The sequence below is a fragment of the Amblyomma mixtum genome, chromosome 6 (assembly GCF_055824585.1).
Source record: "Amblyomma mixtum isolate Tamu chromosome 6, ASM5582458v1, whole genome shotgun sequence".
NCBI lineage: Eukaryota > Metazoa > Arthropoda > Arachnida > Ixodida > Ixodidae > Amblyomma > Amblyomma mixtum.
This window is the reverse complement of record NC_143017.1, coordinates 130,615,092-130,758,617: the sequence shown is the minus strand read 5'-3', so window position 1 is coordinate 130,758,617 and position 143,526 is coordinate 130,615,092. Positions and strand designations below refer to the sequence as shown.

The following is a 143,526-nucleotide window of genomic DNA, read 5'->3' as shown; positions in this document are numbered from 1 at the left end:
TTTTCTTCTCTGTTTTGTAATGATGGTCATTATCGCAATACTGATGACCATGGCAGCCACCTTTCGGCAAACAATCTTCAGCAGGAGGAAAACGAGGCCACCGCAAAGTGCACGCGCCGTTTCTAGCCGGTCGGGCGCACATGAAGCCAGGGCGCCGCCACAGGGGTGCCGGGTAACTTCGCGGGGTCGCATCCACGGACCGGGGAAGGCGGCAGCAGCATGACGCGGGTCACCGTGCTCACGCTGGGCTGCCTTCTGCTGGCCGCCAGCGTCGAGGCTCGCCCACTAGAGCCGCGGCGCCGCGGCAAGCGTGCCGTCGTCTGGGAGAACCTGGCCGAGGAACCAGCACTGGAAGGAGAGGACCAGGTCGTGGTACCCTTCCGAAAGCACCGCTACTACGAGGACTGGTTCCTGGACCGCGTGCTGCCCCGCGCCCAACGCGAGAACCGTCGAAGGTTTGCCGAAGCACTGTACAGGCACCTCCAACTGCGCAGACGAATTCAGCCGAGCGTTGCCCCTGCCGGAGGATGTGAGGTGCCCGAAACGACCACACCCATTCCGACTACGCGTAAGCCAACCACAACAACGTGTAAGCCCCCAACGACGACGACTTGCAAGCCAAAAACGACCAAGACTACCACTACGACTTGCAAGCCGCGGACAACAAGTACGACGACAACGACGACATGCAGACCGCGAACAACGACCCCAACTACGACCACGACATCCACCACAACGACAACGACGTCCACAACAACAACCACGTGTAAGCCCCGAACCACGACCTCGACCACGACATCAACCACGACCTCGACCACGACATCAACTACCACCACGACCACAACATCTACTACTACCACGACCACAACATCTACTACTACCACGACGACGACGACTACCTGCAAGCCGCGGACGACAACATCGACAACAACGACTACTTGTAAGCCACGGCCGACCACGACCCCAACCACGACCAGCACAACGACGACCACGTGCAGACCTCGCCCCACGACAACGACAACTACTACGTGCAAACCAAGGCCGACGACCACCACAACGTCAACGACGACGACACCTCGCACCACAACGTCAACGACGACAACGTGCAGGCCAAGGCCGACAACGACTAAGACTACGACGACAACCTGTAAGCCGCAGACTACGACAACGTGCAAACCTTTCGTTATGCCAACCACAACAACGTGCAGACCGGTCCTGACGACGACTACTTGCAAGCCGCTGCAGAGGCAGAATCACCACAATGAGCGCAAGCTCAGTTATTGGTTAACGTGACCAGCCACCTTCAAATTTCATTTCCTGGAAAAATACATCGTTCGACTTCTTTGCTCGAAGTCGTCCAAAGTATATGTCGCCTGAGTGTGCCCGATAAAGTGTTTTTTTTTCTCACTAATATCTTTGAAACGAGGTCTGCGCAGGTCTCTTTGACAACCCACTACTCAGCAGATTAGCTCGCGTTTCTGATTCCTTATCGCAGCTCATGTTTTGAAGCTGGAATACTTCGCTCTAGCAAAGCCTCGTGAAGGGCTTGGGTCTGGGGCTTGGAGTCGCGCTAAGCATAGTGTTGTTTCACATAGCTAAGTGACACATATGGCTCGACGAAAAACTGAAATTGAGCTCATGTGCAAGGTCATGGTCGAAAAGAGTGCAGAGACAAAAGGTAAGTATATAACGACCAGTCCTGCGCGTTCTTTTTCCAAACACGGCACCTGAAAGCTATAGGACTCCTCAGAAATGCCAAATACGAAAAAATGCTCTCACCACAGTTTTCTTAAGAATTATGACAAAGTACAGGTTTTCACTATTTCAAAAAGCGAAAAATTTCGCTTGAATACTTTAACAGGTAAATTCAGTTCCGAGGTATATGTATAGCACGGATTTAATGAGCGTATTCATGCAGATTTGCTCAAAGCTTTACACACACACTGCACGCGATGGGAGCAGTACTACTGTTCTGTTATTGCGTTCAAGGAAAGCGAAAATTAAGATCTTTAAAAAAGGAAACTGTTTACGTAACGCTTCTGAAAATCGGCACTTTGGCCACCCACTCGGAAAGTTTCTAGGATGAAATCGCGCAACTCAGGTTCGATGCAGAACCTGACACGAGCGCTTTTTCGACGCAAGCTGGCCCTCTCCGTTGCAATTGAACATTGGCGATTATTAATGCCTCCCGAATGACCAAGAGTTCCGCCTGTGTCGACGGCCAGGCAGTGGAGCAAGCGATGAACATGTTGCAATTTGTGTTAACATTTGAGGAGAAAGGATAGCCGTGGTCACTTGATCTTTGCTCACACTAGCGTCTACATGCACCCCGTGCTGCTGGAGAGAGTGTTCAATCGCAGACTAGACGCTATCCGTCCCCACTCCTTCAGATGGCCAACGGATCGTGTGTGTATGCGAGTCATAGGCCAATTGTCCGTAACTTGCTGCCGCGCAGCCTTTCTTAAGTTTACGGCTCCTTGCTTTATTTCGCACCGTCCACTAAACGCTAACGGCACACCCCAGTGCTACCGACGTCCCTAATTAGATTCTTCGGTGTTGTTTATGTACATTTACTTTGTCTTCTTCTGCTCCCCCAACATCAGCAATGAAAACAACCATATGACGACTTTTTCCACTATAAGGACAAAAAAAAAAAGCGTCTCCCTCGTGCCCTCTTTCTTTTCGTCTGCACCATCGCACTTAGCATAGATTACGAAGATGAGGATGACTTCGCGGATAAATAACAAAAATGAAATAAAATTATGCAGGGGGCCATTTTCCCAACAGATATGTATCAGCACCCGACCGCCGATATTGTTTCTACCCTAGGGGCGAAAGGCATGAACCAGGACATGCGCGCCGGAACAGCACTACTTGTGCAGGCCTGTACTTCAGCAAGTTTTGAGGTACACTATGGGGTCTCTTCGTCGTCCTCTACTTCTGTCTTTTCGCAGCCCCGTCTGTTCCATTCTGGTTCGACCCCAGTGGCACCGGACATGCGTCATAAAGACCCGTATCATTAAAACCAACATCGCTAGCACAGTGAAAGCGGGACACTTTTTCATCTCCATGTTGTAGCGCTGGCATATAGATGGTGCTGGAGTGGAGTGAATGGTCCATAATCATCATCATCATAGAGAATGGTAAAATATATTTACTCGCAGAGCGTTGTAGCTGATTAAAATATCTGCCAACGCTTCATCGTAGTCATTCTCATGACCTACGCGGCTTCGACACCGTATAAGTTGGTTTCGCAAAAGGTGCAGGCCGCAAACGTTGGGGGCGCAAATGACTCCGTTCGAAGCCACATCCGCAGCTCTTGGTGAAGTCAGTCAGCCATGGCTGCAGAGGGCTGAGAAAGAAGCAGCCGGTATGGGGAAAGCGCGAGACCGTGGGCCCTGAGAGCCGCGGAGGCCATGAGGGCGTCCGGCGGCGGACGGCGGCGCCTTCTGGTCCTCTGGTTGCTGGCCTTCACGCTGTCCGCCGTCGGCGAGCAACGCCCCGGCTACAAGGGCCGGCGTCACCACGGCAGTTCTCCGCAGCGCGACCGGAGAGGCGTCCGATGGCACAAGTTGCTAGAACCAGGCCCATCCGAAGACGTCGCCTATGGCCCCGATGCTGACGACGACGAGCAGGACAACGAGGACGTTTACGCAGGGATGTCGCCACAAATCGAGCATGCGTACCAGGAGGACTGGATGCTGGACAAGATGCTCTCCCACATCCAAGGTCGGGACGCTGGCAGCAGCAACGAGCGTGGCCCGCTACTAGCCGGACACAACTCGCATCACCGGTGGGTGCCGAGGGTCTTTATTGAAGACAGTGCCGTTGCAAAGAGCGGAGCGGAAGCGGAAAGGGGTGACGCCCCCGATTCCAATGATGGTGCCGATTCAGCGACTCGGACGACGTCCTCGACAACATCTACCGTCGAGAAAACGTCGAAGACTAAGACTGCAGCAACGGTCAAGCAAAACGAAGACGTCGGCCAGTGCCCTGCACAAGAAGCGCAAAGGAAGGAGGGTCTCATGGAAGTGATTTTCGGAACAAAATTAGCCTCTCATATCACGACGGTGACGACGAGAACGCCGCTCACAAAAGCAACAACGACTACAAGAACAGTAAAAAAGATCACGCTGCCAACAATAAAGGTGACAAAACAAGCTACAACAAAGATCACCACACCAAGGACAAAACATACGGCGAAAGAAACAACAAGAGGAACGAAGAGAACGGTGGCACCACCGCGCCGCAAGCCACCCAAAATAGCGTCGCCGGTTCAGGTACCTCCAAGCGACGACAGCGGCTCGTTCATGATGAGCCGTTTTGCTCATGTGTCTCGAGAATCCGCTTACATGGAGCACATGGAGCCAATGGTGGCGCTCTCTTGTCGCGTGCACCTGTGGATCATCGGTGTGCTGTGCGCGATGCTGCTGCTGATGACCTTGGCTTACTGCGCATCCAATAAGACGCGGACAGAGCCCGCGCCACGTCCACCCGAACCCCCGTCCATACCGGTGTCCCCGCCTATGTCCCCTACTATCAGGAGACCACCCACTGAGGTCTGGGAGGACGACCTGTACGACGTGTCAGAAATAGCCCGGATGCAGAGTAGGCCCAGTGTGTCTCAGATGCATCCAACAAGGTTTCTGAAGGAAGATTTAGAATAAAAAACGTGTGGCAGGACTTGTTCGGTGCTGTCAGCTCCGAAATGTGCTGCGACTACCAGGAGTGAGCGTCTGAAAACTTCCATTAATCACGCTTGCGGATTGCCGTGCTACCACTAAAGCGTTTTTCTACGTATGCGCATCGCTCTTAGCTCGTGCTGAAGAGCACAGATTCCAGGTGGTCGTCGGCATCTAGGCTGTGTGGCAACAGCGACAACCGACAGAATATAATGCTTGAAGCACTGACTGCTGACCATGTCCGTAGTCCTTTCTCTTCCCGTCGCTGTGAGAACTGTTATAAACCTGTGGTTTTTGCAAAAACACCGTCTTAAGTTTTGAGAGAGCCCTGAAATATAAGACCATTCTGAGAGTGATCCCGTAAATAAATGTTGTGGTGCAGGCAACGTATCTACCCCATACAAGGCATACCAAGAGCGCTGTTCACTTCTCTGCTTTTTAGCGATGCTCAGTGTCTGTCCTAATTTCGGACAAAATGCTGTAAAAACCTACCTTTAATTTATCATACTCAACAAATGTTTGCCCTGCACGGCCGCATATTTCTGATCTGCAGGCAGTACAGCCAGCTGATTTTACAGCTTGGTAACTGACAATGTGTGCGGCCTCAGGGACTGACCTAAAGGATACCACACACGCCCAGAAGGGAGCTCACATAAGTTCGCAACTACTAATTTTGACTTTTTAAGAAGCAAAATAACTTACTTGAAGTAAAGGAGTTGAGAACGCAGCTTCGATTGAAGCGGACGGTCCCTAGAATTGACTTCGGTTTTTCGCATCAGTGCGGACTGGCCTCCGGTAACGCAACACACTAGCGCCTGTGTTGTCTTCTTCTATCCTGTCGTCCCTGTTTTTTAGCGCTACTACTATGTCCTCTCACTCCGGTAAGCTACGGGCGGGTTATCGGATAAAGCTGGCTTAGCTTGCGTAAGGACGCCAGGTACCCTCGTGCCAAGGAAACAGCGACACCTGCCTATGCCATTCTCTACGGCAGAGCTGAATCCACTTCAAGGACACTACTGAAAGGTTGCAGTGCTAAATGAGCTAAACCCTGAGTGCCCGTGGAGTGCATGACTATTCTCATTTTATTACAAATGTACGTGTGTAACTATAGGGAATGCTTCGGTGAGAGAGCTGCTGAGTTGTACACACTAGAGAGCGAAAACAAGGGCATTAACCACTTTGCCGTTCTCAGGTTTGTTTTAAAGAAGTTTCATTAAGTATTTCTGTTTGTAAACACCTCGTCCTTCTCACACATGCACATACGTTCAGACCAACAACTTTGCCGATGGTTTTTGCACACGCAGGTCATTTTTAGCAGGTCTTACCTGCGGTAAATAAAAATGGCAGAGCTTTAACGCCGTTAAATCGAGTATGACTTTCGAAGCACTTGGTTTCGAATCAGCTTGGCTATTGCCTAAACATTACCTTAACTTGTCCTTCGAATTCTCTTGACGCTTACTCAGACATTGCCTCACATTGTCCTCCAAGACAATTTCTTTTAGACTATCACAATACATGATCTTCCCCTAGCCACACCGTATCCAAGACATTTCATCTCAAAGGTCAAGGGTCAAAGGTGAAAGGTAAAGGGCAAAGGTGGAGGCTTCAGGGACCCATCGACTTTTTCAGAATTGCTACTGAAGCAGTGCTTTCGCCCTAACGGTGACGTCAACCCCATGACACGAATGCGCAGCCGACCATGTTAGCGGCGACCACAGACGCTGAGACTCTGTGCAGTGTCTTTGTCCTCCCGTTATAAAAATTGTCTATAGACAGTCTACACACTTCTTATAGACTCTATTGTCTTTCGATAGATATTTCTTGTCTATCCATAGTTTATAGACTTCTATAGACTAAAATATACCAAAAGTGTTTGGTTTGGTTTGGTTTATGGGGTTTAACGTCCCAAAGCGACTCAGGCTATGAGGGACGACGCCGTAGTGAAGGGCTCCGGAAATTTCGACCACCTGGGGTTCTTTAACGTGCACTGACATCGCACAGTACACGGGCCACTAGAATTTCGCCTCCATCAAAATTCGGCCGCCGCAGCCGGGATCGAACCCGCGTATTTCGGGTCAGCAGCCGAGCGCCATAACAACTGAGCCACCGCGGCGGCCTGTACTAAAAGTGTATGGCCATAAATCTATAGATGGTCTATAGACTGTCTATAGCATTTGTATTGCCTATGGAAATGTCCTCTAGGATTCGTCTATAGAGAGTCTATAGACATTATGGACAGATGTCTATGGACAATCTATAGGTTGTGAAAAAAATTTTGTAAGGGTCATGCCCGTGCCCTTTAGTTTGGTTGACTTTACTGACAAATGAAATACAAAGAACCAATACAAACGTTCTCAAGGAAGCTGAAATAATGGCGCAGTTGATCCTACGTCTTCTGACTTACCCGCTTTCCGTAAGTGAAAGCAAACCTCACCATTGTGTACCTTCTACTGACCAAAATGTCTCCGCTTATGTGTTTCGCGCTTTACTTCTCTGCTATGGTAAATCTGAAAACGGACCCCCAAATCTTTACGTTCACTACCGGCGGTCAGCTGCTATAAAAGAAAGAAACGAAGCCACCGGGAGCCTTTCGCATTAACCCTACCATCCATTTCATTGACCGAGACCTCGGTTCACAATCCCCGCTTCCCTTTTAAAATGACCGCCGCCTCCCTTCTCCCTTCAAAGTCAAGCTTGGGAGAAAGTGCTGAACTACCTCCGACCTGTCGGGTTTCGATAGATGATCTTTTGTTGAAAGAAAGAACTAACTCGATTTAGTTGGGTTTACATCTTACCAGACAGACTTCTGGGAAAGAGCTTTCGTCGGCTCTTTGGATATTTTTTTTTTTTACCGTACCGATGTGTGGGGCTTTCGGTGGGTCCGTACAGCAAATAGAGGCTTTTCTCCGAGTGATGCATCCCAGTTTCCCGCTGTGAGTCCGCTAAGTCACGTGCGAAGTGCAGCCCGTTGCTTTTCGAAAACAAAGCTCTAGCTTCGCACTGCTGCCGTCGCGGAGAAAATCCTGCATTTCTCTCAGAGAAAGAAATTCAGCGGCAGGTCTAACTGGGGGAATCACACCTGTTCTTCGCAAATAGTAACGGCAAATTTTTATTCCAACAAATAATGTCTATATTCTTCCATCCTATTGTATGGGGCGCTAAAACTCTCCCTTGATTTTTTTTCCCCTTCACTGCCGATCTCTAACCCTTCCAAGCGCTATGTCCGCATAAATGGACGCGACTTGAACGCTGTCAGATTTCACTAAAAAGGCGGCATTTCCACAAATGTTGACGCGAAAATGCGCTGAGTCTGAAAAATCTCGTATGCACAGATATAGAGTCCAGCATGCGAAATCATAAGCCTGGCTACAGCGCGAAAAGGACAGCACACACAGCGCTGTGTGTCCTGCGGTTTTCGTGTTCGCGCTGCTCTTTCCACTCTGTGACCAAGTTTAACATGAACAACCAACTCGCCCGAACCTCTACCCTTCCATGCAAAAGTGATGCTGGAAACAGCAATTCGTTTTTTTTTCTTGTTGTTTTTGTTTTTCACGAATGGCTTCGTATTTTACGGCAGCCCTGGTATGGCTCGCGTGAGTGTCAATATCGTTTGCTTGTTATTCATTTATTTAAAATGCGCCTAGTCTCAGTACGAGAACGTAGCAGTCGGATATGCGTACAATATAAAGTTTAAAATAATAAAAAGCAAATTACAAACAGGTTCAAAGAAAGAGAACTCGGCAATAACCATTTGATAACTACTATAGCAGTCTGCCAATTTGCAAAGAATGACAAAATTCTGAACAGTTAGAAATAAATAAAACAACAAACAAGAACAGTAGCAGTTGTTCTGCTAGCAAGTATGCTAGTAGTCAGAATGTTCTGAGATAACAACTAGAAACAAGTCAGTAAGAAGAAGGCAACGAAGCAGAAAGGCTGCCGTAATCATCCGTATAAACACGCATAAGGGCTTTAATGTGCCTGAAAGCTATTCATTTGTTTACATAACGGCTTAGTATAACAGTAAGGAGTCTGAAAAAGTGTAACTGAGACCAAGAAAATTATGTTTAATCACCAATAAATATATCGTATTTAGTCGTGTAATGCACGCGCTAGCCTAATAAACGCATCCTTTACTTTGGCGCTCAAAAAGTAACATTTTTTTCTAGCGCGTAATAAACGCGCCCCTTTCATTTGCCACGCATTCTTTCGATGACGATAGTGAAATATCTTCACAATACTATAAATCGCCTTATTTTCAATACAAACACTACTACTAGCCCTTGTTCCCGGGCAGCGATTTCAATTTGTCGTACGGCCCAAAGCGTTTTCCACTGAGTTATAGTAAACAGCCTCCTGCACAGTGGATCCACTCCAGCCTATACGTTTTGTGGGTTCATGACTGTCTGTCGCCCAGAAAGAGGAATTGACCGCTGGGCGACGGCCTCACAAGAGCCTTGTTTACGCCGTCAATTCGGAATGCTCTGTTCTGTTTTGTTCGCGCCACGGGCAGGTCGCGACTCCGGGGCCATCTTCCCAGCGGCGGAAGGAACGCAACCTGTGCCGCGCACTGTTCCCTGCAGCTTAGATGCCAACTCCAAATAACCGCAGGGGCTCCCTCTCCAGGAAGCAACTCCAGCGAATGGCGTCGACCGATTCTCCCCATTGACCGATCCCCTTGAAGCCGCTAGCGCAAAATCACAAAGGGTTGCAGATCAATAGAGAATAACCACGACTTAATTGGATAAACCACGGCGTCATGAAACTAGGTCGACGCCACTGACCGGAGGGCCTCCTTTGAGAGAAGAGACATTTGCCGTTAAGTTCTTGAGTTGTATCCGACTTTAGGTGAGTAGTACGTTTTGATTTAAAATAAATGTTGTTGATTATGCTCTCAAGCACGGAAGGCGCCCTGAAGAGTGCGTTTCATTTTATTCCGAAGGTTACTCGTACCCACGGTGTAAGAATATATTTAGGTGTTGACACTGGCCGCCCGCCGCGGCGGAGAGCGCGCACAGATTGTGTTCGCCCTCTAGTACATGCGCCGACCGCAGCGGCGCGGGGGCGCTGCGGAGCAGAGGCCCTTCGCTTTCGGTGCGGCCACGGTGTAAGAAATATATTCTTACACCGTGGGTGCGGCAAGCGGCGTGCCCAGAGCCGTATATTCCCTTCTCCGGCGTGCCCTGCGTTAGGTGCCCTTTTAGGCTGCGTTGGTCGATGTTTTGGGCTGAGAGAGTGCATCACAAGCTGTGAACACCACGATCTCAGCTTCCACGTCGTCAGCTTCCATCGTGGACGAGCAAATTTTGCTAGAACTAGCTTTTTGTGTCGCGGTTTGGCACAAGCCGGATTGACAGTTGTGGAAACGCACGTGGTGGCGCGGGCCGACGCCATGGACGGTCGTCGCGGCCTATGTGCATTGTGTCTGTGATCTGTTGTTTGTTGCTGTGACACACCTGTCAACTACAGCCGGGTCCAGAAGTCTGCTAGACGCAATTATGGGTAAGAAGTGCTTCGTACCCAACTGCAGTTCGGGCTACCGGAGTTGTCTTCACTTTTTAAAGCTCCGTCGGAGCCTGCTCGCTTAGAACTTTGGCGCCGGGCAATTCCCAGAGCAGATAGGATATTGCAACCGAGCGACCACGTCTGCGCGAAGCACTTTCCCGAGCATATGATATCAAAATCGTACTATGCCGAGTTCAATGGCAAGGTACTTTTAAATGTACCGAAGAAGATCCCGGTGCTGTCGGCGAATGCTGTGCCCAGTATTTTTCCCGGGTGTCCGAAATATCTGACAAAACCGACAAGGTCAAGAAAGCCTCCTAGAAAACGACAGTCTACGGCCACGTGTGGCGATCAGTCAAGCAAGCGGCCCGCTCCCGCCGCTGTCGCACTGCCCGTTGGGACGGTCTGTGAAAAACAAAAAGGCACCGATCCATCATCGAGCCCTCAGAAGAAACTGCAGACATGTGAGTGGAGTGATCAAGGAACGTGCCCTTCTCCCACCATGGAACTTGGAGGCACCTCCTCAAGTGCCACCTCCGTCTTCCTTGGCGTTCATGACGTTAAGGTTTGTTCTCTTCTGCACTGCTCCGGGTACTTAATATTCTAGGTGCTTAGTGTTCCTTGTACATAACTTTCTGCTAACCGTATCGGTCCTCCCGGCATGCCATAGATACCTATAGGTGCCCCTGGATAACGAGATACAGTTGCTTGCAATACAGGTTAATAGTAACTGCCCAGCCCAGGACATTAAATAATTTAGCTGTTGTTAACATACAGCATGATTAAGCCCTTAGCTTTTGAAGCAGTCCGCGAAACTTTTGCCTGTAGCTTTTTGGGTTTGGCTGCTTTTGATAGTAGCATATGTTTTATAACAATACCTTAAATCCATTTCCACTGATATAATTTCTCTCATTTTTCGTCAGGACAACCGCACGAGTCCACATCAGGGTGGTCCAGATGGATTGTGTCACGTCCAGACTGAAGCACCATTGGCAGCATGCAGCAGCCTCGGATTAGTCGAGGAAAGTCACGAGGGAGTGTCTGTCAGCGGCCAAGATGAAAAGGAACCGCTCACATTTTCATGTCTCTCGAGTTATGTATCCAGCATTCAACTTCCAGGAACCTCGTGGGCAACACAAGTTGTTGATAGCATTGGTGTGGAGGCTGTAGTCTTCACGGAAGTGGCTTTGGCGAAGAAACGCGACCAGGCACCTTTCCTGAGGAAGTCATTAAATGCTACAGTTTCATCCAGCGGAATGCTGTCACTGCGTGCCTTCATTTATGGTCACCCTATAACTGTCAACGCCATAAGCGGCGATGTTGTTCCATGCGGCCTAAGCGACTTGGAGAGTGTGATTCACAAGTTTCACAACCTGCACGTATGCGCTGGTGGCCCCGGTGGCGAGATGTACCACAACATCCAACCCGAGTGTGCATATATCGACGCATGTGGCGTGTGGCGGCACAGAAACTGCATGTTATTTTCTGAACAAACAAGTTGCGACCGTTGCGAAAGATTGAAAGACACACTCCGGATACATTACTCCCGTATGAAGAAGAGAGGAGAAATGAAGCACATTCGTCTTTTAAGCAGCCCTTCCAAAAAAGCCCGCATTGACCTTTTGCGGAAGGCAAGAATTTCCTGCTACAGGTCCAAAGTGCGACTTCTAAAAGGAAAAAAAAAAAGCTCTCGTACCTAACGAAGCCTTTGTTCAACCAGCCTACTTTTTCCTTTTTGTCCTATTTTTACTCTTTAAATTTTCTCTCGATATTTAAACCCGCGTAATGAACACCCCCCCCTCCTCCCGCCCCAACCCCCCCCCCCCCCTAAAAAAAAAAAATCCCAGAGGTATTTTGAGTATTATACGATTAAATAAGGTGTGCGTACCCAATTGAAGTTGCATAATGATACATTTGGGAAGGTTGAAATTGTTACTGTGCTATCCCGGCATGCTTCTTAAAAATATAAAATTACGAAAATTTTCCTCCCTCTGAACCATAATTTAAGCCTGATGGTGCTGGAATAAGTGCCATGCACAATAACGTCCCCTGTTCCTAATGTTGAAATTATATGCACAGCCCTAAATGTTGGGTTAACAGGAGGTAAAGCTCAGTTTCGCCACGCTTAGCTATCCTCCTCAGATCCGTAGGGAAGACTGCGTCACTGATTTTCTTCGCACGTTCACTATATCATGACCCGAATTCAGAAAGAGGATGGAAATATTGATACAGCTCAGAAGTGGACGAAGAAGAAGTGCTTCGCCATCTCGCTTGTGACGACGAAGAAGAAGTGGTTCGTCTTCTTGCTGGTGACCGCTCGGCAGACTGGAGCAGTTCTTGTGTCTCTGTGTGCTGTGTAATATTCGTGACAAATCTGGTGGAGGTGCTGGGTACGCTTCCAGACCCGCGTAGGCTACCGACCAATACGGATCTCACCCCAGTTCACCAGCGCCGCGGCCGCCGCCTCCGTGGAGCGTCCCCTGAATTTGGATTCCTTCCGGCTGCAACCAGGGCGACGCAACCCCGGCCTTCGGAGGCACCAGCTGCCATGGCAACTGAGACCACGCTCCCGGCGCACATCCTCTGTCATCAGCCACGAACACCCCCGTCGTTTCATGGCGACGTGTTCGAGGACGCCGAGGATTGGCTCGAGATATTCGAACGGGTTGCCCGTTACAACGGCTGGAGTGACAACCGTAAGCTCCACAATGTCTATTTTGCACTTGAAGAGTCGGCTCGGACATGGTTCGAAAATCATGAAGCTTCGTTTACGTCCTGGGAAGCTTTCTGCCGCAATCTTAAAGCCACTTTTCCGAATGCAGACCGTCGAGAGCGAGCAGAAGCTGCGTTACACTCGCGCAACCAGCGCCACAACGAGAGTGTACGCATGTACTACGAGGACATGACTCGCCTTTTTAAGCGCGCGGATCCCAACATGACAGAAGACAAGAAGCTTCGCCACCTCATGCGGGGTGTCAAGCAAGAGCTCTTCGCAGGACTCGTGCGCAGCCCACCAAGCACTGTGGCAGAGTTCCTCACCGAGGCGGCAACTATGGAGAAGACGCTGGAACAGCGAGCCCGCCAGTACAATCGCGACGTCAACACCTTCGGGCCTGATCCCATCTCCATGCCTCCCGGTATCGACGCGGCCTTTCTACGCGAGCTGGTCCGATCCGTCGTCAGAGAGGAACTGCAGGCCTTCCGTACGCCGTCCGAGACGCCATCTTTCACGCCACTGAGCGAAGTCATCCGGGACGAGGTGCGCCTGGCAGCACAACAGCACCAGATTTCCGAGGTTCCTCGCCAGCCTGATGCAAGGCCCGCGTATGCGTCCGTCCTGCGCCAGGCCCCTGGGTACGACGTCACTGCCGCGACTCCAGCAGTGCTCTCGTCGAGCTCCCCTCGTGGTGACGCTCCGCCAGCCTATCAGCGGCCGCGAAAGAGTGAAGTGTGGCGTGCCCCGGATCGTCGGCCCCTCTGCTATCACTGTGGCGAGGCGGGTCACCTCTACAGGGCGTGCCCATACCGCCGCGTGGGCCTGCGTGGTTTCGCGCCGGACGACCCGTGCCCTCAGAACGGGGAACGACCGCAGGAGATAGCATTCCATCTGTCGTCGCGCCAGAACCACATCACGTCAGGCCACCAGGAGGCTCGATCACCGTCGCCGCGACGCTACCGTTCTCCAAGCCCCCGTCAAGCCGCAGGCTACTCCGGACGCCGTTCTCCCAGTCCACGCCGGGAAAACTGATTCCAGCGGCCTCTGGAGGCAAGGCCGCTGATGCCGGGACTTGTGAAGATCCTCCTGCGCCACTACCACGCGACGATGTTTCTCCGGGAGCGAGTAGCGACAGCATCCGACGCGCTACCTCCAATTTGTGCGTCAAAATTGACGGAATTGACGTGACCGCTTTGCTGGATACTGGTGCCGACTATTCTGTCATGTGCCTGGCCCTTGCCGTACAACTGAAGAAAGTATTGACGGGGTGGTCGGGGCCTAGCATTCGCACTGCTGGGGGTCACCTGATTATCCCTGCCGGCAGGTGCACAGCTCGTGTCGATATCCGTGGTTTTGTGTACGTCGGCGAGTTTGTAGTCCTCCGTGAGTGTTCGAGGGACTTGATCCTCGGTCTTGACTTTCTCCACACGAACGGTGCTGTCATTGACCTCCACGAATCACGGGTCACGTTCTCGACGAAACGGGCCGTGGCACGCACTGACACAGACGATTCACGCTTCACTGCTCTGCGACTTGTTGACGACGACGTAATGGTGCCACCCCGGTCCAGTGTGCTAGTTCTCGTGAGGAATGATTTATTCCACGACTACGAAGGTGTCGCTGATAGCCACGTACCCCTGCTGCTCGAGAAAGGAGTAGCCATCGCTCGCGGGCTCGTCCAACTACAAGACAGTTGTGCTAGTGTGCTCCTTACAAATTTTGCCAACGAGTTGCAGCACCTCGCCAAGGGCACGGCTGTCGCCTTCCTGCATGACTTCGCTGTGGTGCCTCAAGTGTGCGCCCTGGAGACAAGCCCTGAAGACCAGGCCCCACCATGTCCTGTCCTTCCGTCCGTCAGAATCAATCCCGATTTGGCGCCTGAGCAGAAGGCTCTTCTCTCGGCGCTTCTAACCGACTTCGCGGGTTGTTTTGCCACAAGCTCCAGGGTCGGTTTTACGCCTGTCGCAAAGCATCGCATTATCACCGACGAGACTACACCACCCGTATGCCAGCGCCCATACCGCGTTTCTTCGACGGAACGCGAAGCCATTAAAAGGCAAGTGGACGAAATGCTCGCCGACGATGTCATTCAACCGTCGACAAGTCCATGGGCGTCACCGGTAGTCCTCGTGAAAAAGAAAGACAACACCCTGAGATTTTGTGTCGATTACCGCAAACTGAACAACGTGACGAAAAAGGACGTTTACCCGCTCCCCAGGATTGATGATGCACTCGACAGACTACGTGATGCCAGGTTCTTTTCCTCCTTGGATCTCAAAAGCGGCTACTGGCAGATAGAGGTGGACGAGCGAGACCGCGAGAAAACTGCTTTTGTGACGCCTGATGGTCTATACGAATTTAAGGTGCTCCCGTTTGGACTATGCTCAGCGCCGGCCACTTTTCAACGCATGATGGACACTGTCTTGTCTGGGCTCAAGTGGCAGACGTGCCTCGTATACCTGGACGATGTCGTCATTTTCTCGCCCACCTTCGAGCAACACTTGGAGCGGCTGCGCACAGTGCTCCGGGCGCTCCAATGTGCGCAACTTACGATCAAGCCCGAGAAATGCTATTTCGGTTTTGAGGAGCTTCGTTTCCTCGGCCATGTTGTCAGCGCTTGCGGTGTTCTCCCAGATCCCGACAAGACCGCTGCTGTCTCCAGTTTCCCGCGTCCCACTGACAAAAAGACCCTTCGACGTTTTTTGGGACTGTGCTCTTACTATCGACGATTCGTCCAAGATTTTTCCAAAATAGCTGAACCCTTAACAGCGCTGACCAGAGACGACACACCCTTCTTGTGGGGAAGCGACCAAGAGGATGCTTTCGTGGAGCTCCGCCACCGCCTGCAACGTCCACCGATACTCGCCCATTTCGATGACGTCGCAGCAACTGACATACACACTGATGCTAGCAACGTAGGCCTTGGGGCGGTCCTGGTACAGTGGCAGGATGGCGCCGAGCGAGTCATCGCATACGCAAGCCGTACACTTTCGCGCTCGGAATGCAACTATTCAACGACTGAGAAAGAATGTCTTGCGGTAGTCTGGGCCATCAGTAAGTTCCGCCCATACCTATACGGAAGACCATTTCGCGTTGTCAGTGATCACCACTCGTTATGCTGGCTGGCCAGCCTCAAAGATCCATCTGGGCGGTTGGCGAGGTGGAGCCTCCGTTTGCAGGAGTACGACGTAACGGTCGTGTACAAGTCGGGGCGGAAGCACCAAGATGCGGATTGTTTATCACGCGCGCCAGTGGACCTTGCTTCCCCGGAAATCACTGAAGACTTCTCTTTCCTTGGTGCTGTTAGCGCAACGGATATGGCGCAGCTTCAAAGGGAAGACCCAGAGTTAGCGCCGCTCATCGCGTACCTGGAAGGCTGCGACGGTCCCCGCATTCTTCGTGTTTTTCTTCGTGGACTCAAATCCTTCACTCTGCAGAACGGCGTCCTCTACAAGCGCAACTATGAGAGCAACACTGCAACATTTCTGCTCGTAGTCCCGTCCGAGTTGCGACCTGATATCTTGAGCGCTTGCCACGACGAACCATCTGCCGGCCACCTGGGGGTCAGTCGTACCTTAGCGAGGATTCGGCAGAGGTACTACTGGCCACGATTACTTCCATCAGTGCGGACATACGTCAAAACCTGTCGCGACTGTCAGCGCCGTAAGTCTCCTCCCTTCAAACCCGCAGGATTTCTTCATCCCATAGCGCCTCCGAAGACGCCTTTCCAACAAGTGGGAATGGGAAGTGGGACCTACTCGGCCCTTTCCCGAAGTCATCCACTGGAAAACGTTGGATTGCTGTCGCGACGGATTATTTGACGCGATACGCTGAGACAACGGCGCTTGCAAACGGAACTGCTGTCGAAGTGGCTACGTTTTTTGTACACAACATCGTGCTGCGTCATGGCGCTCCTGCGGTTATAATTACTGACCGTGGAGCTGCTTTCACAGCCCGCTTGACTCAGGCAGTCCTAGATCTGACCCACACCAGCCATAGGCGTACAACAGCGTACCACCCACAGACAAATGGTTTGGTAGAGCGCCTTAGCAGAACCCTGGCCGACATGCTCTCCATGTATGTGGATGTGGAGCATAAAATATGGGACCAAATTCTCCCATACGTAACGTTCGCTTACAATACGGCCCTGCAAGAGACAACGCGGCTCACGCCCTTCCAGCTTGTCTTCGGTCGTCCAGTTGTTACTTCTTTGGATGCCATGTTGCCCGTCGACCCTCAGTGTGACCTAGAGCCAGATCTTGACGTCGCCACTTTCGTTCAGCGGGCTGAAGAAGCACGTCAACTGGCCAGGCAGCGAATACACCGTCAACAGCACGCCGACGCTGACCGCTACAATCTCGGACGGCGATTTGTTACGTACGAACCAGGCGACCATGTGTGGGTTTGGACACCAGTTCGTCGCCGTGGGTTGTCCGAAAAATTACTGCGCCGATACTTCGGACCTTACCGAGTTCTCCGCCGCATTAGCGACGTGACGTACGAAGTTTCACTGGCAACCCCAGGCCGCCCTTCGCGCAGACCACCGCATCCGGATGTTGTGCACGTCGTTCGTATGAAGCCGTACCACGACCGTCCTGCTGATTGTACTTGACGCTGAGTGCCGCCGGTTGTGTGTCGTGATAGCTGTGTCTCACTTTCCGTGTCTAACCCATTTTCCCCTCTGTGAAAGCGGCCCGCATCGAGGCGATGCTGCAGGGGAGGGAGCAATGATACAGCTCAGAAGTGGACGAAGAAGAAGTGCTTCGCCATCTCGCTTGTGACGACGAAGAAGAAGTGGTTCGTCTTCTTGCTGGTGACCGCTCGGCAGACTGGAGCAGTTCTCGTGTCTCTGTGTGCTGTGTAATATTCGTGACAATATTTTTGCTCGCATTTCGAAGTTTAGGCTGTGTCCTGTGCAATCTCCAATACGTGGGAAACTGTATCAAATTAACGAAGCACGCAGAAAAAAGTTAGGGACTTCATCACTTACATGGTAGCTTGTATTGACAACGTATCGATAGGGTACCGCGTTCTAACCATAAGGAGACCAATCCCACCGAAAACGGATCTTTTATTAGCTAGAAAAGGCCAAAAGACAAAATACATATGTCGCCATCGAAAGCCGATTTCGCAAGTAAAATGTTTGCGTCAACACCGATTTTTCTACTTGAATTCCAGAGGTTACCATTCACTTCAAAACGCTGGCACCCTTCTTTTCAGTAGGAACGCCACAAGTTTCAATCAACTAGCGAAAAACAAAATCTAAAATCCAATTTCCACAGCGATAAATGCGTCTTTTGATGCCAGACAAACGTTAACAGCCATAGAAACAATTTTTACTAAGAGCAATATTTGGATGCAGTTGTTCCTCAGTGTACCTTTTTTAAAAGTGCCTTACCGCATGTTTAAATCTATGCGAACGATTTTACTTTGTTTTTCAGCGCTGCCATAAAAATCGCTCACATTGCCTGCCGCTTTTTAAGAGCTCCTCAAGAGCAAGGGAAAGAAACTATGCGCCTACAGTCGTACTCACTATATGACAGCACTGGTTCTATATAAATTGCCGAGAAACACCGTTATGCACATCCAAACTTCCGTCCATTGTTGCCGTGCTTGCGAATCCATTGTCCAATGTACTGGACAAATTTTTCATTGCCAGGTCCCAGGCATTATAAAACTATGTAATACTAGTAGTTTAAAAACCACGCCTGGCCATACGTGATAGGTTGTCTATGCTCACTTTTCACACATGAGTAGAGCGGTGAGGGTTGGAGTAAAGGTCACATCTCTAATACCGTCACGTTGAGACGACGACCAGCCGGCAATCTCGAAGGGAGGCGAATTATTTCCAAAGCAGACTCCCTATTGAGCACACTGAATGGTGATATCAGCGCAGCTCACCTTTCAATACATTCTCACTAAATGTCCAACAGTACTTTTCAAACCCAGTTACATTTTAACGGCCATTTTTACTCATTTCAAATACGACTCTATCTCTGAGATACAAGAGGAAAAAATAAATTTTCGCACCGGATGTTTGCATTATTTAAATGCATAAAACTGAGTGTTCATTCCTTTATGTTCATAAGGTAAGGGTTGTCTGACTGAAACCCAATCATTTACATACGCGTTATCGAAATGAAGCCTACACGCAGTGTACTTCTGGAAAGCGTCCTTGGCTGTTCAACTAGATTTAAAAATTCAGTCTTTTATTTCCTTTCCTACCGTTCTATAAATGCCACTGTGTTTAATAAAGGAGGAATTATAAGACTTAAAATAGAACGGGCACCTTAACGGGAAGACAGCGGCTCTGAAATCCTGGAGAGCGCGCTTATTGGCCAAGCACTGCCATCTCGCGGTCATATTGAGAACCGCGAGAAAGGCAGCAAGCGCGAATTTTCAAAATTCGCTAGGCCGCGAACTGGGCAGGTTATCCGATTTTCGCACAAAATCTGTGAACTGCACATCGAGAAGGCATATAGTTCGCGCGGAACCACGTCGTTTGCTCCATTGCGTCCATGCTTCGCGGCACATTCAGATGTTGTTGTCTGAGTTTTCATCAAAAAATGCATCTTAGGAGGCCTGTAACATGAGTACTTGAGAGTCAACGAGACTCAGACGGACAGATCATAAGACTCGAATAGAATGCAGCAAGAAAGATCGTATCACAGCGGCACTATATTCATTACATGCCTTCCATCCACTTCATACAAACAAGTTTAGAGCACAAAGCTCGGTTAACTGCTCCGCGAAAACAGTGCGCGCAATTAATGGCTTCATTGTTCTCGCTTTCTACCTGTACCCGCGATTATAAATCTATATTTATGTCAGCGCAACAATGGAAGCGCAACGGGATTGATTTCCATGCACTAAAAAAAAGTGCGGCGATAGCATGGTGCTCACCTGCTGTGACCACCGAAGCCTATCTGCTCTCGGCGCCGTACGTGGGTTCGAATACTAATCAGGACAATGTGTATTTTTATTTATCTATGTTTGGCTCGGTTACATCGACGGCGACAACTCGGCTCAACTAACGATGGGCTCCACTAAGGCACCCCTTTCTCCTTTACTTCTTTCACGCCCTCCTTTATCCCTTCCCTTACGACGCGGTTCGGTTGTCCACCCAGATGTGAGACAATTACTCCGCCATTTCCTTTCCTCGAAAACCCAACGTTGAATTTTTTCGAGAGTTGCGCTCTAAAACAAATAAGCGACCCTTTCTATCCCCACTGCTGGCGCGAACCATACCCTTTCAGTCTTGCGCAACTCAGGAAATCAGCGGGTGCATTTCCTGCCATGCTCTTAAAATGCGCTCACTCTCCTGTTTTAAAAGAGTGGGCGTGTTCTCCCAGATGGACTTTAATACATCTGCCTAGCTGGCCGCAACAACTTTGCAACAGCTGAGGGGTATCTTATAGACTATACTGCTGTGCACCAAGGAATGTACAGACGTGAGCAGGCTTGTCCAGAGCGCTCGAAACGTCCTCTGTGGAGCAAAGAATGGGAATTTTGAACGCAAGTACTATATTTTAGAGGCAGTGCTACAGCGCATAGACACAGCGGCGTAGACACGCACGAGAGCAACACTAGCAACGTGTCTCTAACATAGTCGCTGCGCAAAGATTTCAATTTATTAGCGCCACAGCACATGGTTCCAGCGCTCTAGACAAGCCCGTTCATGTCTCCACGTGCTTTCGTGCTTTTTCTAGCCAGCACGATGACGTAGCCCTTAATCTTCACGATAGTGAACTTTTACGGCGCAAGGGCATCTGTGGCCAAAGAGCGCCATGGCACAAAATATTTTCGTATTGCTCAAGGTGGGGTCAAATATACATTGCCCAAGCATTTCACCCTAAAGAAGCCGATGTTACGTTTCGCCTCCTTCGTGAGAAATAATCGGCGTGGTAGCAGCGGAATGCCGATGAGTCACGAAAGGCACGCGGTGTCAACGCCTGAATTAAGCACGGAAGCGGCGTCAGTCATCCACCCCGCATCTGGCCAGCCAGCTCTGCAGTACACAAAGAAGTTAGCTGCCATGTTCGGCAGTACGAGACATTCCAAGGGGCACATCAAGTTGACAGCAGCAACCGTCTTCCAGGGAGAAGTGGTCAACGACCGTTTCCCCTACCCCGAGCACGTGCGACCACATGAAAGGCGCAGGAATGCTGTTCGAGAGCATTCCAGAATCTGCGCGACGCAGAGTGCATCCTTCTCTCCCAACACGTGACGGGGACGTGTTCCCTATTGAGTATGTGTGTGTGAGGGTGCCACAGTGAACTTTCAGGACCCTCCTTTCCCGACAAGCCCGCCCCCATCTAGGGAGCCCAGGGACAAGGAAGGATATAAAACTCGGCGCCTTGGACGGCCGAGTAGCTCCTGACCATCTGAGCTCATCGTCATGTAGCTTTGCTCCTTGTTTGCGAGACTTTCTGAGAGTTCTCCCAGTTGCTGTTTGTATATATGTAAATTCCCTTGTATAAAGTTCTTCTTCTTGTCTTTCCCTCAAACCTCGTCTCCGACCTCCCTCATCCCCTCTTCGACCCGACCTTGCTACGAGAGCCGCAACAACTGGTGGCAGCGGTGGGATGAACCGGGTGACATGGTGCTGCATCTGCGGGTGAGTGTTTGGTTTTTGCTTTGGATCCTCCAGGCTTCAAATTCTGGGTTAACAATTTGAATTGCTGGTTGATCGGGTGTTTGTATGTCTGTAGCACAGGGGTAGTTGCTCAGATTCACCATGAGCGAGCAAAGCCAATATTTAAAAGCAGCGACCGTGGACCTGACGAGGTTGTCGAGGACAGAACTGTTGTTCTTGTGCGATGAGTTAGGAGTGGATGTGGAGGAAAGAGCGAAAGATTCGGATATTGTCCAGGCAATCCAAAATTTGGAAACGGAAGAAGAGGATGATTTTGAAATTGCTTGGAATATTACGCACGAGTGGGTAAAAGAAGAGCAGCTTAAAAGAGCTGAGGAAGCGGAAAGACAGGAGCGTAAAAGAGCTGAGGAAGCGGAAAGAGAGAAGCTAGAGGCACAGCACCAGGAGCGTATGGAGAAACTAGCAGCGGAGATAAAAGAGCTTAAACTCGAGGCTGAGAAATGGCGGCTCGCAAACCTCAACGGGCTTAATGGGAACGAAGTAGCAGTGAGCGACGCTATCTCCGTCCAGACAGGGCCCTTAACGTTCCAGTCCATCGCCGAGTTGGAGAGACGTGACGCCGTAATACAGGATTACGAAATGGCGCACTACCGGCATGGATGGTACGCGACAGAGCGCGGCCAAAGTAGAGAGGCTACAGAGACAGTCTCAGAGTTAGCTAGGTGTAACTCCGCTAGAGCTCGTTCAGAAAACGAGAGGAGAAGGCACGGATGGCGTCGGACAAAGCCGAGCCAAAAGAGACCTCCCAAGCTAGCCATACAGCCCGTCGCCCAGCTCGATAGTCGGAAACCTGCGATTAAGGGCAGAGAAACGGAGTCTAACCGGCACCCGCGGTTTAGAAAAGAGAGAGCTCCGAAGAGAGGCGGTGCAGTGACAGTAGGAACCGTGGCCGATTTGGTTAAGCGCGAGGACGCTAGAAAGGGGCCTGTACAGGCGACTAACCGGCGCGGATGTGAAAGGGATAACTTCCCCAAAGGCAGAGGTTTCAAAAGGGAAACAAAGGGGAGCCCTTTAGAAATTGCGAATCGTGGCAACTCCGATTTGAGGCGTCACCGCGGTGCCAGTGACCAAGCCAGGGTTGTGGCTACCTCGGCAAAGCTGGCGTATAAAGAATGTGAAGCTGCTGTTGAGTTAGAACACAGTATTGAACGCCATGCTGAGACAAAGGACGAGAGCCCGATTGTAGATGATCAGTGCGTTTCAGAGGAAAGCACTGTGAGTGATAAGCCAGCTGCGGAGGACTACCTTCAGGGGAGCGAACTGCTCATTTCCGGGGCAGCTGAAGGTCCGTCTGTCAGCTCTGTGGAGATGACCATCTGTTGCAAAGGTAAAGAGGTCAATTTTCCGCCTAAGGAAGGATCAGGCAAGTCATGTCCAGGGCTGGAGGAGACAGTCCTGGTTCAGGCGACGCACGCGGAAAGTTCTAAGCGAAAAAGGAAAAGGGTAAGAACCAACAGGAAACGGAGGAAAGGTCAAGCCCTAAATTCGCGTGCGCGCACAGGTGCTAGTGTTAGCATAGATGAAAATGCGGCAGAAGGGAAAGGAAAGCCTTCCCGCATTAGAGCTCGTAAGTTTGCGGCTAAAGTTAATGGTCAGGCGACACGTGTAGATTGTTCTAAACCTGACCGCCGTAACAGAAAGGAGAGACCGCATCTTCGAGGCAGAACAGGAGCGAGGTTTTTCAAAGGTCATCGGCCTACGGGAAGACCACACCGACTTGACAAGAAGGCGGTAAGGAAAAGGGCAAAGGGGCCCGAGAGACCGGAAGACGCTAAGTTGCGTGACCCTCAGAGCATGCGAGCGCGGGGATCAAACAGAAGAGATGACGCAGGCAGGCATGTTCAGCGCGCGCCATTGAAAAAAAAATGCGTCCTTCACTTTCGGCACTGGATTCCGGGAAGCGCGCAGGGCGAAAGGGTAGCCGAGCCTCGTGGTGGGGGCGAGAACAAAGAACAGCTTCTCGCGCTGGTCGCTGCTCGTCGCCAAGGGCCGGTTCTCGACTTTGCATGCGCTACCAATGCTTTCTGAGCGCCTCGAGGGGGCGCGGAGACGACAGTGAGGGTAGGAGATGGCTTTTTTCAGGGGCCTTTTGTAACGAAATGACAGCAGTGTCATCAGCCAGAGCGCGACCCCAGCGGGCGCGTCTGAAGGGCTAATCTCTTCAACGCGGCGGAGGTGAGTCAGTTTTCACCCCCGCGTAGCCATTCGAAGTAGCTGTTTTTTTTGTTCCTTTTTTGTGTGTGCGAAATCAAAAAGGGAAAGACTACTTCATTTTGGGCTGAAGATTTATACTTGATCGGATAGGGTTGTACTCCCTCATATCTTCAGCAAAGATTATCGTCTCGCTGAGTTAAAAATGAGTGTCAGTTTGCCATGCTACCGAGAAATAAGGGCACTTAAAGAAGTGTAGCTAATACCTTGCGAAGGCAAAGAAAGTGCGTGTATTTCTGCCCATTTGCGTACTCGTGTTTACTAGCACGTGGTTAGTTATCTGATGGCGGTATTTGCAGACTAACCAAATGAAGTGAGTGCGGAATTTTGTAGAGAACAGCTGTGGCAGCTTTGTGTCTGGATGGTGAGGTGTAGTACTGACGCAGTGAGTTTAAGAGAAGCCTTTGGAGTGAGTAGGGACTCTGATGCACAGTCGCATCTGTGAGGTTAACTGGAGCAGTTGATTCTCAGTCTTGAGTGATCAAGGTTCTTTGAGAAGAGCCAGTGGATTAAACTGAGCATGGGCCAAATTTTAAGCAGACTTTCGATATCCGGGTGGTATTGGGGATCAGAGCTTGATTGATAAGGAATGGAGTTCCTATTCAAAATTTGTAGGCTTTGACACACCACCGCTTATCGTACCACGTGGCAGTCTGTCTTTGGCGACCTCAGATGTGACGCGGACGCTCGCTTTGACCCTAAATTGGGGCGAAATTGAGGGGTCAGTATTCTGGAGCAGGATTTTGTTTGATACTAAAAGGAAGCCTGGTGGGTCTTGAGTGAATTCCGAACGCTTGCGCGTCGAGCGATGCTTTGTTGTTTGGAACGTCCCATCTGTGCTTTCCTTTGTTGTTGGTTTGGTGTTTTGGGTTTGCCTTGGAAGTTGATGTTGCAAGCCAGGATATCAACGTGGACGCGAGCCCATCTCTTCCTGCCCAGCGGTGGGGAACGCTGGCCCTTCGAGATTTTCCGGGCCGCGAGAGAAGCCTTCAGGGTTCGCTGGACTCAAGAGGCGCCGAGAGACGACCGACTCCGGTTAAGAGCAGCCTCGAGCGACATCCCTCCGGACAGCGGATGCAGTCCCCTGTCCATCGGGATCTCCTTCTCCCGGCGGGGCAGTCTGTTACGTTTCGCCTCCTTCGTGAGAAATAATCGGCGTGGTAGCAGCAGAATGCCGATGAGTCACGAAAGGCACGCGGTGTCAACGCCTGAATTAAGCACGGAAGCGGCGTCAGTCATCCACCCCGCATCTGGCCAGCCAGCTCTGCAGTACACAAAGAAGTTAGCTGCCATGTTCGGCAGTACGAGACATTCCAAGGGGCACATCAAGTTGACAGCAGCAACCGTCTTCCAGGGAGAAGTGGTCAACGACCGTTTCCCCTACCCCGAGCACGTGCGACCACATGAAAGGCGCAGGAATGCTGTTCGAGAGCATTCCAGAATCTGCGCGACGCAGAGTGCATCCTTCTCTCCCAACACGTGACGGGGACGTGTTCCCTATTGAGTGTGTGTGTGTGAGGGTGCCACAGTGAACTTTCAGGACCCTCCTTTCCCGACAAGCCCGCCCCCATCTAGGGAGCCCAGGGACAAGGAAGGATATAAAACTCGGCGCCTTGGACGGCCGAGTAGCTCCTGACCATCTGAGCTCATCGTCATGTAGCTTTGCTCCTTGTTTGCGAGACTTTCTGAGAGTTCTCCCAGTTGCTGTTTGTATATATGTAAATTCCCTTGTATAAAGTTCTTCTTCTTGTCTTTCCCTCAAACCTCGTCTCCGACCTTCCTCATCCCCTCTCCGGCACGACCATGCTACCTGATCTTTAATACCGAGCACCAGGCCAGGGGAAGCCTGTACCCATTATATCACCGGTGGGTACCCGGTGGCACTGGGGATCGAACCCCACACCTCCCGCATGTGAGGCGAGTGCTCAACCACTAGGCCACCGCTGCGGTACAAAACCCTTAGTCTTCTAGTCTGCATAAAGTTAAGTGAAGGGAACAGCGAAAAAGACAGGGATGTGACACGACTACACAGGCGCTGCATAACTTAGACCGACAGAAGTCTGCCTAGCTTAGACCCATTGCATGGCGTATAAAAATCTAGTGATGGCAGCGCTTTTCCTGTCTAATCCTATCGTTCCTTACCTTTCACAACGCTTGAATTTCTAGAATACTGTACAAACTAGCCCAACAGTCAACTTTGTGACGCCAAGTAAGGGCACGAACCCTCCGTTGGGGGCACAATGGCTGTGGGAGCACGAGGCCGCGGGTTAGATCCCTGCCGCAGCGACTACATTTTCATGCAGCGGAAACGCTAAAACCGCTTTCTTTGTCGGATAGCGATGTAGTACGCAAACGCTGTGGCGCAAGTGTTGATGTTTTGGCGGGAGCGCTGGCTGCGACCCAGACACTGCCTGCATGTGACGTTGTGCTCGGAATGCCGATATCATATCACGACATGTGATCTGTTATATACGGGTTGCTGTTTCGTTGCGAGCTGTAGAAATAACATGGCGGGAATAAACTCAGTGTTCCGGCAGCGCTCGCGCCTTCTACTTCGTGCCGGCCACCTCTAGCTGGCGCTTATAGAGCTAAGTAACCTTAAATTTCGGAAATTAACTGGGTACCCTCCGCTACGGCGTTCCTCACAGTCGCTTTGACATGAAAGGAATATCATTGTTATTAAATATTTCCAACTGAATTTTATGTGTTCTGACGTGACGTGACCGCGCTCCGCAAGTGGAAACGAACTGAGCCTTTTGTGGAAGCTCGGAAAACCAATATGTTTCTATGCTCGCGTTTGAGTTGTAGAGTTCGTGTTCCATTTTCCTGCGGTGGTCTGCACAAAGCAAAACATAAATCATTTACGTTAACAGTGTGCGGTCAGGCGTAATGAAAGAAGGAAACTAGGCTGCTGGGAGACTCGCATTAATCTTGTCCTCCTTACCGTTCGTCCAGACCGCGCACCAAAGACCACCGATTTTATTTTTTTTTCTAGACACGCAGAAAAAGAACAGCTGGCTCTAAGCTGTCGGGTTTTGATAAATGAACTTTCGCCGGAGGTAACTTCCGCGGGTTAGTTGAGTTTAAATTCAATCAGGCAGACTTCTATGAAGTAGTTTTCCTTCTAATATTTTTTTTTAACGTGCCGAAGTGAGGGTTTTTGAAAACCACGGTTTTCGTAGTTTTGCACCTGCAGTTATAGTCGTTGTCAAGCCTAGTCGTTTGCCGAGTGCAGCATACTGCTCTACACCAGAACCCAGTTTTTGCTGCCCCCAGAAAGCTTGTCGGAAACGCCGTTCGCACTTACTGCGCCAAAATGAATAACGGATGAACTTTCGGAAACCGGGTAGGGCTCAAGCTTCACCAGTAATGACTAAATTTCCCTCGAACCTACGATGTCCACCTTCTTGCTTCTTTATTCGCCTTAGTGCGCAGCTTCAGAAGTCGGAAGTATTACACTTTTGTCAATTTATTTTAATGCGTTAGCCATATGAGTGACATTACACGAACATGTCGGCGTGTGTCTCTGCGTGACCACAGAGTGAAGCCTCTGGCGCAAGAAGCGAACATAGCCAACGCCACCTCAACGGATCATTGCTTCTTTGCTGACGTCAGCGCCACGTCACGGCAAGAGGCCCACGCCGCGACAGCCGCTACGTTTTCACCTGCCCCGATTTGTCACAGCCCGCTGCAGGCATTGCAGAGCAGTCTACTACATGTGCTTTTTAAGCATGAAATGCTTTTAGCCCCCGTTGTCGGCAGTGTGGTGACGTCACGCCGAGACCGAGAGCCATCATCCGGGCACTGAAATCCACTCATCCGGGCACTGAAATCCACTCATCCGGGCACTGAAATCCAGTCATCCGGGCACTGAAATCCAGTCATCCGGGCACTGAATTCCAGTCATCCGGGCTCTGAAACGAGAACATCCGGGCACCGTACGAGACTTAACGAGATTTAACGACTCTCTAAGCCCTCCTACGCGACCGGCATGCAAGCAACGGTTGGTCTCCAAACGAGTCACAAAAAATAACTGCTGCCAGTGCCTTCTCAATGTTTATCAAGATATCAGTCGCGCTGTGCGTTTGATAATGCACGGAATTATAATTTCCGATTTCTAATAACGCGTGCAAAAAGCACATAAATGCCACGTACACTTCGTTGTCGTACGTGATCTCTTAGGGGCTTCGCGCATCGAAGCAAAGCTGCGCAGGTGCACAGGGGCCCGGGGGAGAAGCGCTGCGTTCAAAGGGCAAGGCATCGCGCCGAACGGGTGGTGGCGTTCCTCCCTTGCTTTACAGTGCGGTTCGGGTGTCCACCGAGATGACATTAGGCCCGTAAACATTTCATGCTTACTCTACTCTCGGTTACGGGAGAGGCAGAGGTTTTTAAGCATGAAATGCTTTTAGCCCCCGTTTTCGGCAGTATGGTGACGTCACGCCGAGACCGAGAGCCATCATCCGGGTACTGAAATCCACTCATCCGGGCATTGAAATCCACTCATCCGGGCATTGAAATCCACTCATCCGGGCATTGAAATCCAGTCATCCGGGCATTGAAATCCAGTCATCCGGGCACTGAATTCCAGTCATCCGGGCACTGAATTCCAGTCATCCGGGCACTGAAATCCACTCATCCGGGCACTGAATTCCAGTCATCCGGGCTCTGAAACGAGAACATCCGGGCACCGTACGAGACTTAACGAGATTTAACGAGACTCTCTAAGCCCTCCTACGCGACCGGCATGCAAGCGCCGGTTGGTCTCCAAACGAGACAAAAAATAACTGCTGCCAGTGCCTTCTCAATGTTTATCAAGACATCAGTGGAGCTGTGGGTTTGATAATGCACGGAATTATAATTTCCGATTTCTAATAACGCGTGCAAAAAGCACATAAATGCCACGATACACTTCGTTGTCATACGTGATCTCTTAGGGGCTTCGCGCATCGAAGCAAAGCCGCGCAGGCGCACAGGGGCCCGGGGGAGAAGCGCTGCGTTCAAAGGGCAAGGCATTGCGCCGAACGGGTGGTGGCGTTCCTCCCTTCCATTACGGTGCGGTTCGGGTGTCCACCGAGATGGCAGAGAATTACTGCGCCATTTCCTTTCCTCAAGAAACCTTGCGTTCAAATGGCAAGGCATCGCGCTGAACAGGTGGTGGCGTTCCTCCCTTCCTGTACGGTGCGGTTCGGGTGTCCACCGAAATGACATTAGGCCCGTAAACATTTCATGCTTACTCTACTCTCGGTTACGGGAGAGGCAGAAATTTTTTTCGCAGTGGTTTACTGACACTTCGATGTTCGGAAGACTCTCTCGAGAATTTCTTAGCCTGTGTGCTTCTGGTGCTCACGCTGGTGCGCCACAAGTGCTGAAAACAAGGGTCGCGCCAAAATACATGCGCTTTCCAGAAACCTGTAGAGGCAAAGCAAGCTCTACAGTGCACGTAACTCGTGGAAATAGCCAAAATTTGTTGGGCCACAGCGCCGAAGGTAACCACGTTTTAGAAATTCTAAAACCCGATACGGATGTTACTTACGGTGGACTACACGCCTCTAAATAACTAAGGAACGTAAGAGTAATAGTCAAAAAGTTAGACTTTTTAATATTAGTTAGCCATCCTGCTAGCTAACGCATCATAGCTCTATTCTGGCGTACTACACCTGTGATAATGCTATGCCGGAAAAAGTGTTTGAACTCAAAAGCCTATTGTTCAAAACTGCAGAAAACCTTGAGTGAAACACCATATGTATTCATTCGTTTATTAGTAAGCCGATAAACTAACACGTACACTACCTAAAGACGCCGGGGACAAGGCTTGGATAAAACCTCTTCGTTGCTCCTGTGGCGAAAAGCAAAAAAGTAGTCAGAGAACTGAGCGACAACATCGAGAATTGAAATAGCAATAGTAGTCCTAGCTTATGGGGCTCGAAAGAAAGTTTATGACATCGTCTATTTTCTTCATGGCCATCGACGCACAACACCGTCAGAGGACAAGGATCACGCCGTTCAGTTCCTCAGCGAACATCTGAAGTTGCTTTCTGCGAAGAAAGAGCGAAGAAGCTGTTTTGTAAACTTCATGATGCACTGTTGCGTACTTTTCATGTATCCCCATACTCCTGCAAGTACATTAGAAGCTACGGAGCTATCGCCACGCCGCATCCGGCCGCATTCTGCTCAAAAACTTTGTTAGCAGTTGATGATGGTGATACTGTTGCGGCCATTCCCCTTTGTATCGAGGAATCACAGCATACTGGATCAGGCCATTAAAAAACGAATGAATGGAAAAGCAGGCAGTTCATCAATGTAACAGCATCTAAAAAAAGAAAAGCTGGGACACTCAAACGCAAATAAATGGTTTTGGTTTAGACAAATACGTTTCACCCTGTACAGTTTTGACTCTCCCCGTCACGCATTCATAAAAAAATACAAGTTAGTCAACTCTGCTGAACCTAGTTTTCACGAAGCGAAAGCAGAGCGCACTGCTTCGGTTTATATACCCCATACCCTGACGTCACAACTGTAAATTTAATCACGTGACACCACACTATTACCACGCGCCTCCTTACCACCCTCTACCGACAACTTGATAGGTCAGATGTCAAGATCAAAGGTCAAGGAAAACGATCGAAGGTCAAAGGTCAAATGTCAAGGTCAAAGTTCAAGGTCAAAGGTGGTCCACTGAGTGGACCACACATTATTAGGTATATGTGCATGTCAGCACTAGCCATGACTTATCTCAAGGCTGTTTCAAGGTCATTAGGAGGCTCACGGCTCCTGCAAGAATCTTTAGCTCGAGCGAATCTTTTTCTGAGGCGTCCGTGGGCCTCGAAACCTGGCGTCATGGCGGGAATGAGACGAAAGGCGAGTACGGGGAGAGGGAAAGCGGCGCCGAAAGCGAGCGCGCGTCATCCCATCACGTCAGCTATCGTGCGCCATCGGCTGATCCAATGCGGAGCAAATTAAGACGAAATGTGAATGTCGCAACAGATGTAAAAGCATAAAAAATCATTAGCGAGCAGTAAAGCCAGTCAAAGTAAAGCAAAGTGCAAAATGCAGCAAATGTAAAGCATAAAATCCTCGGCGAGCCATAAAAGCCAGCCAAAGTAAAGCGATATTAATTGGCGCAATTTTCAGCCAATGGGATGCCGGAGAAGGAGAAAGGCTCGAACAGAAGAGCATCACCCTAAAAGCGTATTCTACTTCAGCAACCTATTAAGTCAGGCAATCTGAGTGTCTGTCAAGTTTTTCTTCAGTCAAAATCTCCAAAACTAGGGCCAAGAAAATCTTTTTTCATAGTTTCTATAATTTCATGAGTTAGTGCACACTTTTCCTCCATTCTCTATGGTCACATTAACAATAGGCAGCCACTTCAATTTTACTATTTTACAGTAGTTGGTGCAACAGCATGGTGAACAACCTTGGAGGCTAACGAAAAGGATGAAATTAATACAGAACAGCGCAACAGTCTACAGAACAGAAACTAATAGGGCACGGTGATTTAATAAAAAGAGCAGCGCTGATTACAGAAACACTTGAGAAAGTTGTAGCTCAGAGAAAAGTAAGAGGAAGAACTGGACACCACCTGGACAGATAAAGAATGGTTCGTAGTGGACTGGGTTCCAAAGGAATGGAGGCGTAATACGAGAAGGCACAGAGTCAAGGGCGCAAATGAGATTAGGCATAAATGGAAAGCAGCTGGGGCTGGACCAATCAATGGAAGAGGCTTTTGTTCTATAGTGGGCGGAATCTGGCAATTGATAGTTATTGCTGTCACTGCGTAGGAGGTGGTGGCGATGCTACAGCAGTATAGGAGAAAATTAAGAGCTATAGCTAAGCAGATGCACAACGCAATCAAAGATATTAAACATGAAATTCCTTCAGGTCTCATCCTCGGGAAATTCAGTCGAATGCGTTCTCTAGATCACAATGAACTTAACAAAAAGTTTCGGAACTTCTCCGTCCGAACAGCAGCCAGCAGAAAAAGAAACTTATGGCACAATTGCCCCGAGGGAGATTCGAACCAGGGCCGCCACAAACAGAGCAGGCTTTTTATTTTATTTGTTCATTTGTTTGTTTATTTATTTCAAAATACTGCACACCAGTACAATGGCCGTAGCAGGAGTAGCACACATAAATAGAGCGCACAAGCAAGATGCCATAGACCACACGGCCGCCACCGCAGTTTTCATTTTCTCTCTTTATTGCTTGGGAGAAAACCTCGCTTGCCCTTCACACGCCTTATTCAACCAGGTCTCATTTTACTATCCCGTCATATCTTTTCACGCCGTCACTCCGCCTGTGCACCAAAATTCTTGGAGACACATATATGCGTCAAGAGAGGGCAACCAGACAGGATGGTAATTAACGCAAGTAAAGCTGCAACGCTTTACTTGCGTTAATTACTTGCGCTTTACTTGCGCTTTACTTGCGTTAACGCAAGCCCAGTTGGTTTTTCATGTCTAACTTGATGAGCGCGCTACTCATGGTCCCGAACAACACCAGGCGCAAAAACAACACATACGTCTCAGGGCGCCCTGTCTATATGTGTGCTCTTTCCGTCTGGTGTTGTTCGTACCCATGAGTAGCGCATTAATCAAGATATAGGATGCTAATATTGCGCAGCATATATCGCCGCACCAAAGCGCACTGATCTCTGAAGAGAATTCGTGGAACGCAGCAGTCTCTTGGCAGTTCTGCGCGTCGATTCATCCCGCAGCTTACCTCAAAGCGTAGCTCAAAGCGCGATTGAGGTGCCCACTTACCTAGGGAGCCAGTAATACGCCTATCCTGTCAATGCTGGTTTTGAGAAAATAAGGAAGCATAAGTGTCTAATTTCGTAGATAGACGTCACTGTCTACTCACAGCGGCATTGAAGTGACTGACCCAGTGAATCAGTTAGACTCTCTACTCCGAGGCTTCACGCACATGCACAGACACAGACCGCTGAAACCCAGGGAGTGCGGCTAGGATTTCGCACTAAAACAACCATGGTAGCAGCCACCCCCGTTTCAAAGGGGGCGCTCCTAGCATCCATCAATTCAGCAGAAGAGAATGAAAACGAGGGAACTTGCAGCAGCGGCAGCCCTCACCTGTGAGCCGCCCACGCTACGCCTTTCGTACGATACATTTCGGGCTTACAGCTGCTGTCGACTATGAGATAAAATCTGTTGTAGCCACGTTTTCTTGAAAAATGTATTGTTTTCCTGGGGTCCCTCAAGGTGCACGACTCAGAACGCGACTTTTGTACTAGCTTAAAGGGTTCAAGCTCCATTATTCTTTTTTTTTAGCAAGAGCATTGGTATTAAGAGTTGTAAATGTTCGTTTGTGGAATAGCAAAGTGGAGCGAACACCGTTATGCAAACCTCGTGAATATTTTATAGGCCGGTTGTGCCGTTGCTGATCACGGATCGCCATCTTGCGGCTGTATTGAGAAGCGAAGCGAGGCAAAAAATGATCGCTAGCGCGAATATTCAAAATCTCTTACTTGCGCTTCACTCTCATGATCTCACCAATCATTTTAAACTAGAGAGGAGAATTTTCCCCCCTTCAGACAAAAGACTTAAGAACAAGAGGTTACATGGCGTCGTCTACAGACGAGATCGATACGCACCCCATCACTCCTCGCGCACATTTATCCAGATCTTTACAACCCAAATGCCCGCAACGATTTTGCCAACGCTATCGGTTAGTTACTTCCATTAAGTCGAAGGAAAGAAAGGCGGCAAGGTAACGCTTTCCTCTGCTTCGTGAACGAGTACAGTGATGAAAACGAGCTCACGAAACTCTGTTTAACGCTGAAGAAATCACGAAAGAAGCGTCCACCAGAACAGCGCCTCACTTTTCAGTGGCAGCCACTATACGTCTCCGCGGCGTCGCTTTCTGATCTCTCACAGCGCGCAGAGGCCACACGGGGGCCCCACTTGACCAAGACACCGATAAACTCTGCCTTGCGCGTGGTTTGAAAAGTGTTTGCAGGAGACTACACAGTCTGAAATAGCTTTGTGTGGTGCGTAATAAGATAGACAGGGCGCAGAGGAAGATCGATGAACGCATTATCACGATACGTTCCTCTGCATTCACGTGTTTTTGACGCGCTAAACAAAGTTCGTTCAGCAGTGGCACGCAAACAAGGAAACAAGAAAAGTTTGGAGGGGGCGCCTTTTCATTTGAAATCTTGTCTCGGAACCTTGTGGGGACGCCTTCTTCCCCTGCGTTCGCTTTCCCGCATTGCACACCCCACTGTTGTTAGCTCCCCCCGAAAGGCACTCCTCTCGGTTCGGTTACTTTTAACTAACAGGGGAGGGCGCTCGCGTCGCAGCGACACTAGAGTTCCTGTATATGCTCCCGCATACCTTTGGTAGCATATACAGGAACTCTAAGCGACACCAGCGCCACGGATGGCGTTTTGCTGCGCGCGCGCGAGGTATAGCGGGCTCTTCTCCCTGGGACCCGGATGGCGTGTGGACGTTCCCGCGCAAAGCTCCGCTCTTCGCCGCGGTCCTCTCGTGGTTGGAACTTACTCCCGCCACCCCGTCCCGTCGGGCCTCGGAGCTTCCCTTTGCCCTAGCGTGGGCGAACGTTCGCTCGTAACCGTGCTGGTGAGTCGGACATCCTCGATTCCTCAGTGTATTTTGTTGCTAGCTGGCGTTATTGTTGTTATAGCAATAAATGCCTTGTTTGTGTCAGCCAGTGTGTCGTTCCTTTGTTCCCACAGAGCAAGGCCCGCCGTGGTCGGCGTGCGCTCGGTAGCGCTCGCGACCACGGGGTGGGGTCCGCGCGGTTTTGAACTGTGTCAGCCGCGGTTAAACGGGGAGAACGTGTTTATCTCCCCGCATTTTAAACCCCACAACCTGCACGGCGAAACGACTATGTGTCCGCTTGTTCAACATGCATTTCTGAGTAATACCCAAGCCTTGATGTGTTGATGTGTCCTTTGTCAGCAAAAGAAATTTTGCCTCTCTGTCGCGGCTCTATTTGGGCATCCAGCCGCGCTCTCCTCTGCGCGGCTCATCTTTGGGGACGCCTGAAAGCTGGAAGTGTATCTGACTCAGATGTTTTGGTCGGCTAGTTGGCTCATAGGACCATGAAGCTCACAGTGCGGAAGGAGACATACACAGAAGAACGAGGGATAAGACACAACGCTCTCTCATGGTCTTCCTTCTCTGTGTACTGCGTTTAGCGCTGCAAGACTCATGATGAAGCCTGACCACCTGGTGCTCCGCATAAAAGATGAAATTAATCAGTCGGCGCATCGATACGAGATGCGTTGTCTTGCAAGTTTTATTTGCGATTGTGTAACGGAGTAGAATTAACCTGGATTAGTAAACGGAACGGGGAAAACTAAGGAGGAAGAAGCAGGTAAAGGAATTAGCGATAAGAAGGAAAAAAGTGAGAATTCAGGATCTCGCTCGACAACAAATATTCCGATTTGAATGAAGACATTATTAGTGTCAGGAGACGGACGATAACCTTACCATTATAATCACGTCATACGCAATAGATGTAGGGAGTCGGAAAGTTAGGCAGAATAATGGCATGCTCTCGCAGGAGACAAAGGATCTTATTAAAGAATGCCAGAGCATATAATTTTTTTTTCCGAACCTGATAGAGAAGAGGGAACTAGCAGAATGGCCCAGGCTAATTAATAAGAATGAGGCATGAGAGACATGCGGTAGTATAATACATGGGGAGGATTTACGACGCCCTAAGGTAAGGGTTAGCCTCATAACATGAAGGGGAAAATCAGCACCCAACATTGCCCGTACAGATTAAGAGACAAAGAGGTCAATACAGTTATCACTTTGAATTTGGCACTTTGAATTTGGCACAGATTTCTATGACAGACGAAATAATCAAGGCAAATAATCAAATAATCCAAGCTACCCGGTAAACTTGACTGCCGAACCTTAATACGGCTTGTGGTTCAGAAAGCTCTGACTGTGACTGGTAGCACTCCAGTCAAGGAAGGCACCCTCTTGAAGAAGATAGTGTCACAAACATCCCCCAGTTTTCCAACGCCCCGCACAATGGGAAAGAATTTCATCACAACTATTCGACATCTTCGTAGAACCTTTCAACCGTCTCTTCATTTGACTGCACGTTGAGGCATATGCATGTGCATGCAGAGTCGTCGCGGTGGCTCAGTGGTTGTGTTGCTGGGCTGCTGACACGAAATATGCGGGTTCGATGCCGGCCGCTTCGGACGCATTTCGATGGAGGCGAAATGCCACAGGCCCTCGTACTGTTCGATGTCAGTACGTACGTTAAAAACCTCCAGGTGGTCGAAATTACCCGGAGCTCTCCACTTAGGCGTCCCTCATAGCCTGAGTCGCTTTGGGACGTCATAAACCTTCACCTTGCATCTTTTATTAATTTTGGTTATGTCTGCCGCCCTCTAATCCTGTGAATAATCTTTCGATGTTACCAGGCTCTTGCACCTTGTTCTCTCCCGTCTGCTACGTCCCAATAACATAACACATATGTTCGCCATTTAACACCGTATCTGACTCGCTAAACCCCATGGCATACCATGTAATACCTGATAGCTCCTGAAACAACACAGCTATAAGCTAAGCTCGCTCGATAAGTTTCATGTTTCAAACATTCCCGGGCTCAACTTCAGATGGCGGGCTGTGCTAATCCAGAGGTTATATTCTTCAGCAGTGTCGTGGCTGAGACCACCACCCTGGTTAGTTGTTATTGAGCCGCTGGGTACTTGCAGTCGAGAATTGACGGGTCCGTATGGAAGCTGGAGGTCAGGTAACACCCCAGAGTAGCCAACTCCAGTCCTGTCTCGGTGAGCGAGCACCCTTTACTTTTCACTCGGGTACTGAGCCTTTCAGTGTGATTACACCTTGAACGTAGGGCGAGTGGTCATCAGAATTAACCGGAATTAGGAACGACCAATGGACTGTGGACGGCTTTTTTATTTTTTCCTTCACATCCTGGTTTTAGTATCTGAGCACTTAAAATGGGCATTCCCCACATTTAGGCGTTGTGTGTCTGTCTGTTTGTTTGTGTGAAGCCTGATTTGTGGCAGACTGCTCACCTGCCCATCACTTATATACCAACACGGTACTGTGCCCGGCAGTGCTGGAATTTTTTTTAATCGGCTTTCAACGGGGAGTGCCCGCATTGTGGGTATGCGTTCTCGGACTTGTACTCTATGGTGTGGGCATGCCCCTCTAACCCAACTTACCCACATTTCCCCTCACCTACCCGAGAGAGCTGGGAGGCTGAACTGCTCGGCTGCTCTAGCTACCAGCTCTCGTGGCTAGGGCCCGAGCTGCCGTGGAAGCCACCGGGGTCCCGGACTAGGGACCCCTCCTAGAATTTGTAAGGGGCTTGCCCTTAAGGCCACGGTCCCAATACTCTCCTGTAAATAGCCTAAATAAATGTTTTCCACCGCCACCACTGGGTGGTGGGCAACCTGACCAGGTGTGTTTGTGTATATATACAGTGCTTAAAGTGACAAGGGTATTGGTTTTCTCAGACCCCCTCAACAATATTTGTAAAGAAACTGAGACCCCCCTTATGGAATGTAAAGACTGCAAGAATCCAAGGCAAGCAACCAGTTTTATTCTCCTTGTCAGTGGTGGTCGATATATTTGTTTTCTATCATTGCGAAAATTCCGCTGTGATTCTTAGCAAGAACCATCAACATGTTTTCTAAAACCCGAGACGGAGAAAAATACATACAAAGTTGGCAGCACTACACAAACGGTGGAAGAAAAAGGAACCCGTGCCTTCTCGCCACGAGGCAGCCCACGGCTGGCCGCTCAGCTCCAAGGCTACGCAACAACGAGCACACCAGCAGAGCGTAAAGATAGATCATTCGTTTCAGGTCTTTCACGTAAACTGAGGAAACAATGACCTTTAAAAATGATTTCGTTCTCCTCTTTGTATAAACCGATGTGTAAACAGGCCGCCAGCAGCTTTCTCTCTCTGCCTCTTTATTCCCCTCTCCACCTGTGCACGAATCACTGGAGACCCCTCTTCAATGGAGCCAGACTAAGCACTGTACAGTATATATGCAGACATACACGTAACAACCTGCCCACCGTGGCAAGTGTCAGCTCAATTAATCGCGAGAGGCCGCCCGAGAAAAGCAACCTTGGTCTCAATCAGGGTGTCGAACCGGAATTTTTTCGGGTTCGGTTCGGGTTCGGGTTCACGTCTTTCGGGTTCAGTTCCGGGTTCGGCTCCAGAGGGACATTCCGTTCCGGTTCGAACCGGTTCGGACCGTATCGAACCGGTTCAAACGGGTTCAGGACAAAAAAAAATGAGAATGTAGATGGGCGTCAATCAACCTTGCTATTCTGTTTACATTTTTCTGGCACATCGATATACAAAATAAAAAATCCAAAAATTTGTTTACGAGAACGGAAAACTGGGCTAGTTGGTAAAGGTTCATGCTTAAGCAGCACAGTAAACAGGACAAAAGGAAGACGAGAGTCGACACGAGCTCTGACTAACAACTGGCTATTTTATTCTCGGGAAAGTATATAAGACGCAGGACAGAGTGAACAACCCAAAAAGCAGACCAACAAAGATTACAACATAAAAACCATACTGCGCATGCACATCGTAGTCAAATCATTACATCTTTTTCAACGAAATTCGAAGACTGTCTTCCATAGTAGATGGCACTCTCACATGGAGGAAGGAAAACTTAGTTCTTTCCTTCCTCCATGGCACTCTCATATATCCTGGACCGCACACAGTTGCCAAGACAGCCTAACTCCTTATCTGCCAAATTGATAGATGGTGAAGCAGCAGACTCATCTGCTTCCTTCGTGATCGTAAAAGCCTCTACCAGCTCCCTACAAATTCGTTCAGGGTGATTAAACGCGGCTCTTGTCTTATCTAAGTGAGGAAAGCAATGAGCATTTGTTGAACATTGCAGATGGGCGAAAAAAGGAGTGGTGTCGTACAACTTGGCTTTGCACTGCAGAGAGTGCAACGATTGCTTTCCCCTCTTAGATAAGACAAGTTTCTTGTTTAATCACCCTGATCGAATTTGTAGGGAGCCGGTGGAGGCCTATATGATCAGGAAGGAAGCAGATGAGTGTGTTGCTTCACCATCTATCAATTTGGCAGATAAGGAGTTAGGCTTTCTTGGCAACTGTGTGAGGTCCAGGAGATAAGGGAGCGCCGTCTACTATGGAAGATAGTCTTCGAATTTCATTGAAAAAGATGTCATGACTCGACTATGATGTACTTGCGCAGTATGGTTTTTAGGTTTAATCTTTGTTCTTGTTTTTTTGTGCTGTTTACTGTGTCCTGGGCCTTTATATACTTTTCCCAGAAAGAAATAAAAAGTTGTTAGCGCTCGGGTCGTCTCCCGCCTTACTTTTTTCCTGTTTACTGCGCTGCTTAAGCATGAAAAATTTGTTTAATGCGAGATGTTCTCATTGTACCTATTTTATTTATTGTCCGCAGCAAAAAGACAAATTTACGGCAAGAGCCGCGTAATGAAATGAACTCGAAATTAATGTGAATCGGCGATGTGTAAGCTACAATCCACCTATGAGGTAAAAGGCGAAAAGCCCGTGGATTTTGCATCTACAAGACCCTCCAGCTTGAGCAGTTTCGGAGACCCCGTTGCGCGAGTAGTAGGTCTCCCCTGAAGCTTAAGTCAGTCGGGAATTTCTTGTACGCAGGGTACGTACGCGGGCGCCGAAATGACCGCGGCACGCGCCCTCTACGTTTCCGCGCACTACTGAGAAACGAAGCTGTCATGCGTCACCACCTACATACTGATCACGGACACCTTTCCGTCGCCCCGAAACCGACTTGCCAGTCCTCCCCCCCCCCCCCCCTTCTCCCCCGCTCCTTTACTTCATGGTAAGAAAATGTGCGAAAATCCCTCCACCGCCCATCCGCCACCCAACGAGAGCCTCGTGGAAGCACTGGCTCTCCCTAACATCCAGAGCTTACCAAACATATTTTGTTCAAATCACTGTCTTCGACATCACCTTTGTGACTCACGTTATATATATACCGAGTCCCTATCGCTCAGTATCTTCAAAAACACAGCTAATCGTGGCTTCTCGATAGTGCAGTGAGAAATTACCCTGTGAGAAATTACCCTGTGCCCCTTGGTTTCTGTGGCTGTTGGCTTCTCTCATATTTATAACGAGCCCCTCATTCCCCTTCCCTTGTTTGCTTAATTGCTTAGCGAGGGCCTCGGTTCTGGCAGCCTTGACGCCATAGGAAGCATAAGAGGGTTCTCACACAGCTTCCACCCTCGCCGTTCGATGGCGTTCTACGTCACACCAGCGGTAACTCAGGACGTGCTACGACCGCCGCTTAAGAACGTGGGTGGCGCTGGTGAACACTCCCAAGGTTAGGTTATTTGTAAACATAAATACCCCCGAAAAAATAAAAATAAAAATCCCCTGTGCTTCTTGGTTTCTGTGGCTGTTGGCTTCTCTCATATTTATAACGAGCCCCTCCTTCCCCTTCCCTTGTTTGCTTAATTGCGTAGCGAGGGTCTCGGTTCTGGCAGCCTTGACGCCATATAGGAAGCATAAGAGGGTTCTCACACAGCTTTCACCCTCGCCGTTCGATGGCGTTCTACGTCACACCAGCGGTAACTCAGGACGTTCCACGTCCGCCGCTTACGAACGTGGTTGGCGCTGATGAACACTCTCAAGGTTAGGTTATTTGTAAACATAAATACCCCCGAAAGCAGAAGGTTTGACAGCCGTCGCCGTAGCTCAGAGGTAGAGCACCGGACGCGTAATTCGGAGGTCGTGGGTTCGGATCCCACCGGCGGCATGTGGTTGTTTTTTCTTCTGCTTTTCTAATCAATCAACTTTAAACGACAATATATTCAGTAATATTATAAATTGATCAACACCACGAAATAAAAAGATAATTAAAAATCCCCTGTGCCCCTTGGTTTCTGTGGCTGTTGGCTTCTCTCTTATTATGATGACGTCAGTCTCTTCCCTCCAGATAAAGAGTATGATAAAAAAAAACATGCTTGGATGGATTGAGAACGTTTCGTCTTTGCACGGACACAAATTGGCAACATCTTCGTTGCGACGTTGAGCTGCAACGTTCTTGCAAGTGCAGCATTGTGCAAAGAAAAAGATATACTTGCAGTACATAGAACTTATGTGAATTTTCCTGGGGCGTTATCAAAGGCAGCCTTTGCGTCATCAGAACTTTTCGCGCCCTTGATAGAAAGTTGTTAATCTGGTATGGACCATTTGTCCACCAACTTGTTTCAGGCATTTATTTTCAAAACTACAAACAACGCCTTTCTAGCAGCTGTGCTTATTAGGCGACTAAGTGCTCGCCTGTCTTATCTGGATATGCGCGCGAGAAAACTTTGTGCTGATTCCTTCAATTTTCTCACTTTTTGCTTTTGCTTGGGATACATATCCGGCCTCTCCACAAGGCAGATGTCAAATGTGGCGATCGGTCATTATTTCTACCCATACAGCTACAGCCTCACCTAGACTTTCTTAATACCAGTGTATTTAAGTGAACTCAGCGGATGTACAGTCGAGCCCACTTAAACGGCCGCAGATATAACGAACGCTCGTTTATTACGAGCGGGTGCGGTGCTACCGTCGAAATATGCAAAAGGGCAATGGAAATTCGTCGCAGATAGAACGAACAACTCTGCCACACCTCTTGGCTATAGCGAACGAGGAGGCGCGGTAAACTACCCTCGAAGTTGAAGAGGTCGTGCTTCCACTAAGCACGCAGATGAAAGAGCGCCTCTCAACCTTCACACCACCCCGGAAAAAACATGTCGACCCAGAAATGCAATTAAAAGGCGGCACTCCCGTGCGCAGCGCTAACTCCGGCGTCCGGTAACACTGTAAACGGTAATGTAAACAGGATAACGATATCCTAGCACTGTGTATTGAGACAGTAAGTAACGGCGGCGGCCAAGCCCGCGCCGATGGCCTATGAGGGCAATCATTGCCTACGTAGAACGTGTTGTCGGGCTAGTTGGTTCAATACTTCAGACATGGTAGTTGCGCGAAACAAACACGCACACAAGCCAGGGTACTGGACGAGCGCAAGTGTGTGGGTTTCACGAACGTGTGTTTCGCGCAACTACCATGTCTGAAGTAATGCCTACGTGTTCGCCGGCTAGGCAAAGCATCCCAAATGGGCGCGGTGCGCGCGAGACGGGGCATCGTAGAAGGCGAAGCTACTGACCTCGGCCGTGGATGAACTAACAGCATAGATTTGAGAATTAGAAAATCCTTGCTGGCTACGCTGGTCACGTGGTATACATAGTGTACCCAGTCGGCTCCACCTTTTCCGCTGCTACCACGTGCAGGCAGCGTCATACAGCGGGCAGTGCAACTAATGCACTCTGCGCCACAAGCGCTGCGCTACCTTCTTCGCTGCATCAGCCCAGAAACGACAGAAGCAGCACCAAAACACGCGTGACCAGACGCATGTAGATTTGTGAAAACGCTTCGTTAATCCATAGCTGGCCAGATGTTTCCTCGGATAACTACGTTCCTGCGGGCCACAAAATCGCAGAAGCGCGTGCTGTGACGAAGACCTCGAACACGAACTACAAGCATTACGCAGGAATGTTATTTATATGGCCGACCTGCCACGAGTTGCAGTGTATACACTTCAGCCACGATTAGTTATACCCCATCCCTAAATTTGATAGTTGGCAGCAAGGGTCTCGACGAGGATTAAATGACCGCTCTAGACAGCCTGGAAAGAGCCACGGCAGGCTCTGCTTTGCACAAGCACGCATAACGCAGTTTTATAAGAAATAAACGCCACATTAAGCGGCCTTAGTATATTTGGCTTTTGTACGAAGATTGGTTTATTGGGGTTTAATACCCCAAAGCGACTCAGGCTATCGAGAGACGTCGTAGTGAAGGGCTCCGGAAATTTCGACCACCTGGGGTTCTTAAACGGGCACTGACATCGCACAGTACACGGGCCTCTAGCATTTCGCCTCCATCGAAATTCAGCCGCCGCGGCCGGGATCGTGTTCCACTTGCTACGAACATCAGATATGACGAACGGAACCCGCGTGACCGACAGGTTCCTTATAAGTGGGCTCTACTGCAGTTTCAATCGGCCACAAAAACCTTTTTCACACTTCAGACACGGACCTTACGCGTTTGGACGTACCTTCGCTCCAAGGGGACGTTTGTGCCGTGGTCAGTGATTTTCTGCCTGTGCGAGCAACGAGAAACCACTGAGCAATAAAATGATAATTTTGTCGAGATGCTGTGTTCTTTTGAAACACACTTAAACAGTCTCTTAAAAAATCCATTGACATCATGCGTTTCATTATAACAGTTATGTGGGCGATGAAAAACTCCGGAATTCTGTGCGAACTCTTCATGTTCATAGGACCGTTTAGCGTGTGGAAAACTCGCATGATGATGAACATGCCGAACCGCCGCGTTCAACGAGGTCACTGTTCTGACAACAGTGCACTTTAACACGGGAGGAATACGCTGGGCAAGTTCAACCTCCTGACTGGTTCCCCTTTCTTGACGTGTGCACCGTCTGGAGTTTTCATGTGCGGGCGGAGAAAGGGAGTTATGGGGGCGTGAGGACTTATGTCAAAATCGCTGAATTCGACGCGGTCAAGTAAAGCACGAGGAGGGTCAGAGAGGTTTCAAATATTCTATGCTACAACCACAGAAAAAAGCCTCGAAGATGGCTGAGTAGCCTAAGGGATCTCTAAACGCAGCTTTTCTGTTGCGCCGCCACTGCTACGAATCCCACTCGGAGTTAGAGGATGCATACTCTTTTAGTTATTCTTTTTACTGCGCTAGCAGTATAGCCTCCTCTCCCAAAAATAACCGCGCTGTGTGTATGTGTGTGGGGAGGGGGGGGAGGAGGTGCTTGCCTGCAGCCTCCACCCTTGATGCACACTGCGGTGGGCGCACATCCATGCACTCACTAATAAAAATGCACCTTCAGCAACTTTCATCTGTCTCCCCACCCCCCATCACCCACCTGTACCCCATATAGCCGAGACGGATTCTTGTGAAGGCTCAACGTATGCCGTCGCCCAAGCGTTCTACGAAAAAACGCCAACAATCATACGCCTGTCGTGCCAGACACCAAGAACCGGAAGTATGACAGCGAGAAGTAGATACAAGCCGCCAGACAGAGAACTCAAGATCGAGCAGACAGAGAACAGCGGATGAACCTGCGCGCTGGCGACTGATATCAATTTTTTTTTTATAAGCAGAAAAAGTTCAGCGAATCGGCATAACGAAATCATTTCATCGCAGTAGCATCTTTCTGGGCGTAATCACGATCGCATGCAAGCGAGCGCATGCATTTACGCACTGTCCTTTCGTGTAATCGGTATTATTTTTTCTTATATCTCCACCGTTTCCAAGAGCTCGCCTTTCGTTGGTTATTTCTGTCGCGTGGAAACAAGAATATGCAGATTCTAAAAAAAAGAAGCTGCACCAAATTATACACAGAACAGTTGTGAGTTGGGTTTGTTGGTTTACGATCATATTGGGCCTGTGTTGTGTTATCGCTCCGTCCTGTGTTAGCGCTGTTCCCGACATGACCAATTTATATATCCTTCTTTTGGTAATTATAATAGTAACATCTCTGGTTTAACGTGTCGAGTAGACATTATGGCTATATAGGATAGAGCGTGTGGTGGAGGGGTCCAGATTAACGGAAAGCAGGTGGAGTTTTTCAACGTGGGAGAGAGCACGAGCGCTTTGTCATTTCGCCGCCTGCAAAATGCGGGCGCCGAGGCCAGGATCGAACCCGCAACTATGGAATGAGCAGCCGAGCTCCACACCCATTGAGCCATTTTATTTTCATCACTGACCCATTGTAAGGGGTTTTATTTAGAACCTGCTATCTGAGACAACGAATGCCTAAAAAAGTAAATGTTCCACTGCCCACTGCGATGGCTAAATGGTTAGGGCACTAGGATACTTATTCAGTACCCCCGGGTTCGACCCCGCCCCGGAGGCAGCGTTTCGATGGAGACGAAACGCAAAAGGCACCTGTGTGCTGCGCGATGTCAGAGCACATTAAGGATCACCAGGTGGTAGAAATTATTCCGGAGCCCTCCACTACGGCACCTGTTTCTCTCTTTCCTCTTTCACTCCCACCTTCCTCCTTCTCCTTACCGCGTGGTTGAGGTGTCTATCGAGAAATGTGAGGCAGATACTGCGCAATTTCCTTTCCTCAAGAACCACCATCACAACGTTGTTGGGTCCTCGATTTCACATATTTGTGGTAAATGACGCAAAGAAAAGGAAGGTATTCTCAATTGATGCTTAAAGGACTATAGACACTCAGTTTTATTGCGTATTTTCTTTTTTCAGATGACGCCCTAAATATTAGAATACATGTATCACCGTGTGGCATTCGCCTACTGCCGCTAAATAATTTAGAAAATAATTTATTCTCCCACGCTGTTTCGATTTCATCAACTGGAAAAACGAATACAAACGCTGATATGCTGCTATGACTCACTATAGCACTTGAATCAGCCTGATTCAAAATCTAGAATTACAACGAACGACGTATCAGCAGTTATATCGCCGTTTTTTGCGCCTCACGTAACCTAAATTCCACTACATGTCTAAGCCACCGCTCTGTTGATGAAACCAGAACAGGGTTAAGAAGAAATTCAAATATAAATTATTTATAATGTTTAGGCAAATACCACGGGGGCCATGTAACCCAATGTCTAACGTATCATTTGAAAGAAGAAAGCACGCAAGCAAAAATTTGGTGTCTATAGTCCTTTATTGAGTTCGAGCAGTCCTAACAATTTGATTAAAACATTACGCAAATACGTAAAATGGGAGGAGTAATAACTCAGTATTTCACATAAACCTAACGTAAAAGTCCTTAGAATTGGCGGTAGTACATTACAGAATCGTCAATTAGGCTTCTTCCCAGGCGCCAGACTTCCAGTAAGTTTGTTGTCGCATATACTGGGTGCCATTTTCGCAATTTTCAGCGCAGACAGCTACGGGTGGGTAAATCTACACGCTAAATCATCTCGTTTTGTTCGAAAAAAAAAAGTATGCCGGGATGCAAAAAAAAAGTGCAGCTGAACCGAGTCCCGAACCGGTTCGGAGCGGTTCCTTTCAACCGTTCCGGTTCGGGTTCAGTTCCAAGATGGCGAAAAAAATATGGGTTCGGTTCGGTTCCAGTTCCGGGCGAAAATTCGGGTTCGGTTCCGGTTTCGGGTTCGGTTCCGGTTCGACACCCTGGTCTCAACCCAACCCAAACAACCTAAGTCCCACCGATGGAAGCACCTGTCAAATTGAAGGCCAGTGGCGCAACGCTTAACCGCTGCATCACTGCGCCAGGAGTGGAATGAGGGCTCCCAGGGATTTACTAATGTAAATGAGAGAAAGACTAATTCCGTATAATGTTCATTAATCCGTTATCGCTGTCCGAACAACTGCCATCAGTGAACACTGGATCTGAACACCGGAACCGAAGTGAAGACCGAAGTGTTAGCGCACCTAATTCGCATTGGGCCTAACTACGCAAATCTGCCATGATCTTTTATGCGTAGCACATTGCAATCACTCAGTTCAGCCCTTGGGCGCGGCCGGGCAGCCACCAAACCACGTGACGTGACGTCACGTGGTTTGGTGACGTCACTTAAAAAGAAAAAAGAGAAAAAAAAACAGCCGAGCATGGTGGCGGTTGCCACCGCCCCGCTTCAAAGGGGGCGCTCCTATCTATCCATCCATCCATCCATCCAACTATACGTCACGGAGGAAAAGCTGCTGAGAAAATCGAGTGCCGCCAAGCAATACCTCGCGCAAAAAGACCGCGCAATATGCAACGCATTCTTGGCTTAACCAAGCTAAGCCTGGGCATCTTTTTTCTTTGTTGGTGAATATTTACGGTGCCACTGAGATTCGAATCAAACGCCCCTGAAAAATGAGGTGGATGATTTATTTAGGCGCCATTGGTGCGTCATCTGGGAGTTAATCGCGTAGAGACTGCCGCTATTTCTTCGAACTGCGAGAAAAGTGATCTCGCACATTAGGTAAGTCATTTCGTACGAGACGTCATGAGCAAGACCAAGTGAATATCGTAACTTCAGATCTGGACAAAGCAATAAATAAAGACGTTTCTTCGCCCTCTCCCTCCTGTTACAGCTACGGCTTTGAGAAAAAAAGACCACTGTTGTGACGCATCCGTTTCTTTTCTAAAGCATTGCCAATATCAAACCATACCAACTAACACCTATGCAGTCGGCGTCTTGCTGAAAATGTCACATGTAAAAAGCAATAATTCTACTTTTACAAATACAGATTCATAGACCATTATTTCAACATCATGAGTGATGTTAGGGGTGCACCCAAAAAGCTTAAGATTGGCGTGACAAAGCAATGCACCAGCTTTTGCGCACGGATGGCAGTTGATGAAGACGACGACTTGCAATGCACAGCGCGTGTATGCGGCAGTTTAACATGAGGCTTGATCGGCTGCGGGCATAGCATGGTTATGAATAGAAAATAAAGAAGAAATGCAGCGATACCTCAGTGCTCTCGTGCAGCGGCCAGCGAAGCTGGTATGTTCACGCCGCCGCAGGTTCGAAACCCAGTCGCGGCAATATTTTTTATTTCTTCAGGTATCTGGTCTCAGAAGCTTGAGACAAACTTCGCCTTTTTCAGGATTGCTTGTGAAGTAGTGCTTTCGCAGTAAAAGCGGCAGCAACAGAGCACCGACATAAAGTAAGCTATTATGCTTGGTTAGATATTCGGTTGAAATTTTCTTTCAGGAATCAAGTTACATGCATTGAAATAACACCAATTATAAACACAATAATGCTACACAAACACACATTAGAATGATAATAAATGTGCTCAGGATGTACACAACAAATGAAGTTCGTTGCCAGGCTTTGAAGACTGCCTGTGCTAATTAGGAAAGTTACGAGATCCTCATTCCTCCTGATCCTGAAGAAGTGATCATTGTGCTCTCAAACCGCTCCCGGTTATCCCGAATGAACGCAGGCAAAGCGAAGCGGGATACACCACTTGCCACGAGCGTCCCATTGTAATGACGTCCTTGCTTCATCATGCGAGCCGCGAACGTAGCGTCGACAGCGCGGTCAACCGCGTCCGGCTCACTCGCGATCTTGTCCACTACTCCCGGCAGATCGAGGCACCACGAGCAGTGCCAACCGGCAGGCTGGGACGTTGTGCCCACCGTCGACTGCTCCGCCACTCGCGTGTAAGCGAACCTCAGCCTGTCCAATGATACGAGCAGGTCATCGCGGAGGAACTGCCAGGTGCAAGCGGCCCTCTCCGTCGACAGACTCTGAACGTGCGCGACGCTGAAGCTGTAGATGCTCTTGGCGTACCTGAATGAAATCACGTCGGGAAGACCGTCGTGGTGACTGAGGAAGTCAACCACCGAAGCACTAGGTATCTCATCAGCGCTGGTAAACAAGACCAAGGCATCTTCATCGATGCGTGGCAGCGAAGAGGTGAAAGTGACCATCAGCGCGTCCATGAAGATGCGATGAAGAGCCACCCGGACGACGCCAGGTTCGACGTCGTCGGGGAACTCGGGGTGGTCGCTGTTGCTCCCGTAGATGAGCTTCTTCTGGAAGGGTCGGAACCGCGGTGTGTCCAGGAGCGGCTCGAGCAGCAGTCTTCGCTCCCGCATGCGGAAGTTCCTTGAGCTCTCGACCACGACGAAGTGATCCACGGCACTTCCCAATTCCTGCAAACGGATCTCGAGCAGGTCTACCTCGTTGTGGAAGAGTAGAAGGTTGACGACGGTGCGTCGGCACTTCCTGCGTTTGATAAGACCGTTGCGGAGCTGCTGGCCGAAGCCCTCGGCCTCAAGCACGCCGGCCGGGACAGTGTAGTTAGCCGGTAACGAGTGACGGCAAGGAGGCTCAACATCCGTGCCCTGTCGGCCCAATGCTATCAACAGTTCCATGGAGCCATAAGTGAGGACGACGGTGCTGACTATGGCAATAGAGATCACCTTGAATTCCACTGTGCGGTAAAAACGCCGAGAGTGCGGCGCCATGATCGCCGAGATAGTGGACAAGATTCAGCCTTTTTCTTCCACTTCCTTTGGAGAGCTCGCCGGCATGTCGAATCCAGGTTGGTTTACTTCGATTGTTGACTGAAAATTGCAAATATTTAAAATAAATATGTACAGGCAATGCTGATGAGGCAAGCAAATGGGCGATTAGCGGAAATGGAGAGGATTGATATTTTCACAGCATATCTCGATTATGATTCTGGATACGCAAGTATTACCCAGAAGATAGTCGCGGAAGATCCATATGAACAGCAGGGATGTAATTATAGTATGACTCTGGAAAAACAAATAAAAGGACCGATTCCGAATAGAAATTGAATAAGGACAGAACCAGAACTGGAATAGACCACTGGGTAAAAGACAATGGAAGCAGAATTGGAATTTAACCAGGACTTGGTTAGACTGGGGAGCGAAGAAAAATGATCGCATTTCATCCGCATCAAACAAATTTCAATGAAGCCGAAATTCTAAAGGCTCATTTAGTGTGGGATGACAGCGCACGTTAAATAATCCCAGACGGTCGAAATTTCCGGAGCCCTTCACTGCGGCGTCCCTCGTAGCCTGTGTCGCTTTGGGACGTTAAACAGCGGGGAAAGCCGAGCTTCCTCCCAATCGGACGATCTACCCGACCGGGTCGGCCCTACGTACTCAGACATTCTCAACTACTATAAGGGGGTACGGATCCGCTATCCGCCGCCTCATCCTAATCTAAATCAACTAGAGGCAGTGTATTGGCGAAGATTGCAGACAGGAACATTCCCAAACCTGCATATCCTTAGCAAGATTTACCCGACGCAATATCGGGACACTTGCCCGTGGTGTGGCAGCAAACCATCGTTGTACCACATCACGTGGGAATGCAGTAAGAACGACAGCTTTCGCAAAGACCCGAGTGCAGAACAGTGGGAGAGCCGGCTCTCCAGCGGCGATCTGGGTTGCCAACAAGGTCTGATCCAGCACGCCCAACAAGCAGCGAAGCTCAGCGCAGCCCTGGAATAGGGGCACCGACCCTGTGAGAAGAAGGAAGATGGACCTCTTCTTTCTCGTCTGCTACTAGCACCTTTTTAGAGCAATAAAAGTCTTTCCTACCTACCTACCTTCATAAACAAATTGATATGAAAATCAGTTTTTGAGGAAAGAAACGGAACTGCGATTGTCTCACATCTCGTTGGACACTCGAACCACGCCGTAAGAGAAGGAAGGAAAGAGTGAAAGAAGAATGCGAGAAAGAGATGCAGTAGTGAAGGGCTCAGGAATAATTTCGACCACTTGGGGATCTTTCTTTCCTTTCCTAAATAAAAATTAGCGCAATTAGTTTCAACCCGCCGCGGTGGCTCATTGGTTAGGGCGCTCGGCTGCAGAGCCGGACTTCCCGGATTCGAACCCGGCCGCGGCGACCGCGTTTCGATGGAGCATCTGTATGCTGGGCGATGTCAGTGCACGGTAAATATCCCCAGGTGATCGAAATTATTCTGAATCCCTCCACTACGGCACCTCTGTCTCTCATTCTCCTTTCACTCCCCCCTTCCTTCTTCCCTTAGGGCGCCTTTTGGGTGTTCACCGAGATATGCGGCAATTACTGCGCCATTTCCTTTCCTCAAAAACCAATTTCCAATCAATTTGCACACCTTCTTCTTTAACGTGCGAACGGATTGCCCCAAATTTCGATGGTGGCGAAATTTCCGGAGCCCTTCACTACGGCGTCGCTCGTAGCCTGAGTCATTTCGGGCCGTTCCACTCCATAAACCAAGCCTAATTTTTTTTCTTTTAGGTAAGAAAAGGCACAGTCTCACTCTCAGTTGCCGGGACTGGGCCTCCTGAGCGAACCGATCGCGGCCGCTGCTGCTTTTCTTGCTCATTATTAGAGACTCAAAGTGGGGCATCGGCGAGTGGAATGTAGGTGGTAATGGTGAAAAACTTCTTGATACTCAAAGAGAGTTCGGGGGGGGGGGGGGGGGGGGTGTTATAAGTGGGCGGCGCGATGCTTGCTTGCCTCCGAAGGGAAGCTCTTCAGAGAACCGATGTCAATCCCACTCCTTCCCGTTTCCATGCGAAGCCCTTATATGGCTTGTAGACAACAAAGCCCGATGGCGTCGGCGTTGTTGTTCAGCAGCAGCGGTATGAAAGCCCTCAAAGACGTCACCATGGTCTTGCATGACGTCAACAGTAGACCATAACATAGTTAAGGGTATGCCAGGGGCAATGAAGCATAGGCATTAGATAATATAGACCTTCAGGGCAAAGGCATTCAAGGTAGTTGGAGGGAAGACAATCGGTGAATGAACGGCAGCAGCCTGCTGTTGCTCCAACAGTGAATACCGCTGTGCTGGCGCTCAAAAGCACATAACAGCGTCCCATGCTGGGAATAATGTGCAACACTTTTCCCAACCTTGTTTCGGATCGTTGCCAAGCGATCATTGATACCAATAATTCTCGGTTACTCGCCGGATCCTAGTGGATCGCCGCAGGGTCGCTCGTCCTACTGGCTGTTCAAGGGAGATAGGTTCGTTTACTCTCCTCTCTCTTGATGGCACCAACTGCTGAAAGGATGTGCCTGCGTCTAGGTACCCTTACTCAGTGCGATCTCGGGCACCTACTCTCTTTGGATATCTATGTTCTCCGGCAGTGGTATTTCTGACCAGGGAGCCCTTGACTATTCCACTTTGCTTCTTACGTGATCAGCCTGACAAAACCTAAAACGCCGCCTACGCGCACCAGGAACGTCACATCTGACACCTTCCTTAAAAAATTTTCTGACCACCAGTTCACCCTTTCGTTTCGAACGGTGCAGACATACAACTCTTCTCCTTGCGTAAACTCGCGGCTATTTCCCCTCCTCTAATCCGCCCTGAGCTTGTTTTGTTCACTTCTATTTTTCCACACCTTAACCTTGAATGACTTCAGCATGGACAGGTCTGGTTCGAAATTTTCGCCCGAGATACAGTTTCCTGTACGAAAACAGAAAATTATCAACGCGGTGATGTAACAACAGTCTGCAGCCGGCTGTCTCAACTTTTAGCTGTAATTTCAAGATACCCGCCATTGTCGTCTGCACCATTTCCGCTGCGCACTTGGTCTAGGCGTGAAAATTAACCATTCTGTTACAAGAAGTGCTGAAAGTAACTGGATCTGAATTGTTGACCGTTATCTGTCACCACAACACTGGGAAGGCCAAACGCCGCAAAATTGCTTCTAACCGCTTCCACAGTGGCCAAGACTTATTTGCCGTGCATTACTCTTACCTTGCGTCATCTTGAATACGCGTCCAGTAGCAGCAATGGTTTTCCTTCTGCTTCCGCAAAATCCAAATGAACCCTTTTTCCAGCTACAGTTGAAGCGGTACCAACAGTTGAAGCGGTACCCGTTGCGCGGAATTCCGCACGCTTTGACAGACTTCACATGTTCTTGTACGTATTCTAATTAGTGTCAGAACTTGGCCACCAAATCCAAGTGCGAGCCAGCATTTTGGTTTCTGTCATTCCTAGGTGGCCCTCGTGCGTTAAAGACAGAACATTTGACCTGAGCGCTTTCAGGACACCAACTCGATTGTTTCACAACCCCTGCTTGTTTCTTCAGCCACTTCCTGGCCTGTAAACGGGACGTCTGATAGTTGTGAAAAAAATAATTTCTTGTTCGTCTCCCGCAGTTTCCAACGGAAGCCTCAATAAACCAGCTGCTTGGCCTACTTGGTGACCCTTGTACTTGATACCATACTGATAACAGGCCAAGAGATTTTTCCATTGCTTCACTTTTGCTATCGCCACTTGACTATGGACAGTGTCTCTTCGGGTCGAAAAGCTGCGTCAGCAACTGATGATCAGTCACTATTTCGAAATGCCGAGTGAACTTGAGTACTTGTGATACTTTTTTTTTAATGCCAAAGATTATGACCAGAGCTTTGCGCTCTATTTGTGCATAGTTTCTTTCGGTAGTTGCAAGCGTGCGGGACGTAAAAGCGATAAGTTTGTCGTCTTGATCTTGGGTATATGAGCAAGCACCGCTCCGAGGCCTTATACCGATGAGTGTCACGTCAGGCGTAGCAGGTTGTTTCCTAGCTAGCAGTGATCACTCCTCGCTCAGAAGCAGCTGCATTTTATAAAGATGGCTTCACATTCGTTTATCCATTCCCATGGACAGTCTTTCCTGAGCAACTTGCAGAGCTGGTCTACAATGGTTGCTATCTAGGAAAGAAACCTTGCACAAAAAAATTACCGTTCCTAGGAAAGCCTTAAGTTCGGATACGCCAGTGGGCGTACAGGAGCCCTTAATATGGCTTTCAATTTGTCTTTCGTGGGATGAATTCCGGCTGCGTTAATTTCGCGACCCAGTTAGCGAACGCGATGTTGCAAAAATTGACTTTTATCAACGTATGCCGTGCTTTCGTAGTCTCTGTAGCGCCTGTTCGGTGCGTCTCAGGAACTCGTGTTCAGTTTTTCCTGCTATGAAAACATAATGAATATGCCACACTGAAAACATAATGAATAAGCCAACCAATACCGGATCCATTACCGACTGACAAATGGCAGGAGTGCTCGCGACCCGTAACCCGTAACAGTAACGTAACTTTTTCCCGCTTCGGCCTCGCGTCCCCATTGGGAGACGTCTGGCGTTATTACCAGCAAGAGGTTGCGAGCGGGAAACTGAGCGGGGAAACGGCCACCGACTCGGGCAGCAGCAAGTATTCTTCCCTACCGGTTTCCTGGCCTTTGCCACTGAACCATGCATTGAACCAAGAATGAGGGTGGTGAAACGTGCATACCTTCCTTGTGTGTTTGCTCAAGTCTAGGCCCGAACAGTGTCTTGTCACCCGCTTGTGCGGCGCTGATGCTCTAGATTCGGGACAGCCTGATCCATAGAGTTAATATAACCAACTGATCTGGCCTGATCTGGCTGGTTCTCCGTCAACGTCAGCCATTGCTGTGTCTACGTCATAAGTTTCTGTTGGTTGCTCAGTTTCGTTTTCACCACTGTAGTTTTTACTGGCGTTTTGTGCGCTTTTTTGTGGTGTAGTTACCCATGCAGCTACGCACGCCGTTCGTTTGAGATCAGAAACATCCGAAGGCGCTTGATTTGCAGTGAACTGAGCACATTGTCTGGTGCCTGCTAGGCCTGAAGTCCGTTTGACCCCGCGCTGGGAGCCATTTACGCAGCAAGCTGGGTTTACTCAGCGGGAACCTATGCTATCTGTGCATTTAAAGGTGAAAGAAGGTAACAAAGTCTTTTTTTTTTATGAATTGAGAACTCAACAGTCTGCCGCCGTGACCGCCTGTGCACATTTCTCGTACTTCGACAAGCGCAACTTATGTTAACTGTATACTCGCCGAGGATCGCGTCTGATTTATTTCGAAGACTGGCGGTAGCCGAGCATTGCATGCTGAAACGACTTCCACTTCATGAATTAATTCACGCAAATACCCGCATGTTGCACTTGTCAGCATGAGCACGGCCGTCACTTACTTGTTGTAGGACAGATTTCCGCTTCCTAATTGTATTTTCCTTGGCAAAATCTGTAAGAGCAGCGCCAGGACATGGCGAGTGCCGGCCCTTTGCGCGTGCAAACTAGTTTCGCATAGAAAAGCGAGGGCTCGGGCAAGTTTCTCACGGCACGAACACAGCCTATGCGCGGAAATAGGGCGCGAACCCACGATAGAAGTTTACACCAATAAAACGTTTCTGTTTTACAGCACAATGCGAAAACGGAAGCTTCTGAAGTGCAGTATTTTAAGCGTTAACAATTTTTTTTTCAAGAATGTTTGCTCTTAAAAATGTGCCTACTAGACGAACAAAATTATTTTCCACGGTTAGCTATATGTATATTTGACAGCATGAACATAAAGCCATCTCTATAGCCATACGGCTAATTGGGTGCTCATTTTACGCCTATTCGCTTTTCTGCTCATATTTTAAAATGTGCAGTAAGAATATTTCGTTACAGGACATATTCATTGTAAAACAACGCTTCCTTGCATTATATAATTTGCGAAAATTTGTATTTCTGCAGTCGTAGTTATGTTCTACGGCCAAACCAAGTATGACACGCTGTCTTCCCGGCATTCCCACGATTCCCACGGTGGACGAGGTGCCCTTTGAGAAACTCTTATAGATGGTGGCGCCACCTTCCCCTCTTGGTATTAATTAGAATCTATAAGACCTATGTATATAGTCTGTATGAGCTACGCGCATCTACCACCCTCTTTTGTGTTGTGTCGCGCACGATGCAACCCTTCCTTGCTACGCGCGTGCGGCGCCGCGAGCCCGCTTTTGGGTGCTGCGGCAGGGTTCTGTGTTGCACTGAGGTCTGAGGATTAGTGCAGAGTTCTGTAATGCAGCTTACTGCTCGAAATTCTGTTTCAAGACATTCGCAACCTCTCCATACAGTTCGAAATTTTCTCTGTACCCTTCGCTGTGCTAGTGGACAATCTTGAGCATGAGTTGCAAATCGAGTTTATTGAACTTCAGGCAAGCACCACATTACTACTGAATTTTGATGACCTATGTGTCCCGGAGTTCTACACTTTTTTAGATAAGACAATTTTTCCAACTGTGCGGCACGAAGCGACAAGGATCATAGCCATGTTCGGGAGCGCGTACTTGTGCCATCACCTCTTCTCTTTATTGAAAGTGAACAAATCTGCTCTGCGTTCAAGGATGGCAGTCGCCCGGCTCTGAGCCACCATGCGAATTGTCTACGCACAAGGCCTGACGCCAGATGTTGCATCCGGTTGCTAATTGTTGTCAAGCCTCGAGCTATAGCAGCCTGCTTAGAACTGAAGGGCAATTCCTGCGGTTAAAAAATAAAGCCTCCTCTTTACAAGGTGAATTATCTTCATAGTTTTTTTTTATTTAACACACTGCAAGGTTGACACTTTTCACAGCGCTGCCCCCCCCCCCCCCTTCCCTACTTTTTTATTTTCCGGCTTCTGGCCCGCGGTAGACGAAATTTTCTCAATGGGGCCCACATAGCAATATGAGTCTGAGACCCCTGAATTAATCGAAACCTGTTTGCTTTGCTCTTGCCATGCTTGGTTGTGCGGATTTGCAAAAAAAAGAAAAAAACAGCTAATAGAACAACTCTATGCTCAACGGCAAGGTTCCGCACCTTTCCGCCCCCAACGGTTAGTCCAATAATAAATAATAATAATAATAATAATAATAATAATAATAATAATAATAATAATAATAATAATAATAATAATAATAATAATAATAATAATAATGCAATCCACCGCTCCCCCAGAATCTTTCGCCACACAACAGCGTCATTATCTCAAAATCTGATCGGTTTTCCCTCACTTTAGCGCGGAACGGAGCTGACCGTAAGATGCGTCATTTTTTTTTAAACCTTTTTTTTTTACTTGACGTGAGGCGCTGGCATGGCTTATCGTACTTTCAGTTCTTCACTTTTTTTTTTCTTAATCGAAGCTACTCCCTCCCCCCCCCCGCTTACAATCAGTCACACTCATTTCAGCTCGCAGCTAAGGAGGCTAGCTAGTGACAGCGAAGACAGAAGTTCGAGACAAAGAATGAAACGAAAGTTTTCAATAAATTTTAATGCGATAGAATTTAGGTTGTCTTGCAGAAATCACCTGGTTTCTCCGCAACGAAATTCCCTTATTGGTCGAGAGGGTCATGACACCATCAGCACCGCCGAATTTGAAAATCTGAGGACTAGAATGCTCGAGTACCTTCCATTGGATTATCATATTGACCCCAGCTAACCCGACACACTCTTCCACCTGAACCCAGCCACTAATTCACCTTACTCCAACCAGGAATCTCCGCTAATCCATCTTATTATATCCACTAATCCCCAATAATGTACCTAAATCCATTTCCTGGGTTGAGCCTATTTCCAAATTTTGAGGGGCTCTTTTGAATATTTGGAGGTGCGATAACTTCAGAATGCTTTCGAATTTTCTTCTTTAAGGTTATGGTTCAGAAGGCCCCAAGTTTTTTTATTTCTGTAAATGGAGTTGACGCAGTCATGCTGATCATGATGACGAACCCAGACGTGCGCTCGTGTTTCTTGCAGCTTTGTAAATTATGCAGCCAGGAAGGCCTTATGCACCCCATTCGCTATTTTTTAAGTTTGTTTCCGCCTCAGAGAGATATGGCACCGCGACCAGCGTCCGCTCATCAAGTGCACGCGCTCCGAAACCTAGTGAATAAAACAAGGCTAACAAAAGTAGCGGCGGTGCACGCAGTACTAATAGAGTGGAGTAAGACGAGCGTGTGAGTGTGTATGTGGCCGAACTACTTGAAAGTTTGAATAAATCGCGTCCTGTATCAGCGGTGGAGTCGCGGCAGCGTCTGCTTCAAAATTTGCGCGATTGCAGCGCCACTTGCACGGACCCGTCTATTGCTGTGTGCTGCCATCTTATGGCTGCGTTCACAAGCTAAGATCGTTTTTTTCTTGTTCTAACGATTAAATATCGTTGCTGTTGAATGTTTTACATCCTACCAGACAATTTTTATTGTACTAAGAGTTTCTTTTTTGTTTTAAGAACCTTTTATTGCTTTCATGTCTTTCTAAATTTAAAATAGCAGCGGAGCACGCCATCTTGAACCTGCTCGATCGGACGTCGAGCCCCTTCCGTCAGCTGCCGCAGCGGACCAATCCCCTCCAGCAAGCGCGGACACACCTCCTGTTCATTTGGTTACGTGTTTTTTACGGTAGCTTTTGCAGTGACGTAGTAAGCACACGTGACGCGTAGCATTCACTCGGTAGACCTCCCGCAGCAGCGAAGCCAAGCAGCTACAATGAGCTCGAGCTTGTACTAGCGAAGGGTTCTCATTTCAGTGAGCGTTTGCTTGCCTCGATCGCTCTGTTGGGCTTCGCTCTGGATGCGAGGGAACCGTGGTGCCTGTCTTTGACGACTGCTTCAGCCCTAGGCCAACATGAGGATCACAACGCGGCTACTTAAGGACATCGGGAAGATGTTGGACAAATACTCGCGGTTCCACCCGTCGCCGCTGTCCATCAAGCAATTCATTGATTTCGGTGAGTCCCCGTTCCATCATATAGCTGAGAGTTTGCAGTCGGAGTTATTTTTGCACACCTTCGAGCGCACTAGACATCTTGCTTCGCTGAGCAGCGGCGCTTCGGTGCGCTAAACCTCTACTGTAGCTCGAGGAGCTGTACTTTTGATTACTTCTTACCCTGACTGCTTTCATTCGAACGGATGTGCAGACCATCGTCTTCATGAGGTGCTTTCCTGCGAAGATCTTTGGAATGGCATGTTGCAAAAGCAGTGTGCTGTAAAGCAGTTTGGCTGATCGCACAATTGTCAGAGTTATCCGAGACATTTCCTTTATTTAATCACTGCAGTGCCCGCGAAATGTAGCGATTTCGTCGCCTCTGCGGTCATTTTGCCACCACTTGTTAGCTATTCAAGATTATCTAATGACCGCGGTGTTTGAACATAAGGCACTTTCTGCCCTGTGTTTCCGTTGTCGTTGCGGCTTCATCGTATGTAGGACACGGCATTCGGCCGCCAAGAGCAGTCTGACGCAAGACGTAATGTAATCGTTCTGGAAAGGATGTCTGGCGACGGCGATAGCAAACAGCTCCTGTGGCCACGCAAGAAATCGCCGAATTGTGCGACGGCTTGCCGATGAATTAATAATGGAGCGCACGGCTTTACCACGAAGCAGTGCATGTGTACTCTTCCCTTAACTTTTTTTTTTTAGAGAGTTATTTCCTTCTGTGGACCTTTACAGCTTTCGCGTAAGGGGCAACGTATGAAAGCATATCAGCTCAGGGCTTCAACAGAACAAACGGTCAACATGCAAGTTCACAGTTGTCGTGTGCCACGGTTGTCACGTTTCTGGCACCAATCGCGTCCATACGCGTTTACGTGCCTGCTATTGGCAAACAGCTGCTTCTAGCGCTTACGTCCTCACATTTGTCTGCGTTACGTTCACAAGAAAACGCGTTGGAATCAGTGTGGAAGCATAATACATGTTGTGGAAGTCTCGAGACATTTTTTTTTTTTTAGTTTCTGTTTTCCCGTGGCGTAGCGCCTGCGACAAAAGACAAGCAACACATGCTTACGTCATATTATTTCTTGCTGTTTTCTAATAACAAGATTTGATTTAGTTAAAACTGCTGGAAACCATGCTGCAGACAGGTAGCTTACAACTGCCTCACTTTCAATGTCCTCTGTACGTCCGAAACATGCGTCCTCATAAAAATGATTGGCGGGGCTCTCTGCGAGGCCTTCGTATCATCTGGTTGCGGCAATATCCGGTGTTTCTGATGTATCATAACACGTGTCCACGCCAGCTTGTTTTCAAGCGGAGTCGCTTTCCCACCGTTTATCCCCAGCATGTGCGGCCGTTCAGTTTCGCTTTGATCTTTTGTTTGTGAACAGGCTCGCAGTTGTTCGGACGGCACTTTGAAACCTTGCTGGCTCTGCTGCCATCCGGTTCCGACCGGTCTCCATTTTCTTCTTTTTGTTGTTTTTTTTTTTCTCCACGAGAGCAAACCGGCTAACAGGCCATGCAAGCTGCCGCTCTACATTGGCTGTGTCGGAGCAATCCGTCTAGGACCGCACTACACTCTGTGAACACACTGCTCTACATCTCTGAGTGCGCGTATTTTTAGCCAGTCGATAGCGCAGTGCGTCGAGTGGTAAGCTTCTGAACGTAACGGGAGGCGTGTCGGAAAAGGGGCGACGAAAAAGTATTCGCTGTTTAGCCATAGCTTGAACTAAAGCTATAAATCAGTTTTGCTTCTTTGAATTAGCGTTCGTGAGACTAATTAACATTGATGATAAAAAATAAATGTGAAAGTATATATGTGCTGCAGATGGTTGGGGAAATACAGGGAAGCAGCTGACCTCGTAATTAGGGGCATTCAGAATTGTATGTTTATTATACAAGGTGTTTCGCCGAAGACGTTACACAATTTTTGCAAATATGCTTTTTGAGTTAGAACAGTGGTTTTTCGGCATAGCATTGTCAGCGCTGTAGTACACCAGAAACCAGATAAGACTTGCTTACTAGCAGGCTGGTTATCAAATATTGAATAGTTAACTTTCTAACTATTACTGTTAGGCTCCTTAATTATTTAGAGGCGTGTAGCCCATCGCGAATAACATCCCTCGCGATTACCCTCGGCGCCGTGGCCCAACAAATTTTGGCTATTTCGGCGAGTTACGTGCACTGGAGAGGTTGCTTCGCCTGCAAGCTTCTCAAATGCACACATATCTTGGCGCGATCTAGCCAAAATTTGTTGGGCCACAGCGCCGAGGGCAGCCGCGTTTTTGAAATTCTAAATACTGATATGGATATTACTGACAGTGGGCTACACACCTCTCAATAATTCAAGAGCCTAACAGTAACAGTTAAACATTTAACTATTGAATATTAGTTAACCAGCCTGCTAGTCAGCACGTCTTCGCTGTATTCTGATGTAATACACCGCTGACAATGCTATGCCGAAAAAAGCGCTCTTCTAACTAACTCAAAAAGCCCATGTTTAAAAATTGCGTGGGTGAAACGCCCTGTATATGGGAGACGGTTGCACTCGATTTTCTCGCTACACGGCGACGTCTCGTTTCGAAAGGTGAGTCAGGGTAGGGGAAACGAGCGAGGCCATGAGGAATGTAAAGGTGCTGTAAATCATCGTAAACACCTGAACTCCGCCCTGAGGGGAAAGGGCGAAGGGCGAAAGTGGACATAGAACAGCGACCGACTAATGCTTTTACATATTAGTCCGTCAAAAATTAGTCTCTATCACCCCCAAAGTTTTAATGGCCGAATGTACAGCCTGGTGTACTTTCGTTTAATGTTTTGTTGACCCCATAACGCGGCAGGTCGTTATGCGAGCCGCGTTTTCGAAGCCGCCCTCGGCGTTTGCAAACATACGCCCACTGACGATGCTGGCCTTGAGTGGACCGAGTTTCCGCGGCAGCTCCGGCGGCGATTTCCGCCTGTCGCTTTCGCCGTTCATGCCGCTGTCGTCATGTTTCCGTTGCTAGGTGCAACTGAGCGGCGAGTACTTTCGCTGCATTTGACTGTATTGGAAGGGAAAAACACACGCACGCACACACACACACACGCACGCATGCATGCACACGTACTACTTTGTTGCTTTTTATTTTACTTAACGCAGCCAAGAAGTGCTGATAAGCCTTCCCCTCAGCAGCTGCTGGTCCTCGTCGGAAGCGTAGCTGCTCAGAGGGAGACGATGTGCGTTGAGAGGAGGAAAACACGTGGCAACAATTCGTAAAACGTATTTCAAGCAGTGCGCCCACATCTTCAGTAAGCGCTAAATGAAACTCTGCTATATGAGCTTCCTTCCCCGAGCGCTTCCATTGTCAGAGGTTCGTTTCAAGACGTCAAGGAAAGTTGGTGCAGGTAGCTCCGCCGCTTTATAGCCATAGTAAATTGACTCGCTCTACGGCGAGGAAAACATTGCCACTCGCTTGCGTCAGCATATCAGTGTACATAGGTTTGCCTTTCAGAGGACTCCAAAGAGACTGTATGCTTAGGCGTTATCTGACTATTCTGAAGGGCCGTAAAGCCTTGGCGCATCCATGCACCCTCAGGGCATACTTGCCAGCCAGTGTAGAAGAACGAGCTAGTTGGTGGTTATTCATACAGGGCAATAGAACAGCCCATGAGAAAATGCTTATTTCTCGCGCCTGACTTTTCCGTTATCGTGAACCTCGTGATAACAAAGTGTTCCTTTTTTTTTGTATTGCTGCTACCTGTTCCTCGCATATCATTCAGTACCCTTGTTCCTTATCGTACAGGAGGCAAAGGCTATGACCAAAGTCCGTGGAGGGGAGGCATACTTAATAAAGGCATTTACAGTAGGAGTGTGCGAGTATTCGAAAATTTCGCGTAGGGAATTGAATATAGTCATATTCAATTATTCGAACGAATGGAATATGTTCTTTACTTTTCGAGATAGAGAGAAATAACTTTATTGCTCTTTACTTTTCGAATAATTGGCACGAGGTTAAAAAAAAAAAGCTATTCTCAGCATAAAGTCAAACGTGATCGCTAGACCTCGTTTCCGAGCCCCATCCTCCCAGGAAAGACCGACACGTAACAATGTTACTCGCTTTGTTTTGGCCAGTCGTTAATACATTTTTCTTATTGTCCCTTTTTTTCTAGCGTTAGTGAAACTAAAAAAACTGCAAAATTTTGTTGGTTGAAAACCATCATTAGTGCATAAACAGTGGTAAAAGTTTTGAGACGCAATGGCTGAATATATTGGCAATGTCTTATAATAATGATTTGGACGTTAAAGGTACGATCTCGGACACGGCACTAGCATAATAGCTAGTAAACTAATCTTTACTGCGTAGCATGTCACGTTATTTCTTCATTTTTAACATTAGTATAACGTTCACTGCGTAATATGTAAGTGATTTACACGACAGTTTTATAGCATTATTTAAATGATCGGTGCTACTGAACGTGGTTTGAGTGCCGCCGCAGACTGCTCTCAGGGCGCTCATGGACTTCGTTCACGGCCGTTGGTGACGCAATCCGGTGCACCCTTTGGCCCCGAGCTACGGCGCGCCCCTCAAAGGCCGCAGTTCTTTGGAGGAGCCCCGAGATTAGATAGCCGGCATGCATCGGTCGCCTCATCCTCTGTAGTACGTGTACAGTAGTGGTGGTGAGCTCGATAAGAGTGCCCTCGGCGGAGCTTTCTGCAGCTCCTGTGACAACCTTTCTTGTGCGTTTGGTTTCGTTTCTCCATGCCCCCCCCCCCCCCCCCCCCCCCCCTCTAATATTCGCCTGCTAGATTTTGCTTGCTTGTTAAAGTGAATGGTTATTTTCTCGCTTGTTTTTTTTTTGTTGTTGTCGTCGTCTTTGCATGTGTTTGTTTCATTCCACAAGAATTTTAAAACTTTCCGAGCTGTCTGATGTAAACAAGAGGACAGGGAGGATAGCTAATGCGAGCTGCACCTGTACATTTTTCGTGCCGCTGCAGGGTTGCCATCTGGCTGAACCGCCAGTTTCCTCTGCGCTGCTTCTTCACACTTCCCGGTGTGCTTGCACACTACCCTGTTCGTAATTAGGAAAAATGGTACGGCAAAACAGCGCTGACGGACGGGACGGACCATTCAACATGATCCAACCAGCCCGACTCAGCCCTCTCTTTGTAATTAGGAAAGCGTTTATGCAGCGCGTCAAGGCAAAGGGTACAGGGACTGAATAATGCAGCGCTTCTATTAAAATTTCATTTTTTTTTTATTTTGATATGCGTCACTGGCTCTCTCAAGGACGCGGAGCCTATGAAGACAGCGCGGCCCGTGACACTACTGGAAGCATTCGTGAATCGCGATAGAAATCGAATGGAATCGGAGTTCAGCTTGTCAATACAATCAAATCTTGGTGATTCCAACTTGAATGGTGGCCAAAAAGGTCTTAGGATTGGGTGAAGTTCGAACTGAGGGATAGCCGATTGATGCACGTATAATATTAACGATTAAAAGCGTCAGTTCGGAAAAAACTGGTGTTCGAACTGCACTGCAAACGCGAATTACCCTATAAGGGAATTCTTTTTCTTTTTTTTCCCCCACCAATGTGAGTCATGTTGAATGTACTACTCCCCCCCTTTATGTAATACCCCCCCCCCCCCCCCAGGGGCCTTGAAGGGTCAAATAAATGATGATGATGGAATAAAAATGGAGTAAGCATTCCTCTGGCGCACTGTCTAATAGTGGCAAGGTATGCTGATCGAGTCCTGAGGCAGATTTGAGTTAATAAATATACAGTGTACTTAGGTTTTTGCAACGGACGCAGATTTCTTTGAGATTTCAATCTCGTCTAATAGCTAGCCTAAAGACCGCCGGTGCCGCGTTTAATAGACTACAGCCATTGACTGCATCAGGGTAATATCTTTTATGCAGTGGTATGCCTCCTTTACGAGCAGCAAGCATTCCATATATTTAATGATTGAAATTTTCCAGGTACTGGGGCAGCTGCCTTACCCCTTAATGGGAGTGCGCTGAAGGAGTGTTTACTCTTTTTTTATACTCTCCTTATAGGGTATTTAATGTCAGCAGTGATAAGCCGCGTTGGAATTGACGATATTCCACTGTATTATCCCAACCCTGGATATCTTTGAACAAGCCACATCTATTGTTTGTTCAAGCACTCCACTGTCACTTGAATACCGAAAGTATTGCCTTCTCTGTACACGAGAGAGGGAAAGAAAAAACTACTGACGCTTCACTTCAAAGTCCTTATGTCAGCGTCATCTCTTTGCATTCAGAGCACACATCTAAAAACAAGAGCGGTCAAGAGCCCTGTGCTTAATAATACAGTAGAAGCATTGCTTCCAGTGCCCTGCTGAAACACGTGAAAACAAAAGAATAGAAAATGGATGGATATAACGGCCGGGTGACTCATCTCGGTTAGTTTTTTTTTTTTTTTTTCAAGCTTCATTTTCTGATAATAGCACTCCCTGTTCTCTGCTACAACGAGCATATGCGTTTTCCTGCTGTCGCTGTTTTTGCAGTAGCGGCTGGACATTTCCAGTCACGACTAGAATTACCTCTTCTGCCGCGACCCTCGCCGCCGCCGCGCCGCACTTTGAAGCTGAGCGCGCTTTTCTTTTTTACCCATTCCTCGCTTTCTTTTTTTTTTTTTCTGTCGGATTTGCCCCGCCGTCTCTCCATAGTCTCGCAGGCGCAGCGGTGTAGCGTTACGGTGAGCGCCTCTCCGGCTAGAAGCGGTTCTCGGCGCGTGACTGTCGGCCTGCGATAAGCGGTATACTGCTGGAAGGCAGGCTGCGCAGGCCTGCAGTATGCTCGCGCAGTTCACTTGCGCTGTCGCCAAGCGGCGTTGTGATCTCCCGCTTTGAAGCTTGTACTAATGACCGTTCTCTCCCCCTGGCGGAAAAGAAAATAGGGTAATCGCTTTTGCGATCCTGTCAGGACTGACGCGTTGGCATTTGTCAGGTGCGCGTGGAGGCGACGTTGTTGTCTGGAAACGAGGCTTACTATATACCTTTGAGTTCCCCCTCCTGTCTGCTCCTTTTCTTTGCTTTGAACTGCCGGTAAAAGGCGTTTGCCCTTGAAACTATTCTAGTTTCATAGGCAGTGGTACGGTATGTTGGCTTTAACGTCCCGAAACGACTCATGAGCTATGAGGGACGCCGTATAGCGGAGGGCTCTTTATTTATTAGACCACGTGAGTTTTATCAACTTGCGCTGACATCGCTCGGGCGTTATGGCATTCCGCCTCTTGTCGAAATGCTGCCTCCGCGGCCGTCCTGTTGCATAGGATTCCCCTGCCGGCATTAATAGAACGATTATTTTCCCATTTCGCTATATGTGATTGGATCAGGAAGCGTTAGGCCTACGTTCCTTTTTATTCGTCGTCTGCTTAAGACAAGCAGCTATGGCGGGGACGTAGTGCGGAAATTAATCAATCGGTCAATCGCGTTCATGGCATCTCATCATTCGTTTGCAGACTGCATGGTTTCGTCCCGTGAGCCAGCGCGCCTTGGGCCCGGAAGAGTTTCGTCTCCACTGTTTGTGTGCTTTCATACCTTATCGGCGGGCGCTCTTGCCTTCCGCCTGGAAGGTCGCACGCGCCTCCAACAACGGCGGTCGCGTGATAAAGGCGTCCGCGGTCATCCGCGACTCCGGGCTTATCTACCGCCCTCTACCTAGCTGCATTGAGGCGACGGAAGTGGTGGGAACCGGAGATTCGCCGGACGGTGTAGCGTTACGGCTATCAGTGTAGGGTTTTAGTGAAGCGCCGGCGATATACGGTAACGCTATGCTAAAACTCTCTATCCGAGAGGTGTTCGTGTGACGTCACCGACGCCATTTTGTGGTGCAGCACGCAGCTTCACCAGTGCTAACCGGATCAGGTGGCTATAAGCCGATAAGATAATCTTGCAGCCTTTCGCCGTGCCTGCACCACAAAATGCCCACCACTGTGGGGTCGATGCGTACTCCCTATTGTCAGATGGGCAGCTGTGACATCGCTGTCAGCGGTGCATGTGGCCCCGATGGCGACAGTTGTTTTGACAGGACGACGTTTCGTATATAGGAATAGTTTATGGCGGCATTCTCGTGTGGGATTTTTTCTGCTCTGACGCTGCTGTCGTGTCATGTGTCTGTCCCGCTAGGTCATTTCATATAAACAGTCAGAGGCTGTTTAGATAGAAGAACGACGAGACTCGGCGTTCGTCTCTGTCATTGCATGTCGGATATAGGAGTTTAGTGGCCGAGTGCCGGTTCCTGGCTGCAGATTGTTTTCATTCCATCCACGTGCGACTTCGTTGCTTTCACCGAACTTTCTTTGTGCTGCTCACGTGTGTGCTGCTCACGTCAAAATATATCCATCTCCTCGTCAAACGTGCAGGCAACACGCAGCGCTTTTGTGCTGTGTCGGTAATTTAAGACAGCTGCAAAGTAGCAAAAGCGGTTCTTTTATACTTTCTTGCGCCCCCCTTTGAACCGTTTTTCTAATCATGCAGCAGCTATAACCTGATAACAAGTCGAGATAGTATACAGTCGGTCCTAACTATGTAGGACCTTTCTTTATACGTCGTAACTCGGCAGGACTGGGCTAAGGAATAGTGAACTTAGGATTTAACGAAAGCGCGGTTTCGTTAAAAACCGCTCAGACATGCACGCATCAGCAACGGCTTGCTGGGACTTTGAGGGGTTAGAAATGAAGAAGGGTGACGCTGCATTGAAATGTGCAGAATTCGGTAATACGTCTGACCTCTGCGCACGTGCAGGGTTCTCTTAGCGACATGGCCTATTTCTGTGCTATGCGTCCGCTGTCTATCACCGCACGCTTGTTCTGGCTTCTGCATATCTCCGTACTCATTCATGTTTTAGCGCTCTTAGAACTGAGCCGCGGGCTTTATGCGACGCTACCTGTTCTGGTCCACGACCCGCAGACAGTTCTTCTTCCAGCCGGAACGGGGGTTGGTAGGGAGCCCGCCTGCCTTGCCTCATCGCGGGCATTCACTCGCGCAGGCACGGCTATTGCGGCGTTTATAGCGCATCGTTTGTCACGCGTGAATGCGGCGTGTGCCCATTGAATACGAATGGCGGCTTTGCGTGCATACGTGCGCTCGTGCTGTCGGTGCATTAACCGCGGAGAGCGGTTTCGCTACGTGCTTAATGTGTTTGTCTTGCTCTGTGGCATAGCGCACGTGTAACGATGCTCGCCCAGCGCCAAGCGCCGCCGGAGAGAGAGAGAGAGAGAGGTGGGGGCAGGGGCGGGGCTCTAATATTGGGGTGGCCTCGGCGTTGTCACGTAGGCGCTGCGGCGCCGCGAGCGGCGGTGCTTCTCGAGATATGCCAGATGCCAGTGTCCGGTCACCGTGCCATGCGTCTCGTGAGCTGCACTGGCGAGCGTGGTCTGCGGTGCCGGCGAGGAAGGAGCTGTTTTTTCCAGTGCCCTGCGCGGAATCTTCCCCGCGGCGGTGTTGTCTCGTCTACCCTCGCGACTAATGACAGGGAGGGGGACCTGTTTCAAGATTGCGGCGTTTCTGCGGGGAAGAGGAAAGAGGGGGATCCCTCGCCTCAGTCGTTTTGTTTGTTTCATGGAAGATCTCTGTCGCAGTCGTAACTCGCCACCGTCCGGAGGGGAAGTCGGCGAGAAACATGTGCCCACTAATTTGAGCGAAGGTGCATGTCCGCTGTTTTATAAACCGCTGCCGACGTGAGTGGTTCTCTATGCGAGTTTGATTTCGTGATTTTTCATCTCCCTGAACATCAAGTACGTGAAGAATAAAATGCTATTGCGCGCCTGTTTTCAGCTCCTCTGTTTCCAGGTACAAAGGAGAAAAAAATCTCTTAAGGAAAAGCTAGAAGGCTAAAGATGCGGCCATTGAGCTTGAAGTCAGCAGAATATGTGGATGCTGCAAAATGGGGGGTTTTTTGACTTGAGTTATGAGAGGCGCCGTATAGGGATCATTCACTGACGTCACAGCGGTCGTCATTTTGTTTTGATTTTCTCTTCCTGCTCCGGCCTGCACTGGCTACGTGCTAGACAACAAAATGGCTCGCGTGACGTTACGTGAATCTGGATTAATTTCGACTACCTGGGTCTCGTTACGGTGCACTTAAATCGCACATTACACGGGCGTTTTTGCGTATCGTCCTCCTCGAAGTGCGGCCGACGCGGCAGGGAATCGATCTCGCGACCTTAGGCTGAGGTCTGCAGAACATGAAACCTGTACGGAGAGGAAGCAGTGCGCTCGGGGCACGCAGGGCACGCCGTAATTACTGCACCTGCAATTACAGTAATCGCTGTAACACCTGCAGGGGGCGGTGTAATTACTGAAATTATTTCAAAACTCGCTTAATTACTGAAAATCACGAGGAGTCTTTAATTCTAAGTCCTCAGCGAGGGGGCCAGCCTGGCAGCGGCCTCCTTCGTCATCAATGCCGTCCCTGGGACGTTGAGAGACGAGTGCCCTTGGCGTTTGTAACGGCGCACGATGCTGACAGCGCTCGTAATTCGTTCCCAAGAGTCTCGTCGCGTACACGGAAAACGCCACTGAGCTCCGGCGGCTGCTGCCTTTGCTTCCCACTACACCGTGTCCCGCCCTCGCCGGCAGCAGTCTCGGCAGTGACGCAGTGGCTCGGAGGAGGATGGGTAGACGTAGCAGTGCCGCTTCGCACTGCTGATCGCTGCGCGTTGCCTGCTTTCCTGTTCGCCGAGCGAGCTAGCGTTTTTTTTTTTCTTTTTTGCTGTAAAACTGCTCGGAAGCGTGGGGAAATTGGGGCCGGAAAAGTGGTCTGCCTGCACCGACGAAACATTTCGCGTCCTGGTTAGTGCCGCGGAGTGCGTGAAGTCGTTCTAAACGCAGCGCTATGGCGCGTTCACACTTACGTTAAGTCACCTTAGGTTAGGTTATGTTGCGTTGTGAATACGCCGCAGTGAAAGTGCTGCGCATTAATTTCAGCCGTCTGGTGTTGTTCAACGGCTACTGGCGTTGCAAAGACGGGCGCTTTTTTCAATTCACCCCCGTAGAAATGCGGTTTCCGCTGCTGGGACTCGAGCACGCGACCTTGGACTCAGCAGCTGGGCACCGTAGGCACTGAGCCATTGCGGCGGGTGTTGTGCTTATGTAACGACGCACCTGTTTTGGCGGGCACGGCTTACAGAAAAAGAAATTTAGATTTTTTTTGTGGAGCCGCCGCGGTGGCTCAGTGGCTATGGTACTCGGCTGCTGACCCAAAAGACGCGGGTTCGATCCCGGCCGCGGCGGCTAGAATTTCTTTGGAGGAGAAATTCTAGAGGCCCGTGTACTGTGCGATGTCAGTGCACGTTAAAGAACCCCAGGTGGTCGAAATTTCCGGAGCCCTTCACTACGGCGTCTCTCATAGCCTTAGTCGCTTTGGGACGTTAAACCCCATAAACCAAACCAAACCATTTTTTTTTTGCTTTTTTTTTCAGATATACGCCATTTGCACGCGCGGAAATAAAGCATACGTGCCATATCTCCATATGTCCGATACATTCTGTCCATGGCCGTAGAATTCTACTTGCATACATAAAGAATTATACTCCTGGAACATTGTCTGCGAGGGCCGGTTAAATGGCAATGAGTCGTGTGGCCCCTCCCCTTTCCTTTCAATTTCCCGGCCGTGGCGGTTGCGTTTCCATGGAGGCGAAATGCTATAAAGGCCGATCTACTGTGCGATGTCAGGGCACGTTAAAAAACCCCGGGTGGTCCAAATTAATCCGAAGCCATCCTCTACGGCGCCTGAGTTGCTTTGAGACGTCAGAGCACATAAGCCAACCAAACCAGTATTGCATGTGTGGCTGTCACGTTCAGAAGCGCCTTTCTCCGAAACCTGTGAAGTGCCGACATCGCAGTTTGAATCAAAGCATCTTTGTTCTTCCTTTTTTTTTCTTTCTTTGCCGTGTTGCAAAAAGAAAAATGCACATCAAGCGTCTGCCTCGAGCGCCGCGGAAGAAAGCTCCCGAGGCCTAAAAATAAGGTGGCGGCTTGCTACGCAGACGTCCAGACGTGAAAGCAAACCAGCTAAAAATTAGCCACCGCGGTGGCTGTGTTTGCTTACCCGCGGACGACAGTGAAGGTAACTCATTGGGAAGTGCGTTGACGACGTGCGCCCCGGCGCTGTGCACGTGAGTTCGTCTTCGTCTTTCTGGCGCATTCCGCTTCGACGGGCGTGAAACCGGAAATGGGATGCGAGAAACAGCGTTCGCGCTCCGCTGACGCCTGCATGTGCAGTGCGGCATGATCGCAAGTCGTCCACGGGTTCGTTGCCGTGTTCCTTCTTTAGCAGCACATCATGGTTTGAGTGGTGTTGGGTAGCTTCCTTTTTACGTGTTTTGCTTTTTTCATATCAGCCGTCCGGCTTCGCTGTGTGCCGGCTGTTTATTTGCGGCCATCAATGAAACACCACTGGGAATAAGGAACTATTGGAAGTGGTCACGTGCGGAGAGTCGTGGCGAGAACGCCCGTAAAAAAAAAGAAAAAATTCCCGCCAGCAGGCATCGTCGAGCCATCCCTGATGCTTTGGACTGTTGACAGGGGGGGGGGGGGAGGGGAGGGGGGGGGGCGCACCCCTCTCGAAACCATGTACTACGTGCGCAATCATCGCGCCTTGGGTTTGTTGGCGCTGGAAAGAGTCCTCTGGGCCCTCGGGAGATTTCGCCGCGAGTTCCAGGAATCGTGGTATGTGTTCCGGTTGTGATTATCCGCTGGCCTAGTTATCTCTAGGGGCTGATAGTACTCGCTGGGTTTTTTCTTTATTCTTTTTTCGATGGAAGCATGTTTGCCTTATTGCATTTCCAGTGAGCGATCTTCGTGTGAGAAGTATTCTGGGCGATTCGCGTCTCAGGAGATAGCGGCAGATTTCCATCCGAAAGACAAGCGTTGACTAACACAGCTGAGGAGTGAAGAATGCCATATAACTAAGAGCTCGGCGAGGCAGCATAGTGATTGCATCAGTTTTGCCACTGCCTTTCCTTCGCCCTGTCTTCCTCCAGTACTGTTGCACCTGACCAATTTTATTTTGAGAAAAGGACAAAAGGCCCTCAAGGGTGGGCTCCTACTTGTCAGAGTCCACGGGCCTGGGCTTCAGCGCCCCACCAATGCGCATGCGCTGAACAATAACCCGAGGGGCGCTGTTGTTCTGCGCATCACCTGTGCGTGCGCATTGGCGGAGCGCTTTCTCCTACCCCCCTTTATTCCCCTACCCGGTAGGGTGCCCCTATTTTAAAACTACCTAATATCTTAGAACAACTATGCTGTTGCCAGGTGTATGGTTCTTCAGCTCGTACCCCCAAGCCCGGGGAACCGGTCGTTCACGCGACTCTGCAAGCACTGCGGCAGCAACGTTGGCGTCCTGTCGGTGTTTCGGGGCCAACGTGTCAGACACGGAGCTTTGTTGAAGGCTGGAGCACACAGCGTGGCAACGCTGCTTAATCGCTCCTAGCAGGCGGTTGCAAGCGCTTCTCTTTCGCCTCTCTAGGGCAGCAGCGCATGCGTGTCATGTGCGTTTTTCACTACCTGTGGCACCACTCCGTCATCCATCCCCACTCCGTCATCCATCCCCCCCCCCCCCCCCACCCCCACCCCACCCTTTCCTTATTGCTACTGGGAACAGCACTGCTGCCTTGTTTGCAATTGGCGAGCTGTTTTTCGTTGTAGTTTAAATGGGTCTCCGAGCCAGACATTCTCTCTCTCTGCACCCTCCTCTCCCGTCTGTCTCGTCCACCTTGGGCAGCTTTTTGTTTTTCTCGTGCTCCGCTATCGGCACGTGTATGTGTGCCCGTTCCGTGGCTACGTGCCAAGTGTGACGCGCGCGTCGCTTGACGTCACGAAGGAGGCATCCCCGAGTCCGCTCGTTATTCCGGCGGCCCACGTGCACGCGGCCACGATTCCACTTGCGAACTTCGCTGCCGCCCCGACCTGTTTGCGCCCCTCTCACGCGTGCTGCCCCTCTCCCGTCACTCTGTTTTGATCGTTCACTTCGGCTTCCTGTTTGCCGCCTTGCACCATCGGCATGGACGTTCCGCTCTTCAAGGAGTGAATTCTTAACTTTGTTTTTGTTTTTACCTCTTCCTATAGCAGCGAGAGCTGTGTAAGGGAGGCCTTCCGCGGTTTGTGGCGACGTAGCAGTAGTAGTGGTGTCTGTCTGCCCGTTCAGAAAACTCAGTCGCGGTATAGTATGTGCGGTATTTCAACGTCCCGAAGCGGCACATGGCCTGCGAGGAACGCCGCAGTGGAAGGCTTCTAACCATGCTCAGCGCATGGGCGTGTTTGCATTCTGCCTCCACCGAAACGCGTCCGCTGCGACCGAGATTCAATCCCGAGAAATCACGTGACGGAGAAAACTCTAGCACGTGATCACCTTCTCGCCAATAGAAATGGAAAATTCCTGTGTTTACCTGCTAGCCAGTGAGAATGTCGTAACTTCGGTCACGTGGTGCAGATTGGTGGGCGTCTGCTAAGGTCCTTTTTTTTTTTTCTGGTGGGCGGGGGGGGGGGGGGGGGTGATCCTATATTCGGTCTGAGAAGAATTGTATTTGGAACTCCTGCAGAAATTTCGCGGAAAAAAGTTTTGTTTCGTTTCCAGGTTGTCTTGCGGTTAGCGGCAGTAATTTATTATTTCGCCTCCTTACCAGGCGGCGCTCCTTTCAATTCTTTCAGTGCTCAAGATGTGGCACATGGTGTGAGGGCCTTTGTAATAAGGTTGCTATGCGCATTCCAATGGAAAACCTTGGCACACGTTTAGCATGGGCTCACTCGTGATGGTCTAGCGCGCAGCTTATTTACCTCCGATGCCTTCTTAGGCCATCCTCGACTGTTGCTAGCATTTTCGTGGCGTCAGCTGGCGCCATCTACATTCCGACAGCTTCAGCGTGTTACATTTGGAGGCGCCGTCGCCGCTCATGCGCGAAAAAACAGGGGCCCACGTTTTCCCAAGACAACTCAACGAGAGGTAGACTCGACTTCCCGTGTAGGTTCAGTCGGGAAGGAGCCAACTTGGTTAACGATGTTAACCCGAAAGTGGATCAGCAGGAGAGCGCGTGTCTTTGACGCGATGCGAGTGAACCAAGTTGGCAAGAGGAGAAGAGATGGTGCGTGCGTCGGGGAAAGAAGGAAAGAAAGAGTAAAGAAGCTGAAGGAATGCGGGTGAAAACGAGACGGCTGGTTTAGAAGCTTCCTGGCACACTTTGCTTCACCGTTGTTGCGTGTCTTGTGTGTGACGGCGGTTGCTTGCTTTGACAAACTGGGTGGGCGAGGTGGAAAGAGAGAAGCGAACCGTTAAACCAAGGCCGCCGTCATTCTGGCACGTTTGTGAGCCGTGACGTATGTGCCCCACGTTATACACCCTCGCCCCCTACACCTCTTTCCTTCTGCTGCGCTTACCGGGGTTGCAGCGGGCTTTGGACTATGGCCAGGAGCGCGGCAGCGTTGGCATAGTGTCCCACTGGAACTCATTGTTTGCGCTTTCTCGAACGATATCAATCCGTCCTGGGGCCCGCCTCGATTGACAGGAGTGCCGCTTTTGTAGACATTGCGGAACTAGCGAGAGAACACATACACACAGAAAAAATCACGATAATCAGCGGATGGAATTACACAGCACAGCTCGCTGTTATTCTGTACTGGTGCTCAAGGTATATTTTTTTCGCTGGTTCCGTTCTTAGTCTCACCCGTTAGTCCGCGTTGCTGTCCTGTTACCGGTTTCTTTTTTACAGCAACTTGCTTTTGCGCGAAGTTCTCCCGCGTGGACTTGGCGGATTACTTTTCCCTCTCGCATGGCTCCGTGACGTCATAAACATATTGCCGCCATTATTTGTTTCCATCCATCGAAACGAAATATTTTTCCGCCTAAATAGTATATTCAGGCCTTAAAAATACAATTTGCTAGTTTTTCAGCGCAAAATACAAGCGGTTTATTTCTTTTTTTTTTTTCTTTCAGGGATGTGCGAAGTTTCGCACGAAGTGTCATAATTGATAAAAATAGGAGGATCGAAATGTCGTGACTTACCAAGTAAACACCCGAAGGATTGTGGAAATGATTTATATTTCGAAAGTGCACATTACGCTTGAAATTGCGGGGGAAAATTACCACTGGTGGCAAAATATCCTTGCACAAACATGGCGGACGATGTGCTGCCCCCGTCACTGCTTCGCGACGTAGCTTAAAAAAAAAAAACTTATTTGCGGAATGAAGGGTGCGAAATCCACCTGAAACAAAGAAACCACTGCTAGGTGCAGCCCACTGCCTCGCAAAGCTGCGAGTTCGCTTGTGCACAGTTGTGTGCATAACGTGTCAAAGGCTTAATGCCCGGATTCTAAGGGAATAAAGAAAAAGCCATCATACTCCACGTGATGATAGCTGATGTATACCAACATTCACAGGCCGATGTAAAAATACTGTTAGCGCCACTAAAATTTTTGAAATTGGCATCCCGCTAACCGATAACAATTTGCATTCGCCCATTGTGAGGAATGAGGTCGCCACAGCAGGCACAAGATGGGGTTAATAGGAGAGATATACGTGACGCATTTGCCCTGCGGTGAGCGCAGTCTGCTGCTTGTGCTGTTGCTGATGGTTATGATTGTGCGTAGCTATAGTTACAGTTGTGTGAAAGACCAAATCGAAAGCTTCAAACCAACTGGCAGGCCCGGAGACAGCAGGCATTTTTTTTTTTGTATTCAGCAAATGCCTTTCTATTTTTCCTGCTGCATTTGTCAGGAAATGGGAGACAATGCATGTTTGACGCCGGCTGGAAGTTGCATGCACATTCGCGCCTCCCTTTTCCTTTCCCACAGCTTGCCCACAGCGACGCCGAACACTTTAACCGGAAAGCCTTGCAGGCTGCTGAAAACATCAAACTTTGTCTCACGGCGTATACACGACATGCAAACGGTATGTCGCGAATACGCGGCACTCGACAGTAAATCCTTACGCGATCATATGAAAAGACGGAAGCTTTGGGCGGCTGCACTGGGAGGGTGTTTTGGTGAGGCGCGTACGGTCTGCCTTGGCCTAAAGCCTGCAGTGGCTCTCATGGCCCGCGAAAAGATACCGTGTTTGTTTTCGGCCGCGGCACAATAAAAGATGTTTACGAATCGAGCCCAATAAAATCAAAGCGACACTCTGAGCGACCACTCTGAAACCACTGCCGCGCCTGATAGGGAGGTTTGCCATTTCATTGAACGACAAGCCACTCACAAATTGCGATTAAACCGTTTGTTTTCCCCCCCCCCCTCTCGCTGCCTTGCTCCGCGATGAGTCTGCCTCGCTCCCTGACGAAATCAAAACAAAGCCCGACTGTGTTTTCCGCACATGTTTTAATCTCCGTTATCGAGGGGGGGGGGGGGGGGGGGGGGGGGGGGGGGGGAGCTTTGTCCGGACCAAATTCCGCGCGGCCAAATGATGAGACAACATATCGAGCCGATCGTCGCTTCGTCAACACTCGCTGTCCTATACTCGACAATCTATCACGGCGCTCCGTGCGGCATAGTGACGTCAGGATCACTCGCCGCCAAAGCCGGAGCGCTTGGCCGTTGCCATGGCGGCAGCAGCAGCAGCAACAGCAGCTGTTCCTGAAACTCGCCGAAGCCCCACGCACGCACGCACAGGCACACGCGTGCGTCAGGGGGCCTCTGCGCTTCTCGCAGGCTCCGTGTGCGCCCCTTCTTTCCTTCGGCGGCAGCATTGCGTTCGCTTCTTGCCGCGGATCAATACAGCGGTAGTCCTGGAACCCCTCCCACTTCCCTCTCTACGACCGTTGGGCCGGTGGGAGGCAACCGCGCGCTCTGTTTGACTCCGATAATTCCCTCCGCTGCGCCTGACGGGACGTGGCGCACGTCTTCGACGACGTCGTCCGTTGCGAGGTCTTTTTTATTCATTTGTTTTCGTTCTTTTTCGATGCACTCTGTTCCTCCCACCTGTACTGCTACATACTCTGTTCAGGCGGATCTGGTAGTTGCAGCCGCGCTACAGCTGTCACGTCAATGGCGACCGTGGAACGTTCAGACGTACTATATATAAGCTTCCCAACGTCGGTTCTTGCTTTTCTTTCCGTCTACCCATACTTCCGGGTAGACGTTTGACCTTGCTGGTTTTGACACTTGCCAGTCGATAATTGCAAAAACAGTACGCGTGACGCAGGGCACACTTGCGACAGACACGTATGACTCGCATGTCTCGCTGCACTTAGCTTTGTACTAGTCCACGCTATGCGACAGGACACAGGTAGTGCAGCTCAGGTTACAGGTAATATCGGCCTTGTACTGCTCACCGTTGTGTCGAATGTAGCGTCCGAAATTAGCTGCAGCTTGCACTGGTTTCTCACTCACTCTCTCTCTCACACGCAGGGTATTCAATTTTATCCAGTGCACATTTTTTCACAATGCCAGAATAGCCACAGAGCACCACTTTCGAGGTAAGGCTACATCACCAGTTGGATACCTTGTTCAAGCGTATTTGTGAATAATAATTTGATTAGTTATCTTGTTCCTGATTAACCTACTATTTTTCTCTGGAATAACGTTAGAGCCCTGTATGTATTTTACAGGGAAAAGCAAAGGGGTTGCCAAGGAGACGCGCAAGACTTTTTCATTCAGCGAGAGCTGTATATGGAAGCTTCTCCAGTGTACACTTCGTCGGCGTCGTATAGTGGCTCACCTTGGGAGGGCCGTTGGTGGAGGGGGGCACTCTCTCTCCCTGGGAGAGGGCAGAAAGCTTGGGAGTGCTCGAATACGCGTCTGAGACGTGTGGTAGGCGAAAGTATTGAAACGTAGCGTTGTATACGCCTCGATTGGTGCCTGCTTTCTCTCTGCACGTTGTATTAGCCCCTCCAGGTGCTGTGTGTAGATATGGACGCATGTTCTGAATACTGTCAAATCCCCGCATAGAGGGCACAACGTGCATAAATGTGGGCTGGTATGTGCAAACCCGTCCGCAGAACCGTACTGAGGTCAGGGGTGTGAAATGAACGCAATATGTCGTTTTAAGATGGGCGTCTGTACGTTTTACGGTAGCTCTACGGCATCGCGGTCAGTGTGAATTTCATTTCGTTTGTTTCGCAGTGATCAGTGCTTTAAAATACTTCGAATATGCTGCTCTGTTTACATACAAATTTTGACACGAATGAGTCAAAGGATAGGAAAATTGAGGCCCTGAATCTAGTGCTGAATCATGGCGTAGAGATAGGTCTCGACAGAAAGTGCGGAATTGAGCATCTTGGAGAGAGGAAATTTTTTCAGTGCGGTTTTGGCGTAAGTAAAACAGCGTTAGACACGGGACAAAGGAAGAACAACACAGCACAAGGCGCTACTAGCAACTCGATTTTTATTCCGCCGTAAGCGAAATATATATCCGGAAAGTAAGACAAAAACATAAAGATAAACAGTACAGACACTAAGATACATAAAGTGTAGTCATTGCAGGTGCATGCACAAGTCACGAAGTTAGATAGCGTGGTTGTCAGTAAATTCTGGCGTGGTTGTCAGTAAATTCTGAAAGTGAACGTTTTCCCCGATTTGATAATAATTTGCCGCTGAAGAGGATAGGGGAACATCAGCGATGCAAATATCTCGTCCGCCGCAGCACCTAGTGTTTCACCTGCACGTATGCTGAGTGCGCGTAGCGCACGCGCAGTCATAAGTTATAAGTCATAAGTCGCGCAGTCATGAGCACAACATCTCCGACAATTATTTCACGGCCATCTCTGCACGGCAGCCTATAGTATAGATATGTTTCTAGGTCTGCGTACGCGAACTACACAGTGCAGTGGTGATCTCAAGCGGTGGATGCAATGAGGTTTAATCGCCATTGTCGTGCTCCGTGAACTTTGATCGGTGTACCTTCCCGAGTCCCGTAAACTTTGCCCCTGAAAGCCACAGAGCGCGGCGATGGTGGAGAGCGTGTGAGTCACCGGTGCGACCTACATAAACAGTAGACCGGACGCAACCGTTTGTAATCAGCGGCGGTGGGGTACAGAGGCCGTCTGGGCTATCACTTGGCTCGCGGCCGATCCAGACACGCTATACCGGCCTCCACTTTCCCGATAAGCGACCTCTCGTTCTGCTTCGCTCATGGGGCGCCAAAAGTGCTGAATGTTATCGGTCAGACCACTGCACACTGTGCAACTGCTTTCACAGCTGCGATAGCGTGGAATTCGCACAGTCACGGTAGGGTTGACGTATGCACCTGTGATATAAAAAAAAAGTCCCCCCCCCCCCTCCCCATCGCCTCCCCTCGCACCTGTGCCGAATCGCATGCACAGCCCACCTTTTGTCGCCATTATTTTCCCATTTTTTCTGTTTCAATGCAGTTCACGTCGGAGTTGATGAATTTTAATGGCGCAATGGCAGCTGTGCCAAAGAGCGCCATGGCACAAGGTATTTTCGTCTACTCAAGCTGGGGTCAGAGGCCCATTTCGCAAGCATTCACCCCAGATAATCCGAGCACTGGGCCAGGGGAAGGCTTGTGCCTATTGTGTCACCGGTGGGTAGCCGGCGGCACGTAGGAATTTAGAGTTCATTGTGACTGCGTGGTGCAGTGTACTGGCGACAGAAGAAGATATGAGTGGTGAAAAAGGTGCGTGTTTGGGCAGCTTGATTAGCTTCACATGCTAGCCAACAAGTAAAAAAAGGCAAAACAGCCCGCGAAATCTTTCACGAACCACCACACACAAAATACAAATGGAAAACATGCATTGCCTGCCACATCGAGTACACGTGCACAGCGGTTTATGGTAGAATACGTTCAGAAGAAGCTAGGTACAACAGAGCGGGGAAACAGTTCAAGCGAAATTTTTTATGCGCACACGCACGCACGCACACACACAGCTGCCATTGCGCCATTAAAATCTATCAACTCTGGCGTGAACTGCATTATACCAAAGATTAAAAATTTATCGCGACAAAAGGTGGGCTGTGCATTTATATATATAATCACGTCGTTGCCTGGTGACCGTGCAGTACAAAAGTAAAGAACGCTGCGTTGTGATTTTCATGACAGTGCAGAGTACGCTTCATGGGTCGCTGCGTGACCTTGAATCCGAGCCCCAAGGTCTTTATTTATACAGCGCAGAAATAGAGTAGGCAGCAGGCAACAGTGGCGGCCGAAGCCAAGAATCTTGTGAACTGTTATAGTGGCATGACTTGCAATATCTCCGGTCGACGCCCTGACGTGTTTCTTTTTTCTTAATAATTGCGAAATACGACCGTACACTTGTGCCCGGAGTAAAATTGTTCTTACACTGCTGCATAGATACCTGACCTCAAGGAGTTTTTTTTTTCTTACCTTTAAAATTGAAAAACGAATCACAGCGTTGCTTTCCTCACTAAATTATATTTCACTGTGATGTCACGAATGACGTCATTGCCTGCATGAATCGATCGAACAAAGACAGTTTTCGTAAGGTTAAAAAAAAAAATGTCAGACTTGCTCAAAATTTGCTTTTCGGAAAATAGTCTCGCACTTCGGGATTTCAAAGCTCTGGTAGCAAATGCGCGATGCTTAGGAACAGCGCTCATTTATTCTTCTCCGTGAACACATGCAGAGGCACGTGGAGAGCCGTAGTTGCAGGTTACGTTTCGGAGAACGCATACCACTGCTCGCTACTCAACGGAACGAGGCGTTTGGAGGTAAATGCGTTAAGCCGCTCAAATTTCCTCAGCTGTTATCGATTTCGTATACTTCGAGGCCAAGCCGCATTGTTGTTTGCGAGTTCGTACCGAGCATTTGTATACTTGTACCGAAGAAGGCAGCTTTGTCTGCGACGAGACGGGACAATGCGACGCGTGCAGCTGAAGTACAGTTCAAATTTAAAAACTCGAGGAAAATGTGGGTTGTCTTTGCTAATTAGACTAGATCCGGTCCTGTTACATCATGCTGCCTCTTGCATTCAGTACGCTTACCCCGAGTTGGCACTCAGGCTCTACTTGAAGTGCACTTGTCGCCAACGAAATGTGCCCCTTTGCGGTGATCAGGAGAAGGCAAGATGCTTTCGCAGCAATTATGGGTAACCACTTCTGTGTCCGGATGGGACTTCATTTTAACACACAACCGTACCGTGATGGCTTGCATATCTGTGCAGGATGGATTGTCTAAAAATCCATCTTCAACAGCTGGAACAACCGAAAGGCGCATGCGTGTTCGATCACGTATTCGTTAGATTGAAAACTCCGCCTGTTTATGTTCAGAGGAGTATTGTGCAGTAAAGATATACTTAATTATTACTTTACTGCTATTTCTTATTTATTGCTCTGTTTTTCCTTTGGGTTCGTGGGTTATTATGTCATATCTTTCCTTCTTCATTTCTCTCTCTTTCTCTCTCTGTTCCTATTCCATCTTTCCTTCTTTGATTACGCCCGATGTGCTCCTGGATTAAGGTTTCCGTTCTGGGCGCCCAACGCTGCGGAAAGCTTGACACTCTTCCTGCGCGGCTACACTCTCCCGCGCGGTTCGGTGATGTCGCCTTCGAGCTTCGAGCCGCAGGGCCGGGGATTCCGCCCCCGAAACCGCAAAAATAGCGGCGCAGCGGCTGTTCGTTTCGGCCTTCCCGCTGACGCCGCGCGGATGCGATCCTCGCTGCTCCCTCCCGCCTCCCGGGTTTCGTGCTGCTGGCATCGCCCGCCCCAAGGCCGAAACGGCCGAACGGCGGCGGCGGCGCCGCTCACTGGCTGCTTTCCGCCCTCTTTTTACTGGCGTTGGGATAAGCGTCGGTCACATGGCGGCTGTCTAGTTGCCGCCGCCGGTTTCCGACTGCGGCCTTGTTGGGAGTAGCAGCTTATGTAATGTGCGAGAGGCCATCGATGTAACATGGCCTTTGCGGACAGGCGAGGTGAACTTACTTCCCTGCAGAACAAAACTTCCTGGACAGCCCGGCGCATGTTCTTTTTCACGCAAGCGGAGGAGGATTCTGCGGTGCACTTTTTGTTGCGCGGTGCAAAATAAGCAAAGCACGGCTTTAGGGAAGCTATGCAAAACGTGAAGCCGGCGGCGAACTATATGGCAAACGAAGTTTGTAGACACGGGCAGCGTTAACCGCGGTTACGCATGTTTACTGCTTCTTCTGAAGCATTTCTCTAACTTCGATCCCCTTGAAGGACCTTACGGCCAACTGGAGGGACAAGCCTCTTCCCTTACGACACAATAGTCACTGGAAGACGGCAACGGCAAACTTTCCTGCAGCTCCTATTCGCTAGCGCGGATCCCCCAGGAGTAAATTTCCGACTGGGAATCTGCTGCGCTGTGCTGCTTTTTGGCGGTTTCACTTGGTCCCAAATGGAACCTTGGTGCATTTGTACTGTGCCAGCAAGATATCTTGTTGGTTTTCTACAGGACTAACTGTTTCCAGCAGAAACCTCTCCGTCTTAGGTTGCTGGCTTTTTACTGGGTTAACTGCTTCCTGCAAAATTTTTGCTGGTTTTCTGCAGAACCAACTTGTTCCAGCAGAAACCTGCTGGTCCCAGCTTTAGAGCTTGCTGGCTTTAAACTTGGATTTGCTGCTTCCATCTGAGAGCTATTTGTTGTTGTTTGGAGAACTTTTTCTATTGTTTGGATAGCAGTGACGTTATTTAAACAGAAATGTCCACCTAAATCTTTTGGATTGTGCGTGGTCCTGCTGGGTGACATTTAGCATAGGTCGCGAGCATTGTTTTCCTGAATTTTTTGTGTGCGCTTAGCATTATAGAAACTGTTAACACTTGATTGCAATATTTTAGAAAGGTTGTTGTCCCTGCTGTTCCTGGCAACTGCTGATTCCAACAGCTGTTGGTCTCAGCAGCTGTTGGGAACCAGAAGATTCCCAGTTGGAAATTTGGATTCCCATTGGGTTACAATATGTAGTACTGATATGGATGGCCCCGGTGAAAATTTCCAACTGGGAATCTTCTGGTTCGCGGCAGCTGCTGATTCCAACCGCTGTTGGTCTCAGCAGGTGTTGGGAACCAGAACATTCCCAGTTGTAAATTTTCACTGGGGCCATATCAGTACTACATATTGTCGCATAGCGACGTTTCGAGTTTTTGGCGCAAATTGCTGGAGCCGGGAGCCGAAGAGAAGAGTGCGTCCTGAGAAAGTGTACGTGCTTGCCGTCGGCATGTCTTGAAAGGATTTGTTCTGATTGGTTCCGGTAACGGCTTTCTTGATTGGTCGATAAAAGGGTCGCCAGAATGCTGGTGAAGTGTATATAAGAGCGGGTTTCTCAACAAGGGTACTCGTGGGAGGAACGGCTGCCTTCCGGCTGCTGCTCGGGACCTTCGCTCCAAAGACGCTGCACGACCCAGCGTATGACTCAGTTTGTAAATTCGCATCTACCTTTAATAAATCAAGTTGATCAATGCGTCTCGATGCCTGCTGGTCCCCTTCTTCGATGCGGCGGAGCTCACGGCACGGCACGGAAGCACGCTTCGCTACAATATTGTAGCCCTCTCCTCTCCTCCCCCCCCCCCCCCCCCCCCCATTCGTCAGCAATGCATACTCTCTGCTGTCGCCTCGCGCACGATTGTGGTTTTAATGCGAAGTCTTTGATTAGTCTGCTATGTAACAGTAAAATATACTGTCGCGCCGACGCCCGCATACACCGCAGTAGCGGAAAAGCAACCGGCCTTGTGGCTCATAGAGTTAGTACGAGGTCTGTTAGAAAAGTATCCGACTTTATTTTTTTTTTGCGAACACCTGATGGATATGAAACAAGCGCGCTTACAGCAGCCGACCTTGAACCCTCGTGCACTGCACGAATTTTTTCCCGCTTGCCGATAGCGTCAGTCGCTGGGAAGCAGCGTTTGAATGAGGGAGTGCGCAGTGCTCTCGTCGGTTTTTTGTTGCAAGGAAAATGGCGGAGCGAGAGGAGCAGCGCTACTACCTCAAATTTTGCCAGAAACTGGGCGATAGCCAAGTGGAAATTATTCGAAATGTTCAGACGGCTTTCGGTGATGATGCTATGAGCAGCACACAGATTAAGCAGTGGTGCAACTGGTTTAACGACGGCCGCACATCCATGGAGAGAGAGCCACGCTCCGGTCGGCCATCAACATGCCGAAATGACCAGGTAATTGCCGAAGTGAACGCTGTGGTGATGCGGGACTGTTGTGTGACTATCCGAGAAATTGCGGAAGAGGTGGACATCAGCAATTTTTCTGCACATTCCATTATCACCGAAGATTTGGCTATGGAGAGAGTTGCGGCGAAATTCGTGCCGAAGCTGCTAACGGTGGAGAAAAAGCAGCTTCGTGTTGAAGTCTCACAGGAGATGCTGGATTTCACAAACAGTTACCCTGACTTCACCGACGCCGTAATCACTAGTGACGAGTCTTGGGTGTACGGGTACGACCCGGAAACCAAATCCCAGTCGTCACAGAGGACGCATTCCACGTCACCAAGACCAAAGAAGGCCTGACAAGTGCGCAGCAATGTCAAAGTGATGCTGACTGCTTTTTTGACTCCCTCTGTGTGGCACACCATGAGTACGCACCCCACAGGGTCAAAGAATGACTAAACAGTACTACAGGGATGTCCTCCATCGCCTACGTGGTGCTGTGCGGCGCAAGAGACCGGAATTAAGGTCAACAAGAAATTGGCGCATCCCTTGCGGCATTGCTCCTGAACATTCCTCGCATTTGATTCAGACTTTTCTGGCGAAAAACCAGACTCCTGTAGTTCAACAGGCTCCTTACTCTCCTGATATGTCCCCCTACGACTTCTGGCTGTTTCCTAAAATCAAGAGGTCATTGAAAGGAGCGCGATTTCAGAAAAGAAAGGACATTGTGGATGCAACGACAGCAGAGCTAAATTCCATTCCGAAAAGGGTCTTTTCGGAATACTTCCAACAATGGCAGCACCGCTGGGAGATGCATATGGAGCCCCAAGGAGACTACTTTGAAGGTTATTAGGTTTCTAACGCTCCAGTTATGCCAGTTTTTTTTCTTCGGCCAAAGGTTGGATACTTTTCTAACAGACCTCGTATGTGTGGCGTCAGAATTGTGCCAGCTGGAGACACTTAATTGTACAGTTGATCTCCGTGGCGCCGCATTTGCCCACATGGCGCGCGCGTCACGTGGACACACACAAAGGCGTGTGCCTGCCTTTGTGCCCGCTGTGGGCACTTTGCGGGCGGCGTCGCCATTGTCTTCACTGCTAGATGGAAGATCTGCCGCCGTTCGCTGGTTGTAAGCATGCCTACGCAGAGGACGCCATGCGTTCCTTGGCCTCTGCCGGCGCGGTTCTCTTTTTTTTTTTTTTGCCTCTGTGCTGCGCGCTTTAGAGCAGAAAGCCATTCGTGCCGGCACACCTTCGGCCAACTACTACCGCTCTCCGAGAGCATACGTGGTGGCCTCAAGAGTCGCGCTTTTTTCGTAATGTGAGCTTGCAAGCCTCGTGCTCATCATTCCCGAATGAAAATTTAATATGAAGTGGGATTTCAAATAGTCCCACTTGTTTTCAAGTGGTGCCATTTCAAAGCAGCTGATTTTACAAATAACCCCACTTGATTTCAAATGGTACCACTTAAGAGCAAGTGGTTTGCAAATGACACCACTAGACTGCAAGTGTCCGCAGCTGGCATCAAGTGGAACCACAATCCGTGTGCACATATATATTCAACACACAAGCAAAACTAATATGATTCTATAAGCAAAACTGTATGATTCTATGATTCTTATAAGAGGTAGCAGCGTAATTAACCTACTAAATAGTATTCATCATTTTCGCAGTCACTGTGGTCGAAATTATATGGAATAACTGCTCTCAAGGGGCTAGTTAGTGCCACTGATCCCAGTATAAGTGGGGTATTATATATGGAAGCAAAAGTGTGTTCTGTGGATGTGTACATAGAGATAATGTTATTTGTGTCTGACTAGAGTATGTGTTCGTGATGTATGCTCTGTCTTAATTTCCATGACATACTATTCTCACATCTTCTGTTCTCCTGTAAGTATGTTGGCAACCAGTCTGAGTGTCGTCCTGCAGCCCTCGCAAATTAGTTTTCTTTTTGCACCTTAGTAATATGTAAGTTGATTAAAGGCATGATTGGAATCACTTTCAAAACTAATCTGGAACCAACTGAAATATCCAGTTGGTTCCATTTGAAATTTCCAGTAGTTTTTTTTTTTCACTGAAGAGTTCCAAATGGACCCTTTGTCAAGTGGTATTTCTTGCAAGAGGTCCTTGTCTAATCACCCACTTCAAGTGGCCGCACTTGTGAAGTTTCCCCCTAGGGTGTGAATGTTAGGTTGTAGTTGTCTGCAGTGGATGCATGGACATCTGGTTTAAAAAGCTGTCATGAAAGGCATGCCCACCCTGCGAAGGTCTTGTAAAAGATCGCAGTATCAATAAATAAAAAATGCTGCTTTCAAGTCCAGTGCACACCAGTGACATTACTTAGTCAGTTCTCCCTATCTGCCCAGGTTATCCATTTCTGGAATGAAAACAGTTGCTGCATTTGTGGTGCTTTTGTGCTGGACATGAATGTTTTGCCACATTTCGTGTGCGGCAGGCTCTTCGATTCTAGGCTGCCCATCAGCCTACAATGCAAGCAGTGATGCAACAAAAGGAGCCATTATGTAATTAGCTGTTATGTGATGCTCACTTTAGCTTCTTTATGATGCTGAGAAGCAAAGGAATATAACGTTTAGACTGCACCTGCCGCGGGTTAAGGGCAAGTTGCTCGTGTCTGTGTAGTATGTAGCTCTGTGTGGCTTCACTTGCATGCAAGCAGCGTCAAATCCAGCATCTACATCTGTGCAGTACTGCTTGAACGGTCTGCACAAGATTGATTGGAGATGTGCAACTTCATGAGAGTTCAATGTGACTGCCCTTGCTGGGGTCATGAAGAAAGCTTATGATGACATTTTCATTGTTACCAGCATTAGGCATTTGTGTGTGAAATTAATATTTGGGAACTATTTGAGAATATTTCAGTAGCCGCAGGCAGATTTACGTTGAGGCAGAATGCAGGTCTGTTGCATAATGCATCTTTGGATCTACATGTTTGTTCACTTCTCTGGCAGAAATGGGAGGTGCATCATTCAGTATGAATCCTGTGCACCTTAATTGTACTTGTGTCATTTCTGTTAGCTGTACCTCTTGTGTGTCCTTGTAAGCTCATTCAGGCTGGCACCAGTCTTCTACTTCCCGAGCTCTTCACCTTCTTCACCTTCTCGTGGCTGGCATTAGTTTGACTTTTTTTTTTCTGCCATTCTTCTTCTCTGTCACAGGTGAAAATGCTTGTGAGAGGACATCATTTCTCTTCCTGCGTAAAGAACTGCCAGTGCGGTTGGCCAACATAATGAAGGAGATCCACCTACTACCCGAGAACCTGCTCAGCATGCCCTCAGTGGAACTGGTCAGAAGCTGGTGAGTGAAACAGAGTTTCACTAGAGACTAAAAGAAAAAGGTTAGTTGTTGCCATGCTTTTCCTTAGCTCCACTAGTTGCACTGGTGCAACAGTGTGCTGAAATGGAATTTCGATCCTCTGGCATAGTGATAGATTATGCTATTGTGCTATGCAGAAGCTTTCGAGCAGCCTGTAGCCACTTACTTACTAGCGGCACCTACTGGCGAGAAAGATGACTGCCGTAATTTGCCTGTCGTATTGTTGGTGGTATGCCAGTGTTTGCTGCAAGGAATTTGATTGGCATATTTATGTTAAGGCTGAAGTTTCAAAGTGCATTTCGAGGCACATTTTATGTTAGCTGTCGAAGAAGAGCATGCAGTGGGAAGGTGCTCTTTGGATATGGATATGCAAAATTTTTCTCGTATTTTCCTATGCTCCTGAGGAGACATGTACTGGAGGCCATGAACTTGACCCTTCCTTATAGAGAGGCCTGTTCGCAGCTACCTGCATAAATATACAGCTCATTTGGTGCGGTTCAGGAACAGGAAGTGCTGATTTGATGCCAGGAAAGCAGCGTCATGGTTGTTGTTGCAATTAACCTGCCAGGTCAGCAGCTGTCGTGCCAGATTGCTATTCTGGTAAATATTAATATGTTTAAGAAAAATGGTAGTTTATGAATAGGCTCGAGAACATTTTATGCTGTTAAGTAGATGCACTTTAACAGCTTGTGTATAAATCATGAGCTACCTTGTTAAAATGCGGATGAAGCTACAATTTGTGGCTTCTGAATCTGAGGCTCCTATATACATTCATGGGTCTGCGTAATATGTGCAAGGTTTACATGGATCGTGTAAGAGTTTGCTTAAACAAAAAATGACGAACGATTTAGTGTGATTTGCATTTGGCCTAACCACACTAGATCATCCACATTTTTTAAGGTGGAAGCCTTTGATGCCTAATCGTTGTAGGCAGGAGTTGTCGACAGAAATGTCACGCTTTTCAATTGGTCGAAATTGTTGTGACGTCACAGTGCGCGATTTTCAAATGGGGCCAATTGTACTTAGGCTGGCAACCATGCAACTTAAAGGGATGTATAGTGATGCTCCAAGTAAGTGGGACTGAGTTTAGTTAATTAACCAATTAGCCTAATTAACCTTTCTAGTCAGACCAGATAAATAAATAACACTGAGTAGAAAATTCGTCGAGTTGGGGAATCGAACCAGGGCCTCCAGAGTGCGAGACGGGCATGCTACCACTCCGCCATGCCAGCTGGATGGTTTGAAATGAGCAAAGGCGCGTCTAGTGAATATGGTTTCTTCGTTCACTCCCATCTTCCTCCCTTCTGGTTACAGCGAGGTTCAGGCGTCCACGGAGATATGCCAGACAGATACATTTCCTTTCCTCAAAAACCAAATTACCGACGTTCTATGGACTCCCTGGCAGCGTTGCAAGACGCTGTCGTGTTCCACATTTAGAGGCGAAGCTTAACATCTTAACTACACATCAGTGACACAAGCAGCAACACCGCGCTTAAGGCTTTCGCCTCACTGCACTTTAGGTCAACAAAGTGCCCCCCTGAATTTTTTCTTGTGTCCACATTTGCCTGTTACTAAAACAAAGTCAGTGTCAAGAATAGGAGCAACTGTCATTTTGTGCAGGTGCTCATCCTCGTCAAGGCAGGCAATCTGAATCTGTTTCAACCAGTGCTAACTTATGTGCTTCACTCGATTATTGCATAAATGCAGCATGTGGAATTCTTTTATTGCTGCAGTCATTACTAGCACATAACTGCCCTGATGCCATGCAGGTATGAAAGGAGTTTCGAGGAAATACTGGAGTTCGAAAATGCTGGAAGTGAAGATAAAAAGGCCATGGCAAAGTAAGTCACTGCAAGATCACACTTCACATTTGTGTAGACCCTAGAATTAGTGCACTTAATTTTGTAATTGCATTCAAGAACATTTCTACTTCTTGTACTGTACGCATTGTTTACTGTTAAACATACTCAAAAAGTTATAACTGCTTCCATCTGCATTTTTTTGTGTATGCTTGCAATCTTTATAAGGGTTTTTTTAGCTCTCATAGTACAGAGCAAGTGACTGTGGATTCATGTTTAGTGCCATCGATTTCAGGACAGTGTCATACAATTTGAAGTTTCATTGATTATGCTCATTTATGTTTTTCCACAACATTGTATTCTATGGAGTATTCTATGATGTAATTTGTGTAAAATTATTTTTTATGTTAATTGGTTGTACATTACGTGCTGCATTTTAAATTTCATCTTTGTATTTTGCTAGGCTTACTGTATTGTTCCATGTACAAATTGTTGAATGTCATCTCAGTGCTTATGCTTGTTCTTCTGTCTTTTGCTGTGCAGATTTTGTGAAGCACTGATCAAAATTAGGAACCGCCATTCAAATGTTGTTCAGACCATGGCACAGGGCGTGATTGAGCTGAAAGAATCGCATGAGCCAGATCCAAAGACAGAGCACAGCATACAGTACTTCCTGGACCGCTTTTACATGAACAGGATCTCCATCAGAATGCTCATCAATCAGCACAGTAAGGAGCAGTAACATTTCTTACGACACATTGCTCGCATATGTCGTTGGTCACTATCAGTGTCTATAGTGTCATTAAAGGGACAGTGAGGAGAGCTCTATCAATATTTTTTTTACAGCAAAATCCGATAGTTTGGCATTTCATGGCTTTGTTGCCACTTCGCCGGCAGCGAAAGATGCATTTATTTCTAAGAAATTTGGATTCGAAGTTGAAAAAGTTTTTCCCGCCGCTCTGATTCAAACTTGGGATTCTCCTATGACGACACAGGACTAAGTGACCCGAAACATGACGTGCGCACGACGTTACGCAGACTCCGTGATTTCTGCTGGCCAGCAGTGCGGCCTGGCAGCAGCCGAAAACAAAGCTACCGCCGGCCGCACGTTGAAGGCATCTATCGGCTATTGCAGTCGTCGCTACCGTCGCTTCGTTTACATTTGCACCGGCGTTTTGCCAGCGTTACGATGGATCCCGTTCTCGCAGTCGTCAACGAAGTTCTCGCAAATAGACACCTTTAGCATACCGTGTACCTTGTTACCGCTAGCGGAATACCGGGAGCTCGCCTACTGCCGGAGAGCAGGCACTGATTGGTCCCGATGCTGCAGGCGCACGCGTAGCTTCCGGATACGTGGCGCCATCTGGCGACGTCAAGGAGATTTGCGCATGCATTGGCTGCGCCTCAGTGATTTGTGGCTTCTCGTGTTCTAGTGTTTCTAGAACCATTGGTTCTAGCAACACTGTTTTGTCCTATGACGTCATCACGCTTGTACTTGCGAGTTTGGCCTGTGGTGGCGATACATGTATTTTGGTTCTTGCTCTTTTCTACGTTACAAGAGCTTTGTTGTCAGTATGAGTGGCGTTTTTGTAATCAGGAGCTGGTATTCTGTCAATACAAGCCAGCTTCAATTTCTCCTCAGTGTCCCTTTAATACATTGCCATATTGCACTGGCATTAATAAATGTGTATAAAGTAGACTCTGGTGAGGTTTAATATGAAAAACAAGGCACTGCTAGAAGGAAAACATAATTACAGATGAGTCTGAACTCAGTTGGGTTGAACTCAAATCGTTATGTGGTTCTGAATATTGTAGATTTTTAAAATCTGTTAAAATTGGCCGTATGGCTTTACTGTAAAGAGCTATGGAAAATCTATATTGTGAGATTGCGTTATTGCTAGAAAGAATGATAACTTGGAAAATACGATAATTGCACTGTCGCTAAAAAATTAGCCGACGATACGCTTCTCGGTAATGCGATTTTGGTTTGGTTGATTGATTTATTGGGGTTTAACGTCCCAAGGCGACTCAGGCTATCAGGGATGCTGTGGTGAAGGGCTCCGGAAATTTCGGCCACCTGGGGTTCTTTAACGTGCACTGACATCGCTCAGTACACGGGCCTCTAGAATTTCGCCTTCGTCGAAATTCGGCCGCCGCGGTCGGGATCGAACCCGCGTCATTTGGGTCAGCAGCCGATCGCCGTAACCACTGAGCCCTCCATGGCGGGTTTAGTGCGATTTTGAGCACAGCTGCCGTGCTACTCGAGCTGTAGGCGACCGCATACTCGCCGCGCTGCCTGTGGTCTAAAAAGTTATACCACGTGGTAGCAGAAGCAACCGGAGCAAGCTTGTGTCCAGTTTGAAATGCTGGCAAAATTTGTATCAGCCAAAATTTGTATCAAAACAAATATGCATATATTTTTTGGTTTTCTTAATGAATACTTGGGGATTCCAACTTGGCTGTGCTGAAACAAGGGACCTAACAAAAGGCTTTTGGTTTCCATTCATATATGCTTGGTTCCAATTTGGCATAGCTGTGGTAAAGAAATAAGCGCAACAGGTCATTGCTCCCAGCTAAGGCTACATGCACTGGCACAAGAGTTAGTGTATATCTCGGCACATTCAGCACTGTCAGTATGGAAAGGCACAAAGCATCGCATTGCAATAGTTTTTTTTTCAGTCTGTGATTTAGTCCTCAGCTAAAGTTTTTCGTAGACATACTCAGTGGTGTTATTTGCCAGGCTGTATGTGTAATGTGGTTTTGTAACTTGAAATCATTGATGCACAATATTGCTTGATTGAATAACGGTGAATCTGATATTAAAGGTGCCTGCATTTGATATCGATAGGCAGTATCAAGCTCAGTATGAGCTACACTGCACTGGCACCTGCCCGGGTGCTCGCACGGTGTAGCTCATACTGAGTGCGATGGTACCTGCAGTTTTGTTCATAGAAATTTCTAAATGTATGCGCTGATCAAATATCGGTGCGGTACGTGTTTGTCTTGAACATCAGCAGTTGCTTCATAGCCATTTTTCTTCTTTCAGCTTCCCTCTTTGGAAATGAGAACAACACGCACCCTCGGAATATTGGTTCCATTGACCGCAACTGCAACGTTGCCTCTATAGTTGAAGGTAAAGTTTTGCACCTAATTTTTTGAAGGGTTGTATAGATGAACCCGCAATAGTATTGGGCTGTGCAACTGAGTTATGGGATTTTGTGAAGCATGCATACCATAATATGGCGGTACATGAACACGTTTCACCAAAACAATCGCCATCTACAGCAGTGCACTTTCTACACTGAAGAAATCCTACACTGAAGAAGAAAATCCTAGGTCGTTGGAAACCTAGGATTCTGTCGCAAATAAATTCGTGTAGGGTGGGGTTGAAGTGAAACATTTCAAGTCCTTTCTGACAAAGTGTTGACTGGTAAATTGTTTACTACTCATATCTGTTGTTACGAGCCAAAAAGAAGCGATAACATATGCAGGCTATGTGGCAGGTAACGCAAAATTTTATATCGCACTTGGTTTGCTCCGTTATTGTTGACGTGTGGACACAAGCTGTTGTACAGCGGGATAGCCCTGTTTCTGTCCAATAATTTCAGGGCTGTGCAGCGTCACTGTCACAACAGTACTGCCATACAGTGCTGTAGCAAAATCAGTTTGCAAAAAATTGGTGCAGATGGATGAACAGCTGCCATGGCTTTGTTTGAGTGTAAGCCATTGGTTTGTAGCAGTGAAAGTGCTACCAGGTGTTTCAAATGGTGCTGCAGGCCTAAGCATATGTGCTGAAGACCATTGATTGACTACCCTAGCTAACTGTTCACTTTTTATTTGTAAATAGTAGCTTTGCACGGCAGTGTTCTTCCTGTGGTTTTAAAATTCGTATTTCGCATGTTCAAACACTAATGCTACTGCAGTGTTGCTGACAAAGTTTACTTAGTATGAGCATTTCTTTAACCTTGTCATAAGTTTGTGTAAATATGAGAGTGATGGTAGAATTCCTGGGCTGCAAGCTGCAGTGGCAAGTGCTAACTGCATTGTTCCCGTCATGTGGCTAAGTAGGCCTTTTTTTGCTCAGTTACTGTGTTGCATTTGATGTGCTTTGGTACCGAAGTGATCAGCCTTTCAGCGAGTGCAAAGCTCTACTCATTTTCATCATTTCAAATAAATGTTGTCTTCTAATTTTTCAGATGCCTATGAGAATGCAAAATTTCTTTGTGACCAGTATTATCTCACATCTCCTGGCCTGGTTGTTGAACAATGTGATGGTAGGTGCTTAAAAATTTTAATTCCACTCTCACATTTAGTACTGTTCAATTGTTCAGTAAATAGTGCTGTCTCCACTTTTTTTTTTCTAATTGGAACTCATGCGCTTTGTTTGCAGTGATATCCCCAAATTCCACCATTTGTGTAGACTATGTGCCATCGCATTTGTACCACATGCTGTTTGAGCTTTTCAAGGTGAGTTTCACAGGCACCTTGTATTTGTAATCTAGGTCAGGATGATGAAGGAGCTTAAATCCTGTTGTTTATTGCGAGCAGTTGTCATTGTTGTTGAGCTTATAGTTCGGTATTTAAATCTGGCTGCATGTTCTTCGCACATTTTTTTTTTTGTCACTGCTTAATATGAGGAATTAACATGAGCGTTGGGAAGCATCCTGTATAGATAGGGTGTCACTGGAGCTACTGGATGCTCATTATTTTCAAAACTTTTTCTGCTTGCTCGAACAGAACTCCATGAGGGCCGTGGTTGAGTACCATGGGACTGAGGCTGACGAGTTTCCTCCGCTGAAGGTGCTCATTGCTCGGGGGAGAGAAGACCTCACCATTAAGGTTTGTTGCACAGGTCCGTGCTTGAAGAGGTCCTTCGCACAGTGCCATTTTTTTCTTTGTCTTCACTGACCACACAGTTTGATGCGTAGTCTCATTGTTGATTTTTGCATTTGTCGTTCACCAAAAGAGGCCCGTGTACTGTGCGATGTCAGTGCACGTTAAAGAACCCCAGGTGGTCGCAATTTCCGCAGCCCTTCACCGCGGTGTCCCTCGTAGCGTGAGTCGCTTTGGGACGTAAAACCCCGATAAACCACCTACTTCGTTCATTATTTTTTGTTTTCATAAGCTCTATTTTCATTGCTTTGATTTCCTCGAGGAACACAAGATTTCATGATGTGGCCCTAATGAGGTGGAGGATTATGTGAAGTGGTAGCTGAGCCCACGTGTGCAGCATGAACCTGTGGGGTACACGCGGAAGGAAACACAACACAAAGTGTGTCAACACAAATTCCTAACGTAGTAAAATGCAACTGAAGAAACATAATATGACGCTAATATATGAAGAGTAAAATTTCATAAAAATCGTACGGATAAATTATTGTTAGGGATGTGCTAAGAGATCATAAGTGCATTGACCTAAGGAAAGCCAACAGCGCACAGCATCATATACGAGAGGGAAATGACAGAATCTGGAATCGACATGTTATGCCTAGACGTGCTAGTTCTTCTCTCCATATTCATTTCGATTATTCAGTAATGTGCCCACCATAACGTTTTAAATGGGTCACTCTTGGCCATTGTAGTTGCAAGCGGTTACGCTTGTGCTGCCATTGCTGACATTCCATTGAACTGTTACTGCAACTCCATTTCTGTTCACGTCTGTTGCCTGTACGATTGTAACGGCACTGTCTTCGAGAAGTCACTAAGTGCAAATACTTAGTAGTCATATGAATTTTTTCTCATTTCAGCTAGAATGCACACACATAAGATGTAGACAAAAAGAGCCTTTTAACAAACTGTTCTACTATGCCAACATGGTATGGTTTCCAGATGTAAAAAAGCATGTTCTCACACTTGAAAGGGTACAAAAAGCGTTATCCAGTTTATCTGTAATTGCTACAAGTGCACAAATTCACCAACTGACCTTGCGCTGGCTACGCAACCCTCAAGAACAGAGCAAGGTTCAGCGCTCAGTTTTTATATTTGCTTTTACACAGCGTGCTTAGGCTGAATCCTGCTGCTTTTGTCAGGTACAAACATACCAGGCCGACGCGACATGATCACACTTTTTACTGTAGAAAAGTTCTATTGTACAACAATAATTTTCACTTTTCATTTTTTTCCACAAGTTGTGCGGAAATGTGATTCTCTAAACCCTACCAATATTACTCAGCCAGCAATAGAACAGTTCACAAAATTTTAGAACAAACAGCATTCACGGCAACTTAGCCTTTGTTTTTTTAGTTTTTCACGCGATGCATTGTAGCCACCAGCATTTCGCCTTGTTGGTTCTTGTTTGCAGTATGGTTCCCGCTGTGCTTGTTTGATTGTTACACATGTGCCTACTTTTGTAAAAATCTCGTATGGGATTGACAGTGTTCTGAAATAATTTGCAGCTGTCTGACAAAGGTGGAGGCATCCCGAGATCATGTATAGAGCTGCTGTTCCAGTACATGTACTCCACTGCACCGCAGCCTTCAGCATCCGGCCTCAACTCCGCACCTCTGGTGAGCGCACCTGCCTGTCACCTACATGTCTGCTGTGCAGAGCCGTTAGTAATGTCGATGCGCCTTGTCTCACTGTGTTTCGATGTATGTCTCGTTTGCTACCGTTTGAGGACCCGTTCAGCTCAGAGTAGTGGAGTAGTCGAGCTCCACACGACAACGGTGTTATTGGATTCGCATGTAAGGTTTCTAGTATACTGCTGAGTTCATGCAAAAGCAACAAAGAAAGTTGGCTGTTGTCTTGCCTTATCTGTGAAAGCCAATCAAGAGCATAACTTCAAGGAAAGTGCACCTTTGGACTCTGTTTGTACTATATCGCTTTTCTTCCAACAGCAAAAATTTTGATCTCAATTGTGGTTTGATATGCTACATCACCAAGTACAAGTGAATCTTACTTAGCGTAGTTTTTCGCTATGCATACCGTACATGTCGTAATTACGCATCCAATGTCCAGAGCTCACAAGTGAACCTGCATATGCCTTCGTAGCTTCACCCAAGCATTTATTTTTCAGATGCACTGTACTTTCCTTCTTTTTGCCATAGTTTCTTTCACATTTATCGTGATTTCAGGCTGGCTATGGCTACGGCTTGCCCCTGTCCCGGCTGTATGCCCGCTACTTTCGTGGGGACCTGATTTTGACTTCCTGTGAAGGATACGGAACTGATGCTCTCATCTACCTCAAGGTCAGTGCCTTTCACATGTGTATAATGCTGTACCCAACATGCCAGCAGATACTGTAGGTAATGTGCTTGAGCTGCTAAGAAGCCAAAAGGGCCAACACTCAATGAAACCAACATAAGCTCAAGATGAGCTGTATTTCAGTTATATGTAACCGACTTCCTGCAGTAGTAGTCTACTTTTTAAGCACGCATGGCTAAGACAAACTGTGCCCTAAAGCTTCACTGTAAGCTTTCGATGGGTTGCACTCCATGCACCCTGTGTTCTATACTCAATTTCATGCATCAGGCGCAACGCTGTCAAAGTTAGTCTTGTTTGCACTGCCTACATCCACGACCAAAAAGTAGTGTGTTCCTTGTGGCAAGCAAAAAATAATAAATGCTGTGCCTGCAGGCTTATTACGATACATTTGTCATGAGCTTTATTAAATGCGCTGTTGCTGCTGATGACACGCTGTCACTTTCTCATGCCTTAGACCACTCTGCCACAAAACATGCATTTCGTAACACGCCTCCCTTTATTTTTTTCATGCAGATGACTTCTGTGGCTTTTAAAGTGTTGCACCTGGTGTGTGAAACAGAGTACAGGTTCATGCAGCAATGCACTAGAAAAAAAGATCATTGTAATTTGCCATTGAAACCTAGAGGTGTGCTCAGCAAACAAGAAGCATTGAATGGCTGAGGTGTTTCTTTTTGGTCTTTGCGCATTCACACACTCGCAGGAAATTTCTGCCCTGAGTTGTTATTTGATAGGTATACCGTTGCCTTCAGATGTAGGTGCAGAATTTGCTATGTGTAGATACAGAAGTCGGTGTAGTTGGCTGCAGGGTGAAGGGATGGCCTATCTGCTGACATATGGTGCAAGGTGAGGTTCTGCACAACTGCAGTTTTAAAAGAAAAAAGAAAGCTTCCAGTTTACATTTTACAAATACATCTTTTTCTAGGAAACATTAGCTGTTGATCAGCAGCATTCCCTGTTGTTCTCATACTTCTTATTTTGCGTTGCCTGTGTTTAGTTAACCATTTTCTTAGAAAATAGAACTGTCTTCATGAAAACAAATGCGAGCCTACTAGTTCAGCTTCAAACCCATTTTGTTTGATTGTCTCTTGGTTTACATGCCTCATGCACGTCGAAGTAAGGCTGACTTTTCTGGGTGCCTTTTCTGTGCAGGCGCTCAGCAATGAGGCTAACGAAATGCTGCCAGTGTTCAACAAGACGTCAAGCAAGCACTACAGCTCAGCAGTAGGTGCCAGTGATTGGATTGCACCCCCGGGCCCACCTCCGCCCGCTCCTTCGCCCCAGGGCCTCCGCCACATCTCCAACCTGCCCCTGAACACAGCAGCCAAGCAGTCAGTGGTCGTGCGAAAGTTCTCTCAACAGCACAAGAGCAAGTAAGTAAATGGTTGCAACTATCAACTGTGGCACGGTACTGTGTACTCTTTCCAGTCATCATGCAAGACTATAAACATACTTCACACTGCGTACTGAATTATGAATACACATCATAGTGGACCCCCTGCGCTAATAATGGCATCACTAGTCTTCAGTATGACAGGGATAAAGTGCTGAACATGCATGCTGGTGCCCTACAACGTATCGTGGTGCAGCAAAATTTTGCACAAGCCCATTACTCCTCCTGGGCCATCAATCCCACCTCATCTGAAATGTGACAAATGGTTTGCAAGTGTGTCAGCTCAGCAGTTGCAACTAGTGACCAGCAATCGTAGACTGCTCTGCCCAGAGTTCACAAAACATGTAACTGCTTCCTCGCGCATGTCAGACAGACCACTGCAGTCATTACGTTTTATTGCTCACTGTGGGCTTCCTTTTTTTTTTTTTGTCTCTGAATTGCAGGAATCTGTGAAGAAGAGACACAAGCCGCCATGGATTGTTTGCTGGTGCCTGTAAATAATATCTCTACAAAATGTCTCTTATGTGAAAGTGACCACTTTTCTTTTTATCTGAAGAAGTCGTTTAATATTTTTTGTACATGCTGTGCACCAACAAGATCGAGGCTTGCATCGTATGGACCGCAGTCTCTCTCTCAAGGGGATGTATAAATGCTTGTTAGCTAAAGGAACGGCAAGTGTGTGGTTAAATTTTGCAGGTGGTGGCATTGGGTGAACAGTTTTGAGTAGTACCCCATTCACTTGTGCTACATGCATGTCTTGACTGAAATATTGAAATACGCCACTTTCAGTGGTAATGCTGAACAAAGGAAGCAGCATTTTGCTAGGGAGGGAGCCTCCATGGCAAGCATTTTGCCTTTTTGGCCACAGATGGTGTCATCACACTGAGGGATTTCCAGGTTTCTAGGCTTGGCTTTCTGAAGATGACATCATATACAAGCAAACTGCTTGGCAATGAGTGTTTATACATGCCCCTGGAACTGATGCAAACAATGCAGATGTCTCCAGAGTATACAATGGCCCCTTACACTCATGGAAAAAACACCCCAGGCCGTGTTTCAGGCACGACAGCTCGTTCAGATATGGGACAGTTGTTGAAATATCAATTTAAGATCTAACAACAGTTGAGCCAGCACAACATCTTGTTTGTATAACAAAATCCTTGTACATAGTCTTGTGTAGGCGAGCCAAAGCTACGCTGTTGTTATAAAATGAATGGTAATGCCGCTGTGATCACGAGTTCTTAAAAAGTCAATTAAGTCTCACGTATAAGCTCTTTTCTGTTTGCCATTTTTATTGTGGCCAATTTTATTGCACTTTTTTAAAGTTGATGCTGATAAGTTATTTCTGCTAAGGGAGCACTCTGCACTTGATGTTTATCAACTGAACTCAACACTTGCTTCTATATCGTTTTTGTGAAAATTTGAAACCAAGCGCGACAGTTAAGCAAACTGCGGAATTCTAGCCTTAACTTTATATACCCCAAGAATGAAATGTGTACAACTCTAAGAAGTCAGATATATTTTGACTTCACGTTAGCTCCATCATATTGTGACTCTTTCCAGTAAGGACCCAAATGCATGTGTTTTGTCACTGAGCAAGGTGTATTTGTGATAGCCTATCAGTGCAGTTTTTAGTTTGGTGCTGAAATTTGTGCAATGCTACCTATTATCACATTTTGTCTAAATGTCAGAATTGTACTTGGTTTTGTGCAACATCCTCTTTAGCTGCTCATATTGTCACCCTCTGTCAAAAACTGTGTGGATGCTTGTGTATTCGCATGAAAGTACGAGGCACCACAAGCAGCATGTTTGTGATGTCGCAATGCACCCGTTGATTTTATCTTTTTACAGTGGGAGTCAAATCTGAACTTGACACCAAAAAATTTGGAATAAACATGTCTTCGTTTTGTTTAACTACAATGGTACTAAATCTTTGCAGCCATCATTTGGTGCAGACTTGACAAAATTGAAAGCACACACCTAAATCTAACAATCTGTTGACTGAGGGGGGGGGGTTCATTTGTTAAAACCTACAGCAGAAGCTTCAAATCGTTTCTTCATCGAGCATAGAGTTTCTCCACAAAAGCTAGCCAAGTGTTTCACAGTAAAAGTTCATTTTTGTTTTTTTAAATTAGAATTCATTTAAAAATGCAGTTTATTAAAATGGCATGTACAAGTTTTTTTACATATAAATCTCTTATGAACAAAAAATACGACCATGCCACCTCAAAAGTGGGGTAGTCCAGGCGTACAAGATAACAGCTTCATAAGCAAAGGGAAGGATGCTTTAAGGACACCCAATATTGAAATGCAACACCACACCACCTCCTGCAATCCAACAACACAATCTAAAACTTTCCTCTGAACAGAACGTTATAGCTTCAGCCACACAGCATATCCAACTGTTCCTACAAGACCTTCTAAAGTGTGCTTGAAGCCTTCAGAGTTTTCTTGCAAAAAATTCTTTTCAGTGCCTACTGAATAATAGAAAATAGCTAAAGCTAAAGGAAAGATTAACACCAAGCATTCCCCGTTAGAATGGACTGCACATCTAACGAGTAAGTGGTTGCCTCATCCTCCCATTCTGCACTGCACTAGCAGCACTACTGGCAGTGCCAATATTTTTTTTTTTTTCATGCTGTAATTCAATTTTGTAGCTAACATTCTGAACAAAAAGCAATAGCAGCAATACTGCTGACATACAAACTAAGTCCAGAATAAGGGGATGGCTTATTTTCTCCTTTCTGTTCGGTGTATTCTGCAGCTTTGTACTTGAGAAGCAGCTCAATATTTCACAGAGCCGATATATTTCTGGATATCTAGTCAAGCTCATTTGGCTTAGACAGACGCAACGCATGACTAAAAGTAATAGAGGAATGTAATGGATAGCAGGAAAAAGGAAGGGGGAACCGCCACAACACTCACAGGAAGGTTCACTTGCTCTCATTGCAATGTTTTAAAAAAAAAAAGCCCTTTCAAAGTGCTGCGATGGTGCAGTGTGGGGAAGCCAACCTAACGCACTTTTGGCGCTCGTTTTTTTGTGGCCTCCGCATTCGCCGCGAGCAGCTTCGAAACAGCACTTGAACTTCGGAAAAGGTATCTCTTAAAGGGACACTGAGGAGAAATTGAAGTTGGCTTGTATCGACAGAATACCAGCTCCTGATTACAAAAACGCCACTCATACTGACAACAAAGCTCTTGTAACGTAGAAAAGAGCAAGAACCAAAATACAGGTATCGCCGCCACAGGCCAAACTCGCAAGTACAAGCGTCATGACGTCATATAACAATACAGTGTTGCTAGAACCAATGGTTCTAGCAACGCTAGGACACGAGAAGCACAAATCACTGAGGCGCAGCCAATGCATGCGCAAATCTCCTTGACGTCGCCAGATGGCGCCACGTGCCGGGCAGCTACGCGCTCGCCTGAAGCATCGGGACCAATCAGCGCCTGCTCGCCGGCGTTGGGCGGGCTCCCGGTATTCCGCTAGCGGTATCAAGGTACACGGTATGCTAAAGGTGTCTATTTGCGAGAACTTCGTTGACGACTTCGAGAACGAGATCCATCGTAACTCTCGCAAAACGCCGGTGCAAACGTAAGCGAAGCGACTGTAGCGACGGCCGCAATAGCCTATAGATGCCTTCAACGTGCGGCCGGCGGTAGCTTTCTTTTCGGCTGCTGCTAGGCCGCACTGCTGGCCGCCAGAAATCACGGAGTCTGCATCACGTCATGTCACGTCATGTTTCACGTCACTTAGTCCTCTGTCGTCATAGCCGAATCCCAAGTTTGAATCACAGCGGCGGGAAAAACCTTTTCAACTTCGAATCCAAATTTCTTAGAAATAAATGCATTTTTCGCTGCCGGCCAAGTGGCAACAAAGCCATGACATGCCGAACTATCGGATTTTGCTATAAAAAATATATTAATAGTGCTCTCCTCAGTGTCCCTTTAAGTTGCCATTCTTTGACTAAACTGCACTTCTGCGTGAGTGTTCAGTGAACTGTTACATTACACATTTTGGCTATATCAAACTATTTTTACCTGTCCACTTGAATTCTTGGTGTCCTGAACTTTTTATTTATTATCCTTGGCTTTATAATTTCAGAGTTTAACTGAGTACGTGTTGTTTACACTATGCATTCTAATGCATCAAACACTGCACAGTACAACGTGATTGCACACTGTTCCTGCCTGGTCCCTTATCACACTTTTCATCGCACAAGATATACGTACTGCTGTTATTTTCATACAAATCAGAGTTCCAAGCTATACTACAAATATGCTGTGCAAACGGCAAAGTTGCAGGCGCATTTGCGGACGGAATTGCGTACACTGCTGTGGGCAACAACACCATGCACACACAAAGAGGAAAAAAAGAAAAATAAAAGGACGTGGATGCCTTACCACTATCGGTGACAATCCACACGTGAATGACTACACCTCAAACACAAATTGTGCTGCCTCCAAAAAATGAAACGCATAATTTTGCGTTGCAAGAGGCGTTGCACTGAGCAAAGAATTGCTGAATGCATTTTGTGAATAGTATTTTTTAACAATTAACCACTTAGCAACTAACTGGCTAGGTGCTTGCACAAAACAGAACAGGAAAACAAAAAAGATGAAGGTTAAGCTTCCTGCAGACTAAGAGTGTAATCAAACAGCATCTCAATGACTGTCTAAAATGTTAACGAATGCAGCATATACACAAAAAGAAAGACATTTTACATATTGCACATACATATAAAATTAGCAACATGGTGATTCACAGTTATAAAAACAACTTTTTGATTTCTGGCTTTTGTGTTCACTTGCACTGTGGTCAATGCTACCATGGTGACGACAGTATACGGCTGCACCCTATAAGATGTTGGCAGCCTTTGTAAAATATTAATTCTGCAGAACTCGTACAGTTTTTTTGTGCACTGCATACAGGGCACGCGATTTCTGTAGAACTTGCAGTCTTCGTCTAGTGCAAGCCGCTTAGTGTTGTCCGACAGCACAGAGGAGTCCTTGCTTAATGAAAGCAGATTTCCACTAGTGAAGGCCTAGAACACCAGAAGTGCCAAAACAGGAGTACATCAATCAAACAGCATGATGAGTAGCCTGGCGTTACACCACAGTGGCCTGTATATACTGTTGGCAACAAACTGCAGGTTGTGACAACTCTCACACATACTCATGGGAAGGAGGCTAGTGCTGCCTACATAGGCAAGGTTGTCTGGCTTCATTTGATACAAATAGTTAGCACATTTTCGGTAAGTAAAATACACCCCCCAGTTCCCACCGTTAGTTTCAAAAAGAAAACAAAGTAGTCTTAAGAAGACAGGTAACATTAGCATAGGCAACAAATATGCAAAACCACTTTATGCATGCCTGTACATATGACAACAATTTCAGTAGTAATACTAATAATAATAATAATAAAAGAAGACATCTAGACCGAGGTGATGACAATCCACAAAAACTAAAACTTGCATGCAGTTATATGTACTTGCATGCCGGTTCACCACCAGATGTCAAAAGCATTGCGACAACTATTCAGCTTCACACACATACAATCGTGCTCACCACGACCTGCAATGCATCACTGGCAACCGAATGCAGTTTGCTCTTTATAGAAATAGACAAATGCCGTGATACACACTGCACGAATCCCAAACCTCTTGAATGGCAGCTAGGTGCTTTAATTTTTCAGCGCCACTTATCTCTGAAAGAAGGCCCGGACCACATCTTGCATGTTGCAGGCAGAACTGTACAGGGTTGGTCAAAAGTCCCCAGATCACAGGCTTTGCTGCTGAGTCTTGTAATGGGGCAATCATGACACCGCCGAAGCTCGAAGTTCCTGGAGGACTTAAGAACAATTTCGTATTCACCCCTGAGGACCTAGGTAGCTTCATAAGTGCGGTAAGTGTCCAACTGCACTACTCAAAAGCTAATTCTGTGGCCCGGAGACTTTTAACCTGTACGTGCAACAAGTAGTACAGTGCTTTTCGGAAGGAACTAGGCAGTTCGAAGTGCGAATGCACTGCACTGAACAAGCTCTGTCACGAAGCCCCCAATGCATTTCCGACATGCTTCTCTATCGTGGTTTTTATGTGCTCTAAGACAGCAAGTAGGAGCTGCTAGAGCACCAGAACTACAAGGGTCCCACTGCAACTCATTGACCATTCTGGTCATACACAGAGTCGCCACGGAACTCTTGGAGAACAAGTGTTGGGCTTCCTTTAATTTATGCGGCAACACGCTGCACCTGTCCCCTCATGCACGAGGGATTCTCTCCGAACAGCCACTGATGCAAGAGGAAGGCAAGTCTCTGCATGAGCCCTGAGGGCACTCATCGGAGGTGCCTGCGCCTGCGATGGCTGAAGATGTAGAAGGCAAGCTGGAAAACCACGGGCCAGGCAAGCAGAAGCATCAGCACGTGAGGTGCAACACCCCCAAACAGCCACCAGCGCTGGTTCTGTGGGGCCTGTGTGGAGAAACGAGGGATGACAAAAGAGAATCTCTTCCATTTCGTCACGGGAACATTTGCGGTAAAGTGCCTGGTGCTCTGGGCCAAGGCTGAATTGGACCTACACCAAAACAAGGCACCACAAGCAGTATAGAAACATGTGGAGTGGCTGTTCAGTAGGAGTGTGCGAATATTTGAAAAATTCGAATAATAAATTTAATATCCTTTCATACGATTATTCAAACCAATCAAATAGTACGTGTTTAAAATTATTAGAAAAAAAAATATACGTTCTCAACTTTTTCAAATATACTTTTTAAGTAATTGGCATGAGGTTCAAATAAGGCTTGCTGTATTTTTCTTCGTCGGCTGATAAAAAAAAATTGCTGCTGGTTTAGCATTGCTAAGCACGAAATATTGGGCGAAAGCATGTTTTTGCAGGTAGACGCAACCACCACGTACCTGAGAGTGCGATTCCTCAAAATCAACGAAGTCTAGAACAATGCCAACACCAATGAATCCAAAGAATGCCAGCAGCCCACTCCTCCAATGCCGTGTTTCAGCCAAAATGTCACCGCAAATGCAAGCAGCACACATCTCTGTCACTACCACCACGAGCGCGACAGGTGTCCACTGACCCCGCGAGCCAGTTATGCGGGTTTCCTTTCATGACTTTTGTGCACAGATGGCAGTTGAAGATGAAAACGTGCAATGCACAGTGCAAGAGTGTATGGCAGTTTAACATGAGGCGTGATAGGCTACGACGATGCAGTGGACAGCGAAGCTGATCTCTTCTGAGCTGTGGCAGTCACATTTGGATGGAGGCGAAATGCTAGTGGCCTGTGTAATGTGCGATGTCAGTGCACATTACAGAACCCCAGGTGGTCGAAATTATCCACAGCTCTCCACTACAGCATCCCTCATAGCCCGAGTTACTTTGGGATGTTAAACCAAAACTTAAACCAAACCTTAACGCTGATGCGTTAGAAGTACTATTACCACACTCCTACTGTTTCGCGATAAGCACTGATAAACCAAAGGAACAAATCTGAACTCTGGCTTCTGGCGTTCATCAGTATAAAACATTATATTGCAGAGAAAAATAATGAGATGAGCTTAAAAACACTTTATACAGTGATGCGATTGGCCGAGGTCACTTTGTAGCAACCTTTGCAGCAGCCATAAGTGCCTTCTGGCACAGAAAAGTGAGTGTTTGGCGCAGATATATGCTGCATTTTCCAGTATTTATGTGACGTTTTTATTTCTAGATTTTTCGTCTTTTTTTAGTTTTAGATTATTTTTTTTTAGATTATATATGGCAAAAAATGATGCGTCACCACAAGCCATCTTTTGCCATTCCTAGTAACTATGTTTTAAAAGAAAATCGATCAGTAAAAGAAGAAAAGAATCAAGTTATTACAGTTATAGTGCAGCGCGATCTGTTATAGCATGAACCACTTCCACAAGAACCCTACTACGTCTGCACAGTGGCAGGTGTGCACTCTTCAGGTGTGCAGACAGCTCACCATGGATGCGGTTCATGGTAGTGACGACACCTGTGAGGCAAAGAAGCTACGATGCAAAACTGAAGTTGCGTGCTGCTGAATATGCGCTGAAGAACAAGAACCGCACAGCAGGGAGACAGTCCGATGAGAGTGAAAAAAATTATCCGGGACTATCTGTTCCTTTTCGATAGGGCAATGAAGCGAGCCACAAAATCGACGCCCATTGGTAACTTCGCAGCAGCATGCAGTTTCTCCACTTCGGCCGAACAAACACGTGGAAGTCAATGGCGGCACCGTTTGCAAATATTTGTGCCACCATGCACATTCCAATCTGCCCTCCACACCACGGGACGACCTGAGTAAATCCCTGCGTGCTGCAGGCCTACTTCACTTTTCATTATGTAGGTGACAACGAGCTCGGCCAGCATGATGCCTGCCCGCATATATATAGACGCTTTACAGCACCGTATCATGGGGGCTGCCATCTTTGATCACATCGCCATTACACGCCTCCTGACTGCTCGGCGTGCGCTTCATCGCGACGGCTGCTGCGTCTGATGGTTCTGTTCCTACAGACAATATATATTTTCGGCTGATATGGTTGCAAAGGAGTGAGAAGATGGCGGCACTATGGATTGGCCAAAGCTTCGAAGGATGTGCGAGAACCCTAATTCGATCACCTGAGGCGTGAAAACGTGATCGGGCTTCATGCCGCGGAGACCTGCTGAGCTCTCAGCCTCTTCGAGCCAGCGGATGGATCGCCTCAATGCTTGTCTTTGCATCCCCTGAAGGCTTTGCTTAATTATTTTTAATTGTTATCTAAAACGGCAAGGTTTAATGCTCCTGCGGCAGTGCAGGTCGCTGTCATACATATTATGTACTCGCATGCAGACACCACTCTGAAACGCTCGCATACGCATCATGCGTATTTGTTTACAACCAATTACCGGTGCTTAGGAAACCTAAAATATCTTCTACTGGTTTGTTTAACACAAATAGGCGACAAAAGTAAATAGACATACAATGTTAACTATTAAATAGACAACAATATGTTAACTATCATGGTAGCAGTACCATGCATCAAGCAGCCTTCACAAGCTGGCGTTTTGAACGATTCCACGGTATTTTAAATTAAATTAATTGTAATAACGCGTGCATGGCAAAGCGTTCATACTACCCGAGGTTCACAATTATGTCAGCCTTGCATATAAAATTTTGGTACGTTCCACGCTCGATATGCGGGCATGAAAATGCTCGAAGTCTCGTCGGTTGTAAGTAATCAGCTTAACTCTGAGCCTATGGAGTCACTTTTGTGAATGTCTCGCATGGATCGCGATGAAGTGACAACAACCCAGCACAGCAGAAATGCCAATTCTTTATACCAAATATGGTCCACGAAAACCGCGCTACTTGGAGCGAACTTCAACAGTATGGACGGCATGTAGTACACTGATTGACGGTAGGCGTTGTCCACTTGCACGGCTGTGCACTGCACAACATACAGTAGCGGTATGTAGGAGCGTAAGTTTTTTTTACCGCTTAAATTCGTCCTCGGCCGCTCCTTTTATTAATGACCGCACACCTTAACTTACGAGCAATGGGGTCTCAACATACTGCGCAGCAACTGAAAGCACTGAAAGCACGAAGTGAGGGTTTCGGTGGTGGAATTCGGTGGCGGAACAGCTCGTTCATGCGGCTATGTTATGCACTTACCCTCTCAGATTTTCCAAGACCAAAACATTTCTTTCTATACAGGCCATCTAGCACTGATGAACGTGCTTGTTGTGTTTGCCCGTTCAAAAAGGGTGCATGGAGAACGGGCGCGAACAATTCTCGCAATCCACAACACAGCACACATTTTCTCTGCCTTTTCACATCTTCTTGGAAAGAACACACTCAGCGGCTACCCGGGATATTTCCAGTGCTGCGTCGAGGCGTACATGCCGGAGACTTATGAGGCCCGTAATGGCACCGTACTCCGAGCGCGCCTGTGGCGCCATCTGGTCTCAAAAGGAAGAACTGCGCGCTGTAAACGGTCTATAATAAAGACGAACTTGCCACGACAACCCTCACCTTGGCGTGTTGTAGCAGCGTCTCGAGCACCTCGAGGCGTGCCACCACTTCATCCATGGTGTGCTGCAGCCGGAGCACGGCTACAGCCAGCTGCTCACTCACTTCCAGGGCCAGCTGGGGCCGGCCGCTGCCACCACCACCACTGCCCATGCCACCACCTGGCAGCCGCCCCGACGACCGTGGTGGCCAGGCAGGGCCTCCTTCGGCTCCTCCGTCCGTCTCTGCAAGTGCATGGCAATCCGCGCTTGCTGCCCCACACAGTACGAAATACAGAGCAGCACTGGCACCATCAAGACTTCGAAAATTCAGCAGCATGGGTGTCCAAATGACAGCTAAAGAAAAAGACATCACCACGGAGCAACTCAGAAGATTATATGCATAACCCGATGCAAAGCCCTGTGCCAGAACCTTATTAAGTATTTGTACCACACTGCTTAGCACCAGTGCATATAAATCAGCAGCTGTTAGTCGAAAAAAAAAAAATTTTTCTTCAACACTTACGCTCTTTCTCATACGTGGCAAAATCTTAGAAGGTGATCAAGAGGTTGCACAGTACCTCTGCAGCAACACGTACCACCATGGAGCAATGGCAGTCTGGGTAAAATAGTGATGCACATCAAAAGCCTTGTTCATGCAAGTCTTAAGTGATTCCATGGCTCATGCGTTGTAGCTTGAGAAAATGTCATTGTCAAAGTCACTGGCGAGAAATTCCTTTTCTTTTTTTTTCTGATGGCAGATAGTGGACCTTTAGCTGTCACGTGGCCGAACATAGCATGGCAAAAGGTAATACATCTGCCTAATTCGCTCATCGCCATCTGCTGAGACCCGCACTGAAAGGTAGAGCCCCTTAACTTCTTAAAGATAACCGGCAACCACCCAACAAAGCAGAGCAGAAATCAGATAAGGATAAGGGCATAAGCTGATGCTGGAGTGAGCACCATCTGCTCTGCTTGGTGCACAGCAACCTCTGCCACTTATCAGCTATTGCACAGTGCAGGCGCTACCATGAAAGAAAGAAACACAGCTGCTACAAATAAATAACTTATAAAGTTGAATAAAAAAACATTCTAACAAAAAACTGCTCACTCTTACAATATGCTGTTCAAGTTGCAAAAATCAGGAGGAAAGCAAGTAAAAACGTCTGGCTTTAAAATCTCTGCACATTTCACCTCTTCCTTAAATCCTTCACGGCACGACCCACTGTAGAACTGCTGTCCAGCCACTCCTTTTAACTGCTTATAACTAGGGTTCGGACTTTTCAATTTAAACCAAAAACACCCACTAAAGTCCATTGAATTCAACTTTCAAGATTCAGTTTTAACCGAAAAAGGTCAGTATCCTCCACAGACATGCTTGTCTGGCTGGCTACTGAGCAAGAGTTACACTAAATCAAGGGAGAAAAAAGTACCGAAGTCAGAAGCATGGTAAGACGGTGGTACGTAAGATGGTGGTACCGTTGAAGTAAATAGTGCAGGTGTACACTGAGGCACTGTTCCGCAATCTTACATGCCTCTCCAGGCCAATAGGCTCCACTTCTTCACAGTCTGTACGCAAATTGCTGTTTGTTCACTGTCATCAACTGTTTAGGGCAGTTACTTGGTTCAGTATGTTTGCCCCCGCATATATAGTCAAACCCAAATATAACAAACTCAGATCAAGCGAATTATGCCTACGTCGAACACTCGGAAGTTTTACTAGCAAAGTACACATTGGATATATTGAACTCTGATCGCCCACGATCGATCCCGATCAGTTGCCAACAGACTGCAGTGCCGGCTCTGTGTATCCTCTGGGCAACCGCACTGCCAGGCTGCACTTCACTGAAACCCTTGAAGCACAGGAGGAGTGGGAGCACCCCTTTAAAATCCCTGTCGCCAGCCAACCTCGCTTTGCAGCGCTCCTATCCAGCAGCTGCCTACCATGACCCTGTACAGACGCATACACAGTTCCCAAGAAGCGCCTCAAAGCAATGGCAGTGTCTTATCACCGCGCATACCACCTGGTGATGACAAAGGTTGTATTAAATGTCGGACATCTTGATGCACGTAAAAGGTGGTCACCTGACTATAAAGGAAGAGCTCTGCATGACTGACTGTGGAAGGTGTCCCAATGTCAACCTGCTGTAAAGCAAATTTTAGACAGCTTTGCTGGCATATTAAGAGACGCTCTCCGCAAATGCCACAGAATGGGAGCATTGCGGGCCCTTAGAGCCACTCCCAACCTCTGTTATCCTCACTGAACTCAACCTGGACTGAACATGCAACATGCAGTTAAACGTGGACGTAACTAACCTCCACGCTGTCAGTGCTAAGGCTGCCCCCTCTGAAGCGCATGTACTTGTGAACTGCAGGCAACAAAGGTGTTGCAGTAGTTGCCCATGATATAAAGGACTCACTACACCAACTATCTATTAGCTGTGTTAATTTAAATTTAGTCGAACCACTCGAAAGTGTCACGATGATAAAACATGAACTGAAATGAAGTGATTGTCTATGATATCAACAAGAGGCCACAGCTGACACAAACGCGCCATGCTCCAATGCTGTCGATCCCTCTACTTGGCAAATGCAGCAGTCCCCACTGCTTTCTCTTTTGCAACATTACACCACGTGGCACTGCAACAGCTAACGCTCAAAACCAGCAAAAAACAATAGTGAAAAAAAATACAGGACGTGCACTGCATGCACATCAACGCCACTCAGTTGTTTGAGCAGTTTCGGCACTGACAGCTATTGTGCATCGAGAGTGGGGATGGCGGAGAGCGTCAGATATGCATGGCAAATAGTTCTTTTAGTACAGCCCGCCGCAGTGGCTCAGTGGTTAAGGCGCTCAGCTGCTGGCCCGAAAGATGCGAGTTCGATCCCGGCCACAGCAGTCGAATTTTGATGAAGGCAAAATTCTAGAGGCCCATGTACTGTGCAATGTCAGTGCACGTTAAAGAACCCCAGGTGGTCGAAATTTCCGGAGCCCTTCACTGCGGCATCAATCATAGCCTGAGTCGCTTTGGGACGTTGAACCCCAATAAACCAATCCTTTAGTACAGGGGTCCAGAATCTAGAATCTCAAAGCTTCTGCTCTGCGCTCTTCTGGCTCCATGACGATCTTTAGCGTGACAAGTGGTCTTGGGAACACACAGATTTTTGCGCATCGCTACTAGGTTTGCTTCAGTTTTGGTACATTTACTACTGGAAACCCCCGGGATATAACCTCTAACTGTTTCAAGCTTTGTGAAACCAGCCAGAAATGGAGAAAAACAAGAACAACAGGTGGCCAAGACCATGATAACAGCTCACTTCTGCCTCTCACATCTCTGTTCACTGTTTGCATGAATACCTATGTTCTGGATGCAGATGGCATGCATTCTCAGCAGGTGCACGTTCACTTCACCAGCTCGACTCACCCCGTCGGCGGTGAGATCGTGGCAGGCGACCTCCTCCCCCGGGTCCCGACCTGGGCAGGGTGCCTGGTGCTCCCCCCCGGTGGGGGTTGTCGTCCCCGCCACCCCGCACGTAGGCCAGCTCCCCATTGGGGCGCTTGGCCCCATCGGGGTAGAAGGCCCAGAGCTGGCTCTGGCCGTCCTGCACCAGGACACGGTCGGAGCCACTCAGCAAGGCCTCGTTCACAGCACTGGCCACCATGCCCGAAGCCTCCTGCTCCCGAGGCTCGGGGGATCCACTCTCATCCTCCTGGTTGGAAGCGCACAGCAACAACAGAAGGCACTTAGGCACAAAGACAGAGCATCAACGATGAAAACGCACTTCCTTTGCACGCCAAGCAATGAAGTGAGAAACATCAGAAATAAACTAGCTGACAGAACTGCCAAGTACATTTTAAGCTATCCATCACACCAAAGAGGTTTCCTTGCAGCAAGTTCAAATGATAGTTCGTAAATGCACATGCAAGCATTAGACTCTGTCATCACGAAAGAAAAACACGGAACACATGATCCTTGCATACATAGTCAGCGTTGCCCCTTTCCCACATTAAGAGCACAGCATTCAATGACTCAATTTTTTAGTTCTTACAATAACTTGCACATGCAAAAATTAGAAAAAAAAAAGAAAGCTATGCATAACCCTTCTAATGCTACCACTCTTCAGAAGCTGACCTTCGTCTTCCTAAAAGCTTCTCTTAGCTCACATTGTCTCACACTAAACAAATGAAGAGGCCTCTAATGTATATACATATACACATTCAAGAAAAAGGCATCTCTGTGAGAAAAATGCAATGGCCTTTCCCACAACGGCATACAATCTGGCCAGAAACCAGCACAGAGGCACCTTTAGCTAATTTCATGCATGCCCTCTCTCACAGCTCCTAGAAGGGAAGAATAACAGAGAATGCTTCCATTACACAGCTTCAGAGGCCTACTATCAGGGGCCATTGTTTTCCACAAGTGGGCACACAAAGGAAAGTGTGACCTCCAATTTTCTCAGGCAGAAACAAAAAGAATGATGCAAGAGCAGTACAGCAGAAACAAACAGTATCAGGTATGACGGAAGCAGGCAAAAAGAAAGAAAGAAAGAAAGAAAGAAAGAAAGAAAGAAAGAAAGAAAGAGAGAAAGAAAGAAAGAAAGAGAAAGAAAGAAAGAAAGAAAGAAAGAAAGAAAGAAAGAAAGAAAGAAAGAAAGAAAGAAAGAAAGAAAGAAAGAAAGTAAGGCCACTGCAATGTGCTGTCTCCAAGGTTACCAAAAGGAAACCGCAGCTTGCTGCAACCAGTTTGGTGTGACACTAATAATCAGGGCGATATGACTGATCCACATGCACACCAATAAATGAATAATTAATTTATGCTTGTGAATGTCAATAACAACATTTTTCATACATCTCATTTCTTTTAAGTTTTTCAAGCAATAGCACCAAATGCAAGCATCAACATAAGCATCAAATACAAGAATCATGGGTAGAAATGAACAAGAACAATATAAAAAACAAACACTATCACATCTACTGAAATAATATACACACTTGAATAATGAATGCACCTGCAATTTTTTTTTTGTCTAAATATGAATGTCTGCTAATATCTTAGGTAATGTAAGAAATCCACCCCTGAAATTTTCACTAACATTTTAGGCAAAAAATGATGAGTGTATTAAGCAATGAATGTGAGAACCCGTATTGCACGTGTCTCTTGCCAATGACATCCCATCATTAATGAACAATTTAAAAATATTACCAACCAACTTGGACCACAGTTCTTCAACCCCACAAATGTGTTTACTAATCAGTGAGTAAATAACAAATGCGTAGGAATTAAGACTTGCTATAGAGAAACAAATGGAGACAGCACTCACATCTCCCATGTGATCGTAGGTGTCTGAAAACTCATCCTCCTCACTCTCAAAGTCGGATCTATGGCCATTCATTCCTCCTCCTGTGGAAGGCAGAAATTCAAAACTTAGAAAGTCACCTCACATACTTTATTACCCGCCAAGCCAGACATAACAACATAATAGAAAAGAAAGAAATTTCCAAAAATTTCGTAATAATATCGTAATATTACTAATGAAACCGACCGCCATTCACTTCAAACTGATCTTGACGCTGTAACGGCTTGGTGTTCCTCCTGGCTAATGTCTCTAAATGCATCTAAAACAAAGTTAATGTCGTTTACTAACCGTTCCACTCGAATTCCTACAGCCTACTTCCTCAATAACGATAGAGTAGAACTTACAACAACTTACAAGTACCTAGGAGTTCACTTTCAGTCTGACCTAACTTGGCATTACCATATTAACACAATCTTAGCATCAGCAAATCGCGCACTCGGCCTTCTTAGGCGTAATCTCAAACACACGCCTTCACACTTAAAAAAACTTGCTTACATCACGCTAATCCGGCCGAAAGTTGAGTATGCTTCTGCCATATGGGACCCTCAACAAGCTTACATCTTAAACAACATTGAATCCCTGCAAAACCATGCTGTTCGCTTCATCTTTCCAGATTATTCACGCTTCACCAGTGTCACAGCATTAAAACGTGCCGAGTTGGAACCACGCCATTCCACTCGCCTAACCTTACTTCACAAACTGTACCACCATCCCACCCTCCACGACGACTTTTTTGCCACACCCTGCAGTCTTTCCTCGCCGCAACCATGATAACAAAATAAAACGCATCACATGCCATTCATTGCTCTATGCAAAATCATTCATTCCTCGCACTATAATAGATTGGAACAACTTGCCATCACACATAGCTACTGAGGTTAGCCTACAATCGTTTCAGCATTCGTTAAAGCAAACCATGGACTAACAGATTTGGTATTTTTGTTGTATTATGTGCATTTACTGAGTATTTTATTCTGCATTGTTTGTTGTGTTATTTGTGTACATTACTAGCTTTAATTCATTATTACGTGTATTTTGTTTCAAGTGCCTGTGCCATATTTTTATACTTGTATCACACCCCCCCCCCATGTAATACCCTCGCACGAGGGCCCCAAGGGGTATTGTAAATAAATAAATAAAATAAATAAAACAACCCCATCACCAAGAACTTGTGCGATTCAAAATAAGCCAAAATACCAACATGAAATAAAGGAAGACATACTCCTTTCTGATTCTAATGATTATTTCTGCACTCAGATGCGAGCAATGCTAATATGGACCCTTCCTCTTACAACTGTGCCAAGCAGACATGTTTCAGAATGCATCGCACACTTTTCAAACTATGCAGTTCACCAGTGCTCAGTCCAAGTTGGAGAATGTCAAGAGGCAGGCAATGTTTCGGCTGTTGATGACTGCCCTCAAATTCATCACTGTCCTAATCACCATCAACACATCATCCACACATCTTTCAAATGCAATTACACAGACTCCATGCACACAAAACACTACCTGCTCCCATCCGTTCCGGTTTCTCTTCATTCTGCTTTTTGTCTGCTTTAGCATACACTGCCTGTTCTTGCTCGGCAGCTGCAAGCAAATGTGAAAACAGAGAATATATAAGTAAGTTAATGACCGGTACAGGCAGTCAATTCCTTTCAAACCGCATCCGTGGAAAATTTTCCTCGTTACCAATAGCACCATCAAAAATAAGCGGCAAACTTTGAAAAAGCAGAAAGGTTGAAAGACTGCGTTATTGTACGTTAACCGAAATTAAGAGAAACCCGAAGGCCTGAAAGGTTCTTCCAGGGCATGCACAAATTAATAAAAATCCCATTAGTGCCTCTGAATTTTTTCATCTCCAATTTACCACAAGTACAAAGGATTATTTTCGAGTTCACAAATCTCCACGACACTGTTTCAGAATGAGCTGACACATTTTTTAGTGTACACAATAGAACATCACCTAAAGAAAACTGCACATCACACAACAGCTGTCACTCCTGGAATTACCACTGAATAAGAAATTTATCAGCTCAAATATTTCCTCCTCCAAGAATTAGTTTTTCCGAACTGAGAAACTCTATATACAAACGACCATTCATAAGCACAGCAATAGGCAGGCTCATCTCAAGTGCAAGCCTAAGCAGTGCTCTTATCTCTTTAAAAACCACTGACACAAGAACAATTCACCAAAACCACAGGAAGGTGGAAAACTGTTAGCTTCAGACACACTATGTAGTTTTCATTCGCATGGACACTAATGGTGATTTTATGCATTGTGGGTTAGGGCCAAAAACTGTAAGCCATCTTCAGTTCTAGAAACATGTTTCAAATGGGTCACATGTATTCTGCATGTTCAAAAAGCAGTCAGCGACATGACGGTATCACTTCGCACCCAATAATGAAACCGCGTTAAAAAAATGGCGTTGTTACAGTCTAGCCCGTTTATAACGAAGCCGCTTATAGCGAAATAGCGGTTATAACGAACGGATTTCAATTTCCCATTCCCATTTTTGCATTTTCAATACATTTTGGGTCCGGTTTTAACGAAGTAAATAACAGCGCGTCAGCGGATATAACAAAGAGATTTAATACCAACCGAAAAATAATCTGCCAATCAACACAGTTTTGCGTCCTTGAGGCGATTTTTTCCGCGAAAATAAGAGCAAAATTCGGCTGACGGCGTCCTTTGGCTGACGGCGTCTAAGCCACATGGACTTCGTTTTCGCCAACGAAGACCTTGTTGCCACCGAGGACTTGACGACTGAAGAAGTTGCCGGTAGTGTCATGGAAGAGACATTGGCGGAGAGCGCCTCCGACAGCGAATGCGACGATGCTAGTTGTGCCCCTAAGCCGGGCACCTCCGCAGCGGCCATCGCAGCTGTTGACACGCTACGGATGTACCTCGGGAGTCCGGAGTTCGACCAGACCTTTGGTTCGCAGTTGGATGGTATGGAAGCTGCAATCCTGAAGTCCGCACTAGCGAAACGTGTTCAGGGGACGCTGGACGACTTCTTTCAGCGGCAATAAATCGGTATGCCGATGTTTGCATTTTTTTTTCGTAGTCCGCATAGTACGAAATAGCGGATATAGTGAAGTGATTTCCGATTCCCGCCGACTTCGTTATAACCGGGCTAGACTGTACTTGTTTTTCACACGAAAAAAAAAAAAAACTATTTGAGGGAAGATGTGTATGAAAAAAGTATAAAAACTGTTTCTGAGGAAAAAAGCTGAGTGTCAACCAAAGGCACTAATTCATGCAACACCCGGGCACTTAAATACTTCTGAACTGACAAATGAATGAAGACTGCAGAACTCAAAAAACTGCGAGCGACCTATACAGCTTATCCTACAACATAAACATTGATAAGAATAACTCAGTACCGTGGGCCTCTAAAAGTGCAACTAACTTTCTCCCATACAACTAATGTTAGGTCTCTAAAATTTGACTCCAAACTTGGGCGATTACCTTCGATTGTCTCTATATCATCTTCGGACTCCCGATTGCCATTCAGTTTCGCTTGTGGCAATGTGGCAGCCAACTGAGGTGGTATGGAATCAAACAACGGGCCAAGCAGATCCACAAACTTGGCCACATGGTCAGTGTACGACATCGCCTCAACAATCTGCAATGGAAGAAACGCCATGGGAATGATTCCATCACACAAAATTTGGTCAAGCGAAATAAATTTCCCCCTACACCCGCTTCACACTATTTTGGCTCTGCATGCAAAACAGATGCATTTTTCGGGAAAAACAAAAAACTGATTATATTAGCACAAACTCAAGTTGCACTCTGAGGTCAAATATGCTACCCGCAATGCAGAATGACTACCAAAACTCATATTTCTTTAGCCAATCATTCAGTCGATGATGGGGACATCAGTAAGCACAGGCACATGAGACCAGTAGGCTCAACAGAGGTTGTTTCCATTACAATTCAACGTGTCCATGTGACAAAAAGACTAGGCATCACAAGCAGCAAAATGATGCCAACACTATGGTCAGTTGCCCACTGTTGAGGTCACATCTACAGTTGCCAAATAGTATGTATTTTAAAATTATCATCTCAGAAAACAGCAAAATCATCTGAATCGACTAATCAAAGTTTAGGCAAACATTGTCCTCAAAACCACTAATTGAGAAGACTGCGTCAAATTTGTGTCCACCAATTCTCACAGGAAATCGTCTGTTAAATATTTAACACTGCTAGTTTGGACAAGGGGTTTTCCAACCTGCCAGGTCTTGCACTCATACAGTCCTGTGACAAATGCACTGGCTGGCTTTTGCCGCCTACTCAATGAAGACAATCTGCAGAAATATTAAGAATGATCTCAGGATGCCCCTTCGCTACCCATGCAAAGATTGCAGCAAGTAAAGAGCAAGCAGCAGTGTGTTTGTGCATTACATTAAAAGCAGAAAAGCCATCTGAATGCACTACAGAGCATGCAAATGCAAAGAAAGCCCCAAAAAAATTTTAATAATCTGAGAAAGTAAGCGTTAAAATTTAAACACCCAAGCCAAGTCATGCAAAAAAAAATATTAAACTGATAGTTCAGTTCTCGACGAGTCTGTCATGCACATAAATGTGGAAGAGAGTAGCTGCAAGTATGCTGTGCATGAAACACTGAACCAACGCCCACTGGAAAAAGAGCAGATAAGAGCTTTATAATGAGAAACGTTTATGTTAGTTAGCTTTTTTTCTTTATCCAGCCTCTGTTCATGTGAAAGACCACATAGCCTCTACATTTTTTGACGCCACAGATGCCGCTAAAATATAAAGACAAATGCAATTCAGGCACACTTGCAAGGGGTGTTAATATGGGTTAAGCTGTTAGTAGGACAGTAGGGCCCTCTGCTAATGATTTTTAAACGTAACCTACAGAGACTAACATTTTAACTGTCTAAAGCGACTTCTATAGTCAGGTACAGTTAGCGACCCAAGCAGCGAACAACCCCCAAAGGCAGCCATCTAAGCAATGGCTTTAATCCGTCGTCATGACGTCGCGGTCAACTGCCTTGCATATGCTAGCGTGGCATTGGAGATGGCTGGCAAGTGTCAAGGCATTTGCCCACAATGTCGGGGTAACACACTGACGCCATCACTTGGAGGGCCTCCTCTGAGGCGCATTTACTACTTTGTTCTTAAGTTTACATCCAACTGCACCAGACATAACTCGGAGTGTCACAATACAGAGTGCTCGTCTCTTAATCCCTCATTTTTTTTTTTGCTTTTGAGCATTCAATATGCTCTGAATGCGCGGTCATACCTGCTCTTCTGTGGCATTTTCTTGGCATTTTTTAACAACCTGGAAATGAAAACAAAACGAAAAATAACAGAAAACAGAACCAAAAATTCATGGCAAACAAAAACAAAGAATGCATGCAGAAAAACAAGATGCAGGCTTGCAGCACACATGGCTGCAAAACAAAACAACAGGACAGTACAAGAGCGACAAAACTGCCAAGCAGCCAGAAATGAACGGATAAGCAGTGTGTGCAGCAGCTGAACAAAGGCAGGCAGCTAGGATGAAGACCAGTGTGGCCGCCAGCGAAAAATACCTTGACCAGTTCTTCAACGTATTTCTCCATGGCCTCCTGCTTCGACATGTCGCCAAGCTTCATCCAAGCATCCCTGCAAAACAAAACGAAAAAAAAAAAATTCACTTCTGCATGGCATCAAGCTACACCAAGCTAAGTATCTGCATGCAACGGAGCATGCGACAAATGTTTAGAAAGCTGAGCAAGGCCTAAGTGTGCTATGAAAAATTACTAAGCGGGGGAAAAGGGGGGTACAGTTATTGCCATTTTTTCATTCACTCCGGCTGATGGTGGAATGTCTGGTGGTTCTTTGCTTATGCACTTCGAGGAACTGCGAGCTCCATGAAGTCATCTAACTCCAACGACTACAGCCATAAGGTATCGAATAAATATATTTCAATACAAACAAAGGTCTGATAAAAAGAAACAGTATAGGCATCAAACACCTTTACCAAAGGAACACTTCCCATGGTATGAGCAATGATAATTTTGCAAGCAGGTTGACTTGCGCAGGCCTTGCGAATAGCCTTCAAAATATAACACACAAAGGTCAATAAAACAATATGCTCCAGTGGCTTAGAGCGGAGGTTGGTGGTATGTGGGGGTTAACATACCAGAGCTACACATGGGCTACGAGAGAAGCCATAGTGGTGGACTATGGATTAATTTCAATTTCCTAGGGTTCCTTAACAGTGACGAACCAGTACACATAGAATGATGTTCGAAAAAGATAACATAAAGTAAAAAAAGCACAATAAATACGGACGAAAGTCCTTACTGCGGTTGCTACTACAAACACCCAGCCCATTCATCACATGCTATATCTGCTGCAGCCCAAAATGAAAATTTGTGCCATTAATCACAAATTCATTGGCCAAAAAAAAAGAAACAGGTTTCCACATCAAACAAGCCAGAAGGTAACTGCAAGGGGCCCAACTCTTGGACTCCACCAAAGAAATGAAATGCTCAGCAATTTTTGTGTTCCCTGGGAACATGCAGTGCACTATGATATAACATCAAAAACATTCATGACGTTTAAAAGTCACAACTGTTCCTAATTCTGTAGCTGACTTCAGGTTGAACAACTATACATGCTTTATTTTTCAAATGCGGAACAACACAGCAGACACCATCAAGTAAAAATTACGCTCAAACTAGGCAAGCTGCAAACCAAATGAATACATTTGTTTAACAAGAAACAAGTGTATCTCTCATTATGCAGCCAGTCAACATTAACTCTGGAGCAGCAATAAAACAAGGAACCTATCATAGCAGTTTTATGCAGACTCAAGGATGACAGTGATGCCACATTCATGAGAAAGACAAACTCTGTGCACAGATGATTAGCAGCACCTCATTACAAAATTCACCGGTGCAGTACAAGATAAAACAAAAATTGAGAAGGCACAGATATTACAAACATTCAGCAAAAGCAGTCTTCAAAACGGGTCGCTGACTTTCATTTATTTAAATATATCCAATCTAGAAGTTACAGGAAATGCCTTCAAGACCATATCGGAAGCCAAACAAGCAAACCTGCAGATGCTCTTTTAGCAATGCAGTATCTCACATTTAAATTCCCTGTAAAATATGGCACCACTAATTCAGGCACTAGGTTTCTTCTTCTTAGTTTAAAGCTACAGATAGCTGCTTGCACATGCTGCCAAAAAAAAAGACAACGCAAAGTGCACAGCACAGTACCATTTTGCATTTCCCACGATGTCCCAAAATCTTGGCTTGGGAACTTTGCATTCTGCTATAGATCCCTGAGTCGCTTGCTTGTAGTAGGCATAGAACTTGAGTTGAAGTTCGTGAGAAGGCTGAAATGACCCTGCACAGAAAGGCGACATGGTCTGGAAAATGGAACTGTTGTATGTACATACATGCTTGTACCAAAACCTAAGACTTCTTCAACACAGAAACAGCTCCCAACTATTCCAAGAGCTAGCTCGAACACACAGACTTGGTAGAATGACGTCTTGCTCAAGGTACACAGTACGGAACTCAGTAAAAAAAACATCCTCAGTAAAAAAAAACATCACACAGCGCACATGCCCACTCTCAAGCATTTTACAACCAGGAAAATTTCCTCAATTACAGGAAATCTTTGGCACACTAGCACCTGCAGAACGCTGGGCTGGCGTAAGAGTGTCGCAAGAGTGCGCGATTAATTCTGAGCGATTGTTCTCCCTCGGCGCGCCTACTTTCTCCCCCAGCAGAGGTACGCACACCGCTTCCTTGGACGCATTTTTGCTTGTCAGGCTAAGCGCAGGTAGTGACAAATTTCTGGCCCCGTTCAGGGAAAAATAATTGGGCACATATGGTGGACGAACACCCGCAGGCCTTCCTCTCTTTCAGTGGTTCTACTACACGTTAAAATCGCCCCGACGCGTCGATAAACAGAGCCAGCGCAGTTGCTACAAAAATATGTGCATACCTCACAACAAGCGAAGGCGCTGGATGCGGTGCAAGGACAGTGATTATTAAGATAAGCACCGTCAAGGAAAAACGGCTCCGAACTGTTCGACGGCGCGATTCAACTACGTACTTTCCTGGTTCCTACACTGAGCTTTTCGTGGGCCATAGCGTGCTAAAAGATGCCGCAGTGCTTGCATACTCAACGCAAGTACACATTTCACTAGTAAGCGGGCTCACTGAAGATGAGTACGCAGTTCTACAGATGTTTTACTATTGGTTTAGTTTTCCTCAGTGCCCCATGGACAGGTTCTACCTAAATGGGTTACGCGCAGGTGGTACCATCTTTGCTTACCGTTCTTTGGAAGGCCCCGGATCACCTCGACAGCTGCGTTAAACCTTTCTTCCGTCGTCATAGTGGTAAACGGAAGAGAAACGACGCGAAACTATAACGCATGAGGTGTGTTTACACAGCAGCCAAATACAGATTGCCTTGAGAACTCGTTTACGATAGCTGCTTGTCAGATAGCCTGTGCGAGATTTCCCCGTTTGGTGGCCGTTGGTCGCGCCAGCTGATGGCGCCACTGTAGACCGTAGTTGCCGTGGTTTTCTGAGAAATTCTTAATTTTATTAAATTATAATAATAAAACCTAAATTTTTTTATGCGCAATTCGCATTTTTTTTACGTTTCATTGTGATTGCAGACGGGTAAATTACATTTGCCTGCGTACTGAAACTTAACCGGATCGAACTGGTTCACATTTTCTGCGCACCCAGGCCTCCGGACGGGATCTAATATGGTGGCGTAGTGAATGCATGGTACACGTTGCGAGGTCTGCTCTGTCCGACTTGTGGCTATTTATTATTGAAAATTAAGTATTCTCCCCTTTTCTGAGTCGAAATCCCTCGCTCGGCATCAACAGCATCACGATGGCTGACTCCAGTTTAGACCAGTTCTTCGCGAAGAAAGACAAAAGCAAGAAAAAGACTAAGGGGAAAATGACTTCCGAACAAATCGCCAAGAAAATGGAAGATAGTGGTAAGAGTGCCGAGAAGAGCCTCAAAAAGGACAAGGACAAGCAAGAGAACGCATCGGGAAAGTTGTCCGTCACAATCCCTTCGCTTGCTCAGGTAGGTGAAACGCTGGCGCATGTCCATACGGCGGTGCCGGTTTTGGCGTGACCTCGCTTCAACTCGGGCTTCCTGACATTCCCTTCGGTGCCGCACGAACATGCTTTCTCACGAAAAGCGTCGTGTAGTAAGCCCATCGTGTGTGCATTGAATAGGAGGCCTAGTCTTTGCGGCTTAGATAGTCCAACTGCGCCATTGCGGTAACTGTGGTGTGCCTGTGATGCCTTTATTGCGGCAGGGCGTTCTACGTGCGAGCGGTAATCCTAATTCTCATCGTTGTCTATTTTTGCACGTGTCGGCTTTCGCAGGCTGAAGAGGAGTGGAATGACTTCGAAGAGGAGAAAGAAGTAGATTACAGCGGACTGCGGATTCAAGCTCTGACAATTGCGTAAGTTTGTGGGCCTCCTGTAATGCCAAGTGTCTGGCACTCGTTCATTGGCCAACTTGACAGCACGTTGCGTGGCTTTTCTTGAGTCATGCCGCTGTTTAGCGATTGACCGGTTGACGTACAATACAAGTCAAATGTATGCATGTGCTTTACAGTGCACCTGATTTGACTTCTGTGCTGCTCAGTCCTGCTTCGTGATGGGCATCATTAGCATATTGATGCCCTGAAACGTGACTTAGCAGTTTTCTCGAGTGAACAGTATCATCATTGTGTTTTAAGGCCCTGCTTGGGTAAAGATTGTCTCTTGTAGCGCACAAGCTTTGCACTAGATAACACATTTGGCGACTTAATCTTTTTGAATGCATCTGGCTGTAAGCTGGGTTATCTTTCTCATTCTGTTCACTAGCTGGCCTTTTAGCCCAGAATGTGCATAACTGTTGCTCAGTGACATGACTATGCCAGCCGTATTCTGTGTCAGTGTTTTTCTTGAGGGCTATGCATCAGAAAATATACAAGGGTAGCAAAGGTTCTGACATGTCATTCGTTTATTGAAGATGGAACATTGGAATTTGTCAATACTTGGCTATTTAAGAAATTATGATGAAAATTCCGAGCCCATACAGCTCTTCTTCTTGTCAGCAGTGTGTGTACAGGTCACTTATGAAAAAGATGAGTTGCTGGTAGTGTCTGGAAAGTGCAAGTTTTTAAAAGTTATGCTTTGTTCGTACCTCTTCTTTTCAGTGCTTGACAACTTTGTTTTTGACACCAATGACATATGTGCATAGCTGCACAAAATGCATTGGTTTTGCTTCACTGCAGTGCAAACCAGTTGAAACAGTGTCTTTGCGAAAAGCTTGAAGACAAGCAAAATGGTGTCTGTCTGTATGCGTTTGTAATTTTCTGCGCCTTTTTTTGCGTGATGCCGCACAGCAATTGAAATGCGCCTGGCCTTAATAATTGACTTTGGTGGGCAATTAACATAGGTACAGTCGTTTTCAAAAATACACAGCCCACGGCTTCAGCCGGCGGAGCGGCCGCGGCACTGCTGTCTCCGACCGGCGCTTGCTGCGAGAGTCCCCTGCGTGACGACAGCCTTCGCCCTCACTCTCAAGCTGTTACGTAACGCACCTGATAAAGACTGTGTGCGGCGTTCGCCTGTTTCACCGCTGGGGCTCGCTTCGAAACAGGGTGCCTGGATATTCGCGGGTGTCTGCGCGCGCCGTGTGGGCGCTAAAATAGTGTCATGGCAAGGTGCTCCCGCTTTGCCGCTGCTTTTCAACAAGTATAGGCTCGCGCAGCGCTGAGATACTGCGGTTTGCGGCGGCGAGGCTTTGCTTCTCTGTTCTAATTGCACTTCGCACGTATAGTTGTGCCGAAAGCATGGTTTAAAATTTAACACTACATAGCACTACATAATATACCATAATCAAACCTAATCTCACATCACCCACTCCTAATTACCCAATTCAATGTAATCCAACCTAATCTCATAATCGAGCCTTAATCCATTGCGGTCAGCCAGAATTCACCGCAGTACGCGCGTAATACAACTGAATCCGTAATTCACTGCAATCCAGTAGAATCCACCCCTGTTCCAAAGCAATAAAACATGACCCACCCTAATGCAGCTTTACTTTTCTGATGTAGGCAATGCCGATCAGGACACCCTCCTTTTTGCACCATCTCCCTACACAGACGCGACCGGCTTTTCTCGTAATGGGCCATTAAAGCACCTTAAAGTGAAATGAAAAAAAATTTAAACTGTGCTTTTGGCACAACTATACGTGCGAAGTGCAATTAGAACAGAGAAGCAAAGGCTCGCCGCCGCAAACCGCAGTATCTCAGCGCTGCGCGAGCCTATAGTTGTTGAAAAGCAGCAGCGAGCGCGGCAAAGCTGGAGCAACATGCCATGACACTCGATTTTCGCGCAGACACCCGCGAATACCCGGGAATATCCCAGCGGCGAAACCGGCGAACGCCGCACATAGTCTTTATCAGGCGCGTTACGTAACAGCTCGAGAGTGAGGGTTGAAGGCTGTCGTCACGCGGGGCACTCTCGCAGCAAGCACCGGTGGGAGACAGCAGCGCCGCGGCCGCTCCGCCGGCTGAAGCCATGGGCCGTGTATTTTTGAAAACGACTGTACATTTATGCCACATTTATTTTAGTTCTCGGACTGCTTAGCTTTCCATTGGGCCATGTGTTTCAGCCCCAGTAGCAATCCTTGGCTCTTCGTTACACTCTTGAAGAGGTGAGGAGAAAAATTCTGCTCATCGTACGGAAATTTGGGTACTAGCTGCACTGCAGAGCCCTAATGCAGTCACACTTGCCCAGGAACTTTCATTTTCAACTTACAGTATTCTTCAGCTTTAAATGTTTCAAAGATAAAGCACAAACTAACCCGAGTCCTCGTTATTTTGAGCCCAGAAGTTTGTTGGCCCAGGCTTGGCTCTAAAGCCTCTGCATTGCCGTCACATTTCAACGAATGTTTGGTGATGTCTTTTCACCGTATTCAAGTTGCAGCTTGTGTCTTGAATATTGCTTCGTGAAGCAGTTCTTCGTGTGCTGATGTACGGGGGGGTTTAGAACCGAGTTTGGAAAAGGAGGTTTGGCCACCAGACTACTACGTTCCTCCTTTGGGCGGTATTATTGAGTGGGGCCTCTGACGCATGCAGGGAGAAAGAGAAGGAGGAGGAGGCAGCACGGGAGCAGCAAGATGAAGATGGCGAGGACTCCCAGCAGGCAGGTGACCAGCAGTCGGGCCCCTGGAAGGTGCAGCAGGCCCCACCTGCAGCGGCACCACCTTCCCCACCACCAGAACCCGAGCCACAAGCACCACCACCACCAGGTTATTATTCGTTGCTTACCGTTGCTTTTCTTACCGCTCTCCTCCTGTGAGCATCGACTCTGTGCTGCAAGAAGCGACCGGGGTATTCACTCTGCAACTCGTGCACCACCGCTCGTGCAGCACTTGTGGCGCGCACCCTCGACGCTAGGATCAATGCAGAGGGTTTGGCTATGTTTTCTTGAGAAAGCGTATTTGGTGTGCTGATAAACAGCTTCTGCTTTCTCCCCGGCCAAGAGGTATCCCCAACTCATAAGCCTATGGATGAGAAGGAATTCATTGTCACCTGTAGAGAACAGCATTCGCTGAAGAGACAGACAGGACGAGATTATCTTCCACTTTATGAATTCTTCTATAGCAAACAGCTGTTTTGAAAACAGGTGCAGACCAGATTCATTATGTTTCCACAAGCTTAGAACTTAGATGTACAGAGCTCCGCGCTGGGCCTGATGGAAGCGCTTCATAAAGCTCGATAGAGGAGGGCGATACAGATTAGAGGAAAGCCTTCATCGTGTCCCCAGTTGTCTTCCAGGAAGGCTAGGCAAGTTTTTAACATCTGTATTGTTGATGGGACGTACACAAGCTGGAACACGAGCCTGTCAGCAAAAAAAAAAAAAAAATGAGGAGCTGATACAAAAATCAGGATAAGCAGGAGCGAGCAGCGTCTTTTGTGGCAACTGCAAGATCCATCTATCCCTTACAAATTAAGAAAAGCTTCTTTAGAGGTCTCCACACAGCAAAATAAGAAATTTCTGCATTCATTTCTTTCTTGTCAGTTGCGATTACCAAAACGGTCCCTTTCACATTTTACACCCATTGAGCCCTGATGTACAATTTTGACACCATACCTCCAAATCAGTTAATACTCGCACCACGAGCTTTAAATTTTTACTGCGTGGTTATAGGGTCTTGCGCATTGTAAAAACGCGGAGCAAAAAAATCTACGACCGAAATAAAAAATCCAGGGCCGAAAGGGTTAACGCTCAGTGCAGTATATAACAACCACATTCTGTTTCTTTGTTTCCTGCTTTTAGTGTTTCGCTAAAGTAACACCACACTTGCACCATTGCTGGCTGTCAGCCATTGACGGCAGGCATGGGACATGGCGTCACTTCAGCCATTAATGCAAGATGGAATAAAATTGGTACCATTATTGTTATGTTATCCTACTCCAAGGGACTTAATGACCAGTGGCAAGCTAACCGCTGGTCCTTAAGGGTAACGGAATGGATTCCAATAGAAGGCAAGCGTAGCAGGGGGCGGCAGAAAGTTAGATGGGTGGATGAGATTAAGAAGTTTGCGGGGATACGGTGACCGCAACTGGCAAAGGACAGGGTTAATTGGAGAGACATGGGAGAAGCCTTTGCCCTGCCGTGGGCATAGTCAGGCTAAGGATGATGATGATCCCACTCCAGGCGTATAGGCACCACAGGTGGCAGGCGTCTGGAGTGAGTGGCTTGTATTGCAAAAGAGTCTGTCGCAGTAAGGTAAAGCCTACAGTGGACAGCCGACGAGATCCGCGTATCCAGAGCCTTGTGCAAGAGTCGGTCAGTGTAGTTGGTACTAAACAGTTACAGAGGCAAGAATTCTCAAGCTCGTGTGGTGTAAGTCCGAACTGAGTCTCTTCATCACAAGCAATTGGAGAGGAAGTAGCAAAGCATGTGGGAAGCATGTGGCAATGCTGAGCCCATCAGTGGAGGAAAATACACCACATGCGCAATAGAACGCTTCGTCGCGAGAGACACGGCCACGTTGCGAGAAACCTGTGCTTTTCCATGAAATGTTGATGGCGTGGTCAGACTCCTACTGCAGCAACATAACTCTCAATGAGCCCTGCAACCGGTGGTTTGTTTACTCAGCCTGGCTTTCCCTAACTGAGATCCTTCAAACGGAGCACATTTGAGAGTGCTGGAATCATGTGCCTTGACTTTAGTCTCGCAGGCTTTAAAGGGGCTCTGAAAATCCTTCTGACCTCATTCCTTCATAACCTCATTCAGTCACTGCATTCTCTCAACGTGAACACTGGAGCCAAATAAAATGCACTTCTGCGTGCAGAAGAGAACCCACAGTTGCAGGAGGAAGTCAGGGAGAGTCCTTTCTGGCGACTTTTTTATCTCTCAAGCCCTCCTCCGTTGTGTGTTCTTGCATAATTCTGTTCAGAGACAGCTGTTGGATAGATACTTTCACACGTCACGCAGCTACCGTGGCCACCGTCAAGTCAGCAGCGTCTCTCCGGCAGGTCGGGAAGCTTCGTCCCTCCCAGGAAATTCCTCCACGTGTCGGCAATGGGGCCGGCGGAGGAGGGCCAACCTTTTAGCACACAAAAAGTGGGAGAGGAGAGGAAAAGGCGTGGAACTGAAATTCAAATTTTGACCATAGATAGCTGAGCTTCTACAAAATGCGTTTAAAAAATTCTTTCTGGAGAATGTTCATAAAGCGATGTTCTTCAACATACCAGAAATACCGTATCTTTAGCTATCATTAACCCTTAATCTGCCACTCCCGAGATAACTCGGGCTACCACATATGCACACCCCCTGCCTCTCCCGAGTTAACTAGTTTTGGCTTTTTAACTCACCCCCTGCCGCTCCCGATAATACTCGTGTAAAAAAAACTATGCAAACATGTAGCGCCATCTATAGAGAGACTCCGTAAATTCATAGATCTTGTAGGGTAAATTTTAAACAACAGATGGCGGGCATGTTTCCACATCGCTTCGTTTTGGTCTGTGCACAGCAGCCATGAGGCTATGTGCCACACTCGAAGAAATTCAAAATTGCTTGTGAATTCGGAGTCTAATGAGAATGAGGAAGGAGCCCACCTAAGTGCCTTGTCGAGTGATGACAGCTATGAAGTTCCCCTGCCACCGAAAAATCCACGTAAGAAGAGGAAATCCGACAGGCCAGATTGGTGCTGGAAGATTTGATTCATTACAACTAATATCTATAAGATTATCCTGAATAAACATGTCTACATGTCCTGCAGAGAATTTTAGTGTGTTAGTGGCAAAAAAATTTCAGCGCATTCCAAAAATACGCAAACTTGGCTAAGACGACTGCCGAAAGCCCTGGCGTCATTTTTTTAAACTGTGGCACACGTTAGTTGAAACAACCTCTATATTCGCATTTTTATCTTATTTCTCAGTACCGGGCTCCTGCTACAAAACACGAGGAAGCTGCTCCAAATTGTATTTTCACCTTTTACAAAGGCTGCTCCAATATGGTCTTGGCCAATCCCACCACTGACATTGCACTGACAGTCTATGTGAAACAATGAGTTAATTTCTATAAGGGTGGTCAGTTTCAAGTAAGAGGGAGGACTGCGCAAACAGGAGAGGAGACATGGAAACAAAAATGACACTACAGGCACCCATGGTATCGTTTTCGTTTGTGTCTCCTGTCCAGTCTTATTCACGCAGGCCTACCTTCGTCTGGGGTCAGTAATCTTTAGGTCACTTCAGTGTTTCCTATAGAAGTACCGTATTTACGTGAATGCATCTAGTTTATTTTTCCTTAGTGCCTCAGTTTCAGAATATATCTCACTTTATAATCACTACCAAGGTACAAATATAACGCAGTTTTCTTATTGCTGCCCTTCAAGACAGCAACTAGTAAAGGATGGACATGAGCAGAGAGTGTTGGGCAGTTATCAGCTCCAGCTGTAGTTGTTCCTTCTTCAAGCGGTTTCAAAGCAGCAACATAATAAAAAAAATAAAACATAAAATAAAACATAATAAAAAAAATTTCCCTCCATTCTGTCGCTGAGAAGCTTTCAGTGTGTTTTTCAGATGCAGTATCTATGGTTCTTGCCTCTCTCTACTGCACAAGCCTGGAAAACATCGCAACTTCATTATTCGACCTCGTTACGAAGTCTTGTACAACTCAAAGTGGAAGCTTGTTCAGTTTTTTTTTTTTTGGCAACAATTCAGGCAACACTGTGCCTTTGGGTTATGCTTGTAATGACCAACAATGGCTCTTGCTTTCTTACGAAGCACAGAAAGGCCTGGAGTCATTTTCTGGGTGTTGTTGATAGCCAGCTGCGAGGTGTGGGCAAAACAAGTTCTTTCAAACCAAGAAAGATCATGTGTGGCTGCCCTGATATTGCGCGCATTGTTAGTCTTCACATAAATTGGAAAACTGTTCTCTGGAATGTCCCATTCAGCAGCAAGACCTTCAAGAATTGAAACAATTCTAGTTGTCATGTGCTCTCTCAGAAAGTGACAGATGCCCAGACATGTCAGCCGAGTGTCCAGGAAGTGGCATGTCAGGCTGATGTAGCTTTCATTTGCTCTTGATGTCCAAGTGTCAGAGGTGAATGCTTTGTGCAGCTCTAGACAAACTCACTGCCTAGTGTCATCATACAGCTTGGGCACAAGTGTATGAGATAGCGTTGTTCTTGATGGTGGCTGATAACCGGGAGCTGCCTCATTCAAGAAGTCTTTGAAACCATGATCTTCGACGATCGCTTAGGCTGCAAGTCAAGTGCTCTCATTCTGGCAATCTTTAGGTCCAAGGCCTGCCGTTTCGATTTCGGCAACTCCGTTTTTCTTCTCAGCACGTCGGCGACGCTAGGTTGACTGGTATCCACCTTTGCTTTAACAGTAACTTGAAACTCTGCATGCAATTTATTGTGCCGCTTTAAATGGTTAATGAGAGTGACGGTCATTCCCTACCCATGGTGTAAAAATGAAAGTAAGGTGCACGGCACCACTCAGCGTTTCACCCGGCACTTCGTAGAGCTAGCGTGCGTGCAAAGGTGTGAACACGAAAGTACGTCCCGTGGCGGGGTGCACTCGTGAAGCTAACCCGCGCAGTCAAAGGTGTGAAAATGAAAGCATGTTGGCACAACACGCAAAGTATTCGCAAGGGACTCCGTAAAGCTGGCTTCAGCGTGGGCCGCGGCGTGAGAGCGAAGTATGCCGCTAGCCTCTGTGCAGTGGCGCAATGTTAGTCCCGGGAATAGGGAATTTCAATATTCGGCCATTTTTAGGGTGATGTTCACAAAATTTTATTTCACTGGCTGATTTTATGGCGCCACGACGTTATTCGGAAAGGCCGTATTTTCGAATGTCTAGGCCTCTAGATTTTAGTTTGGCTGGAAATTTAGTTCTGTGTGCAGCATAGAAGACTAGAATAAGCCTTGTGAAATGAAAGGGCATCTGCAGCTAGACAGTAGTTGTCGCCACCCTGCGTGGGACTGTAAAAACACAAAGGTAATAGGCACCACAACCTCCTGCAGCTTCTATTTCGACTGTGCATTTCGTTCTTGTCATTGACTGATTAAGCAAATTTGTATTTAGTATTTCAACAAGAAGCGATAGCCATGCGATAAATTTAACTTTTTGATGCGCGTATGCTCATGCTTTCGCTGGCGTGCAGCAGCTCTGCTAGCTTGGCAGTATGAGAAAGCCTTGAAGGAAATGTTTCTACACATTGCATCTTTTCGTGACGACCAAAAATGGTGTGTAGCTTCGTATTTGCTCCCGCGTGTCTTCTACACTGCTGTGCTTGGGTCGAGGCACCCACCAACTACAGACAGGTCCTGTGCTTCGCACTAATCTACACTGTTTCTAATCAGTGCGTGCTGAGCTGACGCCCTGAAACCATCCTTGGTTTATGGTGGCAGGCGTCAACGTTTTCGGTGAGGCCCAACGATGTTCGCGACGAGAATTGGGCTGGTGCGCTCAATTTAGTTGCGCTGAGATTTGGTTCCTGTTTGGATAGCGTTCGAAAAGTGTGAATAGTAAAGGTGCGGTGCGAATTAAATCGAACAGGAACACTATTTGAAAAATATATTGGAAGTTCGAACATTCGCTCACCCCTACTAAATAGGTATCAACGCATCAGGCCTTATGGTCATCCCGTCAATTTTTTCCTTTGTCTTGTGCCTGTACATGGTATCAAACCAAATATAATGTTGTAGATACCCTGCATCATGCCTGTGAAATATGGCTGATAGCTGTCCGCTGAGTGTGTAGAGTTGCTTAGTGAACGCTGCCTAATGTTCATTGCAGAACCTGAGCCCAAAGAGCCGACCCGCAGCACGTACCGGCCACCACACCTGCGCTCGGGCGCCGCCCTGCGCAACCCAGCACCGCAGGGGTCCCGGCGACCTGTGCGCCAAAACTACGACTTCACCAGTGAGGAGCAGTTCCCCACACTGGGAGCCGCCAGTGATGCCAGGGCACCAAGGTGAGCACACTTGCTGCAGGCATCATCAGTGGCCATCTTAGCTGTAGTCTATGGTCACACTTTAATGTTCATTAATTCATGCTTCTTGCATTATGTGCCAGTAATGTGAACCTTCTAAAATTAGAAAATACTTAGTTAATATTGGACTTCGAAAATTGTTTTGAGGTTTTAGCCGCGGGAGTCATTGGTAGTGGGCTTGTCATGGTGTCATTCTGCAAGGTCACTGCGTACAAGACGGAGAGGCGACGTTACCCCGATCCTCAGAAATCGCTTACCAGAGAACAGCAAGCGATCTACAGGCAGATACAGGCAGGATCCTTCCCACACCCTTACTTTCAACACAAGATGTACCCGGAAAGGTACCAGAAGGAATGTGATTTCTGCAAGACTGAGTTAGGCACGCTCCAACATGTCATTGGAGTATACAACTTCATCAAGGAAATCCCCCCACCTCTTACCTGCCCCACTACCCCACCCCATCCCTCATCCTCCCTTACCAAGCTCGTCCTGATCTCCAGGGGCCAGGCGGCCAGGGATGCATATGGGTCCCGTGAAGAGGGAACCACTCCCATCGACGGCGTCTCGTCGTATTTAGCTCGAGCAAATAAAGTTGTTTCTCTCTCTCTCTTGTTCAGAAGGGAAGCTGTACCTCGCTTTGCAAATTCAGTACAACTGGGTCAGCTGAAATGACAAGGAGATCAAGAAAGCGTTTGAATGAAATAGAGCACTGGTTAAACAAATAAATTGGCAGGGATGACTTCTTTGCAGGCTGTACACAGTGACTACATCACACACTGACAACTGTGTGCTAGCATTGCTGCAACATGGAACCTAGAGTAGCATCTGTGGTTTGCAAACTCCTCTGAGCTGAGTTGCTCCTCCCAGACATGTGGATTGGAGTTGGTGGAGCGCGGGGACTGCATACCGTATAAACGCGTGTAAGGGCTGCACTTTTTTCCAGATTTGGGGGCCGATTTTCGGGGTGCAGCCCATGCACGCAATGTTGAAATTTTTTGCTTTAAGTAAAAACGCGCCAATCAATGAACGAGCAGCATTTATTCTGCGTTCAATTGTCACTCATGGAGTATTTCTACGCTGAGCTGGTGCTGTGCTCAGGTGCACGCTCATCCCAAAAGAAGCCGCGCAGCATGCCCGCTGTCAATGCATAGCCATTGTTTCGCAGTTCCATCACATGGCAGAGCAGTTCTTCTTCCGGCTTGGGAAACTCGCACGGCTTGCCTCGGAAAGCGGGCTTTTTGCAGCTTGTGTTTCTCAAAGCATCCTTTTGGTTGCACCATCATCGGATGCACTCCTCGGCCACGTTAAATTTCCTGCCCGCCGCATGCTTGCCATGTTCAAAAGCTAACTCCCAGCCGAGTAGCTACAGTCAAACCCACTTATAACAATAGCGGTTATAACAATATATCGGATATAACAATGGTCAGTTGCGGCACCGTCAGCTTTTGCATGTGTTCTATGGTATTTTCGGCACAACCCTGTTATAACAATTATTGGTTATAACAATGGTATTTCCATGGCACTTCAGTATTGTTATAAGTGGATTTGACTGTATTAAGGTGCTTGCCCATCGTGCTAAAACTGCAACGCTTGGCGGCAGCACTCTAAAGCCGCAACCACCACAGCAACGGTGAACACGCTAACACACTACAAAAGCAACAAAAGGCTGGAGCTGGCTGATGCTGATGCGGATAGCGGGAGGTTGCGGCTAAGGGAAGAAGTTGACAATGATGATGATGACTGCGACCTCGGGCGCCATCCATGGACAGCACTTGGATGCTCCTGTGCGCGTGCAGGTGATCTCATGGCGTGTGCGTGGCCTCCAGGATCAAATGCACCGTTGCTCGCACTGTTGTTGTTAGAACTAACTGCTTCTGGTGTTGTGCAAATATTTTTTTTTTTTTTAAGGGATTTTCCAACCATATGAATGCATGCAACTTTGTTGGTGCGTGACTTTCAGTTAGAGAGAGAGAAAAGGATGGAAAGGCAGGGAGGTTAACCAGGCGATGCCCAGTTGGCTACCCTACACTTGGGGAGGGGAACAAAGGGGAAAAAGGAAAAAGAGCGGCAAGGAAATGAGTTGTCTGAGTAGTTTGGTGTCATGAGAGGCATCCGTTTTGCGGGGAAGGCCCGATTCTTTTCCCCCTATTGCTGCACCCCTAGAGAATTTTCTAAACAATTGGGTTAAACCTGATTTATGCCTGACTGTTTTTCAGAAATGCATTTTGCCTCTGGAAATATCCTAACTGATCAACCATGCAGGAACTAGGAGGAACCTTAAAACCATGTAAAAAAAGGAGTTCTTACCTAGTTTCGATGAATTCTTGTATTGCAAAACTCATTCCCAAATTTTATTTTCTGAATTTTGAAGAATGTAAAGCCTGAAGATGAAGGGCTATACTTGTATGTTCGTCAGATGATGACGAGAAATATCCTGCCATTGCTGTAGTTTACATTTCACCTCCTATCTAGGCATTGGAGCTGTCTGTGTTCGGGTTACCCAGTGCTAGGTGAATGCCCATCTAGTAGCTTTCTGCCAAAGAAGCAGCCAGCCAGCTCTTTGACCCTGTGGAAAGAAAGTAAAACATTGGAAAGAATTTTGAATTTCCATCGCAACATGTCGGGGCCACCAAACATTTCGAGAACCGCGCAAGCCAGCAGGAAGTGTAAATTATTTGAGCATGAGTTATTGCGATCTAACTGTCGTGCCTTTTGTTGCGATTCACTGCTGCAGGCGCGAGTATGCAGATCACTCCTTCACATCAGTCAAGCATGGCCTTAGGAACCGAGAAGATCCCTCGCAACATCACCTACAGCTTGACCTGGAGAACAAGTATTCCGCCCTACATCAAACCGATGGAAACTAGGAAACTGTTCTGCGCACCATTTGTTGCCAACGGGAGGGTGGCGAACGTGTTCCGTTTGGCCACCTCTGCCGGAAGCGAGGACTACTGCACCACGTGACTTTACTTGCTTCCCTCTGAGTGAAGGGGGACAGAGGGAAGTGAGATGATGTTGCCACCTCTTCTCCCTGCTTTCAGATTTTTTTTTTCTTCCCTTAACTCGTGATTTCTGCCGCGTATTGTTCTCTGTAACCCATGGTTGCCTGCCTGTCCAAAGGTGTTGCTTGGTTTTTAGTTCTCACCCGTGCCTCTGTTGGACTTTCTTTTTTTTTTTCATGGCCTCTAGCCCTGGACCACAGACGCAATCCATCTCTCAGCAGTTGTGGAAACGGCGTGTGTGTATTGTGACAGTAACCAGCTGCGCCCTGCGCTGAACGCAGGGGCACAGCTCTCTCGCACAACATTGCTGCTTGTTGTGCCGTATTTTTAAAGTGTCAAAGTTTGCGCGGAAACTGGTGGTGTGTGGTGAAGCCCTGGCTGGGGGGTGGGTGCCATCGTTTTTGCTGGGAAAGACTCGTGCGCTTGCCAGGGCAAATTGGTGCCCCTCCCCTCCCTTGTCCTCTGTGGGCAGTACTGGTCCCTCCATGTGTTGTTCCAAGTCTGTACATGTTTCATTTGTGCTGCAGACTTGGAAGGTTGAAAGATGTTAGACAAGGACAGTGGGGACTTGGCATGTGGGAGCTTCCCATGCTCTTGCATCATGGATGTAAGGGATTTTGAGTTTAGCGCACAAAGGTCGAGTGACGGTTGTATGCATGTTACGACGCACAATGGCTCCTGCCTCTTTCTCTTTTTGTGTTTAAAAATGTCTGGTTTTAGCGATGTTCAAGTAGTTTGGATGCTGCCACAACATCATTCTTGATGAGAATCGTGAACTTGAAAGTGAGTGGACCAAGACTCTGCCCCACCCTAGCATGCTCCCAAGAGGAGAAACTCGAGAAGGGCCATAAAGCCAACACAGCATAACAACATTGTGATATGTAGCCTAGACTGTAGTTCAGACATCAAGACCACGTGCAGGTTCTGTGAAGTGATGTTGCTTATGGCAAGGAGAGAGGCAGTAAGTTTTTGTCACTTCTCTCTCTTCTTTTTTTTTTTTTTTTTGCTTTCATCACTACAGCAGTGTGCCTACATTGGCCTGACTCTACCTTCGAGGCACCGAGTATTCTTGGTCTCACGCTGTGAGGTACTGTAAAGGTGATGCAACTTGGGTGTGCATTGTGTGGTGGGTGTGTCTTGGAAAATGTCTTCTCAGAACATGCGCACATTATGCATTCAGAGTTTGTAATTTTATTATCTCAGGTATGGTTTCTCCCCTGTGTTTTGCAGTTTATATAAAGTTTGGAATGAATGGGCGGGGCCATGTTCAGAAGAGGGAAGCAGTTTGACTTAGCTTCGACTTTTACTGAGAATGGAATGAAAGAGGAGAAAACTGGGAGCTCTCATTTTATGAACTGGTTCTGTTCATTTTATGAACTGGGGCTTAGGTTGTTGGAAGTGGAACTTGTCGATGTTTGATCGTGTTGATATCTGTTAGGCAAAGACTTGGAGAGCACAGGTCTTGGCAGTGCTAAATGTGAAGGAGTGTATTGCTAACTACAGACTCAAATCCTCAATCAAGCAGGAAAGTTTGTGTGGATAGAGAAACTTATCTGAACACTTCGCAACAGGTAACATTGCTTCGGTGGAATTGTCAAAAAAAGGTGTGGCAGTCTAGATAACTGCTGGCAGAATTTTGTATTGGAAGCTCTGTACACACTGAAATAATATTTTATGCAATGTTTCCTTCATGATGTAGGTGTTATGAAAGTAAAAAGAATTATGCTTCAGTCAGACTTGGAGTTCTTTTGTTGCTATTGTGTTGCATCATTGAAACCATGCATGACCTTTAGGTTTAGATATTGTCATAAGCATGTTCTCCATAAATTTAGAGGCATTGCCTACAAAAGGAACTGGGTCCCATCGGTATTACATGCTTTACTTGCCTGTCTAGCTTCCACACACTTAAGCCAACGCTATCACTTAACCTGTGATATGTGGGCAAGGCACTTCCCTTGGTGAGTGCTCTATAGAAATAAAAAGGTTATCTTTATTCATTGTTCTGGCATATATAACTGAACAAAAGCTAGAACAGGAATTGGATCTGCTACCTTTAGCTTGAGGTCTCTGCACTGCAGGTATAGTTCTTTTTGGTGTACTACAGCAGTGCTTATCTTGTCAATCTGGATTTCTCCTTCAAGTGTAAATTTCTGTAATGTCTTAAGATTTGCTCGCAGCACAGCTGGGAAAAAATTAATGCCTAGGCAAGAGTAGAGCCGATGACGCATGTGAATTTTGAAGGCCTTTTAACTGGTGCTAGATCACAGCTACGTGGACAGTTCCAAAGGTGATTGAGTTGCCATTCACTTGAATGAAGGAGTGCTATAGTATAGGTGACCCTATTGGTTAAGGAAATAGCAGGGTGCCAGTGCGCATGCGAAAAGCACAAACGTCCCTTGGGTCTTCGGACATACTTTGGGTTAGCAGGCGATGCTGGAGAAGGTCGGGCAACATGGCGAAGTCTGTCGAAGCGAGGCCGTTCGCCTCTGTCTAGTCTAATGAGTCTAGCATTTGTGGAAAATGAATGATGCAAGATGCTTTTTATTTGCCTCAAGGTGCCTGCAGTGCACAGTTCTGAGTTCGGACAAGTGCTAGTGTTAGTGAGTTTGCATTGTTTGATCGCCGTGGGGATACTAAAGAAAGCATGGGATGTTCAAACAGCTTGGTGCATCATATGCACATTAGAGGCTACTCTAGCTTCCATAGGGTACTTTTGCACGTAGGTGTCTGGAGCAACAAGGTGGTGGACAAACTTGCCCATGAGGCACTGTCTGTGAATCCGTCTAGAAGAGTGCCTCAAGGTAAGAGATGCTTCAAATAAACGATCATCAGATATTTCAGTTCCCTCTGCTGTCCACCCAATCAACCTCAAGCCACTTTACTACACCGCATTTGCCCGGGTTCGGCTCATACACCAGCGTGGTTGCACAACACGGGCCTGGCGTAGTCTCCGCTGTGTCCTTCATGTGGTGTGTGTGGTGATGTTGAGTATTACCATATGTGCTTACCAGATTTCAACGTGGAAAGGTTGTTTCTCCTCGCTTCTTGTAAGAGGGCAGGAGCACCACATGCTTAATTTCAAGACCTTGTTTACCCGTGCGGACACCACTCGTACAGAAACGAGGCTTCCCGCCTTCTTCCAAAGTTTTCGAGACTGACCCAGACTCGAGATGGTGACAACTACAGATGACTATTGTGGGGAATGCGCACATGCCAACGTAGAATGTTAATTGAATTAGCATCTAAGTGTTACTACAGTGCAGCAATTTCTGGCAGAATGTTTACAATTTACCGTATCACTTATTAGCCGAAGTGGTGCTGCGGGCAGCTAACATCAGATATCACCGCTGTTCTTCATGATTCATATCATAAATTTGGAAAGAAGGTCACAAGAAAGCAATTTGAGTTATATTTCGTACAAATTAGCCGGAGTGGTCGTGAAGCAGAGGCCCCCATACGGACGATATTTGCACTATTAGCTGATAGCCAGGAAGATTATGCTGACAGTGTGGAGAAGAAGGAAACGTTCTAGGCTTTACTTTTATTGCCATTAAGTCGCCTTTAACGATACCACAGATAAGGTGCTTAGAGTACAATACCCGGACCGGCAGAATACAAATATCTCAGCGTATGGGTAATTAAAGGACATGCAGACATGCATGGAAAAGCACGAAGACACTATTAGGCAGAAAGGGCAAAAACATGCTGTGATAATGAATCGGAGCATTATGAAGGTGGAACAGGCATGACGAATAGACGTTTCGCTGGGCGTTCCTTCATCTTCGTCCCTGGACGTGTGGATTCACTGTCCCCTCTCCACTCCTCCTCCACTCGGTTTCGCCGGCGCGCCGCGCCGCGCCGCCGGCAGCTGCTCCGCACCACTGATTTTTGCTCTGGAAGGGGGAGGGTATGGAGAGCTAGAGTTACTGTATATGCTACCAAAGGTATACAGTAACTCTAGCGAGAGCGTAAGAAGGCGCAACTAGTCGGTGGTTACAACGGAAACCACCCGGAAACCGACGGAAACCACTGTGCGATGTCAGTGCACGTTAAAGAACCCCAGGTTTATAGTTACCCTGGATAGACGAGGAGGGTTACCGTGGAAGGAGGGGGGAGGGGGTGGCGAGAGCGTGGGAAGGCGTAACCGAAGGGTGGTTATAACGGTAACCGCCCGGAAGGTGGTTACCAAGGAAGGAGGAGAGTATGGCGAGAACATTAGAAGGCGCAACCGATATGTGTTTGCCGTGGGAGCTAACCGGGGGGTAGCTACCCTAGAAGGAGGAGGGTACGGCGAGAGTCCACGATCCCCACCAGTGGAAGGAGGAAGAAGGGCATGGCGAGAGCAGCGTACCACGGTAAACATCCGGGGGTAGTACCGTGGAAGGAGGAGGGAGGGTATGGCGAGAGAGGAGGAATGTTGCACGGTTCATGTGCGGCAGCTGCTGCCAAACGCACCGCCCGAAGAGAGGATCATCACGGCCCTGCGCTTCTAGAGCAGCCGATTGAAGAGACCTATAGAAAAACGACACTGTGGTAACTGTCCTACTTTTGTAAATAGTGTACAAAGCTCTCCCCTGTCCTTTCTTGCTGTCGCTCCCCTCTATACTTCTCACTATCCTTTCCCTTTCATTTCCGCCGGCTGCAGCTCGGGTGCTTAAGGTATTAGATAGCAATTGCCGCGGCCGGCAACACTCTTTTGCTTCACTTTTTTATTTTTAAATAAACCACTACCACCACCACTGTCCCGCAAATTTTTCTTACCGTTGGCCAAGCAGATATTCAGATTTTTCAAGGGATATAACTAGAAAGAGGTTCGGCTGGGCATTGAAAAGCATAAGGGCCATGAGCGAAACATTAGTTATGTGTATAATTATGTTTGTAACAACAATGACTTCGATCACAAGACAGCAATTTCCTGTCTAGTTACAACTATACATACTATACAGAATGAAAAGGCTGTCATAAAATACGAATGGACTGGGGAAATAAATGTTTTGGACCGCTAGCTAACGAAGATGACTTATAAACGATGAAGCAAATTTTCTTTCCTGCTTACATGTACTACAAATAGCTTGTTGCTCGCGAATGGGTGGGCGAAATAGACACTCCCATAGAGTTGCCTCAATAGAAGGAGCCTGTTGGTCTCGAATAGACGGAAATGCAGTTTCTATCAATTTGCGTTTATAGACTAGAATACAAAAATCTAGTACACTACACTGACTTGCATATAGAGGCTATAAATAGAAAAAGTTTTACTTCCTATTAGCTTGCGTCTATAGTCTACGAATAGACAAAGGTCTAAAAACACTCGACTTTCATCTATAGAAAGTCTGCAGACTATGAATAGACACAGAAGTCTGAAAGCTTCCATTCATTTGACTAGTATCTATAGACAATCTATAGACCATGAATAGCTGTCTAAATGAATAACTTTGATTATGAATAGAAAAAACTAATAGACTCCTGGACTAAACTGATAGGAAGTCTGAGAACTCGATCCCTATCAACTTTTGTCAATAGACAGTCTAGGTATAGACTATAGACAAATGTCTAAAAGACTACCAATCGACTTTTGTTTATAGACAGTCGATGGACTGTGAATAGATAAAATTCTAATAGCCTTCTTAACGACTTTCGCCTATAGACTGTCTACAGACGCATCACCATTTGCCTGACAATGCCTACTGCAGGACAAAATCCTCTCCCATATCTGTTCAATTAACCCTCTCCTGTTCTATAGACTATTCATAGTCTGTAGACTATGAACATTTTATAGTCATAGTCTATGGACTATGAATAGACAAAAGGGAATATCTATACGAAGGCAAGAGTCTATAAGAAGTCTATAGACCATATTTTTATAAGGGTGGCACGTGTCCAAAAAAACGCAAAAATCAAACCATCCATGCGAAATAATGTGCAATAAATATTGTAACTTGTGATAACGACGCCTTCTGAGCCCAATCACTTAACCTTACAACATTCGCTGTATACCGGTACGTCAACTTTTTAAAAGTTTTTCACGGGGTTTTCATTCGTCATGTCGCCTCTCCAGTAACGATCGAGTATATCATCTTCGCTGGTAGGAGACATCATGCACTTAACATATTACACCTATTTGTGCGCGACAAACACTTTCATAGTTTTTTCCCCTCAGACAATTGAATAATTCATTCGAAGGTACCAGCCGTTCTCTCACATTAAACGAATTTCGGCTTCGCTTTACCATCACTGCCCCTAATTTTGTTGCTGCATTTCTGTATGTTTTTGTTTGTTCCTATAATTAATTGTATTCTCCACTCCTGTAATAACCCCACCGGGCCTGCAGTATGTGAAAAAAAAAATGAACAAAATTGCCCGGAACATTGCAATTTTTCTGCAGTAATTAATACAGTCAGATATTAGGAAGGTAATTTCATTTACTGTTGCAGTTGGTCACCTGAGTAATACAGCAACGTTCGGGCCATGGTTCATTATTGCCAGCTGTTATTTCTTTAAATTGCATCGTACTGTAGTAAGAGTAATATGCTTTGTACCATTTACTACGCAATGCTAGTCATTCCGGTAAATGGCTGACTGGTTTAGGCAGCTTCCATGTTTCCATCTTTTGAGCTGTCTTTCTATACAGGAAAGCACGTAACGGAATCCAGTAGTTCGCATGACTAGCTACAACTGAGTGCCGTTTTCGGTGCGGGCACTGTTAACTGATTCTTAAGTCACGACGACATGCCCCGTAAAGATGCCATTTTCTTCGCAGTACAGGCTTTAAAGGGACAGTGAGGAGAGCTCTATTAATTTTTTTTTAAAAGCAAAATCCGATAGTTCGGCATTTCATGGCTTTGTTGCCACTTGGCCGGCAACGAAAGATGCATTTATTTCTAAGAAATTTGGATTCGAAGTTGAAAAAGTTTTTCCCGCCGCTCTGATTCAAACTTGGGATTCTCTTATGACGACACAGTACTAAGTGACGTGAATATGACGTAACCCAGACTCCGTGATTTCTGACGGCCACCAGTGCGGCCTAGCAGCAGCCGAAAAGAAAGCTACCGCCGGCCGCACGTTGAAGGCATCTATCGGCTATTGCGGCCGTTGCACCGCTTCGTTTACGTTTGCACCGGCGTTTTGCCAGCGTTACGATGGATCCCTTTCTCGAAGTCGTCAACGAAGTTCTCTACACCTTTAGCATACCGTCTACCTTGTTACCGTTAGCGGAACACCGGCAGCCCGCCTACTCCCGGTGAGCAGGCGCTGATAGGTCCCGATGCTGCAGGCGCGCGCTTAGCTGCCGGGTACGTGGCGCCATCTGGCGACGTCAAGGAGATTTGCACATGAACTGACACGGCTGGCTGGGCTAAAGGGGTGACGCGCGCGCTCGCGCCCGAAAGTGATGCCACCAGAAGTAAGCGGCCTTGTCCCGGAAGTCAGCCTTTGGCAGTGCATGAAATCGGACCTCAGCACGGTTTTTCAGTTCCAGTTTTGTTTTCCCACTTAGCATTTCGTCTTTTCGTCGTTCTCCTCTTTTTACATGCCTCTTTTTACCTGTTGCGCCGTCAACTGCATGCGCGAGGAGACCAGCGAAGTCTTCGGGAAAGACGTTTCAAAAATAAGGGTCCTTTGCATCGCAATGGGACGACACTAGCAGACGACAGGACGTCGCTACACGCAGCAAGTATGGAGCCTCGTCTACTCGGCTCGGTGTCGTCCCGTCGCCAACACTGCTCTTTACTGTGATGCACGTTCCCGCGCTCAAGCCCAAGTTATGCCATCAATGGGGAATAAATTTAAGAAAGAATAGATGGAAACCTTCACCAGGCGGCTGACCTTGCAGCGACCATTTCACCGAATTATGTTTGGACAGAACCGGAGTGGGGGCTATAGGTTACTATCTGGTGAGGTGTCGATGGTGTTCGGTTGGTTCGCATTAGCGCCTCCAAAAGGTATGGTACTGCTTTTTCGACGGAGCGTGTCATGTAGTATTGTAGCAAGTTAAGCCTGAATGGGCTTTTATTCGTGGTTGTTGATGCAGTTGACTTCTAACAGCGCTTCTCTTGCGCACTGCAGCATTCGTCTTTCTTGTCAGTCTTTCCTCTCGCGCTGTGCCTTTTCTTTGCTACACGAAAATTCGGTTTTAAGATGACCTAGCCTCCTCGTCATTCCACTACTTCTCCTTCACACTCGGAAGGCAAGATCCAGACAAGAACATAGTGTTTAATGCACGTACTCCTTTGCCGCGGCAGGGTGAGACATGTATGCCTGTTTTCTTCGGTTCCTCTGAAATTACAGGGTTCTGCACACAATGCTCACATTTCTCGCGTTCAGCTTGCTAGCTCCTTTCATACAGCATCAGAAATTACACGAGAACAACGCAAAAAACTGAGAACGAAAGGGCGAAAAACGCGACTTTTTGCATTGAAGTACACAGCAGACACCCGACTTCCGGGACAAGCGCTCCAACTTCCGGTGGCTTCACTCGCGCTCGTCTCGGAAAGCGGGAATGCGGCATCCAGCCACCTTGTGGAGATCAGTGTGCACATGCATTGGCTGTGCCTCAGTGATTTATGGATTCACGTGTCCTAGTGTTGCTAGAACCATTTTTTCTAGCAACACTATTTTGTCCTATGACGTCATCACGCTTGTACTTGCGAGTTTGGCCTGTGGCGGCGATACCTGTATTTTGGTTCTTGCTCTTTTCTACGTTACAAGAGCTTTGTTGTCAGTATGAGGCGTTTTTGTAATCAGGAGGTGGTATTCTGTCGATACAAGCCAACTTCAATTTCTCCTCAGTGTCCTTTTAAGAGAGTTGTGTTTCCCAATTCCTACAACAATTTTTCGGACGACTAACGCCATCAATTATTAGCGCCCCTTGTCTCATTTACAAAAGAGCTTCATTTTTTGCTCCTCTTTGTTTTTTTTTTTTTTCAGAAAACGGAAACAAGAAAAATATTGTACTTAAAATAGCTACCCTTATTCCCTGGCCGGCCGCGAGGTATTAGCTCGCATAAATCAATGTAGCGCTTTGCGCAACGGTGTTTATCGTATTCTTAAAAAAATCAGGGACCAGGCTATAAAACGCAGAATCTTTATTGTCTAATGGGTGTTCGATGACTTGTATTAAACAAATGAAATTAGAACCATGAACTGACACAAATAAAAGCAAATAAAAATGCAAACAACGCTCCTGAATCTCGCAGTCCATGCCTATTAGGGCACCAGTTTGCCGAGCGTTCAAGCGCCCTGCAGACTTCGACACACAAGCGTATAAAGACTCTCCACTCAGCTCCAGGGTCTATCTTCTTGGCATAGCATACTGTCGTTATGACCAGGCTTTCAAGTTTGCTCACTGGGATGCTTACTCACCGTTCTTCTCAGTACATGCACATACCGGGATCGAGATTCACATAAATTACGCGATAGTTAGGACTCAGGTTTCTACCTCCTGGTCATGGACTGAAGGTAGGGCATCAGTTAGATCGCCTTGGGAAGTCACAGTCCCCATCCACACCTAAATAAAAAGAAAATCATGCATGCACACACAAATCCACATTTACGAGCACACATACACGCATGCACAAAGAGCTGTACTGCGTGTGCTTAGAGGGTAGCGCGAGTACAACACACACACACGCGCGCGCGCGCGCACACAACACACACACACATGCGCGCGCGCGCGCGCACACACCACACACACAAGGACATGTGGGAAACATGCGAAATAATTTTCAACCTCACACGTATACTGTTTAAACGGCGACACGTGGCCGAACATTGCGGATTTCGCTGGTTGTGCAGTGTAGAAGTGGCGCCAGAACAGTTACCAAATCACTGCACTCGACCTATTGTTCAGTGAAGTTTGGGACACAGGTGACAGCGGAGAAAAAAAACGGTACTGATGGCTCTAGTCCCGAATTTTACTCTGCCTTTTAGAGATTGTTTACCTATTATCTTGTTTCCTCAGCCTCGTATCTTGAACACACTGATCTCGCGCTTTTGAATGTGTCTAACATAGAACTATTTTAGTCAATCAGAACTATTTTAGTCAATCAATGAGTTTTCATACCGCTTTAGCGGATGGCAAGGAAAAACACCACCAGTTTTAGAGCGCAGCTC

The 143,526-nt window shown here is 47.4% G+C and overlaps 4 protein-coding genes and 1 pseudogene across 10 annotated transcripts in view; 2 read left to right on the top strand and 3 right to left on the bottom strand.

Annotated features, from left to right (window-relative positions):
* Positions 1 to 47,674: 47,674 nt before the first annotated feature.
* On the bottom strand, positions 47,675 to 48,787 carry LOC149340417 (beta-1,4-mannosyl-glycoprotein 4-beta-N-acetylglucosaminyltransferase-like). The gene has a single exon (XM_089551122.1). The coding sequence runs from the start codon at positions 48,785 to 48,787 to the stop codon at positions 47,675 to 47,677; it is 1,113 nt and encodes a 370-aa protein (XP_089407248.1).
* An 8,604-nt stretch (positions 48,788 to 57,391) lies between these two features.
* On the top strand, positions 57,392 to 98,442 carry Pdk (pyruvate dehydrogenase kinase). 4 transcript variants are annotated; one of them, XM_089549179.1, is made up of 12 exons: positions 57,392 to 57,806; positions 85,980 to 86,118; positions 87,906 to 87,977; positions 88,479 to 88,663; positions 90,982 to 91,068; positions 92,132 to 92,209; positions 92,326 to 92,402; positions 92,673 to 92,774; positions 94,331 to 94,441; positions 95,009 to 95,122; positions 96,288 to 96,508; positions 96,972 to 98,442. In XM_089549179.1, exons 1-12 carry the CDS (start codon positions 57,704 to 57,706, stop codon positions 96,979 to 96,981), a joined length of 1,299 nt encoding a protein of 432 aa, XP_089405305.1. In that variant the 5' UTR covers positions 57,392 to 57,703; the 3' UTR covers positions 96,982 to 98,442. The 4 variants fall into 4 exon arrangements, with proteins under 4 accessions (XP_089405305.1, XP_089405307.1, XP_089405306.1 ...); XM_089549181.1 differs by lacking the exon at positions 57,392 to 57,806 and adding an exon at positions 69,886 to 69,907; XM_089549180.1 differs by lacking the exon at positions 57,392 to 57,806 and adding an exon at positions 70,438 to 70,460.
* Positions 98,443 to 98,665: 223 nt separating this feature from the next.
* Positions 98,666 to 120,422, bottom strand: LOC149340415 (acyl-CoA-binding domain-containing protein 5-like). 3 transcript variants are annotated; one of them, XM_089549183.1, is made up of 10 exons: positions 120,202 to 120,422; positions 119,133 to 119,262; positions 117,453 to 117,525; positions 117,161 to 117,199; positions 115,360 to 115,516; positions 113,400 to 113,477; positions 111,855 to 111,934; positions 109,958 to 110,243; positions 106,558 to 106,778; positions 98,666 to 102,997 (listed from the first exon to the last, which is right to left on the bottom strand). In XM_089549183.1, the coding sequence occupies exons 1-10, from the start codon at positions 120,260 to 120,262 to the stop codon at positions 102,863 to 102,865; spliced, it is 1,260 nt and encodes a 419-aa protein (XP_089405309.1). In that variant the 5' UTR covers positions 120,263 to 120,422; the 3' UTR covers positions 98,666 to 102,862. The 3 variants fall into 3 exon arrangements, with proteins under 3 accessions (XP_089405309.1, XP_089405310.1, XP_089405311.1); XM_089549184.1 differs by having other exon boundaries at positions 109,958 to 110,240; XM_089549185.1 differs by lacking the exon at positions 117,161 to 117,199.
* A 197-nt stretch (positions 120,423 to 120,619) lies between these two features.
* LOC149340414 (protein CDV3 homolog) lies at positions 120,620 to 135,149 on the top strand. The gene is made up of 5 exons (XM_089549178.1): positions 120,620 to 120,977; positions 121,286 to 121,365; positions 124,039 to 124,211; positions 130,222 to 130,399; positions 133,152 to 135,149. Exons 1-5 carry the CDS (start codon positions 120,777 to 120,779, stop codon positions 133,282 to 133,284), a joined length of 765 nt encoding a protein of 254 aa, XP_089405304.1. The 5' UTR covers positions 120,620 to 120,776; the 3' UTR covers positions 133,285 to 135,149.
* A 7,349-nt stretch (positions 135,150 to 142,498) lies between these two features.
* LOC149340413 (uncharacterized) overlaps positions 142,499 to 143,526 on the bottom strand; it is a 65,363-nt pseudogene continuing 64,335 nt past the window's right edge. Inside the window, exon 11 of the transcript XR_016283606.1 lies at positions 142,499 to 143,526. This exon is cut by the window's right edge and continues 1,765 nt beyond it. The product of XR_016283606.1 is annotated as an uncharacterized LOC149340413 (transcript).

Bases quoted from the DNA above. Each gene is read 5' to 3' on its own strand.
- LOC149340417 (XM_089551122.1), bottom strand. From the start codon at position 48,787: ATGGCGCCGCACTCTCGGCGTTTTTACCGCACAGTGGAATTCAAGGTG.
- Pdk (XM_089549179.1), top strand. From the start codon at position 57,704: ATGAGGATCACAACGCGGCTACTTAAGGACATCGGGAAGATGTTGGAC. The intron at 86,119-87,905 runs GTGAGTGAAACA...GATGCCATGCAG, and splicing joins GTGGAACTGGTCAGAAGCTG to GTATGAAAGGAGTTTCGAGG. The intron at 92,775-94,330 runs GTTTGTTGCACA...AATAATTTGCAG, and splicing joins GAGAAGACCTCACCATTAAG to CTGTCTGACAAAGGTGGAGG.
- LOC149340415 (XM_089549183.1), bottom strand. From the start codon at position 120,262: ATGACGACGGAAGAAAGGTTTAACGCAGCTGTCGAGGTGATCCGGGGC. The intron at 117,526-119,132 runs GTACTGTGCTGT...TTTGTTTTGCAG, and splicing joins ATCGTGGGAAATGCAAAATG to GGATGCTTGGATGAAGCTTG. The intron at 111,935-113,399 runs GTAGTGTTTTGT...TGCCTTCCACAG, and splicing joins ACCGGAACGGATGGGAGCAG to GAGGAGGAATGAATGGCCAT.
- LOC149340414 (XM_089549178.1), top strand. From the start codon at position 120,777: ATGGCTGACTCCAGTTTAGACCAGTTCTTCGCGAAGAAAGACAAAAGC. The intron at 121,366-124,038 runs GTAAGTTTGTGG...TGACGCATGCAG, and splicing joins ATTCAAGCTCTGACAATTGC to GGAGAAAGAGAAGGAGGAGG. The intron at 124,212-130,221 runs GTTATTATTCGT...TGTTCATTGCAG, and splicing joins ACAAGCACCACCACCACCAG to AACCTGAGCCCAAAGAGCCG.